Raw genomic sequence first — 139,067 nt, forward strand, 5'->3', positions numbered from 1 at the left:
ATCCCAGCACTTTGGAAGACTGAGGTGGGTGGATGACTTGAGGTCAGGAGTTTGAGACCAGCCTGGCCAACATGGTGAAACCCCATCTCTACTAAAAATACAAAAATTAGCCGGGTGTGGTGGCCTCTGCCTGTAATCCCAGCTACTCAGGAGGCTGAGGCAGGAGGATCACTTGAACCTGGGAGGCAGAGGTTGCAGTGAGCCAAGATTGCGCCACTGCACTCCAGCTTGGGCAACAGAGAGAGAAAACCTGGGTGGATGAGAGGATCATTTTTCTGAGATGCAGAAGACTGAGGCAGAAACAGATGTGAATGGGGATTATCAAGGGCCCAGGTATAGCTATTTGAGTGTATGATGTCTCCTGGAACTCAGGCTATCATTTAAGCCTAACGCTAGGCTCTCTGCACCCTATAATCTTAGTAGGATTGGGCCAGGCGCGGTGGCTCAAGCCTGTAATCCCAGCACTTTGGGAGGCCGAGGCAGGCAGATCACGAGGTCAGGAGATCGAGACCATCCTGGCTAACACAGTGAAACCTCATCTCTACTAAAAATATTAAAAAAAAAATTAGCCCGGCATGGTGGTGGGCACCTGTAGTCCCAGCTATTTGGGAGGCTGAGGCAGGAGAATGGCATGAACCTGGGAGGCAGAGCTTGCAGTGAGCAGACATCGCGCCACTGCCCTCCAGCCTGGGCAACAGAGCAAGACTCCGTCTCAAAAAAAAACTTAGTAGAACTGGTAAATATTGGTTGTGTGAACAGTACATGCTGTCTGCAGGGGACAGACCTGGGTTAGGGGACCAGTGCCCTCACTAGTCATTATTCTGGGACTGCTGTGCCTCAATCTTCTACCTTAGCATTAGAATTAAATGTGATCTCATATTTATGCCACCTGGAACATGTATGAACTAAAACATCCCATCCCCTCTTCTGAGTTCCAGGCATTATGTGACATGTCTTGTGAGGTTGGCATCTTTTCTTCTCATCCACATTTTCTTTTTTTTTTTTGGCAGAGTCTTGCTCTGTTGCCCAGGCTGGAGAGCCACTGCGCCTTGCAACCTCCGCCTCCTGAGTTCAAGCTACTCTCCTGACTCAGCCTCCCAAGTAGCTGGGATTACAGGCATGCACCACCACACCTGGCTAATTTTTGTATTTTTAGTAGAGACAGGGTTTCACCATGTTGGCCAGGCTGGTCTCGAACTCCCGCCCTCAGGTGATCTGCCCGCCTCGGCCTCCCAAAGTGCTGGGATTACAAGCATGAGCCACTGTACCCCGCCACCCACATTTTCAAAGTCACTCCAGAACAGCCCTGCTCCTGACAGCACTGGGCGGCCATCCCCTCTCCCCTCCCTCAGCACTTCCACAGCCTCAAAGAAAACAGAATGGAGAACAACAGGCAGGTTGATTCATAGACTTTATCGGCTTCTTCTCCACCCAGCGGTTTCTGCAATAACAACCGCGCCTGTACAATACACATGGTTCACTCTGTTAAAGCTGCAGGGCAACGGGAGGGGGCTGGGGGTCCCTGGGCAGGCATCAAGGCTAGGGGTAAGCAGCAGCCAAGACTGGGCCAGTGGGTCCCAGTGTTCGACCCAGAGGGTGGTGGCAGCTGGAGTTCCAAGGCTGTTGGAAGGGGTCAGGAGGAAGGCTGGGAAGCCAGGGGCTGCAGGGAGAGGAGAGCGCATCAGCAGTAGCAGGGAGGGGGCAGGGAGCAGAAGGGGGCCCATGGGACACTGTCAGGGCAAGAGGGCATGGGACACAGCACCTGCCTATGTCCATAGAGGATTTTTGCTGCAGGAACAAGACAGATCACTGTATAAAAGGGTCTGTACAACATTACCTATGATACAATGTTCACATATGATACAAGGCTCTTTCCCTCTTTGAGTTTTAAAAAATAAATGTACAATTCCAGAGCTTTGGGTAAAAAATATATACACCCTCATAGCAGGAGCAGCAGCTGCTTTTGCTACGGCTGTTGCTGTCTCTTCAAAAGGGAAAGAGGTGGTGCCAGAAAGAAGGGTGAGTCTGTGCCAGGAAACCTCACCCTAAGTAGCTGCCAGGAGCCCCTGCACCCCTCAGGCCTTGAGGCTGGTGATGGGAGAGGGAGGGGAGTAAAGGTAATAAAGGCCTTGCCAGAGTCCAGTGGCGCCTTTACAGTCTCTGCCATCCCCCTCCCCCACTTTGGGGCTGCCTGCCCCAGGTATAGGGATCCACCCCACCCCAGCTCTATGGGGAGGACAAAGGGAGAGTCAAAGAGAGAGGGACAGAGACCATGTTGTTGGTGTCAGACACATGAGCCAGAAGGGGGATGTCAACTCCCTCCTTAGCAGTTAGATATCCCAAAAAGCAGGAGTGTGGGCAGCAGACAACCCTAGCTCCTGATACTGCTCTACCCCAGCCCACTGCAAGGCAGGGGGAGGGTCCTCTAGGCAGCTGAGGCCTGTGTTTCCCTGAGCATCTTTTACCCTCTCATCAGAGCCCATCCCTGGACCTTCCAGAGGCCTGAGTGGGGGACTTGCAAGGGCTGATGGGTAACCCCTCCCACCTGCTGCTACTCCCTGCCCCAAAAAGCAGCTTGGCTCACAAGCCTGGGCATGCAGGGCAGCACGAGGAGCTGAGCAGGGAGTGTGGGGGTGGAGAAAGCACCCCGCACCATCCAGGGGCAGAGTAGACAAGGGTAGCACCAAACAGAAGGACCCCTCCCCAGCACACACAACATCCACCCTCAATTACCAGATGCACTCCTGCTCCCTAAAAGAAGACACACACACACACACACACACACACACACACACACACACACACACGGCAACATAATATTCCTGGGGGTCCCAGCCCTGACCAGGAAGAAGCTGGACAGGTGGTGGAGAAGAAGGCTGCCAATCCCTCCCACAATCCCACTCTGCAAGACAGAAGGGTGAGCAGCATTCTTTCCTGCTGGAAGAGGAAGTTGGAAGCTCCATCCCCAGAACAGATCTCAATGGGAGGACACAGAGGAAGGAGCTTTCTGTCCCCTTTCTCAGAGGGGACAGGAACCAGCAAAGTGTAGTTTTGGCTTGAAGGAGCAATGGGGAGGGGACTTCAGCAGGATGAACAGACTTATGGGTCCAGGGGTAAATCCATCGACCTCTTTCCCATGGAGCAGGAAGTTGCTCCACGGGAAAGATGTCAGATGTTGGTTGAGACATCGTGCAAAGTGCTTGAGTGCCAGGTGCCCAAGGATCTGGCGGGTCTGACTGGAGCCTCCACTCTCACTGACTGTTCGCCTCCAGCTTGTAGGAGAGCTCGAAGAGGAGGTTCTGGTTGTCGATGACCTGAAACTGGCGCACATAGGCCTTGGTCTGCAGGTGATGGGGGGATGCCTCCATGTCCAGGCCTAGTGGGTAAAGAGGGAGAGGCAGTCAGGTTCCCAGCCTCCCTTCTTCCTCTACACACACACCGGGCAGAAGATCAGGCTGTGGACTGAGACAGATGTTGGGCAGGAAGGCCTCTGCAGAGGCAAGGAGAGAATGGGGAACCAGCAAGTGTATGGAAATACACATCTGGACAGGGAGTTCTCCCCTGAACCCTCCCGTTCAGTCAAAGCTCTATCTGTACTGCTCTCAGTACCCTGGGTACTCACAAAGGGGCCGGCTCCGGTATTTGCGGATTGTCCTCACTTTTTCGGCCACTGAATGCTGGGAGATGACAAGGAATGAGCCTTGAAAGGGGCACAGAAAGAGGCTCCCCCTCTTATGCTCCCCCTCCGCCATTCTCCCACTCTGCTTTACTCCCTCCAGTCTCCAATTCTGGAGGGTCTCTGAAGGACCAAAGGAGTGGGTGTAACAGAGTGCCATGTGAGGGGGAGGTGAAGTTGCCCCCAAGCTGCCTGTCAGCTCTGCCACCTGTGGGTGGGTTGCCACAGTGATGCCACCAGGGAGACAGTCAAGAGTCTGTTAGGCAAGCTGGGCACTTGGAGGAAGGCTGCTATTTTTGGGAGGTGATGAGAGAGGGAGAGGATGCAAGCCCCCCACTTGTGGGACTAGGGGTTTGCAGTGCCACTCACTCACCAGCTTCTCGATGTTCACCAAACCATCTACAAGGGTCTTACTCCCTTCGTGCAGGAAAGTCAGGTCTAGGGGACGTGGAGAGAATCCAATGTGAGGAAAGGATAAGAGAGGAGTTCGAAAGGGGCCACTGCACCCGAGGACCCCGCTCTTCCCCAGAACCCACTCCGTCTGTGGTGGGGGGCTCCTCTCCAGGTGGGTACTCAGGGCTGAGTCGAGAGGGGGCTGGAAGTCAGAAGCAGGGCATAGGAGAAGGGAAGCATGGGTGGAAGCGGCATAGCTTGGGAGTAACTCTCTCACCTTTGAGGATCAGAGGCACGAAGGGAATCACAGGGGGCTTCATTTTGGAGATCACTTCTCGGTAGCTTTTGTGGTTCCTGCAGGGGTCCTAGTATTCCACAGGACAGAGATCAAGGGACAGACTGGCCAATGCATCCCAAAGATGTCCTCAGCTTCCTCCCTCACCCCCTGCCTTGTATACATTCCTGATCAGATAGGGGTGCTGGGGGCTTTCTAATGGTGTGGTGGGGAGGGACCTGACTACTCCCCCTTTCCTTCAAGAAAAACAGGGGCGCAATCCTTCCAACCTCACCCTCCAGCATGGCAAGGAGGGTGGGGGGGTCCCATACACTAAACACCTTGAAAGGAAAGCTTGAGGAAGGGGGTTTATGGGAACAGAGGGTTTCTGGGCTCTCAGTCCAAGAGCAGAAGAAAGAGCCAAACCCACTCACCGTCAGGTTCTCAAATTTGCGAAACAAGTTCTTGAATTTCCCTGGCAGCTTCTGCAGAGTTTGAAGGAAGGAGAAGGGATATCAGAGTGGAGCTCCTTGGGTTACATGGGAGCCTCGGATTAATTCTCCCTGTTGGAGGGCAAAAGGGCCTGCATGGCTTGTAGGGGGCTGGGAAGCTGGTGGGTGGGGAAATGAAGTCAGGCCTTGGCTAAGTCTAGAGGCTTGAAACAGCCCAGAGGAATTCATTATTCTGGGGAAGGCCAGGTCTGTCTTATGCAGGTGCTTTGTATAAAGATGCCCCCATTGAGTGTGGATGAAAATCAGCCCAACTCCCACAGCCAAGTCTGCGACCTGACCTGGCCAAGGGCTGCCTGCCGCGACTCAGGCGGGATCCGGGCTTTTCACTAATTTGCACAAAGACAGGGTCCATTAGCCAAGCTGTGCGCCCTGGGGTTGCGTATGCCAGAAGAGGGCGCCTCCCTCCAACTGGCACAAAGACTCCCTCCAGGCCGGCGGCCGTCCCGGGAGGACGCACTTTGGGGAGCCCGGGATGCCCAGATGCCCAGGTAGGAACGGGAGGGGTCTCATCACCTCCCAGGTGAGTCGAAGGCGGCTGACAGCTGCGTTGTCCAGCCCCATGACCACGGCGTAGAAAGACAGCAGGTCCTGGTTCTGCTTGCAGCTGCGGGGGTGGGAGGCGGGGTCAGGGGCGGGCGGCGGCGCGGGCCTCGGGCTTCCGGCCCCCCATCCCGCCGACGGCCGCACTCACAGGGCCGCGATCTTGATGAACTTCTTGAGCAGCTGCGCGCGCTTGCCCGGGGCCTCGCAGAGCAGCACTTCGGTGGCCACCCAGTGCGTGACCTCGCTACAGCGCTGCAGCAGCAGCTCCAAGTTGGCCGTCTCCCGGCGGCCGCGCTCCCCGTGGAACACGTAGTCCACGAACTCCAGCTGCACCCACGGCAGCGGAGGGGCGGCCAGGGCGCCAGGGGGTGAGGGGAGTGGGTGGGAAGATGGCAGTGCAAGGCGATGAGGAGCGAAAGGCAGGAGGGCGGGGGCGGAAGGGGTGGAAAATAGAAAAATAGAAAGGACAGGAGGCGGCAAAGATGCGGAAAAAGAAAACAACCAGCATTAATAATATTTCACCAGCTACTGAGCACTTACTAGGTGCCAGGCATTCGCTCACGGCTGACATCCTCAAGACAACCATCTGCTAGGCATTATTGTCTCTGCCTTATTTTATTTCTTTAATAGTGAATATTTTAAAAATACAAATCCTGGGTCAGGTTCTGTGTAAACAGCACTTGGGCCCTGAGCCACTCTGCTCTGGGGTCTCTCTCTTTGCGATTTTTTTCAGATGGGGGAACAAAGGTTACGGCCATGCGTTGCCCAAGGGCTTGCTGCAAGTGAGCCTTGGAACCAGGACGTTGTGCTGCGAACACCGTCTCCCAATGGCACATTTCTCCCTCCAGCCCCCCAGCATAGCACCAGCCTCGGTCCCCACCTCGTGCACACATCGGAACAGCTCCCAGTGGAAGGCAGTTAGGTGGTTGGCAACGTCCTCAGGCTCCACTCGGTGGATCTCTGTGTCTCCAGGGGAGACCTGGATCTCCTCGGGGAGGGGCACCTGGTGGCAGGCAGGGGCATAGGGGCTGGGCTCCTGGTGGCAGGGTGAGGGATTGCTCACAGCCCCCCTCAGCCCTCCATTCCAGTCAAGGCCTTGGGAAGTTCTTACCAGAGCCTCATAGCTGTCCCGAGTACAGGCAAACAGGTGGCTGTTGATGCCCAGTGCGGTGAAAACACAGTCCTCAGTGGGCTGGAGAAGGACCTTCTCTGCAGGAGAAAGAGCTGCTCATCCTCAGCCCCTGCCGCCTGCACCCTCACACGTCCCACACTGGCACTGTCCTATCCAAAAACTCCTCACCCCACACTGACACATTCAAGACTAATGGAACTCATATTATCACTAGTTTATGCCATATTTATCTGGAATTTGTCAAATGATTATTTCTTTTGCATTTATAACTTTTTTTCTACTCCCTTTCTTTCACAGCTTTTCTCTTACTCTGTTGTCCTTGTGACACTGGGAAGGCTGAAATTTTTTCCTACTGTAGAGGAAAACAAAGCTTCAGCGACATTGCTGGCTTTCTGCCTTCCCACTCATCCTGTGTCTTTAGCCTGTGAAATGTGGCATCCTTACATACACAGGGAGGTTAAAGGATCAGAAAACAATCCATAGGTGAGTGAGGGGCAGCACTCAGATCAGAACCTGAGTCCTAGACCAGTGCCTCCCAAACTTTTTTTTTTTTTTTTTTTTGAGACGGAGTTTCTCTCTTGTTGCCCAGACTGGAGCACAGTGTCTTGATCTCGGCTCACTGCAACCTCCGCCTCCGCGGTTCAAGTGATTCTCCTGCCTCAGCCTCCCAAGTAGCTGGGATTACAGGTGCACACCACCATGCCCAGCTAGTGCCTCCCAAACTTTAGCAGGCATAGGAGTCCCCTGGGGGGTCCTGTCCAAATGCTGATTTGAACAAGACCAGCAGGTCGGGGTGGGGTCTCAGATGCTGCATCTCTTTTAGAGACAGAGTCTTGTTATGTTGCCCAGGATAGAGCGCAGTGCCTATTCACAGGTGCAATCATAATGTACTACCTTAGATTCCTGGGCTCAAGCAATCCTCCTGCCTCAGGCTCCTGAGTAGCTGGGACTGCAGGTTTGCACCACTGCACCCAGCAAGATGCTGCATCCTAACAAGTTCCCAGGCGGTGCACATGAGGCTTGTCCCGGGACCATACTTTGAGTAGCAAGGGCCTAGAATTCAGTCTCTACCCCTCCCCCAGAGCCCTGAGCTTGTGAGTTTCTCCTCTCGGAGCATCAGCCCAGTTCTTCCTGACCCTCACCTCCGGAGGAGGACACAGCTACCAGGATGAGGGAATCCTCACGCCCCGCGGGCTCCTCTGAATATTGAAGTTTCTCCGTCACAGAGCCCAGAATGTCCTGCACAGATGCTGAAAGGCGGCTGCGTATGGTCACATAAGAGTGGTCAGGCATGTATACACGGCAGAAGACTGGACGGAAACAGGAAAATGGCTTTCAACAGAGGGCAGAGTGGCAGCAGCTGGCACAGTCTCCTCCAGGGTGCCTCTATTCCCCACCAGAGGCTGGCCTCTGAAGAAGGTCCTGTGAAAGGGGCTGGTTCTACCACCCAGGGAGATGCCACTGAGGGTGCTCAAGACCCAGAGACATGTCCCCCTGAGCCACTCAGGACACCCCGCCCCTCCTAATGCCCACACTCACTCTCATCAGAGCCCCGGAAGGCCACCCGGGTCTGCAGACAGGAGTCTATCCGGCGGAAGTGGCGGAAGAGTGGCTTCACCTGCTTGCTGGGTGGCTGGTTCTCCTCTGGAATCCTGGCATGGACACAGCTGGGCATCAGCACGCCCTGCCAGGCATATGGACAACCAACACCAAGCAGGCAACATCAAGCAAGAATATCAGAATTGGGTCAAGGATGCACCAGCACCAGTTTCAGAAGGTGGTTAAGGGGGTCAGAAGAGAGGACAATGAGCAGTATGGGATAATTATCCAAGTAACCCTAATCAAATGCCACCTCTTCCATGAATTCTTCTCTGGTCCACCCCACCCACCAGGAAGGTCACTTTCTTCTCTCAACTACTATAGAACATTGGGATAATGTTTATGTTCACCTCTTATCTCTTCTATGAGATTGAGAGCTCTTGAGGACTGGGATTTGGTTCTTACTGAGTATCTTTTCATCCTCCAGGGCCTAACACACTGCTTGACACATGGTAGGTAGTAGGTCATCAGCTGTTTGCTGAATTTTGCTGAAAAGAACTTCACAGTCTGGGAAGGAGATAGACAGGCATACAGCTTCTTCTAATACCAGGCAGGAGGTGTTGATAATATAACAAAGGTACCAGGAGAGTTATGCTGGTGTAGGGGAAGAAGAAAGCTATTCCTAAAAGGAAGATCTGGGAAGTTTTCATTGAGAAGATGGCATTTGACCTGGGCTTTGGAGGAAAGCAGGAAGGGAAGGAGGTGGAGGCCAGGTGCAGTGGCTCACACCTGTAATCCCAGCACTTTGGGAAGCTGAGGTGGGCAGATCACTTGAGGCCAGGAGTTCAAGACCAGCCTGGCCAACATGGTGAAACCCCGTCTCTACTAAAAATACAAAAATTAGCCAGGCGTGGTGGCATGGACCTGTAATCCCAGCTACTCGGGAGGCTGAGGCAGGAGAATCGCTTGAACCCGGGAGGGGGAGGTTGCAGTGAGTTGAGATCACGCCATTGCACTCCAGCCTGGCAACAGAGCAAGACTCCATCTCAAAAAAAAAAAAAAAAAAAAAAAAAAGGCCAGGTGCGGTGGCTCACGCCTGTAATCTCAACACTTTGGGAGGCCAAGGCGGGCGGATCACGAGGTCAGGAGATCTAGACCATCCTGGGGTAACACGATGAAACCCCGTCTCTACTAAAAAAATATATAAAAAATTAGCCGGGCGTGGTGGCAGGCGCCTGTAGTCCCAGCTACTCAGAAGGTTGAGGCAGGAGAATGGTGTGAACCCGGGAGGCAGAGCTTGCAGTGAGCCGAGATCACACCACTGCACTCCAGCCTGGGCGACAAGAGCCAGGCTCTGTCTCAAAAAAAAAAGAAAACAGGGTGGGAGGAGGGCATTCTGGGGTGGACAATATAACCGACCATGGGAAGTTCGAGAGTGCAGGAGTTGAGGTGTCATGGATGGAGGGGATGTAGGAGATGAGATGGGAAGGATCAGCAGAAGGCAGAAAGGGAAGGGTATTGAATGCTGGGATGTTTCACTTTCTCTTGGAAGCATGGGGAGCAGGGATGCCTTTGGAACAGGAGCATGAAAGATCTCTCTAGTGTCAGCACAGAGAAGGCAGAGAAGGATGCTAGACCACAAGCTGAGGCCTCCCTAAGGGTTGTGGTGGTGGGGACAAGAGAAGAGAGAAACTAAAAGGGCAGAATGGATTCATGGATGGATGGATACAGTGGTGTCCTGAAGCTGGTTCACGCTGGCTCACAAGAGCATACTGTTAAGTTCTGGGGAATTTTACCAACTGTTTTTTAAAGAGCCATTAAAATATAAATAAACAAATATATCTCCATATATAAATATATATGTTTTATAAACTTATAGTCAGGCCAGGTGTGGTGGCTTACACCTAGAATCCCAACACTCTGGGAGGCCAAGGTGGGAGGATTGCTGGAGCCCAGCCTGGACAACATAATGAAACCATCTCTATTAAAAAATAATAATACAAATTAATAAATAATACATAAAATTTATAATCAAATAAGTTATTACCAAAAAAACAGTTTCCTTCCTGTTTTCACTACTTTTTTTTTTTTTTTTTTTTTTTTTGAGACAGAGTCTTGCTCTGTCGCCAGGCTGGCGTGCAGTGCCGCAATCTCGGCTCACTGTAACCTCCACCTCCTGGATTCAAGCAATTCTCCTGTCTCAGCCTCCCGAGTAGCTGGGATTACAGGTATGCACCACCACGCCCGGCTAATTTTTGTATTTTTAGACAGGGTTTCACCATGTTGGCCAGGATGGTCTCGATCTCTTGACCTCATTCTGCCTGCCTCGGCCTCCCAAAGTGCTGGGATTACAGGTGTGAGCCACCACACCCAGCCCACCTCTTTTTTTTTTTTTTTTGAGACGGAGTCCACTCTGTCACCCAGGCTGGAATGCAGTGATGCAATCTTGGCTCACTACAAGCTCTGCCTCCTGGATTCAAGACATTCTCCTGCCTCAGCCTCTTGAGTAGCTGGGATTACAGGCATGTGCCACCATGCCCAGCTAAATTTTTGTATTTTTAGTAGAGATGGGGTTTCACCATGTTGGTCAGGCTGGTCTCAAACTCCTGATCTCATGATCTGCCTCTCATGATCTGTCTGCCTCAGCCTCCCAAAGTGCTGGGATTACAGGCGTGAGCCACCGCACCCGGCCTTTTTTTTTTTTTTCTTTAGAGACGGAGTCTCGCTCTGTCACCCAGGCTGGAGTGCAGTAAGGTGATTTCAGCTCACTGCAACCTCCATCTCCTGGGTTCAAGCAATTCTCCTGCCTCAGCCTCCTGAGTAGCTGGGACTACAGGCACGTACCACCACCCCCAGCTAATTTGTCTTTCTTTTTTTTTTTTTTTGAGACAGAATCTCACTCTGTCGCCCAGGCTGGAGTGCAGTGGCATGATCTCAGCTCACTGCAACCTCCACCTCCTGGATTCAAGCAATTCTTCTGCCTCAGCCTCCCAAGTAGCTGGGACTACAGGAGCGCCCTACCACGCCCGGCTAATTTTTGTATTTTTAGTAGAGACAGGGTTTCACCATATTGGCCGGGCTGCTCTCAAACTCCTGACCTCATGATCTGCCTGCCTTGGCGCACAGCCTTTTTTTTTTTGTAGTGGAGACAGGGTTTCACAATGTTAGCCAGGCTGGTCTTGAACTCCTGACCTTAAGTGCTCCACCCGTCTTGACCTCCCAAAGTGCTGGGATTACAGGCATGAGCCACCTTGCCCAGCCATTTTACTACCTTTTACTACATCTACTGTATGGTGAAGATACTACATAACAGCCTGTGCTGCATGTCTCTTCCCAACTCCTCCTTCAGTGTTGTCACATTGGTAGCTTGAAATCAGCCATGGTGACAGAGTTTACACTGTAGGAATCAGCAAAAGCTACAAATCAGGGCTCTTTCTCCTGCAGCACTGGTTGTTAAATATTTACCAGTACACCACTAGATTATCAGACAAATGAATGGGAGAATGGACAAAAAAGTGACTGGAGACAGTGCTTTGTGCCACCCTTCAGTGAGAGAAAGGAGCTGAAATAAAACCATATTGGAAGCCAGACACAGTGGCTCACACCTGTAATCCCAGCACTTTGGGAGGCTGAGGCAGGCAGATCACTTGAGGCCAGGAGTTCAAGAACAGCCTGGCCAACATGGTGAAACCCATCTCTACTAAAAGTACAAAAATTAGCTGGGCATGGTGCACCCCTGTAATCCCAGCTACTCAGGAGGCTGAGGCATGAGAATCACTTGAACCCAAGAGGTGGAGGTTGCTGTGAGCCGAGATCGCACCACTGCTCTCCAGCCTAGGCGACAAAGTGAGACTCTGTCTCAAAACAAACAAACAAGCAAATCCATATTGCAGCCAATAGGCCAGAGGCAGCCCCTGTAGTAGAGGAATGCAGGGGACCACTTTCCTGTTCCCGCCCCTGCCCCACTCCCCCTCACTTTAGTTCCACCGTCTCCACCAGCTGGTGCAGCCTCAGAGTGTCCTCTCGGAGGCCCTGGTAAAGGGACTCGTCCTTCATAATTAGCAGGTATAGATCCTGGAGAGAGGAGGACAAAGAAGGTGAAGGAAGGGGTCTCATTCCAAGGGCTACTCTCTGCAGGGGCCGGGCAAGGTCTCCATACCTTTGAGCACAGGAGAGCCATATAAGCTAAGGCTCCCTGGCATCTCTTCCTTCCAGGTACCCAGAATGAGAAGTATGGCTCCTTCACAGGGGCCCCCTTCCAGAGCTAATAGCCTGTTTACCCACCTTCTCTTCCCCCAGGCCCACCTTGATGATGTGGCCGGCCCCCTCTTCCTCTTGAAGCAGCCCCTGGTAGGTGTCCAAGAAATGGAGAAGCATGGCTAGACAGGCCTGCTTCCGGCCCAGCCCTTCAGGGCCCTCCATGCCTCCTGCCCGAACAAAGCTGACCCTTAAGTTAAGAAAAATCCCTAGGCAAGCAGACCTGAGGAATTGAGAAGAAAGATGGGAGGCTAGGCTGGGCGCAGTGGCTCACGCCTATAATCCCAGCAGTTTGGGAAGCTGAGGCGGGCGGATCACCTGAGGTCAGGAGTTCGAGACCAGTCTGGCCAACATGGTGAAACCAAGACTCTACTAAAAATACAAAAATTAGACGGGCATGGTGGTGTGGCACCTGTAATCCCAGCTACTCTGGAGGCTGAGGCACAAGAATCGTTTGAACCTGGGAGGCAGAGGTTGCAGTGAGCCAAAGTCGCACCATTGCACTCCAGCCTGGGTGACAGAGAATGACTCTGTCTCAAAAAAAAAAAAAAAAAAAAAAAGGCAAAAAAAAAGGCCAGGCGCGGTGGCTCACACCTGTAATCCCAGCCCTTTGCAAGGCTGAGGCAGGTGGATCACTTAAGGTCAGGAATTTGAGACCATCCTGGTCAACATGGTGAAACCTCATCTCTACTAAAAATACAAAAAATTAGCTAGGAGTGGTGGCGTACGCCTGTAATCCCAGCTACTCGGGAGGCTGAGGCAAGAGAATCACTTGAACCCGGGAGGCGGAGGTTGCAGTGAGCCGAGGTCACGCCATTGCACTCCAGCCTGGGCAATAAGAGCAAAACTCCATCTCAAAAAAAAAAAAAAAAAGGAAAGATGGGAGGCTAAATTGCCCCCAAGTATTCTCTAGATTTGGGGCCAGAGAGAAAGGAGTTTCGGTGGTCCTGGAGCCAAGACCTCCTCATGCCCCAGCCCAGGCTTTTGCTTAGAGTAGGTAGCGATGACCACTTGACCACATCCGGCTCCTGCAGGTTAGACAGGTTAGATTTTCACTTGAGGATACCCTGCCCAGACCCATCCAACCTCTGACCAGCCCAGGGCCTGGAGCTCACAGTGCGCCTAATAAACGCCAGTGGTGTTTACCACAAACCTGACTATACCTCACTGGAAGGCCTGATGTTTCTTTTTTTTTTTTTTTTTTTTTGAGACGGAGTCTCGCTCTGTCGCCCAGGCTGGAGTGCAGTGGCGCGATCTCGGCTCACTGCAAGCTCCGCCTCCTGGGTTCACGCCATTCTCCTGCCTCAGCCTCCCGAGTAGCTGGGACTACAGGCGCCCGCCACCACGCCCGGCTAATTTTTAGTATTTTTAGTAGAGACGGGGTTTCACCGTGTTAGCCAGGATGGTCTCGATCTCCTGACCTCATGATCCACCCGCCTCGGCTTCCCAAAGTGCTGGGATTACAGGCGTGAGCCACCGCGCCCGGCCTGGAAGGCCTGATGTTTCTAAGACAGCTTGTTACTTTTATTTATTTATTTATTTATTTATTTATTTATTTATTTATTTATTTGAGAGGGAGTCTCACTCTGTTGCCCAGGCTGGAGTGCAATGGCATGATCTCAGTTCACTGCAACCTCTGCCTCCTGGGTTCAAGCGATTCTCCTGCCTCAGGTTCCTGAGTAGCTGAGATTACAGGTGCCTGCCACCAAGCCCGGCTAATTTTTTGTATTTTAGTAGAGACGGAGTTTCACCTTGTTGGCCAGGCTGATCTCGAACTCCTGCCCTCAAGTGATCCACCCGCCCCAGCCTCCCAAAGTGCTGTGATTAAAGTCATGAGCCACTGTGCCTGGCTGGGAGCCTGTAACACTCTACTCAGTGGTCTGACATTTACAATTAGGTCCTAAAATAACTCTGTGAGAGGCCCATGCTTACATGAGACCCTATGAATAGCCCATCCAGTGGCTCCTCTCTAGCAGACCCTACTGAAGCACAACCATGGCCTGATGTTTACATCAGACCCCATCATAACTCACTGGGCAACCAGATGTTTTAGAGCAATAATTCAGTGGGGATAGAGGTGCCCTTAGTAGAATAATAACACCTTGGCTGGGCGCAGTGGCTCACGCCTTTAATCCCAGCACTCTGGGAGGCCAAGGCAGGTGAATCACTTGAGGTCAGGAGTTCGAGACCAGCCTGGGCAACATGGTGAAACTCCGTCTCCACCAAAAAATACAAAAAGTAGCCAGGTGTGGTGGTGTGCGCCTGTAGTCCCCAGCTACGGGGGAGGCTGAAGCAGGAGAATCGCTTGAACCCAGGAGGCAGAGGCTGCAGTGAGCCAAGGTCGCACCACTGTACTCCAGCCTGGGTGACAGAGCAAGACCCCATCTCAAAATAAATAAATAAATAACACCTTTCATTTGTACAGGGCTCTGCAGCCTCCAAAGCACTCCCACATCTGCTATCAGACTGATCTTCATAGCAGCTAATAGATAGGCAGGGCAGGTGCTATTTACCTCCATTTTACAGAAAAGGAAACTGAGTCCCCATGAGGTTAGGTAATCTGCACAAGTCACACAGCTGATGAGTAGAAAAGCTGGGACTGAAACCCAGGTATGTTTTCTTTTCTTTTTTTTTTTGAGACGGAGTCTCACTCTGTCACTCAGGCTGGGTGTAGTGACGCGATCTCGGCTCACTGCAACCTTTGCCTCCCGGGTTCAAGTGATTCTCCTGCCTCAGCCTCCCAAGTAGCTGAGATTACAGGTGCGTGGCACCATGCCTGGCTAATTTTTTCTATTTTTAGTAGAGATGGTGTTTCACTATGTTAGCCTGGCTGGTCTTGATCTCCTGACCTCAGGTGATCCGCCTGCCTCAGCCTCCCAAAGTGCTGGGATTACAGGTGTGAGCCACTGCGCTCGGCCCCAGGTATGTTTCCCTAGGGGAGAGTTTAGGCTCTGAGATTGCATGTGGGACAGAGGGAGTGGCTCCCTTCTGACCTCTCCTTTTCCAAACTCCACAAAAGGATATTACTGGTGTAGCTCCTGCAGAAATTTCTCCGTCGGGAGGAAGAGAGAATGGGTAAGGACAATGTCATCCAGCAGGATATCTGTAAAGATCAGTGGGCACCACAGATGTCAGGTGGGCACTTCCAGAACGAAACTGGAAATGCAGTGCCTCCCTCTCTTGCCCCTGAGGGCAAGTTCTCTTTAGCCAGGCTGGAGCCGCAGCCACCTGCCTTGTCATGCTCTGCACACGCGCACACACACATGTGTAAAGGTTCTGGGCAGCCACTGCGGGGGTGGGTTCGGCAGCTGCCAAGGCAGCTGAAGGGAAGGGCGGGGGGCGTGCCTTTGATGGCCATGTGCACTTCTCTTTAGCGTATGTGGGAAGTTGGTCAGATAACACACCAAGGTTGAGTTCTGCCTGAAAAAAGAAGTAGCCCACAGAAGAGTCTCCAGACAAAGAGTATTTCCAAACACAGAGGTTAGCATCAGTGGGGAGTGTGTGTGTGCATGTGTGTGTATCCCTCTTCCCCTCCCCATTCCCCACCTAACAGCTTTGAGTTCTAACTAGGCAGGTGGGAACCAGCCTGATTAAAAGGGAGATGGAGAGACTGCCATCGCTTTGATCCCAGAACCTTTAAATAGAAATCCTGTGTCCTTTAGGTGCCCAGAGACAGAAGGGTTAATGATGGAATGGTGAAGGGGAGCGGCTCCTCTCACCACCCCTTTCCCCTCCACACCCCCGTCTGGGCCTGGCTCAGCCAGTCAGCCGGGTACAAGGTCGCCCTGACTTGCAGCCAGCCCTGGGGTGGGGCAGGGCCACCTGGCACACAGACAGACAAGGTGCAGGGAGAGAGCCAGGTGTCCTCACCAGGACTGGTTAGGGCCAGGTCCCCAGGCACTGTCCCAAGACAAAACCAAGGCTTCTGACTGCCCTTGGTTCACTATCTCCTGTGGTCAGTTCTAGCCATGAAGGCGGAGGAGGAAAACCAACACCACGTTAATTGACTTCAAGGATTTCATTTCGCAAATGTGAAACTGAGGCCCAGAGCTGGGAGGGACTTGCCTGGAGCTGGAATAAGAACCCAGAATCCTGAGTCTTTGTCCTTTTCTCAATATGCCTGAGGCAAGCAGAGTGTTAGGGTAAAACCTAGTGGTCAGAGGGGGCTGCTTGGACGTTGGAGAGGCTTTGGTAGGTTCAGAGTAACTTCTGTAAGTTCTCTCCTCCCACACACCCTGGGAGGAGACCAGGATGACTTGAGAACATTGGTTTTATTGGAGAACATCAGAGTGGCAGGTTAAGCTGATTCTCATTCACCTGGGACTGGTTTGGAATTTCCCAAACTAGTTACTCTGGGGATCCAGGCTGCCAGATAACATGGGTGACATTTCAGGAGTCTTACCCCAGGGGAGAATGAGCGGAGCGTGTGGCACCAGGCCCCTGTAAAAGGGGAAAGACAGCTTCTCCCTTTTCCTCCCTGCCCAGCTACCCTGCTGTGTTCTTACAATGAGTCAGAGAGCCTCCAGCTCTGACCCCCAGCTTCAGGGATGAGGGTGAGGAAACGAGAGGCCTGACATCCTTCATAGACTTTATCTCACAGGATTCCTAAGCTGGAGCAAAGGAAGAGTAAGATGGGGCAGAGTTGGGGAGATGCTGATATGGGGGCCACAGTTGGGCATCTGTCTTTTCCAAAGCAGGCTCTGGGCCAATGTACAGCCTCCCTAGGGAATGTGTCATAGAGACACAGGGTGTGTGGTGTAGGCGGGAAGTTATGGTTAGGAGAGCTGTGTGTATCTGATATTTTTCTAATTAAATCCAAAAGGTGTCAGCTCCCCAGGGCAACTACAGCCTGCGCCAAAGGAGAGGACCCAGGTCTTGAGAAGGATCTAGGAGAGTGGAGCCCCCCTCCACACACCTAGGTTGGGGTTCCCTGCCGAGGGCTGAGAGCAAGTGTGAAAGCCCTCACCATTAGGGCCTCAGCCGGGGCTCCCAAACCTCAGACCCTCCTGGGCTTAGAGTAATGCCTAGAGCTAGACCTAAAGAACCCTCGGTCTTCTACCTCAGAACTAACCAGCCATTTGGGGCCTTGGTTTTCTCAAAGGCCCCTTAGTAGGGGTGCTGAAAGGGAGTGGTGAAATAGTATCATCATTTAGGGAATAAGCTTCTCAGGGTGTGGTGATTATGTTTTAAAGAGGCCGTGTGCCAGGTCCGGTGGCTCACGCCTGTAATCCCAGCACTTTGGGAGGCCGTGGGGTGGGGGTGGGGGGAGGTAGATAATGAGGTCAGGAGTTCAAGACCAGCCTGACCAAGTTGGTGAAACCCCGAAAGCCCGTCTCTACTAAAACTACAAAAATTAGCCAGGCCAGTGGCTCACGCCTGTAATCCCAGCACTTTGGGAGGCCAAGGCAGGTGGATCACGAGGTCAGGAGTTCGAGACCATCCTGGCTAACACGGTGAAACCCCCGTCTCTACTAAAAATACAAAAATTAGCCAGGCGTGGTGCCACACGCCTGTAGTCCCAGCTACTCAGGAGGCTGAGGCAGGAGAATCGCTTGAACCTGGGCGGTGGAGGTTGCAGTGAGCTGAGATCGCGCCACTGCACTCCAGCCTGGGTGACAGTGAGACTACATCTCCAAAAGAAAAAAAAAAAAAAGCCGTGTGCTGAGGCCTGCCACCGAAGGGTGGAAGCTGGAGGCGCTTGGACACCCTGGATGCTGCAGGGACATGATGCCGGCCCAGCCACCTCTCCCCTCCCAGACACCTTCTGAGTCCACCCCAGGAGAATACTATCCCCCCCACCAAACTGCTAAGGACAACGCATCCCTTTGCTGATGCCTAAAAGGCAGCTTGGGGCCTGTGCCTATCTGGCACTGCCTCCTTGGGTGGGTCAGCCTGCGCTGTGCAGGCCTCTGAACAGTCAGGGACCCCAGGGTTTTCAGGGCTCAAGCACCTCTGGCGGGTGGCATGGCTGCGCTGGGCAGCTTCCATTTTAATGTGTCAGGCCCTAATTTGGGGCCACAGGAGGAGGTATTCAACATCAGGGACCCATGGGAGTCAGTGGCTCCAATGCCCAGGGGAAAGGAAGGGTGGCTGAAGGAGAGTAAGAGGCTCAGCTGCTTCTCCAGACGAGGGTGAGGCTGCTGTAGGGAGGAAGGTGGGTACTGCTCTCCTCTTCCGCGGGAGGGTCTGTACCTCCGCTAGGCCCCTAGCCGGCTTACGCGGACCACTCAACCCTATAACCAAGCCCCGGCACGGCGCCACCCCTACGCTCCAAGGGCAAGGAAGAGGAGCCGGGGCCAGCCCCTGCTCTGGGTGTTCGAGCCCACCGGCTCCTTACCTGAGGCGGCGCTGTCCCTGGTAGCCCCTCCAGCAAGCCGCTCCAGAACCCGGTTCAGAAGATGCTCCGGCCGCTCGGGGGCGCCCAGAGGGGCCCAGGGCGGCGAAGTCAAGGGCTCGCCCGGGGACAGCTCGTCAGATGAGTAGGAGGAAGGGGAGCGCAGGGGCCCCCCTCCCCCGAGTGGCCCGGGCCCCGGCACCTCCTCCAGCTGCAGCCAGCAGGGCCCCCCGCTGCCCGGCTCCTCCGCGACCCCCGCCGGCTCTCCTCCTTCCTCCTCAGGGGGCGGCTCCAGCCCCGGCTCGGCGGGGGGCTCCCGGAGGAAAGCGGGGAGCAGCAGGCGAGACACGCTCTGACGCCGCTGCAACGACCGCTGTCCCCCGGCTGGACCGCCGCCCCCGCCGGGTCCCCCACCCCCTCCAGGCCCACCGCAGCTCCCCGGACCCCCGCCGGGACCTCCCGCCACCGTTCGGCCCGCCAGCTGCGACGTCTGCTTCTTCAGAAATTTCTCCAGCGGCTTCATGCCCCCCCCCCGCCCCTCTCCTAGGGGTCGCCGGGGGACCCAGGTGTCCCAGGCGCGGGCAGGGGGGGCGGCGAAGACACGATGCTCAGAGCTGGAGGAGCAGAGTAGAGGGCCGTGCCAGGCGCCGGACTGGGGGCCAGAGGTGCCGAGCCTCGCTGGCCAGAGTCCAGTGGCCAGTAGCCGGGGGAGGTGCCAGAGGAAAGGAGTGCTCGCTCTCAGCAACCCCCCATGCCGGCTGCAGCCGGCACGCGGCCCGAAGAGTGGGCAGGCTGCGGGGCCGGTGCGCCCGGCTCTGCGCTGCGGCGGCAGAGGCAGCGGGCGGAGCGCAAGGCTGAGAGGACGCGGCGGCGGCGGCGGCGGCGGCGGCGGCTGCGCTCCTGGCCGTGAAGAGGGGGAAGGTGGCAGAGCCGAGACCGCGCCCCCTCCTCCAGTCCCCGCCCAGTCCCCGCCCCTGCCCTTCCTCGGCTCGCCCCCGCGCCGCACGAGGCTTGAACTCGCGCGCTGGGGTTGACCGCGAGGGAAACAGTAAGGGACTTGGGTTCTAAGCAGAAGAAATTAAGGGCAAAGGTAAGGCAGAGATTTACCAATGGGGAAGGATTCCTGGCTCAAGGGATAACCGGGTCTCAGCATCATTTCAAAGAGTCAGGACAGGTCTGTGGCCTGGACACCTTCACTCACCTACCTGTGTACCCAGGTCAGGCCTACAGATTGCTGAACCCAAAAGTGTGCACCTTTCCCATACTCACAGAAATATGTGGAGTTTATCTTCCTTCTGTGAGAAGGGCTGGGAAGGCCTCTTGGGTGAATTAGCATTGCCACTGGAGGCGGTGCCCATCTGTCCTCTCTGGTAGGGCACAATAGGTGGTGTGGGCCTGGTCTGTGGGCAGGTACTGGCAGGCAGGTAGGAGCCAGGCAGGGAGCAGCAGGTTGTGGCAGGTCTAGCTGGGGTGAGGAGGGGATAATAGGCAGTGAGGAGGAGACCAGGAGCACAAGGGCACCTGAGCCCAGCTGGCAGCAGAAGGAAGCAGGGCCATGGAGACAGGTGACAAACCCCAGAACTGCCGACTATCATCAAGCACAGAGCCCAAGTGTACATGGCCATGGAGTGGGAAAAGTGGTGCCAATTAGCACTCCAAGTAATCCTTACTCCTGATGCCCACACCAGGAGCATTCTGTCCTTAAGGATATGCTGCCCCAGAAGGAGTGTGGGGGAGGAGGGGGGTGCATCGTAAAGCCATGCTAAGTGTGAGAACATCCAGGTTAGACTTACAAGGTGTGGGAGTGGCAGCAGGTTCTTGATGGGTTGAGGCTCTCTGGACAATGCCCCACCCCTGTTTACCGAGCACCAACCAGGCAGAGACAGGAATGCTAATGGCTGGGAGTGGTAGTAAAACTGAACAGGGTGTGTATGACATACGTATCAATGTATGTGCATATCTGTTCCCATGTGTGCTAGAGCATGTGTTCACAGAAATAAAGCTTTGCACACCCATCTGTTTGTGGATTTGGAAACAGTAAAAAGAAGACAGTGCACAATTTTGGCTAAGAAGCTGTATTAGAGGTCTGAGTATCAGCTTCCTGTGCTCCCCTTATTGGACACTCCAATATCCCCGGGCTTGAAAGGGGAAAGTGGCTGGAATGGGTTGGAGCTCCCCAGGTAGCATTTTATGAACTGAATAGGAAGAGGGAAGGGCTTCTCTCCCAGCACATGCCACAGTTACCAGATTAAGCCGGTTGCCTTGGTAACCTTCTCTCTGGGCAGGATTTGGGAATTGTTGGTTAGGAAGGGCGAATTGGGGAGTGTGAAGGGTGTAGGGGGTTGAAAATAAAACAGACTGAGAGACTTCTGGAAGCTAGAAGCTTGGGACACAGGACCCCAGTACTCCCCCAAATGCTCAAGGATGTCAGGCAGAGACTAAGTTCAACATTTTGAATCAGTGAGGAGTGCCAGCATCAAGTCATGGTCCTCCTGGAGTGGCAGTGGTTTTCACCCTGACTACACACTGGAATCACAGGGAAGCTTCTCAGAAATACTGATGCTGGCTGGGCTTGGTGGCTCACGCCTGTAATCTCAACACTTTGGGAAGCCAAGGCGGGCAGATCACTTGAGGTCATGAGTTCAAGACCAGCCTGACCAACATGGTGAAACCCCATTTCTACTAAAAATACAAAAAAAATTAGCCGGGCATGGTGGCACACACCTGTAATCCAAGCTACTCTGGAGGCTGAGGTAGAAGGATTCCTTGAACCTGGGAGGTGAAGGTTGCAGTGAGCTGTTATCATGCCACTGCACTCCAGCCTGGGTGAGAGACTCCATATTAAAAAAAAAAAAATACTGGCCAAGTGCAACAGCTCACGCCTATAATCCCGGTACTTTGGGAGGCCGAGAAGGGTGCAACATGAGGTCAGAAGTTCGAGACCAGTCTGGCCAACATAGTGAAACCCTGTCTCTACTAAAAATACAAACATTTGCTGGGCATGGTGGCTGGTGCCTGTAATCTCAGCTACTCAGGAGGCTGAGGCAGGAGAATCGCTTGAACCCGGGAGGTGGAGGCTGCAGTGAGCCGGGATCGTGCCACTGCACTCCAGCCTGGGCAACAAGAGCAAGACTCTGTCTCAAAAAAAAAAAAAAAACTGATGCCTAGGCCATATCTCAGACCAATTAAATCAGATTTCTGAACCAGGGCGAAGGCTTATGGTATTTTTTGAAAAGCTCCTCACATGACACAAATGGCCAGGATTGAAAATCACTGCCCTAGACGGACAGTCAACCCAAGTGGGCTGCAGATGCTGGGAGCTGACTTTGGAATTCCAAGTCTTTGGTGCTCCGAGTTGCCTACAAGGTAGCAGGTCTGTGCGCTGACCCTGAAGGGGAGGAGAGCTGGCAGGGCATTTGCACTCGCTTATGGAAGAAATAAAGAGGAAGGCAGGGTGGTATCAATAACAACTATGAGAGGGGGACGAAAAAGCTTTGAGCTTTTTTTGAGCCCATGGGCTTCTACAAGGGGACTGGGCAGGAACACCTAAGGCTATCTGTCTGCTGCTTACACACCCTCTTCTTTCTGCCCACCCAGAGGCAGGCTGGGAGGATAGAGAGAACCTGGGGGCTTTGCTGAGCTTGAGTTTCTTCTTGCAGAGCTGGTTACCAGGGCAACAGGGAGAGCAATAGGGTCTAACTGAAGGACTAGGGAAGCAAGAGGCAAGGGTAAAGGGGAAGCATCCAACACTCAAACTTCCTGCCCAGTAACCCACCCCCAAGGCTGGATGGCATTTTTTCATGACCACGGGAGATCAGGCCTACAGTCACCCATCACATTGTGGGGAAGAGAAGCAAACTGACATGATTTAAAGAGGAATTAGGAGCCAGGATGGTCTCGATCTCCTGACCTCGTGATCTGCCCACCTCGGCCTCCCTAAGTGCTGGGATTACAGGCGTGAGCCATGGTGGCCGGCAGCATCTTCACTTTTCAAGAAAGCTAGCTACCTGTACTTCCCCCCAGCCCAGGACTTGGTATAGTTATATTGACATCTGATGGCATATTACCTTGGGAAACTTACTTGCCAAACACAAAGGAAGCCATAAAGGATACTAGATGCTCATGCGAATAACCAGCATCTTACTACTTTTCTGTCCCTGACACTTCCAATCTAAGGGATGGCATGACATCCTGGTGATCTATGTGGTTAAAAAAGATAACTGATGGGGAGTGCAGACACATTTATGGCCTCATAGGGGCTCCTCATCTCTCTGGGCTTCTGTTTCACAACTTGGGCTGACCTGAGTTGTGACCATGACCCTGTGGGGGAATTAGGGAGTCCTCTTCCCTCCCTCCCAAATCAAGACTCATGCAAAACACTGGCAAGGGAGCCAAGTTTATAGTCTAAATTTTATTATCTCCAAGTCACAATGCTGATCACAAATGGGCACCCTTTAAAACAGTAACAAAAAACACCACCACACATGGAAAAATCCTTGCAACTAAACACAGTGGACCAACAGAGACAACTCTCACAGTGTCTTAAGGTCTGGGAATCTGGGCATGCTGCCCACAGGCTTGAGGAGACATCTTCAGGTTTAAGGCAAAGGGAACAGCCTACAAAAGGCACAACCACCAGCTACCCCTAGAAGAATCTCTTAGTTATTTCCTCCTTGGGGGTTACAGATTAAGTGCCTCTCCCCCTTCTCCATCCCACACCTGTGACTCAGAGTGATTAGGCCAGCTGCTAGATGGAAGGAATAAAAACAGTGACATTACCGGGGAGAGACACAGCCACCATCTTTGCCCTCAGGTTCTGTAGAAGGACAGGGACAGTGGCCAGGTTACCCCTGGCAGACGTATGTACTGCAGTAATAGGAATCTCTTCCACAGAGGCAGCAGAGAAGTGGTTTAGTGCCATGGATAGGGAGGAAAGATAGGAGCCCTTGCCCAGAAGGTGACTGGCTTCCTTAGGCCTTAAGCCCAGGAGTTTTTATCTTCTGTTTGCAAGGACAAAAATAGAATTCGGGGAAAATAAGGTAGTAACATCTAAAACACTTGTAGCAGGAAAGACGTGGAGAAGAGCAATTGCAAAGGACAGGGTAGACTGCTTGCTGGATAATATTTGCCTTTAAAGAAATGCATTGGTCCACAGCAACTGGAAAAGGGGTGTAGCAAGAAGAATGGAAAGAAGAGAAGCAAGGCCCTCTAATTCCACTTACCTCAAAAGACTGAGCCCTGAGGACTATGTGAATACACACCCCTAAAGGCAAAGGCTCTCACTCCACCATCCCTTTCTCACAAAAGCATCTGGTGTGCCATCTCTCCCCACAGTAGGGTATTTGCCCTCAGCATAGAACAGAAGCCCATCATAGTGCAGGTATTGATGGATGCTCAGACTCCTAAAAACCTAAGTCAAAGAGAAGGGCTCCTACCCACCTACTCTGAGCTTTTCTGCACAATGGGACCCTCTGTGCAGACAGCCATGCTTCCACAGGGTTAGAGTTAAGGGAATACAAGTAAACAAGAGGATAACAAATGCCAACTAAAAGTGAAAGGCCAGGTCTTTTTAGACTTGGTGGGGAAGGCTGGCTGATACATTCTCCATTATCTGGGATGCACGGAAGAGTCAAAAGGGAATCCAGAGGGGCTAGAAAACCAGAAGACTGGACTTGTTTCATTTAAAGGCAGGGAGAGAGAGCAAGAAACAGAAACAAAGAGAAAAAATTAAAATAATATTAAGGATAAGAAGCCAGGCTTTAAAAATGAACATCTTAGAAAACAAAACAAACAGGAAGGAGCTTCCTTGGAAACAGAAGACACTTCAATTTCCCAGAAATGAAGAACAGCAGAGGACATGGGCTTCTGTATCTAGACTCAGAAGCTTGGGGCTGTCTGGCTCCCTCTGCTCCCTTGAACACAGCCAACTCAAGTGAAGAGTGAAGATGGGACGAGGTCCACTTGTTTCTCCCTCTCTCCAGAGCCTGTCCTCAGAGGAAGGCAGGGGTCCTCCTCTTTCAGTTGTTTGCTGGTAGGAGCCACACCCTATATCTTTGAAGCCCTTCTGGTAGTAGATAGCCAGCTGTATTTCTCTTCTGAGTTCTCACCTCTGCTGCTCTGACAGGGGTTGGAAAAAGGGAAGAACCACCAAAGTGTTAGTGGGCCTTCTGGGCATTCACAAGCTGTTTTCAAGCCACATTTCTAAATAATGTGTTTTAAGTAATGTCCTTAAACAAAAGCAACAAAAGCCCCAGTCTTTCTCCTCTATGATCTTTAGAACTGGTTTTTTCTGCTATAACATCTCAAATTTAGATTTCCCTTTTCCTTGACTGCCTTCTTGTATTTTTTCCTTGTAGCTTCCCAGTTGAAAACTGTCATGTTAACAATCGTTTCTACTTCAACCCTGCCCAATACACTTGCCAAACAAACAAACTGGCAAATTTCAGGACTCCTTTAAGCCTCCTGAGATATCCCATGATTATTATAACTTAAAGCATTAATGAGAGGCTGGGTGGGGTGGCTCACGCCTGTAATCCCAACACTTTTGGAGGCCAAGGCAGATGGATCACCTGAGGTCAGGAGTTCAAGACCAGCCTGGCCAATATGGTGAAACCCCATTCCCACTAAAAATACAAAAATTAGCCAGGTGTGGTGGTGCGTGCCTGTAATCCTAGCTACTTAGGAGGCTGAGGCAAGAGAATCGCTTGAACTTAGGAGATGGAGGTTGCAGTGAGCCGAGATTGCAACACTGCACTCCAGCCTGGGTAACAGACTGAGACTCCGTCTCAAAAAAAAAAAAAAAGGATTAATTAGGTGATTTTTGTTTGTTAAGCAAGTATGAGCATTAGTTTTAAGAATATTCACAGTAAGTTGTGCACTTACTTTTATATGATGTTAAGATTTAAAATATTCAGAAACTCGTATTAACTGGAACCCCTGCTTACAACCTGAAATAATAAAGTTGGAATTTGTTATCAGGTCATAACAAAAAGACTGTTTTCCAGAGAAACACACCCAGAAAATGAGGGAAATCCTCTGGGGAGAAGGAAAGCCCACTGACGGAGCATGTGCATTAAGTATAGGAAGGAACTCTCATACCTCAGGTGGAGGGGGCTTGATGGTGACTGGCTGGGGAGTCCTCCGGGGTGGGGAGGGCTTTGGCTGCACCTGCTGCTGGGCGGGGTTATAGTAGGTCACTCCTCCATATACCTGTGATGGGGCCTGGGACCCCACAAGCCAGGAGAAGAAAAAGTTAGGAATGAATTCATCCAACCTATGATGAACAGGAAATATTATTCAGCCACAAGAGAATTGGGGAATTTATAATTTTAAAAATATCTAATCTGCCCACCCTTCAAAATAAAGTGACTATTCATTTTTGCCTTAATTCGTCATTATTATGCTCTGGTTTTTATTTCTTCAAAGTACTGCCCAGCTTTCTCTAATTCCTACCATCAGCTGACAAATGGAAAAGGCTGAGTTCAGTAGCGACACTACAGATACTTGATTATGTCAACGTGGTGGAAGTTAAGCAGGACAGAGGTAGGGGTGATAAGGAGTAGAATACAGCTTCTTTATGCAATAGAGTAAAAAGCAGGTATTGCCACCTATGATGTACCACAACACAGGAAAGAAACACCATTAAAGGAACTGAACGCTGGGTGCGGTGGCTTATGCCTGTAATCCCAGCACTTTCGGAGGCCGAGGCAGGTGGATCGGTTGAGGTCAGGAGTTTGAGACCAGCTTGGCCAACATGGTGAAACCCCATCTCTACTAGAAATACAAAAACTAGCCGGGCATGGTGGCAGGCACTGTAATCCCAGCTACTCAGGAGGCTGAGGCAGGAGAATCACTTGAACCCAAGAGGTGGAGGTTACAGTGAACCGAGATCACGCCACTGCACTCCAAGCCTGGGCAACAGAGAAAAAAACTGAAAAGAATAAAGATGATGGGCATTACATAAGCTGCATTTCCAGCTCCTGACCACTAAGAGGCGTCTTGGTGTCACATACAAATCAGTGGCACTGAAATGTTCTCTCAAATTCCTTTAGCATTCTCCCCATACCACATTCCTGTCTGAATTAAAGAATGTGTATCTAGAAAAACATGATCATCAGCCATCTCACCTGTGTATTAGGATATAGATGAGGCGGTGGTGGGGGAGGCAGTGCCCCTGGAGCATAAGGGTAACTGGGATTACCAAAGTTCATGACGCCTGGAGCAGAAAAGTAAGTAGGAGCAAGCAACTGCTGAGGTGGTGGCTGTCCTGGAGACATGGACACTGGTGGGGGATAGAGGCCTGGATTGGGCAGAGGAGCTGCTGTCTGGTGGGGATGTAAACCTGGATAAGGAGAAGAAAAAAACTGAAAAATAAAGTAACATCATTTTCATAGGATGGCCCGGCTGGACTGCTCAGTATAATCAGGCTCAGAATGGAAGTCCTCAGGATGGACACAAGAGGAACTTGTTGCCCAAGCAGCCAGGATGTTCAGACTCCCAGGCTAGCAGCACAAAGCTCAGGAGGATGGGTTTTGTGGCACTCCCAACATATATCCTCAGGTACTGGAAGCATATAAGCAGAGACACAAAGCTTACCTGGATGGGGAAGGTTCATTCCTGGCTGCACAAGCATGCCCTGTGGAGGCAGCGGGGCAGGGCTGTCACCATGGGTATAGATTGGTCCCTGGAACTGCACTGTAAGATATTACATTGGGACTCTCATAAACCCTTACTCTTCACATGGACAAGTCTCCTTGTTCCCCAAACCCTTTAAAAGATGTTCTCAATACTCCATGCGAAGAAAACAGCAACCAGACAATGTTTGATAACCACTATAAGAGGTCAGAAGAGAAATTCAGGAGCCAGGAGCCTGGTATCTTACTTCACTTCACCCTGCCAAGAAAAGTACCCCAACAGTAAGAAAAAACTCACGTGGATCATAGTAATGTCCCTCCATGATACTGATATGCACTGGAGGGGCGGGGGGCTCTGGCACAGGTCTTTGCCGCTGGGATGAATAGCGTTTGGCTCGACCACCCTGAACACCCTGAGACAAAGAAAGAGGCCTAAACAATAAGAATTCTAGAGGGCTCTCATATCAAGTACTACCTTCCTTTAAGTGTTGAAAAACACTTGGTACATGGCAAGTATTTAATGGGTATTTGCAAAGCGAGCTGAAAAATAATGAAAAGATATCCAGATTTTAACCTAAACCTTCTACCTTACATTTCGGAGATCCAAATTAAAAGAAACATGCATAATCAATGGAAAAACTGACTTTATCTTGGCCGGGCGTAGTGGCTCATGCCTGTAATCCCAACACTTTGGGAGGCCAAGGTGGGTGGATCATGAGGTCAGGAGTCAGGACCAGCCTGGCCAACATGGTGAAACCCTGTCTTTACTAAAAATACAAAAAATTAGCTGGGCATGATGGCACGTGCCTGTAATGCCAGCTACTCGGGAGGCTGAGGCAGAATTGCTTGAACTGGGACCCAGGAGGCAGAGCTTGCAGTGAGCCGCGATCCCGTCACTGCACTCTAGCCTGGGCAACAGAGCGACACTCTGTCTCAAAAAAAAAGAAAGAAAGAAAAGAAAAAAAAAAGACCTTATCTTGGTTTAAACAATGAACAAGCTGTGTAACAGGCAGCTCCCTCCCCCATCTACCCCTTTCCCCTTCTGTACCATTTCTTCCATCCGGTTAAACTGAGGTGGAGGTCCTGCTCCCATGTGTATATGGTTGGGCATACCTGTAATACACCAAAAAAGTCACTTCTGCAGATCAGACATATGTGAGTGGGACTCAAAGATACTATCAAGAGACAGGTTTAAGTGTCAACATAAGGAATGCCTTTTTTCTTTTAATTAATAAAATTCTCTATAAACTATCTCTGCTTTCTGTCAACACCAGCATTTAGAAATTTGTCCCCACTGTCTGCCATCTTAATATAGCAATAAAGCCCTTGAACATGAAAAATAAAATGACTTCAGTGAAGAAAATCAAGTTCAAATTTTTCCTATCAAATTGTTCCCTGCATAGAATCCCTGGGAGATTATAATTAGCACATTACATTATCCAACATATTGAAAAATCTCAGCCCAAGAGTTTCTGAGCAACAGCTGGACAAGGGAGGGATGCTTTGTAAATCTACTTGACTATATCCCATTCACAGGGGTCTGGGTTGGAAGTTTGAGAGGAGATTCTCCTCTGGCTAAAATGACTCAAGACAAAAAGGAATGTTCTAGAGATTGTCCTCCAATAGTAAGAACGGTGCTGCAACTCCAATTGAGAAGTTCCAATATTTAAGTTAGATTTCAGACTAAGGGAAGATCCTTTGATCTATCTGGCTGGAGAAAAACAAACCAGAATAGGCAAAATGGGTAATAGGTAGGTCTTACTCTCTAAAACTATGCTGCCCAATATGATATCCACTAACCAAATGTGGACACTTAAGTTTCAATTAATTAAAAGTTCAATTCCGGCTGGATGCAGTGGCTCATGCTTATAAGCCCAGCACTCTGGGTGGCAGAGGTAGGACTGCTTGAGCCCAGGAGTTCAAGACCAGCCTGGAAAACACAGTGAGACCCCCCGTCTTTTCAAAAAATAAAAAAAATCAGCCAGGTGTAATGATGTGTGCTTATGATCTTAGCTACTGAGGAGGCTGAGATGGGAGGATTGCTTGAGCCCTGGAGGCGGAGGTTGCAGTGAGCCAAGGTCACGCTACTGCACTCCAGACTCTAGCCTGGGTGACAAAGTGGGACCCATCTAAAAAAAAAAAAAAAAAAAAAAAAAAACTATATCTATATAAACACAACAACAACAAAAACACAAAAGTACAATCATTACACAAAGTTCTATTGGGCAATCTGTCTCTAGAAGATTAAGGAAATAAGGGAGGCTTGCCTTTCAAATATATTAGAGAAGATCTTGATCAAAATTCAACTGAATAAATTTCTGCCTTCAAATATTTAACCATTAGTTCAAATAATAACGTTGTCTTCTTCTACTTTTTGTGGAAAAGGATCCTGTACTCAGGAGGCTCAATGATGACTGGGCAGGTGCAGTGTCTTCCATCTGTAATCCCAGCGCTTTAGGAGGATCTCTTGAGCCCAGGAGTTCAAGATCAGCCTGGGCAATATAACAAGACCCATCACTACAAAAAATTTTTAAAAAATTAGCTGGGGCTGGCACAGTGGCTCACGCCTGTAATCCCAGCACTCTGGGAGGCCAAGATGGGTCGATCACTTAAAGTCAGGAGTTCGAGATCAGCCTGGCCAACATAATGAAACCCCATCTCTATGAAAAATACAAAAATTAGGTGTGGGCCAGGCACGGTGGCTCATGCCTGTAATCCCAGCACTCTGGGAGGCCAAGGTGGGCAGATCACGAGGTCAGGAGATCGAGACCATCCTGGCTAACACGGTGAAACCGTCTCTACTAAAAATACAAAAAAAAAAAACTAGCCAGTCGTGGTGGTGGGCGCCTGTAGTCCCAGCTACTCAGGAGGCTGAGGCAGGAGAATGGCGTGAACCCAGGAGGCGGAGCTTGCAGTGAGCTGAGTTCACACCACTGCACTCCAGCGTGGGCAACAGTGAGACTCTGTCTCAAAAAAAAAAAAAAAAAAAAATAGCCAGGTGTGGTGAGAGCCTGTAATCCCAGCTACTCAGGAGGCTGAGGCAGGAGAATTGTTTGAGCCCTGGACGCAGAGGTTGTAGTGAGCCAAGATCGTGCCACTGCACTCCAGCCTGGGCAACAGAGCAAGTCTCTGTCACAAAAAAAAAAAAAAAAAGGCCAGGCACGGTGGCTGTGGCTCACGCCTGTAATCCCAGCACCTTGGGAAGCCAAGGTGGGCGGATCACAAGGTCAAGAGATCAAAACCATCCTGGCCAACATGGTGAAACCCTGTCTCTACTAAAAATACAAAAATTAGCCCAGCGTGGTGGTGCACGCCTATACTCCCAGCTACTCGGGAGGCTGAGGCAGGAGAACCACTTGAACCCGGAGGTGGAGATTACAGTGAGCCAAGATCGCGCCACTGCATCTAGCTTAGGCAACAGAGCAAGACTCCATCTCAAAACAAATAAATAAATAAAAATACAAAAAAAAAAAATTAGCTGGGCGTGGTGGTGTGCGCCTGTAACCCCAGCTACTCAGGAGGCTGAGGCAGAAGAATCACTTGAACCTGGGAGGCGAAGGTTACAGTGAGCCAAAATCACACCACTGCACTCCAGCCTGGGCAAAAGAGTGAGACTCTGTCTCAAAAAAAAAGAAAAAGTAGACATTTGTCAGACACCACATTCCTGAGACAGAAGTCCCATGCCCCTAAACCTGATGATGCAAAGGGGAAAAAGCTAGCCACCAATCCTATGATACCTACCTCGAAGTTCCCGTGGTTGCAGGAAAGAAGGCTGCCCCGGACTCCAATTCTGTTCTGCTATATTTAGTTGTGCCACATCTTGCTCAAGTCCACTTGTACTAGAATCCACCGGAGCTTCCCAGGTCCCAGTCTTAGTAGGTGGAGTTGGGGTGGTTTCTGGGACTGGAGGTGCTGGAATCAGTCCTTCAGGAGGAGGGGGCACCTCCTCTGCAAGCTTGACTGCATCTCCAACTTTGGTTCGAGTTCTTCTTGCCCGGGAATAGGATTTCTTCTCAATGGGCCTATCAGGGGGTGGTGGTGCAGCATCAGGAGCAGCAGCTGGTGTCTCTGAGGCTGCCTCTTCCTTCTCAGGACTGCCAAGCACTGGAGCATCTGCTTCTGGAGATGGATCCCTCACAGGAGTCTGCTCTAGGCGCCGTGACCGGTAACTAATCTCATGCTTAACAGTCTCACCAGACCGGCCACCATGCTGCCCACCAGCTTCCACAGGCCTAAAACCAGCACGACCTTCCTTGAAGCCCCCAGATCGAGAATAATTCCTGGGTGCAGACATACGGCCGGTACCTGCAGCATTCCTGTTAATAAATGTCCTTGGTGGTAGGGTGCCCCCAAGACCCTGGTGGCGATGAGACTTGTTTAGCCGCTCACCGTTCCAGTTTGGATCTCTTTGTGGAGGACTCCCATATCTACAAAAAATGGAATGAAGAAACTGTTAAGAAATTAACAAAAGGAGGCTACGTGCGATGGCTCAGGCCTGTAATCCCAGCACTTTGGGAGATCGAGACGGGCAGATCACTTGAGGCCAGGAGTTCAAGACCAGCCTGGCCAACATAGCGAAACCTCATTTCTACTAAAAATACAAAAATTAGCCGATCGCGATAGTACGCGCCTGTAATCCTGGCTACTCAGGAGGCTGAAGCAGGAGAATCACTTCAACCCAAGAGGTGGAGGTTGCAGTGAGCCGAGAACATGCCATTGCACTCCAGCCTAGGCAACACAGCGAGACTCTGTCTTAAATAAATAAATAAAAAGAAAAGAAAAGAGAGTTCTTTTTAAAAGATATCAAGAGTCTACGCTCTATTTTTTTTTTTCCCTTTTTTTCTTTTTTTTTTTGGAGACAGGGTCTCACTATGTTCCCCAGGCTGGTCTTGAACTCCTGGCCTCAAGCAATCCTCCTGCCTCAGCCTCCCAAAGTGCTGGGATTCCAGGTGTAAGCCACCGTAAGCCACCATGCCCAGCCCGGTCTACGTTCTAAAATGTCCTCACCGGGGTTTCCGGATTCTTCGAGGTTTGATGTCATCAGGATTATGAGCTGAGCGAATGTCATAACCATAAAGAGCAATGAGCTCCTGTCGGGACTTTGGGGCCTGCTCATCTTCCCGGAACTTGTCATGCTCCCAGCGACCCTCATCCTTCCATAGCTTTCGCTGACGCCCCTTGGGTCTGGATAAAATGAAGGAAAAGTGTCTTGGGTCAGCAGAATTCTCCAAGTAGAGATGTTCTTGAACAAAATGGGTCAGGGAGGCAGGGGGACAATAGGAACTTTACGTAGTCTCCTCATGATCCCAAAGAGATTATAAAAACAGGCCTCCCCAAAGCAAGCGTGAATCACAGAACCTCAGGGCCTGCTGGGCTCAAATATAACAGACACAGAAATGAGAAAAAGACTTCATTTCATGCCATTCAGTACCTTTGAAACATCTCCTTTCTCCTAAAAGGCAACCTATGCAAGTATTTCACTTCTCAAGACGCCTTACACCTCAGACTAAGAAAAGCAAAAGTATAATAATTAAGAGAAGATGAGTTCTGGAAACAAATTGCCCTAGGTCTGTATCTTAGCTGCCTCACCAAGAGTTACCAAATATTCTAAGCCTACTTTCCTCATTTGTACGATAAGGATAATCATAATACTTATCTTAAAATGCTGTAATAAATGAAATACAGGCAAATCAAAGTACCTGGCCTACATGTGTAAAATACATGTTAGACAGCAGCAGCAGCAAGTGGCTTTTACCTGACTTCCTCCTCCTGAGTTTGCCCTCGAAGATCATGCTCAAAGAAGAGCCCTTTCCGAGGTATGTATGCTGGATTCTTCCGATCTTCATCATCATCCAAATGCTTAAGGCCCTTTTTACCCACTTTGTTCTCCACAGGCTCTGTGCTCTCCTAGAGGACAGATAAAGGGATCCTTACTCTTCCAAGCCTCAAGAATCTCTATTCCAGCCTCTAAAATGGAGGACTGTGGAATGTACTAACCTGTCCGTCCCCACTTTGCCTCTCTCCAGTCACAGTGCTTTTGGTGTCAGGCTTTTCTTCTCCCTTCTCTTCTTTTGTTGAAGAATTAACAGCATCATTAGCTTCTGATTTCAGCTCCACTTTGGAGTTTTCCTCTTCACTGTATTCACCTTCTTCACCCTGAAAAAAGTTTCCCTGTCAGCGATGCACATAAGATCTGAACGGTGCATTTTAATTCCCACCCCTGCCCCCAACCCCAAAACAGAGTCTCTGTCACCCAGGCTGGAATACAGTGGCACAATCTCAGCTCACTGTAACCTCTGCCTCCAGGGGTCAAGCAATTCTCCTGCCTCAGCCTCCTAAACAGCTGGGATTATAGGCGCCCGCTACCACGCCTGGCTAATTTTTGTATGTTTAGTAGAGACCAGGTTTCACCATGTTGGCCAGGCTGGTCTTGAACTCCTGATCTCGTGATCTGCCTGCCTTGGCCGCCCAAAGTGCTGGGTTTATAGGCGTGACCCACCGTGCCTGGCTGCATTTCAATTTTCTACTCTTTAGGAATACATTTATCAATAAATTTTTAGTACAACATAGAACTGAAAAGCAAACAAATCAATATTCTTACCCATATTTCTAGAAAATAAAGATCCTATTCTGGCCGGGCACAGTGGCTCACGCCTGTAATCGCAACATTTTGGGAAGCCGATGCAGGCAGATCACCTGCAGTCAGGAGTGCGAGACCAACCTGGCCAGCATGGCAAAACCCCATCTCTACTAGAAATACAAGAATTAGCCGCACTTGGTGGTAGGCACCTGTAATCCCAGCTACTCGGGAGGTTGAGGCACGAAAATCGTTTGAACCAGGGAGGCAGAGCTTGCAGTGAGCAGAGACTGCGCCACTGCACTTCAGCCTGGGCGACAGAGCCTTGCTCTGTCACAAAAAATAGTAATAATAAAAAAAAGACACTATTTTTAAAATATCACATTAAAAAAAATACACACATACATACATATATATCCACATAGGTATTCCTGGAACATATGCAAGAATTATTAAAAGTGGCAGGCTGGGCGCAGTGGCTTACACCTGTAATCCCAGCACTTTGGGAGGCCGAGGCAGGCGGATCACTTGAGGTCAGGAGTTCGAGACCAGCCTGGCCAACATGGTGAAACCCTGTCTCTACTAAAAATACAAAAATTAGCCGGGAGGCAGAGGTTGCAGTGAGCCAAGTTTGTGCCACTGCACTCCAGCCTGGGTGACAAAAGCAAAACTCCATCTCGAAAAAACAAAACAAAAAAACAGCGGCAGCCTCTAATGGGCCCAGAGGATAAGAATGGAAGGGAGACTTACTATACGATACCTAACATATAAGAGGAGCTTAATCTTCCTTGATAATTTCTCTCTTCATGAATTATCTTTTTTTTTTTTTCTGTTTTGAGACAGGGTCTTGCTCTGTTGCCCAGGAGTGCAGTGGCACAACCATGGCTTACTGCAATCTCAATCTCCTGGGCTCAAGTGATCCTCCCACCTCAGCCTCCCAAGTAGCTGCGACTACAGGCACATGCCACCACACCTGGCTGATTTTTTTTTTTTATTTTTAGTAGAGACGAGGTCTCGCTATGTTGCCTAGGCAGTTCTCAAACTCCTGAGCTCAAGCAATCCTCCTCCCTTGGCCTCCCAAAGGGCTGGGATTACAGGCATGAACACTGTACCTGGCCCATGAATTGTCTCTTAAACATGCAGTGCCTAATAACTATACTCTGACGTAAGTTGTGAACTCTCCCATCTCAAAATGGCTTAGAGCAGAAATTCCCAACCTTTTTGATTACGCGGACCCCTTTTTAGGATCTAAAAATTTTCATGGATCCCCATGAGATATTCACTGAGAAAACATACAATGACAAACAACTGCTAGGCTGGATGTAGTGGTTCACGCCTGTAATCTCAACACTCTGGGAGGCCGAGGTAGGTGGATCACTCGAGGTCCGGAGTTTGAGACCAGCCTGGCCAACATGGTGAAACCCTGTCTCTACTAAAAATACAAAAATCAGCCAGACATGGTGGCATGGATTTGTAATCCCAGCTATTTGGGAGGCTGAGGCAAGAGAACTGCTTAAACCCAGGAGATGGAGGTTGTAGTGAGCCAAGATTGCACCACTGATACTAGCCTGGGTGAAAGAGTGAGACCCTGTCAAAAAAAAAAAAAAAAAAATTGCCAGGAATGGTGGCGTGCACCTATAGTCCCAGCAACTTGGGAGGCTGAGGTGTGAGATCATTTCAGCCCAGGAGGTAGAGGTTGCAGTGAGCCATAATTGTGCCACTGCGCTCCAGTCTTAGCAACAGAGAGAGATCCTGTCTCAAAAAAAAAAAAAAACACACAACGAACTGATGCGTGCGTGCCTGTAGTCCCAGCTACTCAGGAGGCTGAGGCAGGAGAATCACTTTAACCTGGGAGGCAGAGGTTGCAGTGAACCAAGATCGCACCACTGCACTCCAACCTGGACAACAGAGACTGTCTCAAAAACAAACAAAAAACAACAAACTGTTACACATTCAATAACACTTTAAGTTTACATTTTATTAATTTACATATATTCAAAAATAGTAGTACATAAGGGGGGAGATGTATATTTTAGTCTATAGATAATGAGAACTGAATGAGTAGACATGCAAACTCTTTTTTGAGACAGGGTCTCACTCTCGCCCAGGCTGGAGTGCAGTGGTGTGATCTCAACTGACTATAGCCTTGACTTCCTGGGCTCAAGTAATCCTCCCACCTCAGCCCCCACAAGTAGGTGGGACTACAGATGTACACCACTATGCCCAACTAATTTTTGTATTTTTTGTAGAGACAGAGTTTCACCACATTACCCAGGCTGGTCTGAAACTTCTGAGCTCAAGCGAACCTCCTGCCTCAGCCTCCCAAAGTGCTAGGATTACAGGCATGAGCCACTGCGCCCAACCAGATGTGCAAACTCTTGATAATGACTCCATGATTTCCCAATGCACTTATCCTCAAGCTGGAAAATAGTAGCTTTTTTTAATGCCTATGAGTACTAGTTTTCTGCAGCAGAAAATTCCTGCAGCCAGAAAATATCCAGAATCACATAATTACAAAAATTTGACCTAAAAAACCTTAAAGGACAACGTGTACAACCATCACATTTCAGAAATGAAAAAAATTAGTCCAAGTGCTCTCTCTCTCTTTTTACTATCTTCCCTCTTTTACCACATCAAGATTGGGTAACACTGTTCATGACACAGAAAGTGCTGGGTCTACACACAAAGGATCATTAGGCCATTAGAAAGGGCCAGGAAATGGACGTGCGGCTAGTTCTAAGTAGGAAAAGGCAGCAGCTAAGGCTCATGATAAGGGAACTGGCTTCAGAATAGGGTTACTCTCCTCTCCTTGTCCTCCCCAGATTTGGACCTAAGGAGGCAGAGCTATGGCTAGGGAGGCCTACGAGAACACAGAGAAATGGGTTCAAGGAAAGGTGGTCTAGTCTTCATTGGTGGGTTACATCTGAAACCTGGTAGATGTATGTACACTGGTCTCTCACTCTCCTACTGGGTCTGATACTTGAACTGAACCAGACTGCCCTGTCACTCAAGACCCAGGCTGGCCCCAATAATCTGGTCAAAGAGGCTCAACGTGAGATTCCTGAATTCCTGATTGAGAAACTCTCAAACTCTAAGTTTCTGCCATCTCTTCAAATAGAGCTGAGTCAGCCTGATTGGCCCAGACAAGCCAATTAATCCCTCTTCCTCATTTTTCCCTGCTCAGCATCTGGGTATAGTTGACGCTGGAACAAGGGGTTTGAACTACTCAGGTCCACTTATACGCAAATTTTTTTTCAATAGAAGTTGCAGCAAGTATGCCTGCCTCTCCTTCCACTGCCTCTGTCACCCAAGGCAGCAAGATCAACCCCTCCTCTTCTGAAGTCTACTCAATGCAAAGATGATGAAGACCTTTATGATGATCCACTTCCACTGAATAGTATGTTTCCTTAATAGTGAATGATTTCTTAATAACATTTTCTTTTCTCTAGCTTCATTGTAAGAGTACAGTACATAATACACATAAAATACAAAATACATATTCACTGACTGTTTATGTTATTGGTATGGCTTCCAGTTGACTTAGTAGTTAAGTTTTGGGTAAGTCAAAAGTTATACTTGGAATTCTTACTGCAACAGGGATAGGTGTCCTTTATATTTTATTTATTATTTATTTTGGAGACAGAGTCTTGCTCTGTCGCCCAGGCTGGAGTGCAATGGCGCGATCTCAGCTCACTGCAACCTCCACCTCCTGGGTTCAAGCAATTCTTATGCCTCAGCCTCCTGAGTAGCAGGGACTACAGGCGTATGCCACCACTCCCGGCTAATTTTTGTACTTTTAGTAGAGATAGGGTTTCACCATGTTGCCCAGGCTGGTCTCAAAGTCCTGAGCTCAGGCAAGCCGCCCACCTCGGCCTCCTGAGGCATGAGCCACCACGCCCAGCCCCTTTTAATTAATTAATTTATTTATTTTTTTGAGACGGAGTCTCGCTGTTGTCCAGGCTGGAATGTAGTGGTGCGATCTCAGCTCACTGCAAACTCCGCCTCCCAGGTTCACGCCATTCTCCTGCCTCAGCCTCCCGAGTAACTGGGACTACACGCGCCCGCCACCACACCTGGCTAATTTTTTGTATTTTTAGTAGAGACGGGGTTTCACCGTGTTAGCCAGGATGGTCTCGATCTCCTGACCTCGTGATCCACCCGCCTCGGCCTCCCAAACTGCTGGGATTACAGGCGTGAGCCACCGCGCCCGGCCAACCCCCTTTTATTTTTTTAACAGATGGGGTCTCGCTGTATCACTCAGGGTAGAGTGTAGTGGTGTGATCATGGCTTGCTGCAGCCTCAAACTCCCGGGCTCGAGTGATCCTCCTGCCTCAGCCTCCTGAGTAGCTGGGACTGCAGGCACATGCCATCATGCCCAGCTAATTTTTGTCCTTTTTTTTGTAGAGACAGGGTCTTGCTTTCTTGTCCAGGCTAGTCTCAAACTCTTGGACTCAAGTGATCCTCCTGCCTTGGCCCACTAAAGTGCTCGGATTAGAAGCATGAGTGACTGTACCCAGACAGGATAGGCACTCTTAACTCCCATGTTGTCCAAAGGTCAACTATTTTATTTTTTTAATTTTTTTTTATTGAAACGGAGTCTCACTCTGTCGCCCCAGCTGGAGTGCAGTGGCTGGATCTCGGCTCACTGCAAGCTCCGCCTCCCGGGTTCATGCCATTCTCCTGCCTCAGCCTCCCAAGTAGGTGGGACTACAGGCGCCTGCCACCATGCCCGGCTAATTTTTTTTTGTATTTTTAGTAGAGACGGGGTTTCATCGTGTTAGCCAGGATGGTCTCGATCTCCTGACCTCGTGATCCGCCTGTCTCGGCCTCCCAAAATGCTGGGATTATAGGCATGAGCCACCGCGCCCAGCCGTTCAAAGGTCAACTATTTTGGCCTTGAGTGTTTTGGGTTAGGACTCTCAGAAAGGTAACAGAATAGAGGGAGACTGTTTGACTATACCCACACTATCAGAATCAAGCCTTTACCTATAGCTTTTTAACAACTGAGCACCATTGATTCTTCCCATTTCCCTTAATTACATGAAGTTTTTCCTCCTCAAGACTAGGATGGGTAGGTGGCAATCATTCAGTTCTTTCCTTGATCCTATGTTCCCTGAAGATTTTCAAGCAGAAATTACAATAACTTGGTGTATGTGACTTTAATTCTCCATCTCCCTGCACACACGTACTGATTTAATTCAAATACCTTTAAATAGTATTATCACATGATTAATAAGGAAACCTTGTTTTATGCTCCACCCTCTGATCTGTGGTAGGATGTCAAATAAGGCAACTTTATTTTAAGTGAAAAACTAATTTTGTTTCCAGGGCAGAACAGATACAAATAGCATAGCACTGAGGAGGCTCCAAATTAGTCAAAGCTTAGTCTAACTGAAGCCAAGGTGCTACAACACGGTCACACTGCTTTGGCAAAGGGATGTCATCAAAACCTTTTTCCAGAAGAGACAAACTCCCCTACATCACCCACCATTTCAGTGTACTCTTTCCAATTCTTACTAGCTCCACCCTGAAGGAACTGTTCCTTTGAAAAATTCTAATACAGAAGTTTTAGCTCATTCTTCTACTTCCCACATATTTCAGACTAAGAGATGGAGTTGGTATCCTTATTCTCAATGTCTCTTTCAGATCTAACTCCTCTAGCCTCATTTTAATAAACCCCGGCTCCTCCGAGGCCACAGGCCTGTCGTTGACGGGAAGACTTTAGCACTGAGGTCAGTCTTCATCTGCACTTCAGCCATCCATTTCCATGGCTGCACTCCAAACCAGTCTTACCTAGAACTGCTACGCTTTATTATAAGTAAAACTGCTCCACTTTTAAAACCTTAAATGTAATTAGCTGAGCGTGGTGGCTCATGCCTGTAATCCTAGCCACCCGGGAGGCTGAGGCAGGAGAATCGCCTGAACCCAGGAGACGGAGGTTGCAGTGAGCCAAGATAGCGCCACTGCACTCCAGCCTGGGTGACAGAATGAGACTCCATCTCAAAAAAACAAAACAAAACAAAATAAAACCTTACGTATAAATACCCGAGTCATTGACCAAAATCGTCACATGCAAAAGAATGAAGTTGGCCGGGCGCAGTGGCTCATGCCTGTAATCCCAGCATTTTGGGAGGCCAAGATGGGTAGATCACAAGGTCAGGAGATCGAGATCATCCTGGCTAACACGGTGAAACCCCATCTCTACTAAAAATACAAAAAATCAGCTGGGCGTGGTGGCGGGCGCCTGTAGTCCCAGCTACTCGGGAGGCTGAGGCAGGAGAATGGCATGAACCCGGGAGGCGGAGCTTGCAGTGAGCCTAGATAGCTTCACTGCACTCCAGCCTGGGCGAAAGAGCAAGACTCCATCTCAAAAAACAAAAAGAATGAAGTTAGACCCTTACTTTACCCCACATATAAAAACTAACTCAAAATGAATCAAAGACCTAAATTTAAGAGTTGAAACTATAAAACTCTTAGAAGAAAACACAGGAGTAAATACTCATGACTCTCAGTTTGGCAAATGACTCTTAGATACCTAACACCAAAAGCATCTGCAACAAAAGGAAAAACATAAACCAGGCTTCATCAAAACTAAAACCTTTGTCCTTGAAAGAACACTATAAAGAAAGTGAACAATCCACAGAAAGGGAACACATATTTGCAAATCATATCTGATAAGGGACTTACATCTAGAATACAGAATATATAGAGAACTCTTACATCTCAATTAAAAAAAAAAAAAAATGGCCAAGCGCGGTGGCTCACACCTGTAATCCCAGCACTTTGGGAGGCTGAGGTGGGCAGATCACCTGAGGTCAGGAGTTCAAGACCAGCCTGGCCAACATGGCAAAACCTCGTCTCTACTAAAAATACAAAAATTAGCCGGGCATGGCAGCGCACACCTGTAATCCCAGCTACTTGGGGCAAAGATCAAGTGTGGTGGCTGATGCCTATAGTCTCAACTACTGAGGAGGCTGAGGTGGGAAGACTGCTTGCTTGAGCCCAGGAGTTTGAGACCACTCTGGATAATATAGCAAGACCTTGTCTCTAAAAAAATAAAAACAATAATTAAAAATTAATTTTTAAAAAATGGCCTAGGTATCTGAATAGTCATTTCTTCAAGGAAGATACACAAATGGCCAATAAGCACCAAAAAAAAAAAAAAAAAAACGCTCAGCATCATTAGTCATCAGGGAAATGCAAATCAGAATGAGAAAACATCTCATACCTAATAGGACATCTAGAATCAAATCGGCTCACTGCAACCTCTACCTCCCGGGTTCAAGTGATTCTTATGCCTCAGCCTCCTGAATAGCTGGAATTACAGGCGTGTGCCACAGTGCCTGGCTAATTTTTGCATTTTTAGCAGAGACGAGGTTTCGCCATGTTAGCAAGGCTGGTCTGGAACTCCTGATCTCAAGTGATCCGTCTGACTCAGCCTCCCAAAGTGCTGGGATTATAGGCGTGAGCAACCGTGCCCCGCCAAAAAAAAAAAGTTTTAGAAAGGTCTATGTTGCCCAAGCTGGTCTCGAACTCCTGGGCCCAAGAAAGCCTACTGCCACAGCCTCCTGAGTAGCTGAGAGTACAGCCATGCACCTGGGTAAATAACACAACAAGTGCTGTTAAGGATATGGAGAAACTGGAACCCTCATACACTGCTGTTAGTCACGTAAAATGGTGCAGCACCTTGGAAACAGTATGGCGGTTCTAGTTCCTCAAATGATTACAGAGTTACCACATGACTCAGCAATTCCATTCCTAGGTACATAGTCAAAAAGAAGTGAAAACATATGTCCCCATAAGAACATGTACACTAATGTTTGTAGCAGAATTATTAATAATAACCAAAAGATGGAAATAAGCTATGGAAATAACTTGTGTCTGTTGTTGGGTGAATGGATAAAGAAAATGTGGAACACACGAACAACGGAATCTAATTCTGCCCTAAAAAAAAAATTTTGACATTTGTGACAACAAATGGATGAACCTAGATGGAACTATGCTAAGTAAAATAAGCTAGACACAGAAAGATAACCACCACATGATCGCAAGTCAAACTCATAGAAACAGAGAGTAGGAAGGGGGTTGTCTAGGGCTTAAGGGTAGCGAAAATGAGATCGTGGTAAAAGGATATAAAATTTCAGTTATAAGTTCTGGAGACCTAATGTACAGCATGGTAACCATAGTTAATAATAACGTTCTGGTTGGGCGTGGTGGCTCACACCTGTAATCCCAGAACTTTGGGAGGCCGAGGTGGGCAGATCATGAGGTCAGGAGTTCGAGACCAGCCTGGGCAACATGGTGAAACCCTGTCTCTACTAAAAAAAAAAAATTAGCCGGGCGTGGTGGTGGGCGCCTGTAATCCCAACTACTCAGGAGGCTGAGGCAGGAGAATTGCTTGAACCTGGGAGGCAGAGACTGCAGTGAGCCGAGATTGTACCACTGCACTCCAGCCTGGGCGACAGAGCAAGACTGTCTAAAATAATAATAATAATAGCGTACTGTATACTTGGCCAGGCATGGTGGCTCATGCCTGTAATCCTAATACTTTGGGAAGCTGAGGCTGGAGGATTGCTTGAAGCTGAGTTCAAGACCAGCCTGGGCAATACAGCGATTCTTTGCCTCTACAAAAAACTTGTTTAAAAATTAGCTGGGCGGCCGGGCACGGTGGCTCACGCCTGTAATCCCAGCACTTTGAGAGGCTGAGTGGGTGGATCACCTGAGGTCCACCTCTACTAAAAATACAAAATTAGCTGGGCTTGGTGGCGCCTGACTGTAATCCCAGCTACTTGGGAGGCTTAGGCAGAAGAACCGCTTGAACCCAGGAGGCGGAGGCTGCAGTGAGCTGAGATCATGCCACTGCACTTCAGCCTGGGCAACAAGAGCGAAACTCCGTCTCAAAAAAAATAAATAAATAAAAACAAATAAATAAATTAGCTGGGCATGGTAGTGCACGCCTGTAGTCCCAGCTATTGAGGAGGCTGAGGTGGGAGGATCGCTTAAGCCCAGGAGTTTGAGGTTGCAGTGAGCTATAACTGCATCACTGAACTCCAGCTTGAGTGACAAAGGTTCTGTCTCTTTTTAAACCATGTAAAATAGAAATAAATAACATATTGTAAACTTGAAATGTGCTGAGAGTAGCTCTTCAGTGTTCTCATCACACACATACAAAAAGGTTAACTAGGTGAGGTGACAGATACGTTAATTAGCTTAACTGTGGTACTCCACAATGTACACATATATCAAGACGCCACACTGTATGTGTTAAATGTATACAATTTTTATTTGTGACTTATACCTCAATAAAGCTGGTGTGGGGAGGCAGAAAGAAGGAATGAAGTACTGATACATGCTACAAGTCAGATGAAAACATTATACTGAAAGAGGCCAGACACATAAATCTACATATTACATAATTCCATTCATATGAAAGGCCAGAATAGGAACATCAACAGAGACAGAAAGTAGATTTGCGGTTGCTTGAGGCTATGGGAAGGATGGGAAAACTGGGTTTCTTCCTTCCTTTTTTTTTTTTTTTTTTTTTTTGAGATGAAGGTCTCACTCTGTTACTCAAGCTGGAGTGCAGTGGTATAATCACAGCCCCCTGCAGCCTTGACCTCCTGGGCTCAAACAATTCTCCTGCCTCAGCTTGCCAAGTAACTGGGACTACAGGTGCACGCCACCATGCCTGGCTAAATTTTTTATTTTTTATAGAGATAAGGTCTTACGGGCCAGGCGTGGTGACTTACACCTGTAATCCCAGCACTTTGGGAAGCTGAGGTGGGTAGATCACTTGAGAATGGGAGTTTGAGACCAGCCTGGCCAAAATGACAAAATTCCATCTCTACTAAAAATACTAAAAATTAGGCAGGCATATGGCACATACCTGTAACCTCAGCTACCCGGGAGGCTAACGAACGAGAATCACTTGAACCCCAGAGGGTCAAGTTGCAGTGAGCCAAGATTGTGCCACTGCACTCCAGACTGGGTGACAGAGCAAGACTCTGTCTCAAAAACAAACACACAAACAAATAAAAAGAGATGAGGTCTCACTATGTTGCCCAGGCTGGTCTCGAACTCCTGGGCCGACCATTCCTCCTGCCTCAGCCTCCTGAGTAGCTGAGTACAGGCACGCACCTGGCTAAATTATGCACTTTATAAATAAATGAACTGTACGTTCTGTGAATTGTATCTCAATAAAGCAGTTTTTTTCTTTTTTTCTTTTTTTTTTTTTGAGAGGGAGTCTCACTCTGTCGCCCAGGCTGGAGTGCAGTGGCGTGATCTCGGCTCACTGCAAGCTCCACCTCCCGGGTTCACACCATTCTCCTGCCTCAGCCTCCCGAGTGGCTGGGACTACAGGTGCCCGCCACCACATCTGGCTAAGCTTTTTGTATTTTTAGTAGAGACGGGGTTTCACCGTGTTAGCCAGGATGATCTCGATCTCCTGACCTCGTGATCTGCCTGCCTTAGCCTCCCAAAGTGCTGGGATTACAGGCATGAGTCTCGGCGCCTTGCTACAATAAAGCAGTTTTTTAAAAAAATGCCTCTTATTCCTAGTTGTTTCCTTACTGTCTCGTCTCTAATTTTTTAATGCATCCATTCCCTTGATCCTTCTAACTTCTGCCTATCAGTCCTTTCTCACATTCACTTTCTTCTCTCTCTAGACTCCAATTCATTTCAATCACTACTAGTAACATCCCAATTCTCTTGCCACTCCCATATGCCTGGAACTGGATCAATTCAAATGTCTGCTTTCTCCAGGCCTACAACAGACTACTCCATTGCCAAAGGGGGTTACACACACACACACACACACACACACACACACACACACGCACACACTCTTACTTTTTGAAGCAGATGTCATTCTTTTGTTTTTTTCGAGAGTCTCACACTGTTACCCAGGGTGGAGTGCAGTGGTGCAATCATAACTTGCTGTGGCCTCGACCTCCTGGGCTCAAGGGATCCTCCCACTCCAAGCTCCCAAGTAGCTGGGACATAAGCACACATCACTGCGCCAGGTTGATTTTTTGTAGAGAGAGGGTCTCACTTTGTTGCCCAGATTGGTCTCAAATTCCTGGGCTCAAGCAATCCTCCTGCCTTGGCCTCCCAAAGTGCTTGGATTACAGGTGTGAGCCTCCGTGCCTGTCCTGCTCTACCCTTCTATTTCACAAAAACAAAACACAGAAAGGAACGCTAACTTCCTTTCCTTCCCACTTCTTTGTAATTACAATGGAAGATACTTCTCATCTGGTTCCTACATCTTCTCATGTACTTAGTCGAGAATACCAGTACTTAATATTATTATCTATTCCCTTTTTTTTTTTTCCTTTCTTTTGAGACGGAGTCTCGCTCTGTCGCCCAGGCTCAAGTGCCCGCCACCATGCCCGGCTAATTTTTTGTATTTTTAGTAGAGACGGGGTTTCACCATGTTAGCCAGGATGGTCTCGATCTCCTGACCTCGTGATCTGCCCGCCTCGGCCTCCCAAAGTGCTGGGATTACAGGCGTGAGCCACCGCACCCAGCTTTTCCCTCCTTTCTAATCTTCCTTTGCACACACCTTTCCTTCCCACTTCTCTGTAATTACAATGGAAGATGTTTATCTTGTCTGGTTCCTACTTTTTCTCATATACTCAGTCAAAAATACCAGTACTCAATATTATTATCTATTCCCTCTCTTTTTTCCCCCCTTTCTTTTCTTTTTTCAATCTTTGACCTTATCTGATACTCTCCTAACTTTTTTAAAAACATCCAAATCACCTCTTGATCTCAAAGCTACCTCTCCAACTACCATCTCTTCAGCCTTCCCTCAGTCAAATTTCTTTAACAAGTTTTTTTGGCCAGGCACAGTGGCATGAACCTATTGTCTCAGCTATTCAAGAGGCTGATGAGGATTGTAAGTTCAAGTTCAAGCCCAGCTTGGGCAAAATAAGGAGACCCATTTGCCAAAAAAAAAAAAAAAAGAATTCTTGGAAGACTCTCAGAAAATGGCAGTGGCACAGTTTTATCTCTCTTCAAATCTCCACGTGGAATGAGAGCTCTGGACAGCAAAACCGAGACCCAAAGCAAAACCCTGGCCAGACACAGTGGCTCACGCCCATAATCCCAACACTTTGGGAAGCCGAGGTGGGTGGATCACCTGAGACCAGGAGTTCGAGACCAGCCTGGCCAACATGGTAAAACCACGTCTCTACTAAAAATACAAAAATTAGCCAGGCATGGTGGCACGCACCTGTAATCCCAGCTACGCAGGAGGGTGAGGCACAAGAATAGCTTGAATCTGGAAGGCAAAGCCACTGCACTCCAGCCTGGGCGACAGCAAGACTCTGTCTCAAAAAATAAAAAAGAAACCAAAACCTTCAGACAACACTGCAACAAAGTTAAGTTACCAGGTATCCCCCAAGACCCAAAATGTAAGTGCATAACAAAGCACCAACAGCTGTAGGACCTGTATAGTACTGGTGTCCACGCAGGAGAAAGCAGAGAGAAAGCAAATGGACCTGAGAACAGGAGAACACTGAAATAATCAACAGGCAGTCAAGGGAAAGCACAACAGTCAAAACTGAGAACAGCACTTACAACTAGCAAGAGGCCACACACGGTGGCTCATGCCTGTAATCCCATCACTTTGGGAGGCCAAGGTGGGTGGATCATCTGAGTCAGGAGTTCGAGACCAGCCTGGAAAACATGGTAAAACCTCATCTCTACTAAAAATACAAAAATTAGCTGGGCACGGTGGCACACGAGGTCCCAGCTACTCAGGAGGCTAAGGCAGGAGAATCGCTTGAACCCAGGAGACACAGATTGCGGTTAGCTGAGATTGCGCCACTGCACTCCAGTCTGGGCGACAGAGTGAGACTCTGTCTTAAAAAAAAAAAAAGGTCTGAAGGGATGAAGCTGACCTGGCTGCCAGGGCTTCCTTCTGGGGACAGGGCCCTACACTGTCCCTAGAAGGGAGTTCCTAGAAGAGAAACTGTTGAGAGCAGGACCAAATTCAGTAGGACAGGGGTGGTCCAGAACAAGCTGGGAAAGGGAACAAAAGCAACAAATCTCAGAAAGCAAGCCACCATATTTCTCACCACCACAGAAAAACAACAGAAGCAGCTCTGTGAAGTTAGAAAAAGCTATTCTAAATCATGCTTCCTTCCAAAAGACCAGGAAAACTAATTTTACATAAAAATGAACAGAAAATACAGAAGTTAAATCCCATATAAAGTTATAATAAGAAAAAATAATAGCATTCCTACAGACAATGAAAGCATGCCAGAAAGACATCCACATATCATATCAAAATTGCAACTTCTATTTCAAAATAAGCTAAAAAGACATTAAGAAAATTATATAAGGCATGAAAGAACATCAATCAGAATTGGAAAAACTCAAAAATGAAATGAGAACTCAGAAAGGTATGAGCAATTAGGAATCAAAAACTATTTACCAGATATCACCACCTAAAGTCCCACATCTTCTCGATCTCAAAACATCCAAAACCTAACCCACAACTGTCCTTCCAGAACTCTTCTCCTGGGGTCCCTTCCTTAACAGTTAACACCATTCATCAACCTGCACATTCCTTTGACTCCTTTTTCTTTTTCTGAGTCAGGGTCTCACTTTGTTGTCCAGGCTGGAGTGCTGTGGAGTGATCACAGCTCTACAGCTTTGACCTCCCTGGGCTTAGATGATCCTCCTGCCTGAACCTCCTCAGTAGCTGGGACCACAGGCCTGTGCCACCAAGACCGGATAATTTTTTTTTCTACTTTTCTTTTGTAGAGACAGGATTTTTCCATGTTGCCCAGGTGGGTCTCAAGCTCCTGGGCTCAAGCAATCCACCTGCCTCAGCCTCCCAAAGTGCTGTGATTACAGGCATGAGCCACGGTACCTGGCCTCCTTTGACTCCTTAATTTAGGTTCCACATTCAATCAATGAAGGGGTTGTTAGTACACTAGAATCTCTCTCTAATCTGTCCACATCTTGCCATTCCAACAAGTATGAACCTTCTTTAGGGGCACCATCGTCATGCTCCTTGGACTATCCTAACCTCTAAACAGCTCTTCTGCCTCTAGTCTTCCTTTGTGCCTCACCCACAATTCATCCCCCACATTTAAGCCTTCAGTGGTACTTCTTTCCTAGCCATTAGGATAACATCCAAACTCCCTCACATATAGAATGGTCAGCTGCTATAAATTCACAATCCCCAAAACTCAATGAACACTCCATATTGCCTGTCAGTTTCTTCAACGTTTCCATTCTCTAGTGACTACAGACGGTCCCTGATGTATGATGGTTCAACTTATAATTTTGACTTTATGGTGGTATGAAAGCCATAAACATTCAGTAGTAACTGTACTTCTCAGCTGGGTGCAGTGGCTCACCACACATGTAATCCCAGCACTTTGGGAGGCCAAGGTGGGAGGATCCCTTGAGTCCAGTTCAAGATCAGCCTGGGCAACATAGAGTGACCTCATCTCTATTAAAAATATTTTTTAAAAAATAAAAAAGAGGCCAGGCACTGTGGCTCATGCCTGTAATCCCAGCACTTTGGGAGGCCGACGCAGGCGGATCACCAGGTCAAGAGTTCAAGACCAGCCTGTCCAACATGATGAAACCCCGTCTCTACTAAAAATACAAAAAAAATCAGCCAGGCATGGTGGCGTGTGCCTGTAATCCCAGCTACCCGGGAGGCTGAGGCACGAGAATCGCTTGAACCCGGGAGGCAGAGGTTGCAGTGAGCTGAGATCACGCCACTGCAGACAGAGTGAGACAGAGTGAGACTCTGTCTTAAAAAAAGAAAAAAAAAAAAAGAAATCGTACTTCTCGAGATGCTGGATAGCAACAGAGAGCTGCTGCTCCAAGTTAGCCAAGAAGTTATCTTGAACTTCTGAACTTATGATGGGTTTACCAGGATGGGATGTAACTACACCATAAATCAAAAAGCATCTGTACTGCAGCAAATATTCCCCATCCCAAAACCACTTCTAACTCTGAATTCTGTCCACTTCTATTTTCACTATCACCACTCTATTCCATGCCACACTCACTACTTAACTAGATTCCTACAATAGCTTTCTTAACTAGCTTTTCTGTCTCTGATCTTGTTTCTCTTCACTGTGGACAAAATAACTGCTGTAAAAGAATCCTCAAATTTTACAGTACATAGCATCAACCTGGGATATTCTTTAATACATAAATGTCTGAGTCTCCAATGCCCCTCCCAAGAGTCTGTTTCAGTAGAGAATGGCTAATTGGATTTTCTGATGCAAGTGTTCTCTGGATCTGAAAAACACATCTTTAAAATTTAAATCAGATAAAGCATAGTGGCTCATGCTTGTAATCCCAGCACTTTGAAAAACCAAGACCGGCGGATCACTTGAGGTTAGGAGTTCGAGACCAGCCTTGCCAACATGGTGAAACCCCATCTCTACTAAAAATTAAAAAAACAAACAAAAAACAGTAAATAAAAATTTTTTTAAAAAATGAATAAATAAATCCAATCGCATCACTTTTTTTTTTGAGACAGGGTCTTGCTCTGTTGCCCAGGCTGGAGTACAGTGATACAATCTTGATTCACTGCAACCTTCACTTCCCAGGCTCAAGCAATCCTCCCACCTCACCAATTAGTGGCCCCTGCTCACCAATTTGTCTTTATTTCTAATACCTATCCTGTCCCAACAATGCTCCAATCACACCTTATTACTCCCAAGTTCCCAAACGCTCTCTATCTTCTCTATCTGGGCTTTTTCTCTTTTTAAAAAAATTTTGGGCCAGGCGCAGTAGCTCACGCCTGTAATCCCAGCACTTTGGGAGGCCGAGGTGGGTGGATCACGACGTCAAGAGATGGAGACCATCCTGGCCAACATGGTGGAACCCCGTCTCTACTAAAAATACAAAAATTAGCTGAGCGTGGTGGTGCACACCTGTAGTCCCAGCTACTCGGGAGGCTGAGGTAGGAGAAATCACTTGAACCAGGCGGGGCGGAGGCTGCAGTGAGCCGAGATTGCACCACCGCACTCCAGCCTGGCAACGGAATGAGACTCCGTCTTAAAAAACAAAACAAAACAAAAAAAATGGGGGGCATGGTGGCTCATGCCTGTAATCCCAGCACCTTGGGAGGCCGAGGTGGGTGGGTCACCTGAGGTCAGGAGTTCGAGACCAGCTTGACCAACATGGTGAAACCCCATCTCTACTAAAAACACAAAAATTAGGCGGGCGTGGTGGCATGCGCCTATAATCCCAGCTACTCGGGAGGCTGAGGCAGGAGAATTGCTTGAACCCAGAAGGCAGAGGTTGCAGTGAGCTGAGATCGAGCCATTGCACTCCAGCCTGGGTAACACAGCAACACTCCATCTCAAAAAAAAAAAAAAATTTATTTATTTTTTTTTTTTGGCTGGGTATGGTGGCTCATGCTTGTAATCTCAGCACTTCAGGAGGTCAAGGCAGGAGGACTGGTTGAACCCAGCAGTTTGAGGTTGTAGTGAGCTGTGATCCCACAACTGCACTCCAGCCCGGGTGACTGGGCAACAGAGTGAGACCCTGCCTCTTTTTAAAAAAAAAAAAAAAAAAAAAAAAAGAGGGCTGGGCACAGTGGCTCACACCCGTAATCCACCTGTAATCCCGGTACTTTGGGAAGCTGAGGCGGACGGATCACCTGAGGTCACGAGTTCATGACCAGCCTGGCCAACATGGTAAAACCCCGTCTCTACTACAAATACAAAAATTCGCTGGGTGTGGTGGTGTGCACCTGTAATCCCAGCTACTCGGGAAGCTGAGACAGGAGAATCGCTTGAACCCGGGAGGTGGAGGTTGCAGCGAGCCAAGATCATGCCACTGCACTCTTGCCTGGGTTACAGAGCAAGACTCCATCTCAAGCAAAAAAAAAAAGAAAAAGAAAATTTTTAATTTTTGTTGAGTACACAGTAGGTATATATTTATGCAGTACATGAGTTTTGTTTTTGTTTTTTTTTTTTTTGAGACAGAGTTTCCCTCTTGTTGCCCAGGATGAAGTGCAATGGCACGATCTTGGCTCACTGCAACCTCCACCTCCTGAGTTCAAGTGATTCTCCTGCCTCAGCCTCCTGAGTCGCTGGGATTACAGGCACCTGCCACCACGCCTAGCTAATTTTTCTTATTTTCAGTAGAGACTGAAAATGGGTTTCGCCATGTTGGCCAGGCTAGTCTTGAACTCCTGACCGCAGGTGATTCACCCGCCTCGGCCTCCCAAAGTGCTGGGATTACAGGTGTGAGCCACCAAGCCCGACCCATGAGATATTTTTATATAGATATACAATGATACAATGTGTAATAATCATGTAAGGGTAAATGGGGTATGGATCACCTCAAGCATTTATCCTTTGTTACAAACAATTCAATTACATTCTTTTATTAATATATATATATACTTTTTTTTTTTTTGAGATGGAGTCTTGCCCTGTCACCAGGCTGGAGTGCAGTGGCTTTATTTTGGCTCACTGCAACCTCTGCCTCCCGGATTCAAGCGATTCTCCTGCCTCAGCCTCCTGAGTAGCTGGGACTACAGGGGCGTGCAAGCACGCCCGGCTAATTTTTGTATTTTTAGTAGAGACGAGATTTCACCACATTGGCCAGGATGGTCTCAATCTCTTGACCTTGTTATCCACCCACCTCAGCCTCCCGAAGTGCTGGGATTACAGGCATGAGCCACTGTGCCCAGCCAATAGTTATTTTTAAATGTACAATAAGTTACTGGTTGACTGTAGTCACCATGTTGCAAATATGAAATTCTAGATCTTAGTCATTCTTATTTTTTAAATTTTCTGAGACAAGAGTCTTGCTCTGTTGCCCAGGCTGGAGTACAGTGGTGTGATTATGGCTCACTGCCACCTCCACCTCCCAGGCTCAAGGGATTCTCCTGCCTCAGCCACTTGAGTAGCTGGAATTACAGGCATGCGGGACCATGAGCTGCTAATTTTTGTATTTTTAGTAGAGATGGAGTTTTGCCATGTTGGCCAGGCTGGTCTTGACCTCCTAGCCTCAAGTAACTGGCCCACCTTGGCCTCCCACAGTGCTGGGATTACAGGTGTGAGCCATCGCGCTGGGTTTAGATCTTATTCATTCTAATTACTATTCTTTTGGTACCCCTACAGGCTTTCTTTTATTTATTTATTTATTTTTTTTGAGACAGAGTCTCACTCTGTCACCCAGGTAGCAGTGCAGTGGCATGATTTCAGCTCACTGCCACCTCCATCTCCTGGGATCAAACGATTTTCGTATCTCAGCCTCCCAAGTAGCTGCAATTACAGGCATGCATCACCACACCAAGCTAATTTTTGTATTTTTTAGTAGAGATGGTTTTTTTTTTTTTTGAGACGGAGTCTTGCTCTGTCACCCAGGCTGGAGTGCAGTGGCACAATCTCAGCTCACTGCGAGCTCCGCCTCCCGGATTCATGCCATTTTCCTGCCTCAGCCTCCCGAGTAGCTGGGACTACAGGCGCCCGCCACCACGCCCAGCTAATTTATTTATTTTTTTTTTGTATTTTTAGTAGGGACGGGGTTTCACCATGTTAGCCAGGATGGTTTCGATCTCCTGACCTCGTGATCCGCCCGCCTCGGCCTCACAAAGTGCTGGGATTATAGGCGTGAGCCACCGCACCGGGCCAGAGATGGGGTTTCACCATTTTGGCCACACTGGTCTCAAACTCCTGGCCTCAAGTGATCTGTCTGCCTCAGCCTTCCAAAGTGCTGGGATTACAGGCGTGAGCCACTGCTCCCGGCCCCTGTGGGCTTTCTTGACTGTTGTTCTCTCTGCCTAGAACACATCTTACCCAGCCAACTGTTTAATCTTTCCCGACTGCCTAAGATGGATTCAGTACCCAGCTGTAACACCCTACTTAGCCCTATCCCAGTGCTATCCCCTATCAGCAAGTGGTACAATTGCTTGAATGTTTGTCTGACTTCCTTATTGAGTTGTAAGATCTCTAAAGATAGGAATTTTGTTATAGTGTTCACTATTCCATCCTCAAGGGCTTAACAGATTCTAAAATGTAGTAACAGTTCAAAAAATGTATAGACAAAATCTTTGATCCACCATCCAATTCCCCCTATATATAATCCCATTACCAGAACTCAGGACTCCACTCAACAACCCAGGAAACAAACACTTATTCTGATGGCATCTCTAGTAGTTTATCCAAAAGACAGGAAACTTTCTCCTAAAAACAGAAAAATCCCCACCTATAAAATGATGGATGCTCTTGGCACAAAACATTCCAAATCCTACCCTTTCAAAGTCTTCAGATAGATTTGGAAAAAAATAACCAATTGGCTGGCTTCTCAACCTACACTGCATAAAACAAACTGTCAAACATCTTTCAGAGGACTTCAAGATATCCTCACTCTCTTATTTAGAACCTCATATTCTTCAGACAGGAAGAGAAGCCAACTAACAGTATAACACCTGTGGCTTGAGACGGCATGCCCCAAGTTTTCCCTAGGTCTAAAGTGAACAAGACCTTCTGTAACACTTTTTCAGAAGCATAAATGAAGAGTGCACAAGAGGATAAACACGGAGGTCATGGTACGTTTGCAACGAAGGTGTGTACACGTTTTTAAAAAGCATTTCTGATCTATACCATAGGAAAAAACCTGTCATACTCACTTCTGAGTCTTCTGCACTTTCATAATCCGAGAGAACAGCTGAAATAAAACAGAAATATGTGGAAAAAAAGAAACCCAGAAACATTTTTTGGCTGCTTATTATAGGTCAGACTAAGAGTCTCATTTAATTCTGACATCAACCTACAACGTGGATAAAATTATAGTCCCCACTTACAAAAGGAGAAACAGGCTCAGAGGGTAACTTGCTGAAGACTATACTGCTAAAGCCTATGCTCTTAACCACTATGTTACAAAAAGGCACTCTGTGGCCCTAAATCCGTGACAGTGTGTGAGAATGTCGATGTTGGAAATAGATGACCTGAGTTTATGTTAAAAAAAACTCTTGTCCTAATGGGGTAAAAGATGCTACTCACCATCACCTTCAATGCCATCTTCACTCTCCTGAAGGAAAGTAGAAGACATGGGTTAGTTCTGTGATTTCCAGAGGTGAGGAGCCCAATAAAGAAATGTGGGTGAAAAGCTGAAGATTCAGCACAAAATGGTTGGAGAGGGAGACAGAGATAGTTAAATCTTTAACAAGTAGTAGCCAAGGCAGGTCTGGTCTCCCTCCTTCCCTCCAGCCCCGACTTCTGAATAAAACATCCGCTTTCCATCTCCAGCGGCTCTACCATCCTCCCAGAAACCCCCAATCCTTCTTCTTCCCTTGGAACTCCGGATGCAAACTCGCATTGGGATAACTCCCCTTTTGTCTCAAAAACAAAAAAAAGTCCCAGTATCTACTATCAACTCACAGACACCTAGCATCACCTACACCCCGCCCCCGGCCGGCTCGCCGCGGGGTCCCCACCCCGCCCCGCCTGCGCGCACTCACACACTCCGACTCCTCAGCACTCTTGGCGCCCCCGCTCTCCACCCGCCGCAGATGAAGGGCCCCGGTTCGGCCTCCGCGCTGTGAAGGCAGAGAGCCGCTGCCGCCGCCTCCGGCGCTACCGCTGCAGCTCCCGCCTCCCCGCAACGGGGAGCCGCCGCTGTCGGAGGCCGAAGCACCAGATTCCTCGTCCTCGGTGTCTTGCGAAGCGCGCTGCCGCCGCCGGTCCGCCATCTTACGGACAACGGCCACCACCGGCGAGGTACTTACGCACCGCGCCCGTCGCAGAGGCTGCTGGGAGGCTGGATAGCTAGTCCCGGCGTGCTACGCGTGAGGCGCTCGGCCATCCCGCTGTGTGTGTGTGTGTGTGTGTGTGTGTGTGTGTGCGCGCGCGTGTGTGCGTGTGCGTGTGTGTGTGTGTGTTGGGGGAGGGGCGGGGCACTGGGCGGGGCCTAGGCCTGCGGCACGTTTGCGGCCGAACCGGATTACGTCTATCGGTGATGTAAGGGGGCGTGGCGCGGCTCCTGACTTCCCTTGGGCAGGCCTAGGGCGAGGGGAATTGAGACTTCAGCAGCCTCCCGGGTTCCTGGCCCGGCCATCTTGGGCTTCCCGAGTGGAAGGAGTCAACCTGTCACAGCTTCACTGCAACACTGGGGCTGTTTCATGGTTTTCTGTTTCCATTTCTCACTTCTACCTACGTTTGAAGCAGGTCAATTTACTGCATTCCTTTGCTTGGTAAAATCACGAATCAAGGTAAATCTTAAAAGCTGTAGTGCTGCGTCAGATTTGCTGCACCAGCCTTGTTTAAGATAACGGGCGAAGGAGAAACCAGTTGTCTGCAGTGAAGCCAGAGGACTTCTTGTTGCAGCGTTTTCTCTGTGTTCTCATTTCCTCTTCACATTTTTTCCCACCCCAGCCATCACCTGTCTCAAAGTTCAGGCTGGTATGATGCCAGAATTACCGGTTTTGTTTTGGCTTTTTCGAGGCAGGTTCTCACTCTGTTGCCCAGGCTGGAGTGCAGTAGCGCCGCTCACTGCAGCCTTGACCTCCCAGGCACAGGTGACCTCCTTGCCTTAGCTTCCTTAGTAGTTGGGACAACAGGCACACACTACCACACCCGGCTAATTTTTCTGTTTTTTGTAGAGATGGGGTCTCGCTCTTGCCCAGGCTTGTCTCCTGGCTGGGATCAAGCGATCCTTTCGTCTCAGCCTCCCAAAGTGCTGGGACTACAGGCATGAGCTACTGCCCTTGTCAGGATTTTAGAACCTATTTAAAAATAAATGGTCAGTAGAAAAAGATGTTGATTCCAAATCCTGACATTATTTCCTTCTTAAGGTTTATGGAAATTATTTCATTTTGGCAAGGCATTTGTCACCATTGAAAAGAATCAGTGTGTTTTCTTTGGACCATTATAAGGATATACAAAGTGCATGAGCTAAGTTTTTAGTGCACCTACAGGAGTGCACGTTAATAATGTATGTTATCAAACAAAGGCCACTATGGCATAGAATTCTTTCCTGAGTAAAATTTTTTTTTTTTTTTTTTTTTTTTTGAGAGGGAGTCTCACTCTGTCTGTCGCCCAGGCTGGGGTGCAGTGGGGTGATCTCGGCCCACTGAAAGCTCCGTCTCCCGGGTTCACGCCATTCTCCTGCCTCAGCCTCCCGAGTAGCTGGGACTACAGGCGTCTGCCGCCAGGCCCGACTAACTTTTTATGTTTTTAAGTAGAGATGAGGTTTCACCGTGTTAGCCAGGATGGTCTCGATCTCCTGACCTCGTGATCCGCCGGCCTCGGCCTCCCAAAGTGCTGGGATTATAGGCGTGAGCCACCGCGCCCGGCCTTTCCTGAGTAAAATTTTTATAAATGACATGGTTAAGGATCCTGATGTTTATCAAATTTATAGATAACATGAAACTGGAAGTAATTATGAATGCCTTCAGAGATGAAAGGAAAATTCAAGGCCGGGCGCGGTGGCTCACGCCTGTAATCCCAGCACTTTGGGAGGCCGTGGCGGGCAGATCACGAGGTCAGGAGATCAAGACCATCCTGGCTAACACGGTGAAACCCCGTCTCTACTAAAAATAAAAAAAAAATAGACGGGCGTGGTGGCGGGCGCCTGTAGTCCCAGCCACTCGGGAGGCTGAGGCAGAATGGCGTGAACCCGGTAGGCGGAGCTTGCAGTGAGCCGAGATCGCGCCACTGCACTCCAGCCTGGGAAACAAAGAGACTCTGTCTCAAAAAAAAAGAAAATTCAAACAATCTCAGCTAATTAGACAAGTGGCCAAACGTGACAACTTATAAGTCCAGCTCCAAAAGCCAACTGCCTGAGTTCAAAATGGAGGATATATGATTTAATAAGTGTTAAAGAAAAAGACCTGGAGGATCTTACCAATCACAGGCTAAATTGGTGCAAATAAGGCTGCCAAGTTTAGTGTCTAAATAAGGAAAGTGATAGTCTGCCACTTTGTCCTTCAGTTGTTTAGTCTGGGTCCAATTTTTTTTTTTTTTTTTTTTTTTTTTTTTTTTGAGGGGGACGGAGTCTCGCTCTGTCGCCCAGGCTGGAGTGCAGTGGTGCGATCTGGGCTCACTGCAACCTCCGCCTTTCAGGTTCAAGCGATTCTCCTGCCTCAGCCTCCTGTGTAGCTGGGATTACAGGCGCGCACCACCACGCCCAGCTAATTTTTGTATTTTTAGTAGAGACGGGGTTTCACCATGTTGGTCAGGCTGCTCTTGAACTCCTGACCTCGTGATCCACCCGCCTTGGCCTCCCAAAGTGCTGGGATTACAGGCCTGAGCCACCGCGCCGGGCCTGGAGCCCACAGCAGTCTTTAACTAGGGACTATGAAGAAAAGGAGGGATTGGTCTTTTTTTCATCCTAGAATGCAAAGCAAAAACCAATGAGTTTAAGTTACAAGAAGTTAGATTTTTTGTCAACAAGCAAGAATTTTCAAACACTTAGGGGGAAAAATGTATGTAGAAAAAGTGTTGAAGCACAACCTGGAATTTGTCTGGAATGTTATCAAGGGTAAATCACATATCGGGGTCACACTAGATGACCTCTGATGTCTTTCCAACTATAAGATTTTGTTAACTTACCAAGTATCCTATAATCTTGTTTCTAAAATTGCTAATTATACTTTTTTTTTTTTGGAGTTGGAGTCTCCCTCTATCACCCAGGCTGGAGTGCAATGGCATGATCTCGGCTCACTGCAACCTCTGCCTCCTGGGTTCAAGCGATTCTCCTGCCTCAGCCTCCCGAGTAGCTGGGATTACAGGTGCCTGTCACCAAGCCTGGCTAATTTATTGTATTTTTAGTAGAGACAGGGTTTCACCGTGTTGGCCAAGCTGGTTTCGAACTTCTGACCTCAGGTGATCTACCCACCTCAGTCTCCCAAAGTGCTGGGATTACAAATGTGAGCCACCACGCTCGACCCTTTTTTTTTGTTGGGGGTGGGTGGGATGGAGTCTCGCTGTCACCCAGGCTGAAGTGCAGCAGCTTGATCTTGGCTTACTGCAACTTCCACTTCCCAGGTTCAAGAGATTTTCCTGCCTCAGCCTCCCAAGTAACTGGGATAGCAGGTGCATGCCACCACACCTGGATAATTTTTGTATTTTTAGTAGATGGGGTTTTACCATGTTTTACTGTGTTGGCCAGGCTGGTCTTGAACCTCTGACCACAAGTGATCTGCCCACCTCAGCCACCAAAGTGCTGGGATCACAGGTGTGAGCCACTGCGCCCAGCGAAGTTGCTGATTATACTTAAGGAAGCACACTGGACAAAGAGGGATGAAATATACCTTATACTTATACACAAATGGAAGTGAGTACCTTATATAAAGGGGAAAATAATGTGTTATTCTTTTTTATTGTGAAAATGGATTTCTTTTTCCAGTGTTTCAGATATACAAGCAGAATTGTTTGTTTGCCAATAAATATAATAAATTGAAGCAGAAGTTCAAAAATTAACAGCCACAATAGTTTATTTACAATTGAACTTTTTATAAGATATTTACAAGACAACCAATTTTACACATCAGAAATGGTATCAAAAGTTATGAATTACAACACAGACAACAATATGAAATGGGCATAAAACAAAGCTGAAGTAGACAGACAAGCAATTTTTTTTAATTTATTAACACTAGCTTAAACTTTGTTAAAGAAAAACAACTATGTTTTAGGAGAACTGCAGGGCCTTCAGTTGAAGATTGAATTCACAGTGTTGTATCCCATGTAGGGAAAAATAAGACTAATTTTCCCCCCACACTCTAACACACTGTAATTTTGCACTTGGAACTTTGCTAATCTACTGTCCAACCTCCTTCTCAACAAAGTCAAATCAAAGGAGAATTAACCTAGAAGAGGGGACAATAAAATAAGAGGTCCTCAGGGAGAGGGAGAACCAAGGAAATAGAATCTACTTAAGTCTGGCCAGATAGCACCTCGTGGATTCTTCTCAGTCTACTTCAAGTCAGAAACTGGGGAGTCCCCTGGGTAGGGCACAAACACAATGGTTAAATTTGCTAACTCATACCCAAAATTAGGAACCCGACACATGCTGAAATCAAGAAGAAAGAGGGATCAAAGAACAAAGTCAAGAGACACTGATTGGGTCTTTTTTCTTTTTGGACACGTTACGAAGAAATATAACATAGGTAAGAGTAAGAAAACTGAACAGCCTGCCACATTAAAATGATGGAGAACAAAGAAAATCTGGCCCAGTTTTTCTAGAAATCTCCTTCTCCTTAAGGTGTGAGATGAGAGCCCCTAGTGGAATTAAGTCCTATTTCTCTCTACATCCTTGCTGCAATGAAGTTTACAGCAGGTTCCCTTATAGAGAGCCCACTCTCCTAAGCAGATGGAGTTACAAATGAAAACCCATAGCCACACACACACACACACACAAAAGGAGAAATAAGAGCAGCAAGATCATCGAAGAATACTACATGTGCTGCCAGAATAATTCCTTTAAAAGTCAAATCCAGGAAGCACAGATCAACATCTCACAAAAAGCTTTAGCAGTGGGAGGCCCCTGAGGAACTTTTCTTCTCTTCCCACAATGGTATCCCATTCTCTCTTCGTGCTCCACTGATGGGCCAGCCACACACCCTACATACCTTGGCTTCTCCTCTAAAAGTGCTAATAATCTGGGGACATATTCTCTTTAAGGATAAAAGCCCCTACCTTCTAGGAGATTAGACCCCTACTTGTTTTCACACAATAGTCCTGAAGACTAAAGAAAGGCAATTCCTATATATTTGAGACCAGAGGTCTTGGCTCTATTTTCCTTTCAGATAGTTAATAGGGATCTTCCACTGAGACCAAAGTGGCCTGGGAGTGCTATCCTGATATTTTAACAAAACAGGGGAGGGGAGAGGACCAAGATGGTACACATACAAATTATTTTTACAAAGTGAATGGAGAAGCTCATTAGGTACATCTGTTTGTTTCAAGATGTAGACATTTGCCAGCCAAAGGAAGCACCTGTTTCCACACTCTCCCCCTACCCTCCCTAAGTCTCTATCCCACCACCAAGAGCTCTGCTAAAAGGATGAAGCCCAATGAAGGAATACTTGAGAAGTGATGTGATACAAGGACATTTATACAGGTTTTGGCATGCCATCCCAAATACTAAGTGCTTTTGTTTACAGCTGTAACTTGTTCTGAAACTAACCATCCCCACTTTCTTTTCCAAAGATTTTGTTTTTTGAGGAGTAAAGAAATTCAGTTATCCATTAACTGAAAAAATAATCACAGCCAAACATCCCTTCCCACATGACTGTATCACAGAATAGTTTCAAGAGAACAACTATCTTTTCAGACAGTTATCTACCAAGTCTCCGATGTCTTTTCTACTCTGTGAAGATGGCTTGCTTCATCGCTTCACTTGTCATTCCTCTTCCGGTCCTAAAGCTCATGGTGAGGTTGTTTGTTTTATTTTAGGGTTAAAAATCACTATACCCACTATAAGGAGGGTGTACCAGGGTGAGAAGAGTGCCATGCAGGCACAGCTCTAAAGGAAGGGGCTGCTTCATCTTCCACATGTCTAATGAAGAGAGCCCTTTTACCCCTTTAACATAGGCAAATGTATAGAAACAGACCCCTGAAACTTCTGAATCTGCCATCCTATAGCTTTAGCTTGACAGCCCATTTCCCTAAAAAGGGAAAAGAAATCCCAATCACCCTCCATAACTCACAGCCGAATGAAAGAGTTTTTGTGAAATCAAGAGTAATGAAAACAAAGTCAAGGGAGTATGAAAGGGTATTATCAGCGAGTGATAACATATGTGAGGACAAAGGTCACATATACAGGTCTCTGCCACTCTCGGGAATGGCATGCTACAACTATCTGAAGACAGGGTTCTTGCCAGCACAGCTATTTCCTACACGTCCGGTGAGGTGTTTGCTTCTTCTGGATCTCCAATCTGCATCGGCTACGCTCATCCAACCAGGGTAACTCAAAATTCCTGGCAAAAAAGGATGAGGAAATCAACTTGCAAGACTAGAAGGGATTCAGTGTGGACATGATAGGAACTACAAAAAAGTCACTATGTCCCTTACCACTCCTATCCCTGACTAGTTTGGAGTGTCTTTCCTGCCTCAAAGCCAGAGCAACTGTGTACCATTAAAGTGATGGAATCATCTATTTCTAACTCAAAAAGCAATCCTCCTAATTATTGGCTTGGGAATCTTATTACAAAAGCTAGTTGCCCAGGTAGCCTCATTTCTGTCAAAGACCCATGGCTATCCCTAAGCCACCTGGTTCCACCTCATATCTAGGCTTCCATGAAGTCTGAAAAGGATGTGCAGGTTACCTGGAAGGGGAGAAAAAAAATGTATACTTACTGTGGAGTTAATTTTGGTAATGGTCGTCCAAATGCTACAACAGGCAAGAAGGGGGTAATCATCAAACTTTCAACTATGGGAGAAAGTCAAATGGGAGCGTATTAGTAATACAGATGGGAAATGTCTAGAAGCTATATCTGCTCCAAAATACACTTCATTCATTCAGAGCAAGTTGTACCCTGGAGCCTTGCACCCTCCTCCTCCTTTGAAAAACCTACTCTTTTAGATGGACACAACTTACCATCATCTGGCTCAGGGAAAAATGAGGTAACCTCAGGCTCAGATTCCTGAATTCCTTTCTTTTTATACATTCTGAGCTGCAGTCGCTGTAAAATTCTTTGTTCCCTGATCCTCTGAATATCCCATCTGGGAAAAACAAACCAAACAAAACAAAGAAACCCAACATTACTGTTTACCCAAAACCTGCTCTATAAAAGCAACTCACACAATCCAGATGCTAGGAAGACCCTTGCTGACTCCTCTAGACAGGGTAAAGAGAAATGACTGCCTTGTTAAGGGAGAGCTGTTTAGGTCTACCGTCTAGATCATGTGTTGGTGTTCCACAGAAAGTAGAATTGAGGAAGGTCATACACAAAAAGAGGCCAAACATGTTTACCTACAGCAACTACCATTTCCAACTAAGATATCAACCAACTGGGAAGCCAGTAATGTAAGAGTGTTAAGCACTCCAAGATTCTCCACAGCATGAAAAAGGGAGGTCAGGTTCCCTGATCCTCTGTCCTAGGTCCTAGGGCTCAGTTGTTTCCAGGATGGACATCTCTGGCCTCACCTTTTCCTTCTCTTCTCATCCAGCTCCAGTTTTGCATGCCGCTTCGAAAATACACTGTCATCCAGGTTCTGTGTAAAGAAAAGCAGCTGATAAGCTATTTATCACCATATATTAGTTACACACGTATACTAACTAATTTCCAGCTTCCAGGAACGTAAAATCTTTCACCTTCCGGTTCTACCTGAGTCTGTGGGTTCCATGGACAGTATGGGAACCTCCTGGTAACAGAATCAACAAAACACATACTCCTTTCCCCATCCACATCCTTTTAGAATCTCCAAATTTCAAAATCATTTCCATAACTTTCTAAGGTAAACATCACATCAAACTAAAACCCCCAGACTGTCATAAACCCTCCCCGCCTCCATACTTTGTAAGAGTCTGACTTTAAAATAATCAAAACTTTAAGAGTCAAATGAGCTTGGAATATGTAATTTTATGGTTGAGGGGTACATGCTTTTTTTTTTTTTTTTGTGATGGAGTCACTCTGTCACCCAGGCTGGAGTGCAGTGGTGCGATCTTGGCTCACTGCAACCTCTGCCTCCTGGGTTCAAGCAATTCTCCCTGTCTCAGCCTCCCAAGTAGCTGGGATTACAGGTGTGCGCCACCACGCCCGGCTAATTTTTGTATTTTTAGTGGAGATGGGGTTTCACCACATTGGCCAGGCTGATCTCTGACTCCTGACCTCAGGTGATCCACCTGTCTCAGCCTCCCAAAGTGCTGGGATTATAGGCATAAGCCACCACACCCAGCCCTAACTTTTCTACTTAGCATAAAATCTACCTTTGTTTTGAACATTACCTAGCTATTTATTTTTTAATAAATCACTTAACTACTCTAGACTTGTTTTTTAATCTATAAAATGAAGGAGCTGGACTAGATAATTTCTCAAGTTTCTGTCTGGCCTTAAAATTATTTAATTCATCCATAGTACTATGACATTTTCCAGTTATACCCTCACATTCTATTTAATCTCTTACTCTCTTCAATTGAGTGCTCTTGGTTACCTACCTCCAAAAGGTCTGAAGGATTTGGGTCCCTTAGAGGCTCTACTGAGTGGTCCCTCCAAGAAGGAACTGAAAAAAAAAAGAGAGAAAAAGAAAGGGAGGAGGGGTGGAACCACCCTTAAATCCAAAGTCGCACAACTATTCACTAGGATAAGAGGTCTCTCCCCAGAAGAGACAAAGTTACCAAGTGATAGGAATCCATTCTATGGCCTCCCTGAAGCCATATTCAGTGTCCTTGCTATGGTATAAAAGAACCTAAAATGCCATTGCAGTCTGCCAAACTCAGGATCACAAAAACCCTAAACCAATACCTGACAATTCATATAATGATGCTATAGCAGTTCCTGAAAAACAACTGAAATTTGTTGTCATTTTGAAGTCTATAGTAGTGTAATCAATCATACACCAAGAAATCTCACTCTCCCACATCCAGTGGATGGGGAATGCAGCTCCCAACCATCCACCATCCCACCAACCCCCACCCCAGGCCCAGCCAGCACAATTCCTATTCTACTCACCAGCCAAGACTGAAGTTTCTCCTGCAACACTTGATGGCATCAGACACCCTAAATAATGCAGGAAAGAAGAATAATCTCAGTGTAAAAAGAAAAAAAGCCCATACCCCAAATGGAGGAAAGGATCATCACTGAAGTTCTCACTAGGAAGCCATTTTGTTTTTTGAGTTGTTCTTTTGAGAATTTCTCTCTGGGGGAGGGGAAGAGGGAACAACAGACAAAAGAAAAGAAAATAAGCCCACCACTTTTTTTTTTTACACTGAGACGACTTCTTTTCTTCATTATTTAGGGTGGTTTCCCTGCAACAGTTGATGGCCAAGGATATCAAACCTTAAACTCAGAACATGGCAGGTGAGTAAAAGTTGACCCTATTTTTCAAATAAAAGATCAGTGTTCTCAAAACTTACATATGTAGTCTTCTTAAACAGCTCCCTCCTCCCTCCAAACAAACTACCTTGCTGGTCCAGCCTGAACAACATGCACAAAGACTTTGGCTCCCCTAGAACAAGCCATTGAGCCTTCCTCTTGAGATAGGGGCATCAAGAATAAGGATTCACACGTTTATTCACAACTCAGGCTCCTCAAGGGGCTGGGATCTCCCCAGTCAGACTCCTTTGTTTCACTATGCCCACAATCTCAGAGGTGTTTGAAATTGTCTGTACTAGGGAAGAAAGGATTTTCAAAAATAGCCAGTCACACAGAACAGCTCTGGACCAAGCCATTACCCAATCCCGGATGGGAAGTTGCTTCACGTTTCTCTTAAGTTGTTACGCAGCATTGCCATGGCAGCAAAAGAGGTTAACCATTAAGGAAGAACCTGTTCAACTGACTGAACCAACAAAAATCTGAACCTAGATCAGGATCCTGATCTATCTCATGTACTAAGTGTGAGGCCTAATAGAGGTTAGATCATTAAGACGACTAATCTAGCTTTCCCACTTAATTTTGTCACCAGAACAGCCAAACAAAGCCTGGAGAATGCTCTTGTCTCACTGGAATGGATTTCTATCCCCATCCTGCTAGGCAAGACACAGTGGTAGAAACTTGGGACTGCGGCTCTATCCTAGAAGGCCTCCCCAACCATTACCCCAGAGTAACCGCAGTGACTGACATAGACTAATATTACATGATTGAAGGCACATTCCAGTTACTGGTTGATGTAGAAGATAGGGGAGCATCTCTGTGTGGAAGCCATAAAGAAAAAAAAAAGGGAATGAAGACCAAGGTCCCACACCCCACACCCTCCCCAAGCAGCTCAGATATCCCAAGATAGTCCTTATTGTTTGAAAAATAGTTTGTAGACCATTTTATTTAAATATATGAACAACCAATGGGCTACTGCAATCCAAGTAAACTCTTCACATTTTAGAACCTTTGTGAAGTATAGTAAGATAAAGTAAGACTGTTGGTCTTTGGCAGATTCCTCCTGCCCCCCAGACAGGGACATAGATATACAGATAAATGTTTATATAGTTAAAGAGCGGAGGCCCAGGTGAAAATTCCCCACCCCAAGCTGGCTCCCCAACCCAAAAATTACCATTGGCCCCTGAGAACACCCAAAGACCACCCTCCCAGATTTCACACAATATCAATTGCAGGAACAGTCGTGCATGGCAAAGTATAGTTCTATGCATTTCACAGCACAGAAAACCCTTCTTTCAGAGGGCATGCAAGTTGCCGGAGATTACACCCCCAAGTCTGGTGCTCTTGTGATGAGCAACTTACTGGCAAACACATCTCCCAGTGTTGTAAGCAGGCAAATACATTGAGCACATTTTGCTGTAATTCCATCTATTTGCAATGCCTGCACAGTGTCTGTCTCTGGCTGTTAACTTACTCATTCTTGACAGAACTCTGCTTTATTGATTGCACTTTTTTAAAAATGCCAAAGGCATTTTCACACTTGTTAGCTTGACCGCCACCACTAGGGTATAAGAGCAAGTGTTCTCTATGCCTTACTTGCTACAGTCTCCTCCTTCTTTGGAGAGGATTCCCGTAATGGTAACGGTGATGGGGGAGGCTGGTGCCAACGACACAAATACATTTCTGTGGTGGAAAGGTACGGCAAATCTTCTATCTCACTTGAGAAGGCTTTCTCCTTGGGATGGGTGCTGGGTCCCTTTTGGGGAGTGGAGAGTCTTGGTGGGGTGTCCACTGAAGACCGGGGCTTTTCTGGGGTTTCTTGGCTCCTCAATTCACGTTTACAAACAGTTTCAGATAAGGAACCACAGGGTTCCTCTTTAATAGGAGAGTGCTTAGGAGTTTTTGTTTTGACTTTTGAAAATTCAGGAGCCAGCTTTTTAACAGGAGTCTTTCTTTCTGTACTTCCAAATGGGGATTTCCTATTAGATAGGGAAGAAAACATTATAAAATTTATTGACACTTGAATAAAATCTAATTTGAACACATTCTGGAGCAAAAGAATAAGCTGGTTCTTTTGCCCCAAAATGACAAGTATTCAGGTACCTAAATGTCTGGTGCTCATTTAGCAGTCATGAGCAGGAACAGCCCAGGCTTAGCAGTATATAAAATAGGCCCATAGTAAATTTTTTGTTTTGTTTTGTTTTGTTTTGTTTTTGAGACAGAGTCTTGCTCTGTCACCCAGGCTGGAGTGCAGTGGCATGATCTCGGCTCACTGCAATCTCTGCCTCCCGGGTTCAAGCAATTCTCCTATCTCAGCCTCCTGAGTGGGATTACAGGCATACACCACCATGCCTGGTTAATTTTTTTTGTATTTTTAATAAAGGCAGGGTTTCACCATATTGGTCAGACTGGTCTCAAATACCTGACCTCAGGTGATCCACCCACCTAGGCCTCCCAAAGTGCTGGGATTACCGGCATGAGCCACTGCACCTGGCCAGTAAATGTTGAACAAGGAATTTCCATGCTTAAGAATATTCAAGGTCCACCAGGCGCAGTGGCTCACGCCTGTAATCCCAGCACTTTGGAAGGCCAATGCAGGCGGATCACTTGAGGTCAGGAGTTCGAGACCAGCCTGGTCAATATGGTGAAACCCCGTCTCTACTAAAAAAAAAAATACAAAAATTAGTCAGGTGTGGTGGCACATGCCTGTAATCCTAGCTACTTGAGAGGCTGAGGTAGGAGAATCGCTTGACCCTGGGAGGCAGAGGTTGCAGTGAGCTGAGATCACGCCACTGCACTCCAGCCTGGGCGACAGAGTGAGACTCTGTCTCAGAAAAAAAAAAAAAAGAATATTCAAGGTCCTTTAGCCAACATTATGTACCACTACAACCCACATTAGGTGCACCTACTTCTTGTAATCCAGAGATCAGTCTCTTTCCTTTTCCCCCAACCGTGTACCACATTAATTGTGACCTTTATTTCCTTTTTCTTACTGTCTGCTGGCATTCTCTAGCCTCTTTCTTCTTCCCTTCTTCCCCTACCACATCCCAAGAAAGTCATCTCCCTTCCTCTTTACCAACCTAAATTTTAATACTTTTTTGGAGTCTCACTCTGTCACCCAGGGTGGAGTGCAGTGGTGCGATCTCTGCTTACTGCAACCTCCACCTCCTGGGTTCAAGCAATTCTCCTGCCTCAGCCTCCCAAGTAGCTGGGACTACAGGTGTATGCACCACACCCGGCTAATTTTTCTATTTTTAGTAGAGACAGGGTTTCACCGTGTTAGCCAGGATGGTCTCGATCTCCTGACCTCGTGATCCACCCGCCTCGGCCTCCCAAAGTGCTGGGATTACAGGCGTGAGCCACCGCACCCGGCTATACTTCTTTTTCAAGACTGATTTCTACTTAAAGTTTCACAATTCTAACCCAGAATAATTTTTAATATCCCTGAATCTTACAAAACTTAGTTTAATGTCTGTAATCCCAGCACTTCGGGAGGATCACTTGAGCCCAGGAGTTCGAGATCAGCCTGGGAAACAAAGTGAGAGCCTGTCTCTACAAAAACTAAAAAAAGTTAGCCAAGCATGGTGAGTGCCTATGGTCCTAGCTACATGGGAGGCTGAAGTAGGAGGATCACTTGAGTCCAAGAGGTGGAAGATGAAGTGAGCCATGTTGGCGACACTTGCACCCCAGCCTGGGTGACAGAGAGAGACCCTATCTCAAACAAACAAAAAACCTTAGTTTATATCAGGTGTTGTACATCTACGTATTTTACTGCATTTGAATTCTGAGTTTTCAAAATGTATGCCTATCCTTACAGTTGGGCTAATTTCTTTGAGTCCAAGGACAGTTCCATTTTTACCCTTTTTTTTTTTTTTTTTTTCAATTGAGACAGGGTATCACTCCGTCACCCAGGCTGGAGTGCAGTGGTGCAGTAACAGCTCACTGTAGCCTCAACCTCCTGAGTAGCTGGGACTACAGGTGCATACCTCCAGGCCTGGCTAATTTTTGGATTTTTTGTAAAAATGAGGTCTCACTATGTTGCCCAGGCTGATCTCAAACTCCTGGGCGCAAGCGATCCCTCCTTCCCCACTTTCCATACGTTCCATACTCCTTCCCCACCTTGCCCTCTCAAAGGGATTACAGGCATGAGCCACCACGCCTGGCCTGTATTTTACTTTTCTATGTCTACCAACGCACGACACAATGAAGGAATTTAACACTTCCTAACTTGAAGTGAACTGCTATAGTTTTCTTTAAGAAACTCAGCTGTCATACTTGTTGCCCATTCTCTTTATGATGTAAGCTGCATTCAATAATTATTACTGTGACCAAAATACTCCTAAACAGACTTTTACAGTCTACATAAGAATGTTTCAAGATAGTTTCTCAGCATAGAAGACTTCTTTTTTTTTTTTTTTTTTTGACGGAGTCTCGCTCTGTTGCCAGGCTGGAGTGCAGTGGAGCAATCTCGGCTCACTGCAACCTCTGCCTCCCGGGTTCAAGTGATTCTCCTGCCTCAGCCTCCCGAGTAGCTGGGACAACAGGCGCCCGCCATCACGCCCGGCTAATTTTTTGTATTTTTAGTAGAGACGGGGTTTCACCATGTTGGTCAGGATGGTCTCTATCTCTTGACCTCATGATCCACCCGCCTTGGCCTCCCAAAGTGTTGGGATTACAGGTGTGAGCCACCACACCCGGCCCTCCGCATAGAAGACTTCTAAAGCAAGTTATGATTGCTATAAAACCAATTCATAAATCCCAATCTCCTACTCTCAATCACTGGTAACAAGGATCCTCATCAAACAAAGTTATCAGCACACCTTTTATGTCCCTTTCCACTCCGCCCACATGAGAAAGGCTTGGGAGGCAGAGTCTGGGATGTCTCGGAAAGCTCCGGCTGGCACTCCAGTTTAATTTTCTCAGATAGCTCTGTTTCCTCTCTCTCTTCAGTTTCATAGCCCTGAAACAGCTTGTGCCTTTCTTTCTCGTTATCCTTCTTTACCAGCTGCATCCGCCTTTCCATACGTTCAATCCGAGCAAGGAGCTAAAAGAGAGGGTAGCAAAATGCAGACTTAACACATAAAAAATTAAACACACAGATACTTAGCCCCATTTAGGAATCAGTATAGTCTTCTGCCTCTTTCTATGGACCACATCAACTCAACTTTTTAAATAGACATTAATCTGAACAGTTTTCCTTAAACAAAATAGAGAAGAGAAGGTATACTGTTAAATTTTAAGGGCTAACCTAGATGGGAAGAGGCATGGGGTAATTTGTAGTTCATTCTTCTGTAGGGAGATCCTCTCCACTGGGAAGGGCCGTAACATGCCTTTTAATGGCATGGTCTCTGCTACTGCTACCTGTGTGGCTCCAAGTTGGTTTGGGAGTTTCCAGAATTAATTGTATACATGTTTTGTTTGTTTGTTTTTGTTTTTGTTTTGAGACGGAGTTTTGCTCTTGTTGCCCAGGCTGGATTGCAATGGCTCACTGCAACCTCCGCCTCCCTGCCTCAGCCTCCCGAGTAGCTGGTATTTCAGGCGCCCGCCACCACACCGGGTAATTTTTGTATTTTTAGTAGAGACAGGGTTTCACCATGTTGGCCAGGATGGTCTCTATCTCTTGACCTCGTGATCCACCTGCATAGGCCTCCCAAAGTGCTGGGATTACAGGCGTGAGCCACCGCGCCCAGCCTACATGATCTTTTAAGAGGCCCTGAGATTGTCCAAATTCTATCCTCTCTACTTCTACTCCAAAGCTCTATACACAACAGCAAAGTGCAAACAGTACATTGAGAAGGAATTAAGAGCTCATATAGTGCCACCAGGAATGGCAGTGTTATTTGAAAGGGGTATGTGTGGGAGGGGGTACTTTTAAAACAATGAACATTTCATTTGGAAAATAGAAATCAGTACCCATAAATTCCAACAATCATGACATAAACACATTCCTTTGTATTTGAGGTAACACAAAAAATTATACCTATTCATCTAAATATTTATTAAAATCAAAGTTCCTTTAGTTTTAGTTAAAAGGAAGGACTAAAAAACTAAACAGAAAATGGAACTCTATTAGTATTGAAAACTTTGTGTTAGTTTAGTTTTGAGAAAAGGTGTTGTGCTACTTATACTCTATTACAAGAATTTTATCTGGGTTAGACAGTGATGTTAACGCTGCCTTCATTACATTCATTGCATAGATTTCAGACAAGGCCAAACAACAACTGGAATAAGTGAAACAAGCTTAAGCAATATTAAGATTGCAATACACAACAGAAGCAGTGAGTACCAAGTTCAGACTGACACTCTATCCTTAACTCACCCCACTTTTCCTGACTAGGAAAGCCTGCAAAGGGGCCATTACCTCAGGATCTGAGCAGAAACCTCCACAATCAGCAGAGAACCCCCCTATCAGCCATACTCTCATTTCATCTCCTTGTATATGTTTTGATTCACAGCCCTTAACCACCATTTGTGGGTGACATTTCCTTGATTTTTTTCTCCTTCACTGGTCCTTCTCTTCCCACTCCCCCCATACAAGGATATGATGTGTTGTAATTACGGTACCATCACACCCCTAGACTGCAGTACAGTCTGAGCAGTGCCACCTCCATGTTGAGTAACTTCCACAAATCAACACCATGAGATATTTTAATGAGACCTGCCCCAGCTCCCAATCCACCTTGCAGAATGCATTCTCCAATAAAACAGCCACCCGATGAGATTCATTTGGAAAGCAAACAAAATGAATAGCCGCTTGCTCCCTTGCTCAGCTCTTAGCGCACACGACGCCAGAGAGAAAGAGGAGAGAGGGAGAGATGAGGACGGCGGGGAGGGAGGGAGGGAGAGAGGCAGACAGAGAGAGAGAGAAAGGGAAAGAGAGAGGGAGGGAGGAAGAGGGAGAGAGGGAGAGAGAGACTGCTGCAGCCTGAACACAACAATTGTAGAAACCATGTTTATTTTTAGGCAGCTGTAAGGTATGCTAGCACAGTAATACCCCCCACCCCAGCTTCCCTCATATCTGAAGGAATATGTTTTAACGCGGAGATGCCCTTAACTACTGCTGCAGTAAAAACAAGCCTGTGTCGTCCAAGCTCCTCAGAAGTAAAGAAATAATAAACGACTTTCCTACTCCCTAAGATTCTAAAATAAGGATGGGGAGGTCTATTTAATACATTTAATAAGCTTACTTTCCCCTGATGCCCTAAAATCTTCCAGTTTCAAACACCATGCTTATAAAAGGGACCTGGTCAGTGGGTCATGTATTAGAACTCAGGTTCCTATTAAAAGCTGTCTGAAATCAAAGGCAGTGATTCTCTTAATATCATTTAAGAAAACTAAAATAGGATTCCATGTAAATCACCTCTACCCCTGTGCCCACTAAAAGGCCTACTGCCCTCCTATCTAAAGATGCTGCAGCAGTGGTGAAAGCAACAGCTGCTTGCTGCAGCCCTCTCCTCCACCGTGCATTTCTAACGCAATAGCTCTTTAATTTAACCCTTCCATAAGGACACAACACCTACACCCCACCCTTTCATTTTTAACCCCTCACAGATCACGTCTTTTCCCACTAAACGTCTTTCCCACACGTCTGGGGCTGTCATTTTAAATTAACCCTTTGGCACCTGAAACCCCTCCCCCTCCCCCTCCCCCTGGGAGGTTGCACTTTAACCCTTCCCTCCAACCCAACGTGTCTGTGAGCCTGGCTCCCAGAGACCCAGAGCCTAAGATACTCCTTTGCCGGTGGCCAACCTCCTTTACCCCTAACCCGGGGGTGCCTTAACCTCCTACAGCCCCCTTCCCCCGAGCATGCGCACAACTCGCTCCTCGGCCCGAATGCAGATTAACCCCTCCCGTACCGTGTCTCTCTCTGACTTCAGCTCCTCGATCTCCTTTTCCTTGGCCTGCAGCTGCTGCTGCTGCTGTTCGATGAGGTCCAATTGCAGCAGAAGGATCTGTTTGAGGCAGGCGGCCTGACTGGAGGCTCCCGAGCCGCCACCACCCCCGAGAGGGCTCTTCCTCATACTCTTCCATCTGCCCTCGCTGGCCGCCAGGGTCCCGGCGGTGGCGGTGGGCGCGAGGGGTGGCGGCCCGGGCAGAGGTAGTGGTGGGGGTCCCGCCGGGTCCGAGGCGGTGGCAGCGGGGGAGGCCGCCCCACCCTTGTCCCCAGCCCAGGGCGTAGGCTCTTTGGCCGCCGCCACGAGAGAGCCCGTCTGAATGGGCAGCACCGCCTGATACTTGGGCCGGGGGCTGCAGCCGGCTCCGGCTGCGGCAGGCTCCCCCCCAATGCCGGCTTGCTTGGTGGCCGGGGGCGGACAGGGCAAGGGCACCGAACCGCCCCAGCTCTCTTCCTGCTGCCCGGGGGCCGCCCCGGCCGGGAGTAACAAGCCCCGGCCCTTGCCGCCGCAGCCGGCCGGGGAAGGCGCGGGGCTCCCGCCCTGGGAGGAGGCCAGCGGGGGCCCCGGCTCCTTGAGCTTACGGTGCCGGGGGAGGAAGTGGGCTTCGGCCGCCCCGGGCTCGTCCTCGGGCCCGCCCAGCGCCGCAGCCCGCTCGTAGTCCAGTCGCTGCTCAGGGTTGCCGCCGGCAGGGGCCGCGGCCGCCTTGAACACCGCGGATCTCATGGTCATAGTGGTCCGGAGCAGCGCCGGGCACCGAGGCGGAGGAGGGGGTGGGGAAGGGGCGAGGTGCGGGGGGTCGAGGACTGAGGGGGGGGAGGGGAGTTTGGCGGGCTCGCCTCAGCAGCGCGGCAGCAGGCCTCCGCTAGCGCGGCTCCTCCGGGGCCCGGGCGCCATCCCGCCGGCGTGCGGAGACGTGGAGGCCGCGGCTGAGGCCCGCCGCCGGCCCATGGGGGCCTCGCCGCCGCCTCTGCTGCCGCCGCCGCCGCCTTCGCCTCAGAGGCAGGAGCTCGCACCCAGCCGCCCCCGAGCTCATCCCCGAAGCTCGCTTCGGCCCCCCCTGGCCCGGCCGGGCCCGCCTCGTCTCCCCACCCCGCACCCCCCCTTCCCCGCCCCGGCCCCCCGCCCCGGAGCTCGCCTCAGCCGCCCCGAGCCTCCATTTCCCCCCCCTCCTCCTCAGGAGGGGGTGGAGGGCTGGGTCCGCCCAAAGCCCTCCTACTCCGGGAGAGGGGGTCTGTCGCCTCTCCCGGGGGTCTCCGCGGCTCGGGGTCCCCCTCCCCCACAAGTCACCCCCGGCGCCTCAGCGTTTCCCTTTAAAAAAACGGAGCCGCTCGTAGCCGCCACCGCCGCAGCCGCCGCCGACCGGAGGACGCATGCGCGGGGAGGGGAGCGGGCGGGAGTGCACCGGGAGCCGAGAGGAGGGAGGCGGGCCGCGCTATTGTGAAAGGGGCCGCCGCCGCCTCGAGGGGGGCAGGGAGGGAACCGCGGGGGCCGGGGGCCGGCGAGGGGAGGCCGGGGCTGAGGGGCGAGGACCGAGGAGCGCGCGGAGGAGCGGGGTGAAGGTGGGCTGCCGAGGGAGGGGCGAGCCGGCGGAGGGTCTGGAGGGGGAAGAAGGGCGAGGGCGGCCGCGGGGAGAAGGGGAAAGCGGAGGCTCCCCGGGAAAAAGAAGCGCGAGAGAATGGAGTTGAGAGGAAGGAAGGAGGATACAGGCGGCCAATGTGTGGCCTACGTGGGAGCGCCCCGAGCGCTCCACGTCCCCGGCCTGCGCCGGGCGGCCCCTTCCCCGGGCATCTTGGCAACGCGCCTGGCCCAAGCCGGAGGGGCCCCGCGGCCCCGCACGCCTCCTGGACCAGTCAGGATCCAGGCTCCTCTTTGAGGCCGCGGGTGTTTCATGGGGGTGGAAGTCTAACCCCTCCACCCCCTCTCCTCCCCAGCAGTCCCACGCGGGTATGGGAGAGAATGAAGTTCTTTGTCTCTAAGGGATTCAAACCAGAAACGGAGGGACCTCTGGTTCCCAGAGGGAGGAAAATCCATGATGTCTGCTGCCCAGGGAGCTATTGCCACCGCCTCCTTGGGATGAAGTATTGCCAGCTACCAACAGTTCCTTCCCAACGGCCATCTTCCAGCCTTCTTAAACGACTCCTAGCATCTTCGGGAGGCTCCTGAAGGACTGAAGCAAAGGAAATCTCTGAAGGGATATAGTCCTTGAAAGGGAGTAGGGATACTTAGGGTGTTCTGTGTTGAGCGCTTCTTCCTATCTCTCCAGCTTCATGTATGTGTGTCTTTATGTCCAAGCAATTGAGCCAACAAGTCCTCAGAATTCCTTGTGAAAAAAACTTTCTTGAGACGAATTCTCACTCTGTCGCCCAGGCTGGAGTGCAATGGTGCAATTCAGCTCACTGCAACCTCCACCTCCGGGGTTCAAGCGATTCTCCTGCCTCAGCCTCCCGAGTAGCTGGGATTACAGTCACGCGCCACCACGCCCAGCTAATTTTGTATTTTTAGTAGAGACAGGATTTCTCCTTGGTCAGGCTGGTCTGGAACTCCCGACTTCAGGTGATCCGCCCGCCTCGGCCTCCCAAAGTGGTGGGATTACAGGTGTTAGCCACCGTGCCCAGCCCTGAAATAGTCTTAATTGCTTGTTTTTCTTTTTTGTCTGAGGTGTGCTTTTTAAAATCTCTATGGAGATGGAGAAGACTGACATTCTCTGGCCTGATGTGAAAACCTCTCATTAAAACTGTGTCTGTGCTTTGTGGGCTGAAAGCATGAAACACTGGAAATTTTAAACAAACGGATGTGAATGTGTTAAGAAGCCAAGAGTCCGGCCCTCTTTCACCAGACTGTATGGCCTCAGATCAGCAAGGGAAGTATTGAGCTTAGGGACACCAAGTAATGGAATGAGCAGGGATGAGAGGGCACATAGAATGTGGTGATCTCTTTCCATGTCAAGGCTTGTGTGTTTGTGGCACTGGGGTCTCGCTGTGTCCCCAAGGCTAGAGTACAGTGGCACAATTATGGTTCACTGCAGCCTCAACCTCCAGGGCTCAAGTGATCCTCCCACCTCAGTCTCCTAAGTAGCTGGGACAACAGGCTTGGGCTGCCACACCTGGCTAACTTTTTATTTTTTTGTAGAGACGGGCCTTTGTAATACCAGCCTTTGTTGCCCAGGCTGGTATTGAACTCGCTCAAGCGATCCTCCCACCTGGGCGTCCCAAAGTGCTGGGATTATAGGAGTGAGCCACTGTGCCCAGCCTTCAGCGTCAAGACTTTCTGCACCATCTCTACGCTGACAGCTCCGTAATTTATATTTCTTTCTGGACTCATCCCCTAACTCCAGAATCATATATCCAACTGTCTAGTATACATACCCAGTTGGATGTCTAATAGGTATTTCTTTTTTTTGAGACGGAGTCTTGCTCTGTCACCCAGGCTGGAGTGCTGGAGTGCAGTGGCACGATCTCGGCTCACTGCAAGCTCCTCCCGGGTTCATGCCATTCTGCCTCAGCCTCCCCAGTAGCTGGGACTACAGGCGCCTGCCACTACGCCTGGCTAATTTTTTGTATTTTTTAGTAGAGACGGGGTTTCACTGTGTTAGCCAGGATGGTCTCATCTCCTGACCTCATGATCTGCCTGCCTCGGCCTCCCAGAGTGCTGGGATTACAGGTGTGAACCACCGCGCCCGGCCTAGGTATTTCAAACTTACATCTAAAAATCAAGCTCCCGAATTCCTCCCACCCAAACACCCAAATACCACTTCTACAGTCTTCCTCTTTTTTTTTTTTTTTTTTTGAGGCGGAGTCTTGCTCTGTTGTGCCCAGGCTGGAGTGCAGTGGCACAATCTCAGCCCACTGCAACCTCTCCACCTCCCGGGTTCAAGCGATTCTCCTGCCTCAGCCTCCAGAGTAGCTGGGATTACAGGCATGCACCACCATGCCCAGCTAATTTTTGTATTTTTAGTAGAGACGGGGTTTCACCATGTTGGTCAGGCTGGTGTCAAACTCCTGACCTCATGATCCGCTCACCTCAGCGACCCAAAGCTGGGATTACAAGCGTAAGGCACCTCGCCCAGCCCAGTCTTCCTCTCTTTGTCACCCCATATCTGATTAGCCAATCCTATTGCCTTTCAAAATGTATGTCCAAGGCTGGATGTCGTGGCTCGTGCCTGTTACCCCAGCACTTTGGGAGGCCGAGGCGGGCGGATCACAAGGTCAGGAGATCGAGACCATCCTGGCTAACATGGCGAAACCCCGTCTCTACTAAAAATACAAAAAATTAGCCAGGCATGGTGGCGGGCGCTTGTAGTCCCAGCTACTCGGGAGGCTGAGGCAGGAGAATGGCGTCAACCCAGGAGGCAGAGCTTGCAGTGAGCCGAGATCGCGCCACTGCACTCCAGCCTGGCGACAGTGAGAGTCCGTCTCAAAAAAAAAAAAAAATTTAGCTGGGCCTGGTGGCAGGGGCCTGTAGTCCCAGCTACTCGGGAGGCTGAGGCAGGAGAATGGGGTGAACCCAGGAGGCAGAGCTTGCAGTCAGCCGAGATCCCACCACTGCACTCCAGCCTGGGTGACAGAGGGAGACTCCATCTCAAAAAAAAAAAAAAAATACATATATATATATATATATATATATATATATATATATATATGTATGTATGTCTGTCTGTCCAAAATCCCACAGTTTCTCAACACCTCCACAACTTCCACCCTGGCCTCTGCCACACAATCCTATCTCACTTGTTTTAATTGCAGTAACTGTAATTGGTCTCTCAGTTTCAACCTTTGCCTTCCATCACTTAAGTCTACTCAGCAGCCACAGTGGCCCTGGTAAGACGGGAGTGAGATCATGATCTTTCTCCACTCAGAACCCTCTCATGGCTTCCCATCTCACTTGGAGTAAAAGTAAAATCATTAAGGCTTGTAGGATCTGGCTCCCTGGTACTGCTCTCTGACTTTAGTTTCTACTGTTATTCACTCCTTTCTGTTGGCCTTCAGGCCCTTGCAGTTGCTGTTCCCTCTACCTAGATCCCTCTTCCTTCAGATGTCCACATGACTTCCTCCCTCACCTCCTTCAGCTCTTTACCGTATGTCAGCTGAGACCTTTGGCCCCCCTATGTATACTCACAGCCTTCTCCAAACCGCCTCTTCCCTTTTTTTGCTTGATTTTTCTCCTTAGCATGTATTACCTCTAATTTACCTTATTACCTTATCCTCCCCCACTACAATGTAAACTTCATGGTTTTGGGGGGTTTGTTTGTTTTTTGAGACGGAGTCTCACTCTTACCCAGGCTGGAGTGCAGTGGTGTAATCTCGGCTCACCGCAACCTCTGCCTCCCAGGTTCAAGTGACTCTCCTGCCTCGGCTGCCCAAGTAGCTGGGATTACAGGCGTGCACCACCACGCCTGGCTAATTTTTGTGTTTTTAGTAGAGACGGGGTTTTGCCATGTTGACTAGGCTGGTATCAAACTCTTGACCTCAAGAGATCCACCTGCCTCAGCCTCCCAAAGTGCTAGGATTAAAAGTGTGAGCCACAGCGCTGGGCTGCTTCATGTTTTGTTACTGCCGTATCCTCAGCACCTAGAACCATACCTGCCACAAAGTAGGCATTTAATAAATATTGGTTAAATGATTAAATGAGCTGTTTAGATATATTAAGAGAAAGCATCTATCTACCTTTGACCTTTAGCTTGACTGAGGGTGGCAGTTCTATTAAAAAATAGGGCCGGGTGTGGTGGCTCACGCCTGTAATCTCAACACTTTGGGAGGCCAAGGCATGAGGATCACGTGAAGCCAGGCGTTTGGGACCAGTCTCTACTAAAAATCCAAAAATTAGAGTAGTGGCCTTAATGGATAAGGCGTCTGACTTCAGATCAGAAGATTGAGGGTTTGAGTCCCTTTGTGGTCATAACGTTTGGCCGGGTGCGGTGGCTCATGCCTGTAATCCCAGCACTTTAGGAGGCCGAGGCAGGCGGATCACCTGAGGTCAGGAGTTTGAGACCAGCCTGGCCAACGTGATGAAACCCCGTCTCTACTAAAAATGCAAAAATTAGCTGGGCATGATGGTGGATGCCTGTAATCCCAGCTACTCAGGAGGCTGAGGCAGGAGAATCACTTGAACCTGAGAGGCGGAGGTTGCAGTGAGTCGAGATCGTGCCATCGCACTCCAGCCTGGGCGACACAGTAAGACTCCCATCTCAAACAAACAAACAAAAATTAGCCAGATGTGGTGGCGCACACCTGTAATCTCGGCTACTCAGGATGCTGAGACAGGAGAATCGCTTGAACCCGGGAGTCAGAGGTTGCAGTGAGCCAAGATCAAGCCACTGCACTCCAGCCTGGGTAGCAGAGTGAGGCTCTGTCTCAAAAAAAAAAAAAAAAATTAGCCGAGCATTGTGGTGCTAGTCCTAGCTACTTGGGAGGCTAAGGCGGGAAGATTGTTTGAGCCCGAGAGGCTGAGGTTATAGTGAGCTATGATCACACTGCTGAACTCCAGCCTGGTTGATAGAGCAAGACTCTGTCTCTAAAAAAATAGTGAAACCTAGAGAAGAGTAAATTTGTCTAGGAACAAATTTGAACATACCATCTGGAAGGAATTAAGGAGGAAGTGACAACTGAGGTGGGCCTTGAAGGTTGAGATCAAAGGACATTTCAGGCACAGGTAAGAACATTGCAGCTGGGCACAGTGGCTCACACCTGTAATCCCAGCACTTTGGGAGGCCGAGGCGGGCAGATCACGAGGTCAGGAGATCGAGACCATCCTGGCTAAGACGGTGAAACCCCGTCTCTACTCAAAATTAAAAAAAATAGCCGGGCATACTGGCAGGCGCCTGTAGTCCCAGCTACTTGGGAGGCTGAGGCAGAATGGCATGAACCCGGGAGGCAGAGCTTGCAGTGAGCCGAGATCGTGCCACTGCACTCCAGCCTGGGAGACAGTGAGACTCTGTCTCAAAAAAAAAATTAGCTGGGCGTTGTGGCATGTGCCTGTAGTCCCTCCTAATAGGGAGGTTAAGGCAAGACAGGAGAATCACTCAAACCCAGAAGGCGGAGGTTGCAGTGAGCCGAGATCTCACCACTGCACTCTAGTCTGAGTGAGAAGAGCGCAATTCCGTTTCAAAAAAAAAAAAAGGATGTAACTGTAGAAAATGGGAGTTCATTGGAGTGTAGTTCTGGATAGTGGGGGATGTAGGGGATAAAACAGATTGAGACCAGATTATGAAGGTCTGAAGGCCCAATTAATGAATGTATAATTTATCAGCCTTGGTGAAACATCAGAGGATTTCCACCAAAGTATAGAATGATTAGATTTGTGTATCTGAAAGCTAACTTCAATATTTGCGTCTCTGCACCAAAAGCCGGAGGCCAACTTGAAGGCTGTTAGTGCAGGTGTGAGATGATGAGTGGTTAAGATACTAATAGTATGGGGATATAGAGGGAATGACAGGAGGAGACTCAGCTGTTAAGAGCAAAGTTTCTGGTGTGAAACTGCAAATAGCAGTCACAGTTCTCCCGTTTAGTGGCTGTGTGTTATTTAACCTCTACCTCAGGTTGCTTATCTGTAAAATGACTATACTAATACCTTACTTCACAGGGTTATTGTGAGGATTAAATGAGATAATCCATGTAAAATGTTTATCATAGCATGTGGCACCTAGTAATGCTTGATAATGTAGTTATCACATTATTACTAATTGGCAGCATTTGTTGATCAATAGAAAGTGGGGTGAGGGAGAAGGAGGGCTTTACCGTCAAATTTCTAAGACTAACCAGCTGGCAATTCCATGAATAAATTATATGTTTTCTTCCTCTCTAGCCCAATTGTGGTTCCAGGCCAGCACCTTCAGTATCACCTGGAAACTTGTTAGATATGCAAATTCTTGGCTTCCCACCCTAGACCTAATGAATAAGAAACTGTGGGGTGAGATGCAGCACATGGTGTTTTAACAAGCCCTCCAGGTGATTCTGATGTACTTCAAGTTTGAGAACCACTGCTTGGGACTCTACAACTGGGGTTGGTTGACTTTATTTTTTTTTTAAACGGGGTCTGGCTGTGTTGCCCAGGCTGGAGTCCAGTAGCTGTTCACAGACATTATCATACCTCGAACTCCCAGGCTCAAGTGATACTTCTACCTCAGCCTCCTGAGTCACCGGGACTACAGGTATGCACCACCATGCCTGGCTAATTTTTACATGACATGGGGCCTCACCATGTTGCCCAGGCTGGTCTCAAACTCCTGGGCTCAAGTGACCCATCCACCTTGGCCTCTCAAAGTGCTGGGACTACAAGCATGAGCCACTGTGCCTGGTCTCAACATTTTTTTTTTTCTGGAAACTTTACAGCTCTGAAATCCAAAGTCTAGGATTTCACTGCTCCAGACTAAGTAAACATGCTTTTCCCCACCAAAGCCAAAGCTGGAATTTTTGGATTGGAGGTCTGATCTTGATCTCAATACACAGGATGACCTGGCTAAACCACCAGAAAACTGAAACCTCAGAAAAGAAGGTCTTCTAAGAAGGGAAAGGACTTCTTGTTTCCAAACCATTAAGTTTTAAGCTGTGGTGATCCCTGAACTAAGAAATGTAAAGAAGGGAGCTCTCAAAGGCCAAGAGGGGCAAAGTGGAGTTGCCAGCTGTGAGGGAGCCTAGGAAAACTATGTTTAGGACCATAAATCAAGTCCTTAAGTCTTTTTTTTTTCTTTTTTTTGAGACGAAGCCTTGCTCTGTCACCCAGGTTGGACAGTGCAGTGGTGCAATCTCGGCTCACTGCAACCTCCACCTCCTGGGTTCAAGCAATTCTTTTCTGCCTCAGCCTCCCGAGTAGCTGGGATTCCAGGCTCCTGCCACCATGCCCGGCTAATTTTTGTATTTTTAGTAGAGATGGGGTTTCACCATGTTGGCCGGGCTGGTCTCAAACTCCTGACCTCAGGTGATTCGCCCACCTCAGCCTCCCAAAATGCTGGGATTATAGTCACCGTGTCTGGATTGAGCCACAGTGTCGGGCCTCCCTAAGCAATTCTGTCCCTAATGAGATAATGACCATTCTTTTTGCCTTCTGGCTAAGAGTATGGAAAGAGTTAAAGCCAATACTTTCACCACCCCTCTAAGGCTTATAGAATGGCAGAATTCCATTTCTATGACCTACATTCTTTGAAGGGAATGCCTATGTCTTGGAAAGAGGATGCAGCAAGCCTTTTCACTTGACTGGGCTTGGTTTTCCCAGACCAAAAAAGAAAATGGAAATAAATCATCTTTAAGGTCCCTTGCAGCTTTATGACTGTATAAAGCTACGTTTTCCAGCTAACAGAGGGGCAGAAGTAGGTAGAAAAAAGAGACTTGTTTTGTCCACTCCCCAGGGAAAGAGGATTCATCTGGGTGGTTTCCTGAAGCTCTCGGAAAAGTAAATAGAGACTGGAGTTGTGTGACTGGTATTACCCCAGTCCTGTGACACTGAAAGGACACCACAGTTGGAGAGGCCACCTTTGCCTTCTCCGGGAGGATGGGGGATGGGAAACCAGCGTGGAGCCACAGAGGCTTCCAGCTCCGCAGCCTGGCCTGGCTCAGCTCTTTCTGGCAGAAACCATGTCCTGCGTTCCAGGCTTCCGCGAGCAGGGTGCTAGTGTGCTGCTCTCCTGCTCCCCTCTGCGGGGGCCTCTCAGAGGGTAGGACACACCCTCCTTGCCTTTTTTTTTTTCCCCCTATTAAAAATCACAACTCAAATTTGGGTATTTTTCTCCCTCTGCTAGCCCCGCCAAAACTTTCAGCGCGTTCCGCCCACTCCACGTGGACCTCCCTCCCCTGTCCCAGCAGCCCCTGCGAGAACCCTCACCCCAACATGTGACCAATTGTTATGTTTCCTTCCTGGAGCTCGCTTTCAGCTGGCACCAGCTAACGACTGAACAAAAGTGCCCCCTTCAGGGTGAATGTGGGGCAGCAGCTTGAGAGGAGGAAAGCTGATGAGGGCTCAAGTACAATAGGGGAATGCAGCTGCCTCTGTTTAAAATGATTTCATATCTACATAGCTCCCTGGCTAAGGATTACACAATCAAACGATGAGACAAATGCAAGAGAAGGATGTCATCAAATAAAACTACTTGGGGGTGGAGTTGAATAAAATTTTAATTTCCAGCTGCAAAGTTGGTTACCTCTACTCCAACTCCATTTCCCGTTGAGTTCTTCATGATGTTGGCAGAGCACTCAGATCCTCCCATTCCAGACAAGAGCCAAGAATGCCCTAATTATGGGCTGGGTGATGGGAACAGGGCCTCCTCTGGGTGGGTGAGCTGCTTTTTGCTCACTACCACTACCCCCTTCCCCAGCAACACTCTAGTTGTCTCTTTAAGAGCTCGGACTCCTGAAGCTGACATAGTTTCCAAAATGGAATCTCTCCCTCTCTCAGCACTGGGGAACATTTTCCCTGGATGGGAAGAGCCCCAGGAGATCATGTTGGAGGAAGGAGGAGTAGGGTGGGGCCGCAAAAATTAGTCCAGTGGGAAGCCTTGGTACATGCAACAAGGGGGCTAACCAGGGAAAGTTAGAAAATAGGTCAAAGGAAGCCATGCAGAGGGAACTAGTTTCCTTGGAAAAATTTCTAAGCTTTGTCCATTTTTCACCTCACTCCTATCCCCTACAGGAGATGTGGGATTGGGGGATTGGGTAGGGAACTGGGGGTGAGGGAACGTTCAAAGTTGGAGGCTGACTTGGGGAAGGAGTTGTGGGCAAGGCTCAGAGGAGGAAAACTAGGACTAAGTAGTGCAGGTAGGGAGGGGTAAATTTAAAATCAGAATTATTGTGGGGCCATTTCTCCCTCCAAGGTCATAGGGGTCATGGACAGTGAATGGTCCAGAAGCTACAAGCCGGGGAGCCCTAGGAGGGGGATCCGTAGCCAGGAAGCACACTACCCAGGGGCATGTTAAACAGTAATTTATGGAAGACAATGGAAGGAGTCCTGGGGCACCTATTTTTCTGTGTGTGTATTTCAACTTTTATTTTAGATTCAGGGGGTACATATGCAGGTTTGTTACAAGGGTATATTGTGTAATGGTGAAGTTTGGGGTATGACTGAACCTGTCACCCAGGTAGTGAGCATAGTACCAATAGGTAGTTTTTCAATCCTTGCTGGGGCACCTGTTTTCAAGGGAAACAGCCCAAAAGCGATCAAACTAGAATGTTGAGGACTCTAGCCAGGACATTTGCTCTCCTATAACTCAGCATCTGTCAGCGCTCCCATTACCAGGTGCTATTTCCAGAGTCCTGGGCTTAGGGAGAGGGAAAGGGAGGGGCGGAGGTGGAGAGGCAGAGGGAGACCCGATGGGCTCCTCCCCCAGCACAACTGCAATTCCAGCTTTTAGCCACTTAGGGGCTCCCAAGCTCAACCACAGCCCCTGCGTAAGGAGGGAGATTGAGTTAACAAGCCTCCAGAAGACACCTTGGTTCATCAGGGATGACCCTGAGCAGAGGGGTGACCCAGAAGTCATGTGCTCTGAAGCTGCAAGCCCTTCACAAGCCAATGAGTCCAGCCTCAACCTTTCTCTCTAAAAGGGACTTAGGGCACTGAGAACTCACTCCCCACCTCTTACCCTCACCCCCTTCTCTGTGGTCATTTCCTCCCCCGCGTGTTTCCTTCCCCTCCCCCATCCTCGTGGTGGGAACCATCCCCCAGCCTGTCAGAGTCCTGAGGAATGTTTTTGCCTTGACTGGGCGCCAAGCTGTGGACTTCCTGGGCTTTGGGGTGGGACTTGGCCAAGGGGAAGCCCTTTGGACCCAAGAGCCACTCAGTTCTGCACAGCCTGCGGGCTTTCTCTCTCTCTCTGCTAAGCAAAAGGCTCATCCATCACTTTGTGTCACGACTGCCTCATTTCCTCCCCCCACAATAGGATTTCCTTGCCAGGGCAAATCACACAATCTGGAAGCAGTGGTCATCCTAAACACTGTGGCTTATAGTGGGAGAGAGGGAAAGCACCTATTTCAGAAGCTGCCTTCTCTGTTCCAGAAGGCTGGTAGCTGGAAGGAGGGATTCAGTTGCCAGGGTCCTGAGGTAAGGACTTTGTAAATGGTAATTAATCTTGAGGGCTCCTTCTGGATCCTTCTCAGAACCCTTGAGTCTAAAGAAGTACAGGGTCTCTATATTATAGTTAAGCCTGGGAGTACGTGGATTTCTGCATATCTGACTTTTACCCAGCCTTCGTTTCCCTGAAATAAATCAGCTGAAATCCGAACTCACTCTTCCACATCATCTTTCCAGTCCCCTGCAGCAGACCAGTGTAGGTTCAGCAAGAACAGGGAGCAGGCAGAAACCACTCCCAAATCTCATTAATAGAGACTGGGCCTGTCAGGGACCACTGGCTCCTCTCCAAGGGGTCACTGCTCAGGTGTTTTTGCATTTGATCTCTTCTGATCTCTTGTCCACAAAAAGCCCTCAAATGACAAAGTGAGAACATAGTCCTGTGGCATCCCCTGCCTCAGGGTCCAGTCCCTCAATGCCACTTTTGCAGCCTGTCTGCCTGATGTCATCATCTGTAGACCTGTGCCAGATTCCCAGGTTCCTATCTTGAAATCTCAGCCCCCGCACCCAGGGCCTAGGGGAGAGCCAATATAGGTCACTGCAGTTGAGCCTGCAGGGCTGTCTGCTCCTTGAGCCCAGAGCCTTTCAGGCACAGAGAGAAAGCCTTGCAGAGAAGCAAAAGAAAGGGCTCTGTGAGAAACAGAGAAAAGCTTATTCCTCAAAAAATGAAGCAGGGAGAGGCCGGGAGTCAGCTGCTCAGACTGAGACAGTAACAGGAGTTCTGCTCCTGAGAACTGCCTGTGATGGAGAGAAGGCCCAAGGAGAGGGGCTGGGCATGGCTCACATCCCTCCCAACCCCCTAACCCCCATTTGCCTGTGTAAGGGAACCCTTTGGATCTGGTGTCCATCCCTCATTCTCTACTCTCTTTCCAGGCTCAGGTTTCATTCTCAGGAGCTTTTGTGATTTGCCTTAGGGACCCTTTGTTTCCTCTGGCCACAGTTTCTGGGTCTCAGGAAGGTGGAGTAGGCCAGGGATGACCCCGCCCTCCCCTATTGAAAGACTTTTCCTGCTTGTTATCTGCTAAACTCATTTTACCCAGGGAACTTCCAACCTTCTGGGGCTTCATTCCTTCTCTTGGTCTCCCTACCCTGGCATCTGAGATCTCAGGGAGTGTTTGTGTGTGCCTGTGTGCATGGTCCTCATCTTCTTTTAGTTACTCATGGGAAGTCAAGAGCCTATGGCTGTTAACTAACTTGGGGTCCCCATGGCCAGCAAAAATAGATAAGGGCTTAATTTCTACCTCCAGCCTCAAAACAATTTAAGCCACAATCATTTGTTCTAATAGGAGCCTTGGGACAGGAAGAAAGGTAGGTAAGATGGAGAAAGGATAAACAAATAAAATTCTAACCTTTTCTTTCTTTCATTCTCCCCTCACCCAGTACCTTCCACTCCTCTTTGAGATCTCAGCTACTCATTAGCCTACTACTGTTGTGCCATTTGCCCACATTTCCAGAATCTGCACACAGGAGGCACTCAATAAATGCTTTTTACTCTGAGTCAAACTAAATCTGATTATACCCTGTGGCTGGACTTTGAGATGAAGCAGCACAAAGGGGGAAGGTAGACATGCCCCCAGATCTTTTTTTTTTTTTTTTTTTTTTTTTTTGAGACAGGGTCTCACTCTGTCGCCCAGGCTGGAGTGCAGTGTGTGATCTTGGCTCATGGTAACCTCCACCTCCCAGTTCAAGGAATTCTCCTGCCTCAGCCTCCTGAGCAGCTGGGATTACAGGCACACACCACACCCGGCTAATTTTTGTATTTTTTTGTAGAGACGGGGTTTCACCATGTTGACCAGGCTGGTGTCCAACGTGTGGCCTCAAGTGATCCGCCTGCCTCAGCCTCCCAAAGTGCTGGGATTACAGGGATGAGCCACCACGCCCAGCTGACATGTCCCCAGATCTTGGGCTAGATTCTCCTAGAGGACTGATTGTTAGGGACCAAAGACCTAAAGCAGTGGGTCTCAGGCTTCCCAGAATCCCAAGGGCCTTGTTAAAACTCAGATTGCTGGGTTTTGCTCCCAGAGCTTCTGATTCAATCCGCCTGGGATGGGGCCTGGGAATTTGCATTTCTAACATGTTCCCAGGTGACCCCAGATCCCTCTGCTTATCTTGAGAACCATTGTCTTAGAGAACCCCAACCCCTCCCCCCACTGTTTACCATGAGGACTTGATTGGTTCCATTTTTTTTTTTTTGAGACAGGGCCTCGCTCTGTTGTCCAGGCTGGAGTGCAGTTGCGTGATCTCGGCTCACTACAACCTCCGCCTCCCGGGTTCAAGCGATTCTCATGCCTCAGCCTCCCAGATAGCTGGGATTACAGGCGCCCACTGCCATGCCTGGCTAATTTTTTTTATTTTTTGTAGAGACGGGGTTTCACCATGTTGGCCAGGCTGGTCTCGAACTCCTGACCTCAAATGATCCGCCCACGTTGGCCTCCCAAAGTGCTGGGATTACATGGTTCCAATTTTATATAGGAGTAAGGAACTGGTACCACCCTAACCAGTACAGAGATCTTAAGAGAGGGTAAGGGCAGGCGTAAGTCGGTCTCTAACTGATTATCCATTCTGTCTCTTTTTAAATAGTCCATTGATTCCATCCTTATTGAAAGTCACTTCCCCAAAACATGTTTTGCAGCAGCAACAGGAGCACTAGGAATTTCCTGTGACGAGGCAGCGCCAGTGCTGGGGAGGGGTGGAGGCAGTGCTGAGCGAGCGCCTTCCCTTGGCTCGGGCAGGGCCACGTGCCCCACCCCCTCGCTTGCACATGTCTCCACCGCCACCGCCGCAGCAGCCGGGCTGTTTATGAGCGAGTTGTTGTGGTAGAAATGGAGCAGGCTGCACATGCCCGGGCCATGTGACCCCGGCAGCCCGCGTGAGCCTCGAGCCGGCACAAGCACACTGGGCCCCTTCCTCCGTGGGCCAGAGAAACAGGAGGCAAGATGAGGAAGGAGGGAAAGCGCGCGGGGCTCCCTTCTTGTCTCCTTGCGCTTTATCCTGCTTCTGTCTCCTTTTGTCTCTCCTGAGCCACCAGGGGAGCAAACACCCAGAAAAGAAACATGGTCTCCCCAAGCATATTTTCCTCCCAGGCAGCCCCTTGGTGTTTTCACAACCCAGAACCCTAAGCCTCAAAAGAACAAAGGACCTTCCCAAGCCAAGAACACAGAACAGCCCACCCCAGCCCTCATGGTGATGTGCTGATGTCTGCCCAGAGCCAAGACTTGGCTTCCCTGTAGCCTGGGCTCCCCAAATCAGGCTACCCTGTCCCCTCTTTCTAGGAAGGAGGATGACACACACACGCAGCAAGTGCCCCCTCCAGGGTTAGAACAAGGACATTTCAGGGATTTGTGTGTTTGGGGACATGAAGCAAAGGTTCTGCAACAGTGGTCTGTGAGGTTAGTGGACCGGAAGGGGAAAGTCCCTCTGCTACTCGGAGATGGGGAAGAGCCGAGGGCTGGAGGAAACCTAGAAGGGCTTTCCCAATAACCCCTGTGTAGCTGCAGAACAAATGCGTGTGCAAAAGGCAAATTCAGCCTCCATCCCTCACTGAAGTGCCCCCTTCCATCTGCCTGGCCCTCTAAACTCCATTGGTCCTTCTCTGGGCACTCTAACCACAGACCCCCACTTCTGGCTCTCTGCTTCTGCCCCCTACTCGTGACCCCATTTCTAAGCTGCGGTGCCTCTTGCTGGGATATGAGACTAAGCTAGAGTCAGAGGGACAGTAGGTTAGCAGGAACAAGCAAATGAAATGAGCACGACCCACATTTCCTCATCGCACCAAAACTTCGCAGATCCTGCATTGCAGAGCTAGCGCTTTTTTTTTTTTTTTTTTTTTAATCTCCGCTGGGCCCCTACACACGTCTGCATTTTTGCAACCAGCACAGATTTTTTTTTTCCAGGGTGCAAACTGCGCATTCTAATGAGCCAAAGCTCCTTCCTGCGGCATTGAAAATCTCTTTGGCAAATTGCTTCTTCCCCACTCGCCCTCCCCCCAATTTAGAAGAGGAGGAGGGATCCCAAATTTGTGAAGTCGCATCCTCTCTCTCTCCTTCTCCTGCCCCCCCTCCCCCAAGATACCGCAGTCTTTCCAGCCCGACTAACAGCTGCAGACCAGGGGAGAGGAGTGGGAGGAGGGAAAGTAAGCCTTGTTCCTTCTTTCCACTCAGGCTGAGCTGGCCGGGCGGGGGTTGCTTTTTTCCCTGGGCAGCCCATTGCAACCCCCCTTTCCTCCCCATCCCAGCCAGTGTTTATGTAAGCCTCCCAGAAGCTACACAAGGCCCCTAATGCCTGCCCAGGCCACCGCTCCTCCGAGGTCCATTCTGCTCACGAGGACTGTCATGAGCCTCTGGCCCCCCCAGGCAGCTAATGGTGATCTGCAGAGGCCCAAAGGATGGAGAGACACTGGATAAGGAGAGGGTTTGAGATGGAGCTTGGGATAAAGGGTAGAGATGGAAGCAGATGCAGAGCACCCCCTCTCCCTTTCCTCCACCTCCCCCACATTCTCCCTGCATCTGAGTTCTACAGAGGCTCAAGGGCAGCCAATGGGCAGGTGCAGGGGCCTGGAAGATGATACCACTGTGGCTCCAGCAGCATGGCAAAGATTGGACAGGAGGCCTTAGCAGAGCATGTACTGGATGCCAGAAAATGGGTCATCTGGGGCTTAGTCTCCACTGCCAAGGACAATCCATGCCTCCTCCAGGATCCTGTGATGTGGGTGAGATCCTAGGTTCTGAGAGAGGGGACCCTTCTTCAGGTTCTTCAAAGCATCTGCTGAAGAAGCATTGGCCCAGGACAGTGGCTTTCGGAAGGGCTGGTTTTAGAGGTGCACGTTGCTCAAGCAGGTAAATGGGGAAGTGGGATGCTGTTTCCTTAAGGCTTTGGACACACCTTTTGTTGGTCCTTGGTGGCCTTCCACACACTCCCTCAACCAATCTTCTTAATACAGCCCCTGGAATGACCACCATGGGGCTTCAGAGGGCCCTGACCTACTTGCCCCACTCTCCTCACCACCAGCAGCAGACCCCAAATTCAGAGGGTTTGGGTAGAGAAGAGAGTTCAGACGTCTGTTTCTGTTAGTCACCTCTATAGCAGTCTGTGGTTTGTGCACCCTGTTCCTGCCCCTTCTACTTTTAGAACCAGATGAGGGAAATGTAGGACGGGGAGTGGGAAGAGTTTAGGGGAAGAGGAAATGTGCCTGGGGTTAAAAGAGAGATTTTGGAAAGCCGAGGTACTCCCTGGGACAGGGACAAGGGGTGCTTCAGGCTTCTGTTCTTGGTGATATATCCCACTTCCAAGCATCACCATTGCTTGGGAAACACCAGGATGAGTTTGCTGCTCAGACGTTCCCCTAGGGTGGCAGTAATCTCTCTAGGAGGGGCAGTCTTGCTAGTAGAAAGAGTTTCATCTTCACGCCTGGGGTTGAATCCCCAGCATTGCCATTTTCATTGTGACGCTGACAGTGGTAGTTCAAGAGATAGCTAGAGGGGAGATTTAGCCCCTCCAATAATCTCCATCCGGGCTATCATTCTTTGATAGACATCTTCTCAGTCTTAAGTGCTATGCAAATTACAGCTTCAAGACTAATCACCTAGACCCTCTGGCACCCTGGGCAAGTTAATAAAGTTCTCTAAGTCTCAGTTTCCCCATCTCTAAAATAAGAATGAGACCTACAGCATAGGGTTGTTGTGAATATTAAATGAGATAATGTGTACAAAGCACTTTGCACAGTGCCTGGCATACGGTTGGTACTTAATACATATTTATGGTTTCCTTTCCTTGGAAAAAGCAGTAGTGAGGTAAAGATAGAATCTGAGGCAAAACACATCCATGGAACCCAGCCCTGGCTCATGCCTCGCCCTTGCTTTCTCCATCCCTCTCCCCCCACCACACTGAGAAACAAGTTAGCTCAGACTCTGTCCTTCCTGTGGCATGTTCTTAAAGTTCTCCCCAAAACATCCAGGCTTTGGGTGGGGTTGGGAAAGATAGCTGGCCTTTTAGAGACAAGGAAAAGGATTTAGGAGGGCAGGGAGTGAGTCTCTCCCAGGCACATGGCTGGTTCCCTGATTCAGGGGCATCCCCAGCATTTCTATACCAGGTTTGCATCACCTGGGCAGACAGGTTTCTACTCTGGGCAATGGTTCCTTGGTGAGAAAGGAGGGGGATGGGAAGGCATCTACAGAAGCCTGACCTGTTTCCAGCAAGGACCCACAGTCAGTCAGTCAGTCAGTCAGTCAGTCAGTCAGTCAGTCAGTCAAGCAGTTGGCCCAAGATTTAGGCCACCCAGAATTTGCACAGGGTGTTGCCCTGTTACCCAGAACAACCTACTGACAGGGAGAACAGATCTCAGATCAAACACGCACACCCACACACACAGCATTCACACTCACACACAAACATGCAGTCTCACTCATAGTCATAGAATCACACACACACACACACGTGCACACATAACTGACCAGAGCTTAGTGTTCTCAATACCTTTCCTCCTTCTCCTCTGTGTCTGTTGTCCTCTGCAGTCCAAATAAATCAAGGAAAATTAAAGACATATTTGGAAACACACAGGCAGGATCCAACACTGCCCCTAATGGGAAGGTTCATCCCCAGAATCCCAGACTTGGGAATCCAAGTGGAAGTGTATGCAGAACCAGGGCAGTGCCTTGCTGTACCAGGTTGTGAATATGCATCTTTTCTACCTGGATCCAATCTGAGTACTATTTATGAAGAGTTAAGTGCTTTCTTGAGTTGAACTGGGCTATGGGAGAAGTGTGTGTGTGTGTGTGTGTGTGTGTGTGTAGAAGTGAACAGCAGGCCAGGCATGGTGGCTCACACCTGCTATCCCGGCACTTTGGGAGGCTGAGGCGGGTGGATCACCTGAGGTCAGGAGTTCAAGACCAGCCTGACTAATATGGTGAAACCCCATCTCTACTAAAAATATAAAAAAATTAGCCAGGCATTGTGGCGTGCTCCTGCAGTCCCAGCAACTTGGGACGCTGAGACAGGAGAATGGCTTAAACCCGGAAGGTGGAGGTTGCAGTGAGCCACTGCACTCCAGCCTGGGCGATAGAGTGGGACTCTGTCTCAAAAAAAAAAAGAAGTGAACAGCAATGTCCAGCTGGAGGGGTAGGTGAGGAAGGTTGTGTTGAGATGCACCTGTTGTCTTAAGGTCTTACAGCCAAGGTTGAGGTCAAAGAGAAACCAAGATTCTACTCCGAATCACCCAGAGCCAGACAACCCAGCCTTTCCCCCCTCCCTTTGGTGGCTTTGGGTCTCAGAGTTTCTGCCCTTCTCCCAGCAGCTGCTGACAGAGAAAGGAGCAGGGTACACAGACTGACTAGAAGCTTCTGGGGCCAAGGGAGAACCCTGCCTTTTCATTCTGTACTCCTCTCACCAGCTGTAGAAGAAAGACACCCGAATTACTTGTCAGGGAGAAAAGGAAGGGCCCTATAAGAAATGGAAAGGAAGGAAGGAAGGAGCAAGGGGGTAACCCCTCTCCTTTGCCCCCTCCCTCCCAGCCTCTGCCTTCACACCACACACAGACTGCAGAACCACCCAGGTTTTGCCAAGAGGAGAGTCAGGCTGACTGAATTTCAGCTCTCTCTACCTCTGCTCCCTCCTCCTCCTCACTGGTTGCAGCAGGCGAGGAGTCTTGACCCACCCCAGCTCCCACTCCTAGAAGAACAAACATCCAGCAAGTATACAGGGGGTGGGCAGGACCTGCACAGCAGCAAACAGAGCTGTGGGCCTTGGGGAGGACCCAGGGCAAGTAAAGGGAGGGTGCTAGTGGTGGTGCTGGGCTGTGGGGAGCTAGATGCACGCCAGGGGTCCTGATTTTGAGTCCAGCCCTGACAGACACCTGGGCTCTGGCCCTGGCTCTGACTTGGAGTCAAGGTCACAGAGAGCAGGCAAGGGCAGGACGGGGCAATTCATCTCCTAGCTTTCCCTCCAGAGCCCAGAGGGTGGAGGGAGAGGGGGTGGAGGCTGAGAACCAAGTTTTCCTGAAAAGCCTCTTTCCTTGTTTGTTTTAGCCCCTCCCAGTTGCTCCCACACTCTGCTGCAGCTTCCCAACTCTGGGCCAAAGGGCCAGAGAAGAGCCCACTGCCCTCTCTCTCCCACTTTTCTTGGGAGCACGGGAACAAAGCTAAAGCCTAGCCCATTCTAGGAAGCTCATCTTCTACAAGGAGTCAGAGGGTGAATGGTCAAGCTCCTGCAGTCAACCTCACTGTCCTCAATACCCAGTTTACTCCTGTGCTCATATTCTTCTTCTTTTTTTTTTTTCTTTTTTTGAGGTGGAGTTTCGGTCTTGTTGCCCATGCTGGAGTGCACTGGCGCAATCTCAGGTCACTGCAACCTCTGCCTCCCGGGTTCAAGCAATTCTCCTGCCTCAGCCTCCCGAGTAGAGTAGCTGGGACTACAGGCGTGCGCCACCACGCCCAGCTAATTTTTGTATTTTTAGTAGAGATGGGGTTTCACCATGTTGGCCAGGCTGGTCTCGAACTCCTGACCTCAGGTGATCTGCCCACTTCAGCCTCCCAAAATGCTGGGATTACAGGTGTCAGCCACCACCCCCGGCCTCCCATATTCTTTTTCTCTACCTTTTCGGTGGCTTTCATGTTTCCCAGGCATCCATCAATACCATCCCAGGAGCTGCCTGTGGAGAAGGGCTTCCTATGTGAAGAAAACCCTCTCTAGAAGCACTGGGACTGGGGAGGAATTAGCGGGAGCAGCAGGTGGCTCAGGCTCCCTCTCCCTTCGCTGCCTAAGAAGCTTCCATCCCCTCCATGCCCCAAGCCCTCTAACATGATAGATCTCCTCTACTTGAGATCTGTTATTACTCATGAGACAGTTGCTGCTCTGAAGGGAAATACTGGCTGTTTTTTGTTTGTTTGTTTTGGAGACGGAGTCTCACTCTATCCCCCAGGCCGGAGTGCAATGGCGATCTCAGCTCACTGCAACCTCCACCTCCCGGGTTCTAGCAATTCTCCTGCCTCAGCCTCCTGACTAGCTGGGATTACAGGCACCCACCACCACATCCGGCTAATTTTTGTATTTTTAGTAGAGACGTGGTTTCACCGTGTTGGTCAGGCTGGTCTCAAACTCCTGACCTCAGGTGATCAACCCACCTCAGCCTCACAAAGTGCTGGGATTACAGGCATGAGCCATAGCGCTCGGCAATGCTGGCTGTTTCTAACCCCTGTTCAGTATTTCACTTGTACATCTACCCACCTTCCCGTTCGGGGTGGGCAGATGAAACTAGCAATGGACGTCTGACCTTGGGCCGGTCACTTCTCCTAAGCCTCCTGTTCCCCACTAGTAAAAAGAGGGAGGCTTAAGATGATCTACATGTTCCCCTCTGAGTAGTAATCTTCTGTGGAATTCATATTTTACCCTCCAGCACCGAGGGGCAGGGGTGCCACTCTGCCCCCACCCCCTGCCTCACCTCTTCCCCATTACTTTAGGACCTCAAAGCACTTTCACTATTAGTTCCCCTCTGTTGTCCTTTTTATTTCCCAGACAAAGGGAAATGACTCACCCCAAAGTCAACTGGAGTGGGTGGAATGGTGTCATACAAGCAAACAGGGAGTCCCTACAGACATCCCTACCTCTGTGGGAACTCCTTCCCCTGGAGGTGTTCTCCCTAAGGCGAGTAGAAGGGAAAGGGGGTCACATTTCCTTTCCTTCTCTGGACTTTGCCCTGAAGCAGAGGGCAGCCTAAGCTCCTGACTCCAGGGAAATCGCCCTCTCCGGCTTCTCTCTCTCCCGGTCACCAGTAACCTCAGGACGAGGTCAGTCCTGCAATCACGTGAAGCCCTCACGTTTGCAAGGTTTGCAGAAAGGGCCTCTTAGCTTTGATCTCCCAGACAGCAGCCAAGCTTGCCAGTCCCTCCCCAGAAATTCACATGCCCCTGCCATACAGGCTTTCTAAACACGCCACCCTGACTCTTCAGCGCACCCCACCCCACCCCACTCTCAGCTCCTCCCAGGTCCCGGCAAGCGCTTTGCCAGGCAGAAAGGGGAAAGGCACGCAGTCCGCCCACTTTGTCGGTGGACTACAAATCCCGACAGTCTTGTTGCGCAGGCGCACAGAGCTCAACGTGCCGGCTGTTGGAAAAGTGTGTCACTGGGGCACGAGGCGCTCCCTGGGATCACATGGTACCTGCTCCAGTGCCGCGTGCGGCCCGGGAACCCTGGGCTGCTGGCGCCTGCGCAGAGCCCTCTGTCCCAGGGAAAGGCTCGGGCAAAAGGCGGCTGAGATTGGCAGAGTGAAATATTACTGCCGAGGGAAGGTAGCAGGGCACACGTCTCGCCTCTTTGCGACTCGGTGCCCCGTTTCTCCCCATCACCTACTTACTTCCTGGTTGCAACCTCTCTTCCTCTGGGACTTTTGCACCGGGAGCTCCAGATTCGCTACCCCGCAGCGCTGCGGAGCCAGCAGGCAGAGGCACCCCGTACACTGCAGAGACCCGACCCTCCTTGCTACCTTCTAGCCAGAACTACTGCAGGCTGATTCCCCCTACACACTCTCTCTGCTCTTCCCATGCAAAGCAGAACTCCGTTGCCTCAACGTCCAACCTTTCTGCAGGGCTGCAGTCCGGCCACCCCAAGACCTTGCTGCAGGGTGCTTCGGATCCTGATCGTGAGTCGCGGGGTCCACTCCCCGCCTTTAGCCAGTGCCCAGGGGGCAACAGCGGCTCTAGTTTGAGTCAAGGTCCAGTTTGAATGACCGCTCTCAGCTGGTGAAGACATGACGACCCTGGACTCCAACAACAACACAGGTACTGAGATTCCTTTACTATCATCTTTTCCCTGTCACTGTTTCCCCACCTCCATCTACGCCTTATAACAAGAGGAACTTTGTAAGGGACTGGGGAGTCCCTCGGCCCGGAGATTTGCTAATATGCTGCGGGGCTTTAGTGTGGGACTTCCAGAGCGGCTTGTTCGGGCTGGAAATGCTCTCAGAAACGCCCCATCACCACCCCTCAGAGTCCCAAAGCTCCCTTGAGCCTCGAATCCCGGGGCAGGAGGAAATGGAGAGAAGGTACGGGTGGTGAAGCGAAGAATTTAGGGGGACTGGGAGCTTTGGAACAGTGCCCCGAAACGGCCCCATCTGTCCACTACCTGCAGCTGTAGTATGCCTGGCCTCAGAAAACGGACCCCCTCCCCTCTTGTCTTCCCCCTCCTCTAGTTCCTGCAGGCGCGAGGGAATCTGAGAAGCAGTGGCGCGATGGGGTTCAGGGAAGGAGGGGCTGGGAGAATCGTTCGGATCTCATTGGGGAATCCTCAGTGACAGGAGGGAGCGACACTTGAGGAGTCCAGAGCGTGGTGCCCGGCCCGAGGGAGGGCACCTACAGGGCTCCGGCCGCCGGGAGGGCTCACATGGCTCTAGAGCCGGGCCCACGTGCTGCGTTTGTTTTCATTCAGCAGAAGCCGTGGCCGCCACCCCATTGGTCGTTGCCTCCCGGCCTCGTTACATAATGAGCTCCGCCCCCCCGGTCGCCCCGGCAACGCGTGTTCCCTTCTCTCCTCCCCTAGGTTGTCCCGGCCCTGCTATCGTTCGGGGTCCAGCCCACGACCTGGTGGCCGGGGAGGGGCGGGGAGGAGGCGGGGCGACTGCTCTCGATTGACGGGAAGCGAGGAGGGCGGGGCCTCGAGTTCCGGGGTTCCTCGTTGGGGAGCCACGTGCGAGAGGCACACGTGGAGCAGGGACGTGAGGCCGGCTGAGGGCCCAGCTCCCGCCCTGCCCCGCCCCGCCGAGATCTGGGTGAAGCTGGGCTGACTCACCGCCCCCGCCTGCCTCCTTTTCCGGTCCGCCTGCCCGGCCCCCTCCCCCCATCACCAAAACAAAGTAACATGGAGCCATTCCTGACCTTTCATGGCCTTCTGTTTTACACTCCCTAAAGAGACCTCACCCCTAACCACCCTTCTCACTCCTTTCCACTTCACTCTTATTTGCACCTACTTCACCGTACTGCATTTAGACTCAGCTTCCCCACATTACAAATTCCTGTTCCCCAAGCTTCTCTTTCCTTAGTTCTGCGAGCCTTGTCTTACCCCCATCTCCACCAGACAAGCTGCAGTTTGCCTACTAAGGGCTCCCCAAAGCAACTGCACCCCACAATCATAGCTGAAATGATACTGTCCTCTCTTTTTTTCTCACAGAAAGGAAAACTGAGACCCAAAGAGGGGAGTTGATGTCCTCTAGGTCACAAAATAAGTTGGTAGTGATGGGTCTAGACCTAGACCTAGACTCTTGAGTATGCTCCTCACTTCCACGTTGGAAGCCTCTGCATGAAGGTCTCACTCCTTTTTGGGGGATGGGTGAACTAGGTCAACTTCATTTACTGCCAACTAAGGATTCCATCCCCCACCTCAGCCCTGAAACCGGGGGAGCTGATCTGTTGTGCAACTGTTTTCCAAGGAGCTGGGTTCACCCTGACCAACCTTGAGCTATTTTAGGGCCGCCCTGCCCAGTTTAGTGTGTGTCAGTGGGTGAGCAAGACATGTGCCTCTGCAGACACAGTGGCATGGCATGTGTTACCTCACACGTGTCCTGGGATCCTCCCTTCTCCCACCCCGCCCATGGCAGACCAATCTAGGTGCTTGGCAGAGGTGTGGCAGGCAGGTCACCTTTTTCTCCTGCTAATACCACGGGAGCACAGCCACCTCATTGGCAATGTAACCAGAGGGTCAAAGTCCCTGAATGGCCAGAGAGCCAAGGTCATTGTTACCAGGCTGAGATCTGAAGGGGGAATTTTAGAGCCCCAGGCTGGACAGTTTGTACTTCCACCTCCTGCAACTCGCACCTCGAAGTCCTTTTTGGACAAAGAGATAGACTCCACTGTGGCTCACTCTCTTAAGAGGCCAGGGGAACCAGGCTGGGCAGATTCCTTCCCTTCAGTTCCTTCAGAGAATATATGTCCCCGACTGGGGGGAATGTGACTGTCTTACTTTTGTAAACCCTCCATTCTCTTTACTGTTGGCTGCCTATCTCTCCATGGTCCATGGTCTCATTCCTGGAATGGTCTTAGTGTTAAAATCAGCAGCTGGGTTTTTGTTTTTGGAGGACTGGGCACTTTGAATGGTGCTCAGCTGCCCATCCCATCCCCATATCTTCAACTGACCACTAAGTCATTAGCTGCAGTCGATATTCCCAAGGAAGGCATCTAAGGAAGGGGGGCACATATGCGAGATGCCACAGGGGTCATGCCTCACACTGAAAGCAGAAGCTGAAGGTGGCGTGCAAAGGGTCGTAGGTGTTGCCTGGCCATGCCATGTCTACTGTGTGTTGGGGAATTGCTTATTAACTCCAAGATTAGGGGCTCCACATGGTGAACTGAGTGGCCAGCAATGTTTTGGGCAGACAGCTGGGGATGAGCACAGTGGCACCCTAGGTCCGGAGACATGGCGGCTGACACCCCCTTCCCTTTTGTTCTCTCTCCAGGTGGCGTCATCACCTACATTGGCTCCAGTGGCTCCTCCCCAAGCCGCACCAGCCCTGAATCCCTCTATAGTGACAACTCCAATGGCAGCTTCCAGTCCCTGACCCAAGGCTGTCCCACCTACTTCCCACCATCCCCCACTGGCTCCCTCACCCAAGACCCGGCTCGCTCCTTCGGGAGCATTCCACCCAGCCTGAGTGATGACGGCTCCCCTTCTTCCTCATCTTCCTCGTCGTCATCCTCCTCCTCCTTCTATAATGGGAGCCCCCCTGGGAGTCTACAAGTGGCCATGGAGGACAGCAGCCGAGTGTCCCCCAGCAAGAGCACCAGCAACATCACCAGTGAGTACCTTTCCAGCTGATTCGGGGGAAGGGAAGCAGGCCAGGACCAGATTGGGAATGGGTTTTTATGTGACACCAGTCTTGCCAGGGCCTATTCTGGCTTCAGGGATTTCTCCTAGAGTGGCACCAGCCCCTCTTCAGCCCAGTTTTGTCACTCCAGTGCCCCTCAACACTGGAGTTCCTCCTTAGCTTTTCCCTCCCTGGATCTCCGGCCCAGAAAGCCTCCACACCTGTGGCCACTCAGCCTGGCCTCTCCTGCTCACCTGCTGCCCGTCTCTTCCACAGAGCTGAATGGCATGGTGTTACTGTGTAAAGTGTGTGGGGACGTTGCCTCGGGCTTCCACTATGGTGTGCACGCCTGCGAGGGCTGCAAGGTGAGGCGGACTGGGGGTAAGGGCAGGGGCAGGTGGCCCCCTCCCCCTGGACACAGAGGCCCAGCCATGATGGAGGTGGTCACTAACCACCCCTGCCCTCCAGGGCTTTTTCCGTCGGAGCATCCAGCAGAACATCCAGTACAAAAGGTGTCTGAAGAATGAGAACTGCTCCATCGTCCGCATCAATCGCAACCGCTGCCAGCAATGTCGCTTCAAGAAGTGTCTCTCTGTGGGCATGTCTCGAGACGGTGAGGCAGCATCCCCACATCCTCCCCCTTTCTTCTGCCCAAAGTTTCTGAATTAATCCTTCCCTTTAAAAAAGTCACAAATGGAGACACATCATACTGTGAATCACATGTGCACAGGGGATGTCCATCCTTCATTTGCTTGGGTCAACATATACTTCTATCCCATTGGTCCCTCGGGTCACCTCCTACCAGCAATCCCTCCTAGGGAAACCCCCTTGATGGGTGGGGCCTTGCTGGTTTTAGTTTTGATGTGAAACCCCAAGCCTTCAGGGCCTTGCCCTTTCAGGAGGAAGGAAGGAAGAGAAGCACGTGAGCGTGGTTGAGAACTTCCTGATGCTGTTCTCATCCTGTTGCAGCTGTGCGTTTTGGGCGCATCCCCAAACGAGAGAAGCAGCGGATGCTTGCTGAGATGCAGAGTGCCATGAACCTGGCCAACAACCAGTTGAGCAGCCAGTGCCCGCTGGAGACTTCACCCACCCAGCACCCCACCCCAGGCCCCATGGGCCCCTCGCCACCCCCTGCTCCGGTCCCCTCACCCCTGGTGGGCTTCTCCCAGTTTCCACAACAGCTGACGCCTCCCAGATCCCCAAGCCCTGAGCCCACAGTGGAGGATGTGATATCCCAGGTGGCCCGGGCCCATCGAGAGATCTTCACCTACGCCCATGACAAGCTGGGCAGCTCACCTGGCAACTTCAATGCCAACCATGCATCAGGTAGCCCTCCAGCCACCACCCCACATCGCTGGGAAAATCAGGGCTGCCCACCTGCCCCCAATGACAACAACACCTTGGCTGCCCAGCGTCATAACGAGGCCCTAAATGGTCTGCGCCAGGCTCCCTCCTCCTACCCTCCCACCTGGCCTCCTGGCCCTGCACACCACAGCTGCCACCAGTCCAACAGCAACGGGCACCGTCTATGCCCCACCCACGTGTATGCAGCCCCAGAAGGCAAGGCACCTGCCAACAATCCCCGGCAGGGCAACTCAAAGAATGTTCTGCTGGTAAGGGCATGGGGGCGGGCGAGTGCGTTAAGAAGGTTGGTGGGGCCTGGCATAATGGACTTAGTGTAGGGCAGCTGGGGGTTCCTGGAGGCTGAGTGTGGGGATAGCATCTTCCCAGGAGAAAATGTCTTGCCTTGCAGTCTGGGCTCTGCCTGGGAATCCCTGATCTCCACCTGGCACCTAATTGCTACTTTATCTGAAAGACCCATCCTTCAGGGCCACAGCCCCTAGCCCAGGCAGAATCTGGGGTCCAGCTCTGCTTGGGGCGTCCATCTGACCCAGCCTGGCTGACACTCCCCTCCTTCAATCCTTTCCTCCCCCAGGCATGTCCTATGAACATGTACCCGCATGGACGCAGCGGGCGAACGGTGCAGGAGATCTGGGAGGATTTCTCCATGAGCTTCACGCCCGCTGTGCGGGAGGTGGTAGAGTTTGCCAAACACATCCCGGGCTTCCGTGACCTTTCTCAGCATGACCAAGTCACCCTGCTTAAGGCTGGCACCTTTGAGGTGAGTGACCGTTTATGCTTCTGGTTTTTTTTTTTGAGACAGAGTTTTGCTTGTCGCCCAGGCTGGAGTGCAATGGTGCGATCTCCACTCACTGCAACCTCCACCTCCTGGGTTCAAGCAATTCTCCTACCTCAGCCTTCCAAGTAGCTGGGATTACAGGTTCCCGCCACCACGCTTGGCTAATTTTTATATTTTTAGTAGAGACAGGGTTTCGCCATGTTGGCCAGGCTGGTCTCAAACTCCTGACCCCAGGTGATCTGCCCGCCTCGGACTCCCAAAGTATTGGGATTACAGGCGTGAGCCATTGCACCCAGACGCTTCCTGCTTTTGACCTTGGGAAGGATCCAACAGAAAGCCCTGCTGTCTGGGGTGGGCAGGACCTCTGAAAGGTTTTGGAACCCAGTATCTTTGTCCTTATAGCCTGATTGGTGAAAGGGGCTGAGCGGCTCCTGCTGCTTCCTCTTGATGGCTGGGACTTCTGTCATCTCAGCTGGAATTTAATCACAACCCATTACACTGAAATAATGCCTTGGGTGCACTGCTGCCCCCATTCTAGATAAGAGCAGATTAACTTTGGTGAATGCCTTGCCCAAGGTCACAGGTAGTGACAAAGCTGACACTCAGATTCAGGCTTATTGGATCCCAAAGCCATCCTTCCACCTAGACTCCCTCATTGCCCATTCAGAAACAACCCCCACTCTACTGAGAAATCGAAGGCAGCACCGCTAAGCCCTCTGGCAAACTACAGGGGCGATTTGGTCAGTGCTCCTCCCACCACACCCAGGATGACTGTTCCCCTTCCCTCCTAGGTGCTGATGGTGCGCTTTGCTTCATTGTTCAACGTGAAGGACCAGACAGTGATGTTCCTAAGCCGCACCACCTACAGCCTGCAGGAGCTTGGTGCCATGGGCATGGGAGACCTGCTCAGTGCCATGTTCGACTTCAGCGAGAAGCTCAACTCCCTGGCGCTTACCGAGGAGGAGCTGGGCCTCTTCACCGCGGTGGTGCTTGTCTCTGCAGGTAGGTCAGGCTCTCGCCTGACCCGGGGGAGGAGGCAGACGCAGTTCAATTCAACACACCTTTTATGGAGTACCTACTCTATGCCAGGCCCTGCACCGGGCACTGGGGATACAGACATGATTCAGACACAGTCTAGCTTGGGAAACAGACTCATGCCCGACTAATTATAAAACAGTGAGATAAGTGTCACAGTAGAATCATGAACCAAGGAAGCACAGACAACTATTTCTGCCTGGGGGAGCTGGGGAAGGAGGTGACACTTGAGTTGGGGCCTCAAAGGACAAGTAAGATGTTGCCAGGCAGAGAAAGGGGGAAGGGCATCCCAGGCAGAGGGAACTACACAGCAAAAAGCAAGGGAGTCTGGCCATGTTTGGCCTGCTGAGGAAGGGAAGGTGGTCTTACGGGATGGGAGGTGACCAGCCCTGCTGAGCCCACGCTCCCAGCTTTCAGGCACCTCCTGCTCTTGGGGCAGAGGCCTGGGAGAAGGTATGGCACTCCTTCTCCTTCCCCATCGGCCTTCTGGGGGGCTTCAGGGAGAGGCTGCATTGCCTGCCAGGTCCTCGCAGACCTCCGGTTCCTCCTCAGAGGAGCTCGGGGAGTCCGCCTCACTGCTGTCGTCTTCCCCACAGACCGCTCGGGCATGGAGAATTCCGCTTCGGTGGAGCAGCTCCAGGAGACGCTGCTGCGGGCTCTTCGGGCTCTGGTGCTGAAGAACCGGCCCTTGGAGACTTCCCGCTTCACCAAGCTGCTGCTCAAGCTGCCGGACCTGCGGACCCTGAACAACATGCATTCCGAGAAGCTGCTGTCCTTCCGGGTGGACGCCCAGTGACCCGCCCGGCCGGCCTTCTGCCGCTGCCCCCTTGTACAGAATCGAACTCTGCACTTCTCTCTCCTTTACGAGACGAAAAGGAAAAGCAAACCAGAATCTTATTTATATTGTTATAAAATATTCCAAGATGAGCCTCTGGCCCCCTGAGCCTTCTTGTAAATACCTGCCTCCCTCCCCCATCACCGAACTTCCCCTCCTCCCCTATTTAAACCACTCTCTCTCCCCCACAACCCTCCCCTGGCCCTCTGATTTGTTCTGTTCCTGTCTCAAATCCAATAGTTCACAGCTGAGCTGGCTTCTGTGGTGTGTGCTCGTTTGGGGGGTGGGGTGGAAATACTGCCAAGGCTGGGGGGGCCACCTCTCCATCTGGTCAGTTTGTGGGGTGGGTACTCTGCCAGCAGATGGGAGGATATAGGGAAACAGCACACAAGTCTAAGGGGGGTGCCCAAGGGGGTTATTTTCATCATATATTTATTACATAAATATATAGTAAAATAGACGAGCAACAATTACCATAAAAATATCTTTCTTTAAAATCCTGACCCAAAACACAACGGGGTGAAAAATCGCACATAACAGACATACTGATTGTCAACGTGGGGCAGGAGTAGGAGCCCCTCAAGTCACCCCTGCCGGTCCCACCCCTCCCTGGGGAAGAGACCTACCTCCTTCCCTGTTTCTGGCCACAACCCCCCTCCCCCCAGCCCAGCACCAGCTTCTCATACATTCAGTAGCGCCTCTGGGCAGTGTCCCCCTCCCCCCCGCCCAGGAGTTCCCAGGGCAGGAGTTACTGTCCTTATGGACGGTGTCTCTCTCACAACGCCCTGCCCTCTCCCAGCCCTGCAGACCCGCCACCAGGAGAAGGGGTAGGGGCTCCTCCCCCACCCTCCCCAAGTCTGAGCAGGGAGGAGGCTGGATGAGGTATGTGTGTTATGAGTGATGGGAGGGGCAATACTGAGATGGAGAGGCGGGTGGTGGGGGCGGGGTAGTGGTCATGGCTCTGGCACCCCCTTGTCCTGGCCTGGCCCCCTCGTCCTATTCCCAGCAACCCGTCCTCCCACCGATACTGCACCTGCTGCTCCACCCTGCCTGCCCTAGTGCCCCGGGCCAATACTGGGGGAGGCATGCTGAGCACCCACATCAAGGCCATCCCCCTCATTAGCACCAATGGCCCCCAGGAGAGGGCCCTGTCCCCCACTTCCACAGCAGGGACTGGGACAGCTGCCGCTCTAGAGCAGGTGCGTGGCACTCCTGAGTCGCCCTGGCTCCTCCCCTACCATGTGTACTCACTCACACATTCACGCAGAGGAACGCACACATACACCCCACATAACCGAGGGGGAAGGGAGGGGTCCGGGGAAGATGGGATCACAGCTCATATGATTGGGGAGGGTGGGGGAGTCCCAAGTGCCTATAAGAGGCTAAGGCTCTTCAAGGCCTTTTCTCTGCCGTGTCCATGGCTGAGAATGGGGATGGAGGGGTTGGGTTGGGGATGGAGGGATGGGGAAGACAGCAGACAGGTCAGGAATTCCACTGGGCCCCCAGGCGTGGTAGGAAGGTACAAGAGGGCCTACCCATGGGACTGGAGTAATACAGGATTCAGTACTCCAGGAGAGAGAGAGAGGATAGAGACAAAGACAGCGTGGGCAGCCCGAGGCCCCGGCAGGGTGGGACAGGCACATGCACAGGTGACAGCGGGTGCTCCTCCAGGCCCCCCACCCCTGTTGGAACACCTGAACGATTGGGGAAGGACAGTGCCCTGACGGGCAGCATAGCATTGCCTTCCCATGTCCGTGTGTGCATGTCCGTGTGTGTGTGTGTGTGTATGTGTGTGTGTGTAGGGGGCTGTGGCAGGCTGAGGGTCAGGGTGGGGTGGCAGGTTCCCCACTGCTTAAGACATTTTTGCCCCAATAGTGCAAAGCGCAGGAAGCCCTGGCACCCTTCCCCCCACCCCCTGCCCCAATCCCCATGGCTTCCGGGGGCATCTGTGTCCACCCATCCATCCCTGCCGACATGCAGCCCTGAGCCCAGCACCCTCTGGTCTGCTCTGTCCCACCCCACCTCCTGCTCCCATGGGAGGACCACCTCCTCTCTCCCTCTCTCCCCTGAGGAGTGGGCAGCAGCCACAGGGAGGGGGAGGAGGACAGCTCACCCAAGTGCAGACCAACAGAGCACCCTCACCAGGAGGGCGAGAGGGGCTCAAGCCAAAGTCCCTGAATTAGAGAAAAGAAGAGGGGAAGGGGTCCTGGGGCAGAGGGGCAGCTGGCCAAAAGAGCTTTAAAGAAAAAGGAGCACCGACCACCCCTCCCCTGGGGCCCCAACTAAGTGTCACTTATCTAAACACCCCCATTCTGGTACCTGCCCGCCCAGAGTTAGTGCAGTGAGTAGGAGCAGGGGAGGAGGGCAGAGGTTAGAGAGAGCCCAGAATACAGATGGGAAACAGGGAAACAGAGTGCTAAAGGGGTGGAGGGTTCTGGGAGACGCTCACGCACAGCCCTCCTACCCCCCGCCCCTACCCCCGCCCCCACCAATGCAGCAGCATCCGGTTTCTAGCTAATACTGCAGGATATGAGGAGGGTAGGAGTTGGAGCCACAGTTTTTCCTGGGTGGGTGCCAAGGTGTGGAAGGAGGAGGTGGATGGGGAGAGGCCCCTAGGGCTGGGCACTTAAAGGGGAGCTGTGTGGGCAGCAGGGCAGGCTGGTGAGGGGCCAGCTGGCATCCAGCATGAGAGGTAGATGGAACTCAGCGGGCACGAGTGGCAGAAAGCAGAGGACATACTAGGGTTGGGGGGTGCCAAAGGGGCACAGAGGGCGGGGTATGGCAAGGGGGGTGGCCAGGACCCTGTTGTGTTAACTCACAGCTCTGATCGGCAGCCCTACCCTTGGGGCTCTGGTGTGGGGGCATTTCTCTCTGATGTGGGGGAAGAAGGGGCAGCTCGCAAAGTGCATGGGTTGGTAAAGGGGGGGGTCCTCCCCTCTGGTCAGCCTCAGTTAATAACTTAATATCATCTCTCTCTATCGCTCGCTCTCTCTTTTTTGTATTTTTCTCTCTGTCTAGTTTTTCTTCATTTGTCTTCTCCCCTTGCTTGGTTTCCAAAGTGCAGTTAGAATGACTATAAATTTTAACCTCCAGAGGAGGAGCCAAGCCAAGCCGTTCTTTGCACCCAGGCATCTGGGGAAGTAGAGAGGCCCTCAGCCTGGAGGGGAGACCTAGGCCAAGGAACTGGGTGGGGGCTCTCTCTCATGTGTGTGTAGGGGGTGAGTTGAGGGCATCTTCCCCCAGCCCACATTCCTCCTTCCCCTACGGTCAAGGTGGCTTGTCCCTTCTCAATCCTCCCGCCCTTCCCCTACCTTCTGAGAGGATGGGGTCCTGGGAACTGCAGGACACGGCTCCCCCAGCCTCCCACACTGTCCTTTCCATAGCAAGTTCATTTGTTTGCCCTGTCCCAGGGCTGGAGGTCTGAGGAGGGACCTGGGCAGTGCGGGTGTGTGTGTGGGAGCTGAATCTATCCAAGGACGAGAGGAAGGAGAGAAGGGGTGTGGGGGGGTCTCCCTCAGCCCCCAGCTCTGCCCCTTCTCTCCAGGCTCCTCCCCACCAGCTCCGCACACCCTCTGGCCGCCTGAGGCTTTAGACTTCCTGATCCTCAAAGACCTCGAGGAAGAGTGGGGGGAAGAGTTCGGTGGGGCACTCGACTTTCATGTGGAGGAAGCGGCTGGCGTGGCAGGCCCCGATCATGCGGAGGTCAGTCACCTTCATCAGCAGCTTGGGCCAGAAGTGCGGAATGTTGTGTTTGCGGTGGTTGACGTAGTGCTCGAACGCCAGCAGGTACGCCTCCTGACTCTTCTCGATCTTGTCCACACACAGCAGGCCCGAGCGGTCTGTGAGGGAAGAGGGGCGTGAGGGGCGAGGGGCTGGCCGAAGGCCTGGAGATGGGGAGGGTGAGGTGTGGGAGCGTGGGAAGAAAGGACTAGAGGGGAGATAGAGGCAGAGAGGCTGGGGGAGGGGAGGGGAGAAGCTCCCCCTGAGGGACGTGGACAGGAGAAGCACAGGGAGAGGGAGGCAGCTGGGAAGTGGAGAGGGGCAGGGGGGTACTGGGGGGAGGGGGCAATGCAAGGAGGACAGAGGGACAGGCCGGGGGCTGGGGGAGAGAGAGGAGCCTTGGAGTGGGGAGGACTGAGGTTGGTGGTCAGAGAGGCGGGGTGCAGATGGGGTTAGGGAGGGGACTGAGGGGTAAGAGATGGGACTGGGAGACAGAGGAGGGATGAGGGGATGGAAGGTGGCTGAGAACAAAGTGGGGAGTGGGGAACAAAGGGGAATGTGAGTGACAGAGGGACAGGGCAGTGAGAAGGAAGGAGACAAAGACAGGAAAAGGCACAGAGCAGGGATGGGGAGGCAAGGGATGGGCCTGGGGAACGAGTGAGAAGTGGGTGACAGAGCAAGGAACAGGGGATAGGGGATGGCCCAGGTGACAGAGAGGTAGCCCAGAAGAAGATTCAGGAGGGAGTTGAGCAACAGGCCCAGGGTCCAGCCAATCTCTGGGACCCCCGGAAGCTTCTGAGCCCTCCCGACCAATCAGCAGGTACCTGTTGACATTAGCAGCACAGCCTGTAGCAGAGCCACTTCCGTGTCATCCAGGTTAAAGGCAGAGAGTGACTTGCCCAGTTCAAAGATGGCGTCGGAGACTACGCCCAGGCCGCCATTCTTGAGCTGCTCCCGCTTGACAGCCATCTCCCCACTCAGCGTCAGGGTGTCGCTCTCAGGGTCGTAGCGGACAGCCGCCCGCAGGGACATGATCTCCATGCAGCACCCCTTCAGGAGGATGATCTGGTCTTCGCAAGGCAGCTGTGGAGCGGCAGGGCCACAGGAGCACTCAGCATACCCCTCCCCACGTCCTTGAGTCTCCCCTACAGTGTCCTCCAGGAGCCGTGAGGCCCGCAAGGCCCCCATGGACTCTGAACAGCTGACCTTGTATTGGGCCATGTGCATGCCCTATTCCATTTAAGCCTCACAATTATGCCTGTGAGGCCCGGCGCAGTGGCTCACAACTATAATGCCAGCACTATGGGAGGCCAAGGCGGGTGGATCACTTGAGGTCAGGAGTTCGAGACCAGCCTGGCCAACATACATGGTGAAACCCATGTCTACTAAAAATACAAAATTAGTTGGGCGTGGTGGCACATGCCTGTAGTCCCAGCTACTCAGGAGGCTAAGGCAGGAGAATTGCTTGAACTCAGGAGGCGGAGGTTGCAGTGAGCCCAGATCGCGTCACTGCACTCCAGCCTGGGTGACAGAACGAAAATCCGTCTCAAAAAAGAAAAAAAAATTATGCCTGTGAGTTAGCACCCATCATTATCCCCAGCCCACTCCAGATGGGAACACTGAGGCACAGGGGATGGAGGTAACTTACCCCAGGTCACATGGCTAGTAGGGCAGCCTGTCTCCAGCACTAGTGCTCTGGAAAATGAGAACTTTCAGGCTGCCTGGAGTTGGGTGGCCGCATAGACTTGAAGGATGAGGGGCTGTGGAGGGGAGCACTTGGAGCCAGCTGATTTCTTAGAGCAGCCAGACCTTGGCATGTGTCTGTATGCTGTGTGTGTGCCTGTGTGTTTGTGTGTGTCTGTATGTATCTATGTGTGTGTCTGCTAGGTGTGTGTGTGTGTGCCTGTGTGCTGGGTGTGTCTGTGTGTGTGTGTCTGTGTGCTAGGTGTGTGTCTATGTATCTGTGTGTCTGTGTGCTAGGTGTAGTCTGTGTGTGTGTGTGTGTCTGTGTATCTGTGTGTGTGTGTCTATGTATCTGTGTGTCTGTGTGCTAGGTGTGTGTGTGTGTGCCTGTGTGCTGGGTATGTGTCTGTGTGTGTGTGTGTGTCTGTGTGCTGGGTGTATATGTCTGTGTGTGTTTCTATGTATCTGTGTGTGTGTTTGTGTGCTAGGTGTGTGTGTGTGTGTCTGTGTGCTGGGTGTATGTGTATGTGTGTGTATGTGTGTCTGTGTATGTACCTGTATGCTAGGTGTGTGTGTGTGTCTGTGTATGTGTCTGCATGTGTGCCTGTGTGCTGGGTGTATGTGTATGCATGTGTGTGTGTGTGTGTGTGTGTGTCTGTGTATGTTATCTGTGTGCTAGGTGTGTCTGTGTATGTGTCTGCATGTGTGCCTGTGTGCTGAGTATATGTTGACCTACAGGAATTGCTCCTTGTCCAGAGAACCTCAGATGAGCCTGTACTGGGTGACCGGGGGAGCAGGTTTCCCTCCAACACAGCATCACATCTCTCCCCACTTCTGCCACTCACCTCGGAGAACATGGGCAGTTTTTTGGCAAAGTCCACCACACGGGTGATGGCCGGGGTGATGATCTTGGTAAACTCGCTGAAGGCTTCCAGGTCCACCTTGTCTCCGTCCGGCATGGAGACAATGGGTGACTGGCCAATGTCATCGGGCTAGAGAGAAAGACGGGGGTCAGCTGGGGCCGCAGACCCCTTTCAGCCTCTCACTGAGGCTCCCTGCCCACCAGGGGGAGCTCCAAGGCAGCTTGGGGAAGAGGGGCCGCCGGTGCCTGAGTCCCAGGCCCAAAGCTTTTCCTTCATCTTGAGCAGAGAATAGACCAGAACCAGAGCTCCAAGTCAGCGAATAGTAACAACGGTAGTAACAGTAGTAGCAGCTATAATGACTGAATACTTAATATATGATCAGGCATCAGGCTACATGTTTTACATGTCTTATTTCATCCTGACCATAATCCTAAAAGGAATAATTATAATAATCACCATTTCACAGATGTGGAAACTGAGGCATGGGGCAGCTAAATAATAAGGTTAAAGTCATATGACCAGCAAGTGGTAGGACCAGGGTTTGAACTTGGGCAGTCTGACTCGTGACTGTTACACATCTGCTTGGAATCAGAGCCTGTGCCCTTAACAGTGTGCACTGTGCCACCCCCCGGCATGCTCCACCATGAACCAGGTGCTGGTTTTCTGCCTTCCTTCACCACGTATAGCCAACTGTCCATCTCCTCCCAAACTGACCATATTTTTTGAGAGAGGGTCTTGCTCTGTTGCCTGGGCTGGAGTGCAGCGGTGTAATCATGGCTTACTGCAGCCTCGACCTCCCAGGCTTAGGGGATCCTCCTGCCTCAGCCTCCCGAGTAGCTGGGACCACAGGCACACACCCCCATGCCCAGCTAATTTTAAAATTATTCGTAGAGAGGCCGGGAGCAGTAGCTTACACCTGTAATCCCAGCACTTTGGGAGGCCAAGGCAGGCAGATCACCTGAGGTTGCAAGTTCAGACAAGCCTGACCAACATGGAGAAACACCGCCTCTACTAAAAATACAAAATTAGCCGGGCGTGGTGGTGCACGCCTGTAATCCCAGCTATTTGGGAAGCTGAGGCAGGAGAATCGCTTGAAGCCGGGAGGTAGAGGTTGCAGTGAGCCAAGATTGTGCCACTGCACTCCAGCCTGGACAACAAGAGCGAAACTCCAACTCAAAAAAAAAAAAAATTATTCATAGAGGGTGGGCATGGTGGCTCACACCTTGTAATCACAGCACTTTGGGAGGCCGAGGTGGGCGGATCACTTGAGGTCAGGAGTTCGAGACCAGCCTGGTCAACATGGTGAAACCCTGTCTCTACTAAAAACACAAAAATTAGCCAGGCATGGTGGCCAGTGCCTGTAATCCCAACTACTCGGGAGACGGAGGCGGGAGAATCGCTTGAACCCAGGAGGCGGAAGTTGCGGTGAGCTGAGATCGTGCCACTGCACTCTAGCCTGGGTGAGAGTGAGACTCCGTATCAAAAAAAAAAAAAATTATTCATAGAGGTGGGATCTCTGTATGTTACCCAGACTGGTCTCAAACTCCTGGGCTCAAGCGATCCTCCCACCTTGGTCTCACAAATTGCTGGGATTACAGGCATGAGCCACTGCACCTGGTCCCAAACTCATCATTTACTTAGCAACTAGCTTGACCAGGGCCTAACACAATGCCTGGCACCCAGCAGGTGCTCAAAAGTACTGTGACATAACTGTATCCTTACCCTCTCCTCCCAGTCACTAAGGGCAGGAAAAAGAAGAAAGGTCGCTCCTGCTCCCTGGAAATTCGATGAGGAAGGCAAGGCCCTGTCCTCACTGAGCTCCCAGTTGGATGGAGTAGACAGTCCAGACAGCAAGGACACAAACACAAGTGTATAAAATCTGGACAGCAAAAGTGTGAAGAGTATGTATTTTGGGTTGGATTACACTAAGAAGACTTCCTGGAGGAGGCAAGACTCCGAGCTCACTCTCTTCTCCCTGCCACCTGGCTACTGCTCTCCCCATGCCCCCTTTCTCCTTACCAGGAATTTCCGCCTCTGTTTCCAATGGCTGCCCTGGGCATTGGTGCTGCGATGGGCCTCTGTGGCAATGTGGATCAGATCCCACTCTTCAGGAGTGGGCTCTGGTCGCTGCTGCAGTGATCGGATCATCTCCTCCTTCCGCCGCCGCTCCCGGTTCTGCTCAATCAGCTTACGCTTGGCCACCCGCTTCGAATCATCTAGAACCACTGTGAACAGAGAGGCACAAGGTCTAATGCATGGCACCCTCCATCCCCTTTCCATAATGCTCCCGGAAACTACTCTTCCTAGAGTACAGGTTGGAGAAACCGAGGGCCATGGAGGCTAAATGACTTCCCAAATCACCTAGCAGTTGGGCAGCACAACCCGGATCATGATTAATCCCCGGGACCATGTCAACAACAGTTTGGGCTGATACAGATGAATATCATGTTCTGGTCTAACGGATTATGGTGATGGTGGTTACTCGAAGATCCTGCCACCCAATCCCCAGCCAATGGAAGATGCCCTGTCTCATCCAGAAGTGGGGTGCCTTCGCTGGGAGTCAAGAACAGTGTGCTAGAGTGGGTGCCCGGGAGCTCCTTCTACCAAACAACTCCCTCTCTAAGGCCCTCGAGTGTTGTAAGGCAGGTAGGCACTGGGGCCCACACAGGGATCCTGTTTCCTTTTGCGCAGGAAGGAGGACAGCAAGGACCAAGACACTGAACGTTCTGCCCTCAGCCTGACCTAGACTGGATTGCCACTCTGCCCTGTGGGCTCTGAGGGTACCCTGGAAGGAAGCTGCCCTCCCAGAACTCATCCCCACCCCAGGCCACCTGGCTCTATTCCCTCCACCTGGGCCCCTTACAGTCCATGGCCATGCCCACGGCGATGCACTTCTTGAAGCGGCACAGCTGGCACTGATTGCGGGTGATCTTGTCAATGACACAGCAGCTGTCATATTTGCAGGAATAGGTGGGATGGAGGTTCTTCTGGATTGTGCGGCGAAAGAAGCCCTGGGGTTGGGGGAGATGGAGCAGGCTGTGATCATGACATGGCTTCCCCTTCCTGAACCAACCATGCAGTTTACTAGGGGTCAGGGGTGGAGAGCAAGGAAGGCAAGATCAGTGAGGGGACCTGGCATCCTCCTGACACCACGAGCCCAAGATTACTAGGCTCGAGGACCTGAAAAATATATGCCCTCAGCCCCCAGGGGTTGGGGGTGCCTGGGTAGTGTTTGTGGCAGAGGCAGGAATGATGTCTAGAGCAGGCAGCTTTGAACCTGGGATAATGTGAGGCCTCAAGGAATAGCAGCTTTGGAAATCCAAGTCGCCGGGCGCGGTGGTGCACGCATGTAATCCCAACACTTTGGGAGGCTGAGGTGGGCAGATCAACTGAGGTCAGGAGTTCGAGACCAGCCTGACCAACATGAAGAAACCCTGTCTCTACTAAAAATACAAAATTAGCAGGGCATGAGGTTGGGTGCAGTGGCTCACGCCTATAATCCCAGAACTTTGGGAGGCCAAGGCGGGTGAATCATGAGGTCAGGAGTTCAAGATCACCCTGGCCAACATGGTGAAACCCCATCTCTACTAAAAGTATAAAAATTGGGCATAGGCCGGGCACGGTGGCTTATGACTGTAATCCCAGCACTTTGGGAGGCTGAGGCAGGCGGATCACGAGGTCAGGAGATCGAGACCATTCTGGCTAACACGGTGAAACCCCGTCTCCACTAAAAATACAAAAAAATTAGCCGGGCGTGGTGGTGGGCGCTGTAGTCCCAGCTACTCGGGAGGCTGAGGCAGGAGAATGGCGTGAACCCAGGAGGTGGAGCTTGCCATAAGCCAAGATCGCGCCACTGCACTCCAGCCTGGGTGACAGAGCAAGACTCCGTATAAAAAAAAAAAAAAATTAGCCGGGCGTGGTGGTGGGCGCCTGTAATCCCAGCTACTCAGGAGGCTGAGGCAGAGAATTGCTTGAACCCAGGACACAGAGGTTGCAGTGAGCCAAGATCGCGCCACTGCATTCCAGCCTGGGCGACAGAATGAGACTCCATCTCAAAAAAAAAAAAGCATTTGGTTCTATAGTGTAGCAGTTATCACGGCTGCTTTACATGCAGAAGGTCCTGGGTTCGAGCCGCAGTGGAACCACGGCGGGGTCCACCCCTTGGCCGGGCACGGTGGCTCATGCCTGTAATCCCAGCACTTTGGGAGGCCCAGGCGGGCAGACTGCCTGAAGTCAGGAGTTCAAGACCAGCCTGGCCAACATGGTGAAACCCCATCTCTACTAAAAATATAAAAATTAGCTGGGCCTGCGCCTGTAATCCCAGCTACTCGGGAGGCTGAGGCAGGAGAATCGCTTGAACCCAGGAGGCGGAGCTCGCATTGCACTCCAGCCTGGGTGACAAGAGTAAGACTTCATCTCAAAAAAGAAAAAAAAAGAAAAAATTAGCCGGGAATGGTGGCACATGCCTGTAATCCCAGCTACTTGGGAGGCTGAGGCAGAAGAATTGCTTGAACCCGGGAAGCGGAGGTTGCGGTGAGCCAAGATTGTGCCATTGCACTCTAGTCTGGGCAACAAGAGCGAAACTCTGTCTCAAAAAAAAAAAAAAAAAGGAAATCCAAGTAAAACCTCATTTTCCATTTTGCTAAATGACTTTAAAAACAACACTGACCCAAAAACCATTCTCATATATGTTGCCTGTTGTCCATGCAGGTGGAATTCACAAAACAGGGGAACCAAAAAAGTCAAGGAAAGGGACTGAGTATGAACTCTAGTAGGGGAAGAGAAAAATTTCAATTCTCTACATTGGGATTCACCTTTATTTTATTTTTTTAATTTAATTTTTTTTTTCTTTTTGAGATGAAGTTTCACTCTGTCACCCAGGCTGGAGTGCAGTGGTGTGATCTCAGCTTACTGCAACCTCCACCTCCCAGGTACAAGCAATTCTCCTGCCTCAGCCTCCCGAGTAGCTGGGACTACAGGTGCCCACCATTACGCCCGGCTAATTTTTGTATTTTTATAGAGATGGGGTTTCACCATGTTGGCCAGGCTGGTCTCGAACTCCTGACCTCAGGTGATCTGCCCACCTCGGCCTCCCAAAGTGCTGGGATTACAGGCGTGAGCCACCGCACCCAGCCTCGCCTTTATTTTAAAGGAAACACCTCAAAACTCAAGATGATTGCAATAATATGAAGAATTAGTATTTTTTCATGTTCACAACGTGTCAGTCACTTAGTAAACATAAGCCTTGCTGGCCAGGTGCAAAGACTCACACCTGTAATCCCAGCACTCTGGGAGGCTGAGGCAGGCAGATCACTTGAGGCCAGGAGTTCAAGATCAAGACCAGCCTGTCCAACATAGCAAAACCCCATCTCTACTAAAAATACACAAATTGGCCAGGGGTTGTGGCGTGCACCTATAATCCCAGCTACTCTGGAGGCTGAGGTGGGAGGATTGCTTAGGATTGCTTGAGCCCAGGAGGTCAAGGCTGCAGTGAGCTATGATCGCACCACTGCACTCCAACCTGGTTGACAGAGACCCCATTACAAACAAAAACAAAAACAAAAACCCAAAAGATAAGCCTTGTCTTTCATGCAACATCACAGTGAACCCTCCAGACAACCCTATGAGGTAGGAACTGTTACTGCCTCCACTTTGCAGACAAGGAAACTGAAGCTTGGTGAGATGAAGCAATTTGCCCAAAGTCATGTGGCCGGTGGGCAGCAGAGTCAGAACTGGGCCTCAGGTATGGGACACCAACGTCTGAGCTCTCAGATTCCAGGGGCATTAAAATCACCAAAGGCAGCCGAGTGCGGTGGCTCACGCCTGTAATCCCAGCTCTTTGGTAGGCTGAGGTGGGTGGATCACGAGGTCAGGAGTTCAAGACCAACGTGGCCAACATCGTGAAACCTTGTCTCTACTAAAAATACAAAAAATTAGCCGGGTGTGGTGGTGGGCACCTGTAATCCCAGCTACTCAGGAGGCTGAGGCAGGACAAGTGCTTGAACCTGGGAGGCAGAGGTTGCAGTGAGCCAAGATCGCGCCACTGCACTCCAGCCTGGGTGACAGAGTGAGACTCCATCTTGAAAAAAAAAAAAAAAAGTCACCAAAGGCACCTACCAAAGATACAGATTCCTGGGCCTCACTCCAGAACTACAAAATAAAACTATCCAAGGGTGGGGCCAAGGCATCTCTGTCTTTTCAGGGTGCTTCCCTGGGACTCAGATGTCCGTGAGAGTAAAAGATCCTTTCTCTATGCTACACTGTTTGTATTGCTTCCAGAAGGATTGTATTGCTTCTGCTAGGGAACTCTAAATCCCTCATGGTCTTGGTTTGGTTGACATCAAGAAAGAGAGAGAAACTTGAAGCCTTAAACTTTTTTTCCGGTTTTTTTTGTTTGTTTGTTTTTTGTTTTTAAGACAGGGTCTTGTTCTGTCGCCCAGGCTGGAGTGCAATGGCTTAATCACAGCTCACAGCAGCTTCGACCTCCCAGCCTCAAGTGATCGTCCTACCTCAGCTGCCTGAGTAGCTGGGACCACAGGTGTGTGTGCACCACCATGCCTGGCTACTTTTAAAATTTTTTTGTATGGACAGGGTCTCACTATGTTGCCCAGGCTGTTCTTAAACTCCTAGGCTCAAGCAATCCTCCCACCTTGGCCTCCTAAAGTGTTTGGATTACAGGCGTGAGCTACTATACCTGGCCTTTAACATATAAATAATTCTGTTTCTTTTTTTTTTTTATTTTGAGACAGAGTATCGCTCTGTCGCTCTGTCGCCCAGGCTGGAGTACAGTGACTTAATCTCCACTCTCACTGTAACCTCCATCTCCCAAGTTCAAGAGATTCTCCTGTCTCAGCCTCCCAAGTAGGTGGGATTACAGGCGTACATCACTACACCCGGCCAATTTTTGTATTTTTAGTAGAGACAGGCTTTTACCATGTTGGCCAGGCTGGTCTCAAATTCCTGACCTTACTCATTCATTCATTTGCTCATTCATAATCCCTCCTCTGTCACTCACAAGAAAATTGCCTAACTTCTCTCAGTCTCAGTTTCTTCATCTATAAAATGGGGATAATCATTTTATCTACCTTATAGCACTGTTGGGAGAATTAAATGAGATAATTCACTTGAAGTGTTTAAAACAGTGCCACCGGGTGCGGTAACCTCAGGTGATCTGCCTGCCTTGGACTCCCAAAGTGCTGGGATTTAAATAATTCTGTTTCTTGGAAGGCCTTGCATTTTTAGGAGGTGATCCTGGAAAGGCTATCCAGGCTGAAATGATCAAAGTGAAATCTAATTAGGCCTCTTAAGCACTTTGGGATGCAGAGGCAGGCAGATCACCTGAGGTCAGGAGTTCGAGACCAGCCTGGCTAACATGGTGAAACCCTATCTCTACTAAAAATACAAAAATTAGCCAGGCTTGGTGGCAGGTGTCTGTAATCCCAGCTACCAATGCTGAAGCAGGGAGAATTGCTTGAACCCGAGAGGTGGAGGTTGCAGTGAGCCAAGATTGCGCCACTGCACTCCAGCCTGGGCAACAGAGCGAGACTCCGTCTCAAAAAAAACAAAACAAAACAATTAGGCCTCCCAAAATCTATGACCTTGTCATCCTCTCTGCCTGGAAGAACCTGCTGTCCTCTTCTCCTCTGTGCTCCCAGCTCCCACTACACCCCCAGTACTGGCTCTCGCTCTTTCAGGTGCATTGGAAACACTCCAGGATTCTGTTAAAAGGAAGATTCCTGGGCTCCACAAAAGGGCTCTGAGTGAGCAGGGTTAAGATGAAGCCTGCGCAGGCTGGGCGCAGTGGCTCACACCTGTAACCCCAGCACTTTGGGAGGCCAAGGTGGGCGGATCACGAGGTCAAGAGATCAAGACCATCCTGGTCAACATGGTGAAACCCTGTCTCTATTAAAAATATAAAAGTTAGCTGGGCGTGGTGGCAGGTGCCTGTAGTCCCAGCCACTCAGGAGGCTGAAGCAGGAGAATCGCTTGAACCCGGGAGGCGAAGGTTGCAGTGAGCCGAGATCACACCATTGCACTCCAACCTGGGCAACAGAGCGAGATGCCATCTCAAAAAAAAAAAAAAAAAAAAGATGAAGGCTGGGAATCTGCATTGTAACTAGTAGGACAGGTGGTCCATGAACCACATTTTGAATAACACTGATGTTTGTTTCAAGTTGTGTCTCTCTCTCTGACAGGCTGTGAGCAGCTTGAGGGCGAGGTACGTACTACACTCTCACACCTAATAATACACTGAATGAATGGGTGATGGCTGGCATTTATCAAATGCTTTTTATGCACATGGCACCATTTTTTTTTTATATTTTATTATTTTATTTTGAGACAGAATCTTGCTCTGTCACCCAGGCCGGAGTGCAGTGGCGCCACCACCGTTCAATGCAGCCCTGACCTTCTGGGTTCAAGCAGTCTCCCACCTCAGCCTCCTGAGTAGCTGGGACCACAGGCATGTGGCACCACACCCAGCTAATTTCTTTAATTTTGTAGAGACAGTGTCTCACTGTGTTAGCTAGGCTGGTCTCAAACTCCTGGGATCAAGGGATGCTCCCGCCTTGGCCTCCCTCCCAAAGGGCTGGGATTTTAGGCATGAGCCACAGCACCCAATGGCACTGTTTTAAACACTTCAAGTGAACTATCTCCCAACATATTTAATTCTCCCAACAATGCTATAAGGTAGAGAGAATGATTATCCTCATTTTATAGATGAAGAAACTGAAACTAAGGCTCGAAGAAGTTAGGCAATTTTCCTGTGAGTGGCAGAGGAGGAGTTATGAATGAGCAAATGAATGAATACGAGAAGAGAAGAGAAAGTAACCAAGCAGGTATGCCTGTAATCCCAGCACTTTAGGAGGCTGAGACGGGTGGTCACCTGAGGTCAGGAGTTCGAGACCAGCCTGGCCACATAGTGAAACCCCGTCTCTACTAAAAATACAAAAAAACTAGCTGGGTGTGGAGGTGCATACCTGTAATCCCAGCTACTCAGGAGGCCGAGGTAGGGGAATCACTTGAACCTGAAGGCGGAGGTTGCAGTGAGCCATGATCGCACCACTGCACTCCAGCCTGGGGGACAAGAGTGAGACTCCGTCTCAAAGAAAAAAAAAAAAAAAGTGATGACCTAACAGGTGGGCTTTAGGTGACATAGGAAGTAATATGGGGGCTCAGGTGGCAGGGGAGGGGCAGGAGGTAGCTTCCATACCTTGCAGCCCTCACAAGTGATACAGCGGTAGTGATAACCAGTTGCCTTGTCCCCACACACGACACACTGCTCGTCTTTGTCCAGGTAACTAGGGATATACCCTGGGAGGAAGGAAAGGATGGAGGAAGGCAGGCATGGCTTGGAGTCCCAGCAGAGAGGCTCTCACACTTTTCCCCATCCCTCAACTTTTTGTTTCTGGCCCCTCTCCTAGCCCAGCCTCCCTGGTAGAATCCTAGAGAGACACGAGGTGAACCTGTCCATCTCTGCCCTAAGAGTATGAAGAATCTCAGTTCTCCTGACTGCCCATCCAGGGCTTTCTTCTTGATCTATCTACAAGGCAGAGGATGGTGGAGAGGGAAAAATAAATGTCAGCTGCTCACTGGGGATAATACAGCCCCTCAGTCCTTCAGATCAGGCCCTGATTCTGGTAGGGCCTCAGATGAGGGTATTAGGGGAAGAGGGAAGAGGCCGTCCTGACCTAATCCACCCTCAAAAGCTGGGCACATCCCACATCACCTTTCTCACCCCCAGACAAGTCCATCCCAAGCCCTCTAGGAGGCTCCCCCCAGGGAACACATGAATTACTGTTCCACATCCAGGTCCAGAGGAGCCCTGGCTGGGTTTGGTGGGGTTGGGGACGTGGAGAAGGGGCACGCACAGCCAGCCTCACCTGACATGCTGGTTTTCAGGGAACATTGGCCGTTCTTTCTTTTTCGCTTTCCATCTGGTGACCTGGCACTGGATGGAGGCAAAGTGGGCAGAATCACAGAGCAGTCTTCGAGTAGCCCCTTTCTCATCCGAGAGGCTTATACAATCCCCCAAGGCCTGATTCTTTCCATTTTGTGTCCTCATTCTACCTCCCACCCCCCAGGGTCAGCTGACAATGCTTAAAAGGGTCCAGTTATCTGGAAGTTGCAGGGGAGAGAGATAAGGGGCTTGGCTGTGGCACAAGCATATTCTAGAGCCCCAACACACACACATTCACCCGCCAGAAGACCTGAAGCACCCAAAATCTGCAGGACATCCTCGTCTTTCAGTACATGACAAATATGCTGGAAGAATTCTCAGGATATGCTTAAAGCTATGTAACCTTTAGAACACACACATACATATGCAACATAACACCGGCACAGATGAATAACCATGCAACCTTCACTATAAACCCATGGATGGTGAGTATGCACCAGGGCCAACATATCTGTGAAATTTTCAGGGCATTCTTAAATGTGCTATACAGCCTCTAGGATATGCCCATGTGTTACACAACACTCTGCACAGGCACCTCATAAAACCACCCTCATCCCTCCAGTGTGCACGTGTTGCTTGAGCTCCAGGTCATACACACACGCTAAATAACCCACAGCAATAGGAAACACTACACCCTCTGCACAGCCTCCCTTTAACAGAGCAGCAAACTGAGACCCTACTTGTGCCTGGTGACACCATGAGCTGGAGTCAGAGCCGGGACTGAGCCCCTCTGTGCAACGTATTATTAGCAACCCTCAGCCACTGCACATATATGTTGCCAGGCTCTCCACATACATGTTACATAACCTCGGTGCACACAGGTTACATAAGCCCTCTACATGCATGCAAGGATTGTATAACCTCCCGCACCCACCCTGCGTGTGGCATGTTGCAGGCCCCTTCCTCCTGAAGCCGGATGCAGCTCCCAACACACTGACACAGTGACCTTGGCCAGGGTCACAGTCACAGACAACCCTATGCTCCACGCCCCCTGGGGATTACTCCTGTCTACTTCCTATGAGGCTGAAAGGTCAGGTCTCCCTCACGCCTTCCAGAGGGTTGGGTGCAGGGGAACTCAGGCCACCTAGGCCCCAGTTGAGCTAGCGGCTTCAGCAGTTACCACCAGACTCACAGCCTCTGAGTGTAGTCCTAGAGACAGCCACAAGGTGGCGCATAGACATGGGGGAGGGGAAGGTGATGGGGGAGGGGCTGCAGTCTTAGGGAACTGGGAACTGGCATTCCTGCCTTTCTCCAAACATTAGGGACAGACTCTTCCAGACCCACAGAAGCCTAAGCTGGGAGACACAGGGGCTGCAAGTGACAGCCACACAGCGACAGGCCAGATCGTCCTCAGAGTCCTTCCTGGGGTGAGGCTTTGGGGGAGGGGAGCTACCCCATGCCCTGCCCAGCTGTGAGTTCCATCTACTTCCTCTACCCTCCAGGGACCCAGTTGTGGGCCTTAGGGCTTTGCCTGGCCAGGCCTCTGGCTTCCTGGCTCGGGATCTGATCTCCTAGGCAACAGTCAGCCACACTGCTCCCCAGAGCACCCCCACCCCCACCCTCTCCCTGGCCATAGGCACAGGCTGTACCCAGCTCCCAGGGCACCGTGCCAACTGGGACAAAGCTCTGTGCCACTTGGAGCTGATAGAAAAGACAGAGACCCTCTGGGCTCCTCAAGGGCAATGCAGATCATAGGTAACCATCCCTTGGTGTATGTGCAGGGCTGACACCTCACCCACGTGGAAGCAAAACCATCATGGTTGGCGTGCACTTTCTGGGAGGATCCCCATCACAGTGCCCGCCCTTGACCATGAACCAGGAAGAGCTTGTGGGGCTCCCAATAGATTCCGAATATAAGCGTGGGCTATGACCAATAGTTACTGGTGCATGTGCCCTGAAATGTATTATGTGAACCGCAGCTTGTGGACAACACACTTGTGGTCAGATAGTAAATGGGCTGGTAGGGAGAGGAAGAAAACGGCAAGGCTGTTTGGATCCCACATGCTCAAGGTGAGGGCAGCAATGGTGGAAGGGACGTCGGGGGCATCTGAGACTGCCCAGCAATGTCTAGGGAAGAGCCCCTTATGTGCTCCCTGTAATTACTCTGCTCTGTATCGCTCCCCGCTTCAAAATGAGCATCTCTCAATCCAAGTGCCTGTCACATCTGAACATGACTTCATCTGCCAGACAAAGGTAGGCAGAAGGCTTGCTGGCCTCACGTCCATCCCACAGAGGTGCTTAAAGGCGGTGCCTAAAGGAGAGCTCAGCCAGGTGCCCATGCCTGCTGCTTAGGAGTTGGCATGACCTAGTTGCTGAACCCATTACCTGTTCTCCTCTGGGTCTGACCCACACTCCACCTTGCTTGGCTTCTGTTCCATTCACTTCAATTCCATCCAGGATGCCCTCCAGCACGCCAAGAGACTGGGGTGGGCACACTGGCCCCCCCGGCACACCCACAGGCCACCCACCCCCTGCCACCCAGGACCTAGGGCACAGCACCCATGATACCCGCCTCAGCACTTGGCCTTTCACACCATGCCCTGCGCCCCAAGGGGGGCGGGCGGTGGGAGTGGCCAGGGAGTGGCAGGTGGGAGGGCTGGGGGCAAGCTGGGTTTGTGGGTCCCGGGCTGTGCGCTGGGGGAGTAGCTTCGGAGTCTTGTCCTGTCCAGAGATCCCTGTGGAGAGAAGAGAGAGGCAGGGGTAAGAAGGTGTCACAGTAGGAAGGTGGGTAGGATCCCTTTGGTGGCAACATTTGGGGCTTTGGGATTCCATAACAAGACAGCAGGGGGCAGGAAGGGCAGGCATAGAGAGGGGACCAGGATGATCCCTTAGATAACAGGTACAGCAGGCGAGATTGGAGATCCACCTCCTAAGCCCCAGACATGGGAAAGAATGGAGGGAGAGAATGAGATCATTCATGTACTAAGTAATATGTCTCAGTCTTCACATTCAGACAAATGCCTGGCCCTTAATGAGCATCTATTAAACACTAGCTATTGTTACCACCTCTCTAGAAAAGCTTTCCTGAAACTCATCTGTATTATAGGGGCAAGAGGGGACCAGAGACAAGCAGTTTTCAGCATAGGCAGGGGGGGTATCTGTGAAGGAAGGATGGGACATAGAGCGGCATGCAGTGAGCGTGAATGCCCATCTTTGTGCCTTAATAGAGAGAGATGTTGAAAGCTGTAGGGAACTGACCTCCCATGCTGCCAGCCAAGTTATGATCCCCAGCTCTGGCCCCTCAGGGACTCCAGAGCTTCCCACGCAAGGTTTCGAATCCCACTTCCCAGGCAGAGGACCAGACTTCTCAGTTGGTTTAGCTGAGCTGCTATCGACCAGGATGGCAAGGGGGAAAGGAAAGGAAACTAACACACGTTAACTGGAGAGAGAATCTGTACCCTCCAAAGAGGGCACGAGAACTTCACAGATGAGGAAACTGAGTCTCAGAAAGCTTGGTCATTCACTCAAGTTCACACAACTAGTAAGCAGGTGGCTGTGGGATAAGCCTCACAGCCTGGCCCTAATGCTAGCCTTGTTCTGCTACCTGGAGTCCAGGGCAGTGCCAAGCCGGGCCCACCATTCCTACGGCTTTGCACCTCTGACCCTGGGCTGCAGACCTGTGGCTTACTGTCTGTGTGCACACAGGCAGGTGTGGCGGGTAGGAGGGGGACAAAGGGTACAGCTCCCCGACATACGACCTCAACCTCTGTCACGTCGCTGCTGCATAGGAGACCTCACCCCTAGGCCCCCTGGCCCCACCCCCAGGAGCTGATAAGGAGCCAGGGTGGGAAGAGAGAGGGAGATAAGTCAGGGGATTGGGCAGGGCCAGCAGCAGAACGGGGCCTCTGCACCCAGGCAAGCTGGTAGTGTGGAGAGCATGGGCATTGCACAGAAAAGTGGCCCGTTCTACCTCTGATACCCACCCCAGACCAGGACTGGGCACTGGGGGCTGGAAAGGAGACTGGGGTGGGGGGGCATGAGCAGGGAGCCTTAGCCCAGGGAGCCATCAAGAAAGTAGGTCAAGTTTTTCTTGGCTTGTGGAGAAATTCCTGTTATAAATTTATAATGGCGTAGCCAGCCCTAAGGGGTGGAGGTTGGGGAGGAGAAGGAGTGGGTGGGGAAGCCCAGGGGCTGGGCACTGGGGCCTAATGCTCTCAGCCAGACAGTGAGGGACAGGGGGCGAGGGCCGCTACGGGGGTTGGGCTGGACAATAGAGGACGATCTTCTGACTCCACGTCCAGCGAGGCTGCCTGCATGTCTGTCTGTCTGTCTGTGTCTGAATGTCTCTCTCTCCGGGTCTGGGTGTCTCCGTCTGCCCCCCAGGCTGTGCCTCGGTGCTTGGCACACCCTGGCTGTGGTGCTGCCCCCGCCTGTCTCCTGCCCGCCTGGCACACTGCCACCACTTGTTTACAGAAGCTGGAAAAATCCATTCGCCAGCCGGAGGCCCAAGCGCCCCCGGGGAGGGGAGGAGGCAGGCACAGGAGTGGGCATGCTGAGAGAGGGGTAGCCCCGGGGAGCAGGTCCTGGGGGCAGCCGAGGAGGACCAGTGTGTGCAGGAATGAGCATTGGCTGCTGTGGGCCGGGCCAGGCGGGGAACACCAGTGGCAGCCACATGGCATGGGCAGCTCCTGCCCCAGGCCAGGGCTCCTGAGGGCCCCCTCCCCCAGGCCCCTGCCACTTACCAGTTGCTACATTGCAGACCTGGGGCAGTGCCAACCTAAGCCACCATGTTTATTTCCCCATCCCTCTCTCCTGCCCAGCCTTAACTCCAAATGTGTCTGGGTACTGCCAAGGGCCTGCACGTGCCCACTGGGGGGAGGGGCAGACTTGCTCTCTGCCCCACCCCTCTGTTGAACTGAATGGTGCCCTGGTGCTGGGCAGTGCAGCCCAGGCTACAGTCAGCCCCTGGTAGTGGGCAGAGGAGCAAGGTGCTGCCCTTGCTGCCTAGGGCACCCTCACTGGGTACCCAGAAAGAGGCTGGAACCCCTGGGGACTCCTTGGCATCTCTCCAGGGACACACTTGGGCCTTTGGGGTGATACAGAGGCGAGGCAGAGGGCCCAGCATGTGGGGAGACACATACCACATGAGCCTGTGTTAGCCACGGGCAGAAAAAGCTCAGCGGGTAAGGGGCATGGGGCAGGGGTACCCACCCTGAAGGGCAGCCTCTCTCCCCTCCTCCAGAGTCCAGCTTAACTCCCCAAACTCCTTCCCGGTACCTCCTCTGCAGAGGTGAGGGAGGCCCTGCCCCAAGGAGGCCGAGGGGGCGGAGTTATGGGGTTCTGTGCCCAGGCTGGACAGCAGGACAGCAAGACCCACCTGTCGGCTGGCCTGGCCACCCACTCCCTCCTTGTGAGATAAGAGCTGCTGGGAGGCAGTGTAGGCAAAGTGCCCGTGGAGGGGGAAGCATTTCATTAAGCTTAAGTACTTCTGCCATGGGGGGACAGGGACACGGGGCCAATGCGGCATCCACGGGTGCCCCGCCAGGTTCCCACTGCCAAGCCGTCCCACTCTGCAGTCCTGTATATCTGAGGACACCCCCAAAGGACTCCTGGGGCTGCCAGAGGGGAGTTTCTGTCCCCAGGATCTAACCCCCAATACTACCCGCATTAACCCTCCTGCGTATCTGCTCTGGGCTTTGGCCCCACCTTTCTGGGGCCCCTGAACTTTGTCCTTAGTGCTCTGAAGAAAGCCCAGCCCTCCTTGCCAGCCACAGGGACATGTACATGTGGGGCGGCTGAGAAAAGGATAGAAAGATGGGAGGAGGGGTAAAAAGGCTGGTGGGGGAAAGAGGGAAGAAGGGAGGAGGGGGAAGAACAAAGAAATGGGACAGGGCTGGGGTAGAGCTAGGGGTGACAAGGCAGTAGAGGGAGAGGAAGAAAGGGGAGCCAGAGATGGGGGATGGGGAGAAGGGGTGAGGTAGAAAGGAGGACAGATAAAGGGAGGAGAGACACATGAAGGAGGGGAGACAAAGAGAGAAAGGTAACAAAGAAAGATGGGTGGGGGGGCTTCGTACCCTGTCTAAGTCCCACCCCATGCAGGCTGGGGGGAGGGGGGCGTAGGAATGGTTTCCACGGTGACAGCTGGTTCTTGGTGGCCTGGCATGTGGGCTATTAATAGTTCTGTGGGTAGGTTCACACCTCCCTCTCCCCTTCCCCTCTGCCTGCTGCTAGGGTGGGGGGAGATCCCTCCCCCACCACCCACTCCTGATCACCCAGCCTCCCACCATGGGAGCCAGGAAGGGCGATGCTGAGGGGCCGGGGTGGCCGCCGTGGCCCAGACACATAAATGGGCATGCATGGGCACAGGCGTCTGTGGGCAGCACTGCCCCCCATGCCAACACAGGCACCACAGGCAGCCACCCACACCAAGGGCCCCTGGGAGTCTGTGGTGGTGGCAGTGCTGCAGCAGCGACACGTGCCCCCATGCTGAGGGGCAGAGGCCTCTCTAGGACCGGGACTCCCTGTCCTTTCCCATACCCCCTGTTCTATTCTCAGGTATGGATTGAGCAGGGCTGCCCCACCCAACTCTCTGTTATCCTAGTGCCAGGAAGGAGAGGAGGAGTGAAGGCGGGAAGGAAGGTACTATTTGGCAGGTGTGATGTGGCAGAGGAGTACACACAGACTTAGGGCCCCAGCCTGGCAGGCATGGGGGAGACAGGAGGAGGGGAGGCGGCACCCCTTGGTGAGCTCTCACTGGGCCCCCAGGAGACAGGTTCTGGAGCTGGGGGGCAGTGACTCATCACCTAGCCACTGTGGGACCTTAGAGGCTAGAGAATGGGAGATGGGGTGGGGATCCTCATAAGGGGGAGATTGGTTACTTAAACAAAGGATCCTCCCCACCCCACCCCAAAAGAATATAACAGGAAACCCCCCCTGCAGGTCAGAGACAGAAAGACATAAACAGCAGCCTTGACTTGGGCCAGATGCCCAGTATTAACATCAAAGACTGCTTCCCACTCAGCTCCCCCATAGCCTCACCCACCTGCTGCTCTCCTCTCCCTCCTCCTGCCCGGGCCAGCTCCAGCCAGGCATCAAGGTGGGTGCCCAGGTCTGGAGGTCTCCTCCCAGGTCACATCCATCCCCCATGACCACTGGTGGGTGGTCATGCCTACACCCATGCTGGAGAACTCAGCCCCTCCTTATCAGCCCACAGAACTTCACGCCCCCCTGCCCAATTCCCCTCAGGAATGGAGGCAAGAGATCCAAGTAGCCAAGAAAGCAAAAGCAGGAGCACCCCCAAGCTGGGCACGGCACATTCTCCCCACCCTCCCCCAGCAGCCAGCGGGTAATTGGAGCTGGGAGCTGGGGCAGCTGAATGCTGGAGGCATGAATGTCACGGGGCCAAGGCACTTGCTGCAGATGGCACCATGGGCACAAGGCTTGGGGTCCTCCCTCCTCACTCCCTCATCTAAGGCAGTAGAAGAAGTTGCCTGCAAGCCCTGAAGAGCGTGGCCTAGGAGGGGAGGGAATAGTGGAGGGGGAAAGAAAGGGACGGATGTTCTCCCAGGCACCCCAGAGGCTGGAGCTAGCCCCTAACCAAGCAGAACTGGCAGAGGCAGAGAGAGAGAGACAGAGACAGAGACAGAGAGACAGGGACAGAAAGGGAGGAGGGAGGGAATAGGAAGGAGGGAGGAAGGGGGAGGGAAGAGAGAAAGATTGAGAGTGTGTGTGAGAGAGAGAGAGGGAGGGAGAGAAGGAGGGAGAGAGAGGGGGGAGAGAGAGAGGGAGAGGGAAGAGGAAGGGAGGGAGGGAGAGAGAGAGGGAGGGAGAGAGGGAGAGGGAGGGAGAGAGCGCGCGCGTGAATGCAGCTGAGTCTCCGGCACACACACGGACACGTGCAGACACACACACTCACCCCGCATGCGCAGAGCCACAGGGCTCTGGGTACCGTTCCAGGAGATATTCAGAGCCCTCCCCAGCCCACACATGCACAAAAACACTCTCACATGGATGCGTGCACAACACACCCACTCACTGATGTGTACAAAAATGCCGAAAGACACCAAAGCCTTGGTTCCCCTGTTTCCCCACCCCCATGCCTGGTAAAAGAGAAAAAGAAACAGGCAGCTGGGGCTCTGGGAGCCAAGAGCCAATCTCTTCCTTAGAAAAGGAAGAGACGAGGAGGAGGAGGTGGGCCAGGGGCTTGGTCCAATCATTCTGCTCTTGGCCACTGCTGAGGGGCATGGCTGAGGCTTTGGTATCAACCTTTAATGCCCACCCCCAAAACAGCGAAGCAAGGGTATTATTTCCTGGGCACCAGTAACACCCATCTTGCTTCCCTTGTCTACCCAGCAAACTTCTGACCCTCCCTCTGGACCACCTCACGCAATGGCATACCGGAGGGAGGTCCCTATGACCCCAGCTTTGGCCTGCCAAGTGACACCAAGGTGGAACCACATGTGCCCCCACCACACACCAGCCCCAGATACTTCAGTGAGAGACTGAGAACTGTCTCTGGTTCCAGGCAGCATGTGTATGCCCCACCCTGGCATGTGCCAGGCCCTGGGAAAAAAGGAGAATCCACAGGCATTGCTCACCATGCCAGGATGCAACATGGATTGAACACAGGGGTCATCCCACCTTGTGTTATTTGCCCTCAACCTGAGTGAGACAGGAACCATTGTCTCTAGATAATGAAAACCCAGGCCCAAAGTCATACGACTAGTGAATGTCAAAAGCCAGGCCTCCCAACTCCCAGCCAGTGATCTTCCCACCATGGTCATGCTTGCCTCCCTCCCCAAGAGACACAACAGTTCTCCAAAGTCCCCTAGACACCTTTGCAGCCATGAGAACTAGAGTTGGGTTTTTTGTTTTGTTTTTTGTTTGTTTTGAGAGGATGTGTGTGGGGGGGGTCTCACTCTGTTGTTCAGGCTAGAGTGCAGTGGCACAATCACAGCTCACCGCAGCCTCGACCTTCCAGGCTTAAGCGATCCTCTGGCCTCAGCCTCCCAAGTAGCTGGTAACAGGCATGCGCCACCACACCTGGCTAATTTTTTAAAGTTGTTTTTAGAGATGGGGTCTCACTATGTTGACCAGGCTGATCATGAACTACTGGCCTCAAGTGATCCTCCCGCCTTGGCCTCCCAAAATATTGAGATTACAGGCATGAGCCACTGTGCCCAGCCAAGAACTAGAGTTGAGATTGGTTCCCACTCCAAAGGCTTCCCATCACCCCTACAGGGTATCCTCCCATTGTCCTTGCTTCACCTTGAGGGGCAAGGCTAAATAAAAGAGGTTTGGAGAGGGGATCCTGATCACCAGACTCACAAAGGCAAAGAGGCAACGCAGGACAGATGCTGGATCCCAAAGTGCTGTGCCCACCACACTGGTCATTACTCAGTGCTTCAGTTTCTCTCTGCCACCACCTTTCACACTAAGTACCACTCCATGGAGGGCAGAGGAATCTGGTGCCTATCAGCCAGGGCTGGGTCCTGGTTGACCAATGCTGGGCTCCCAGGAGGGAGGAAGGGCACTGCCTCCTCTTTGAGCCCACACATAAGAGAGGGGACGGCTTTCCTTGTTCTCTCTCTCCCACCCCCAGAGCTCAGACTCTGAACAGAGATGCAGTGATGCCCAAAGATTTATGCAGGTGTCCCTAGCTGGTGGGGTGTGTCCCAGGCTGAGGGGCCAAGGGCTCCTTGTAAGCTGAAGGGCGAGGGTCAAAGGAGGGTGGGGCAGAGGGGCCTGCCTTGGGCTCTTTCCCATACACTCATTCCAGGCTGCAAAAATTTGTCTGGGAGGAAAAGATTACTTGACGGTGAGAAGGCTGGAAATTGGAAACCCACTGCCCCAGGCCCCAGTCTCACTGATGTCTAGGAGACCCAATTCTCCACCAAGCTTCTCTAAGAAATCTGGGAGACCCCAGGCCCACAGCTTCCTTCACCCATCACAACCGCTCACATATATAGTTTGTTATGAACTAGGCACTTTTAAAAACATTTTTCCTCAAAAAAGCTAAATGAGGTAGATAAGATCATCCCCAATTTACAGATGAGGCAACGGGGAAGTTAAATCGCTTGCTCAAAGTCACACATCCAGCAAGTGACAGAGCTGGGATTCAGACCCAGGCAGTCCAGGTCAATCATGGCCATCATGATCATCACCATCATCTCTGTTCTTAGCTGTGATGGTATATCACCTGCTTGATAGATAATGCCTTGTTCTTTTTTTTTTTTCTTTTTTTTTGAGACGGAGTCTCGCTCTGTCACCCAGGCTGTAGTGCAGTGGTACAATCTCAGCTCACTGCAACCTCCACCTCCTGGGTTCAAGCGATTCTCCTGTCTCAGCCTCCTGAGTAGCTGGGATTACAGGACCCCGCCACCACACCCAGCTAAGTTTTGTATTTTTAGTAGAGATGGGGTTTCACCATCTTGGTCAGACTGGTCTTGAACTCCTGACCTCAGGTGATCTGCCTGCCTCAGCCTCCCAGTGTGCTAGGATTACGGGCGTGAGCCACTGTGCCCGGCCCAATGCCTTGTTCTTTCATCCAGCTATGTGTTCCCTGAGACCAAGCCTCAGTCTTTCCCCTCTGTAGCTGCCCTGTGGGTTCTCTGCCAAGTGCCTCCACCTCCAAATAGTCCAAGGCTAGAGGGGAGCATAGCAAGAAGTGCTTGGTGCCCCCGGGCTCGATGTCTCCTGCCCGAGTTCCCCCTCCTCAAATTCCCTCTCCAGAAGAGGTACCCCTTCTAGGCTGGAACCTGCACTCACGGGTGGGAGGGCCTCGCTTAGTACATACTTAGTCTGGGCAGCTGTGCCCTCAGAACCAGGCCCTGAGGCTGGGCAAAAAGGACACAGCTGTTGGGCATCTCTGAGGTGGGCCTCAGCTGCCAGGGGTGTGGAGAAAGGCCATTGTGAGCCCTGCAGTGGACCCAACTCAGCAGGGTCCTGCCAGCTCCCGCCACTGCCCATGGGGGCGGTTCTTTCCCAGCTTGGGCCAGTGTGGGGGGAGCCTCTTCATGGCTTGTTTAAGAGCTGCTAGCTGGCTGCAGCCTGCACCCTGAGGGTGCCCACAGAACTGGTGTCTCCAGACATGCAGGCCCGAGGGGTCAGCATGGGCAGTGGCTGCCCCCCCCTCCCCCATTCCCAGCCCCTAAAACTTGCTGGCCACAGCTGCGGCACTAAGGAAGTGCAGGAAGTCCTGAGCAGCCAGCTGAGCCCCCCGCCCCCCACCCCAACCTCAAGCTGACCCCAGAGGCTGCGCAGGGGGGGCAGAGGGGCGGAGCTTGGGTATTAACAACTGGAAAAGTATGAAGAACATTGCTGCCAGTCCCCAGCTCTGAGACAAGGACAGGGGTAGATCGGGGGTAGCAACAGGGTGAGAGAGAGTTACAGACTGGCAGAGAAACAAGGAGAGAGAGAGGAAGAATCAGACACTGCAAGACAGAGGAACAGAGAGACAGAGTTAGAGAGAAATTCCAAGTCAAAAGTACATATCACTCATACAGACACTCGCCAGCCAATGGCCTCTTAAGGAAAGCTTCCAAGTTTGGACAGGAGGGTACAGGTGGGAAAAAGGGCCGGACTCAAGGTGGGGCGCAGGAACTCAGCTGGAGGTGACTGACTGTTCCCAGTAAAGACCCAGGCAAATGACTCAGAGCAGGGGCAGTTAGACACCCCTGAACTTTTAGGGTAGGGAGGAGAGCAGCTCTCCCCTTCCCCAACAGTCAAGAGAATCCTAGCTTCTAGAAGTCACAGGACACTGCTTTGAGCCCATGACTCGGCCCTCTGGAACCCCCCTGAACCCACTGTCTTTGCTCTTGTTTCTCTGTCCCTCTAAAAGAAAGAAAGAAAAAAAAACCAGCCCATTCCCGCACAGTGGCTGAGCCTAGAGGAAAAAGGGGAGGAGGAAGCTGAAGGGGAAAAATCTGTGATTGTGTGCATCTAAGTGTGTGCTCGGCTGCACAGGCTGCAGTTGTGTGCATCTGGGGTTGTGTGGACACGACTGTTGGTGTGGACCTGCAACTGTGGGGACCTGGGCCTTGTGAACTCGTTCTGCACCTGAGTTCAGGGGACCATGTGCAAATGAGTGCACCTGTGTCTGCAGGTTCCACAGTCAATCAACTAACAAGTATTTACAGAGCAGCCCTTGTGCTAGGCTCTGGGTGGGATCCAGAGCTCTTTAAGCGATTCTCCCAGGTCTCCAAGAGCTCACTGTCTAGTAGGGTGGTATCTCAAGCGATAGAGACCAAGAACATGTCATTGGGAATGCATGCTTTGCACCATTACGCAGGAACACCTTTTCATACAGCCAAATTTAATATTCTTGGGAGCAAGGGTTTTGTTGCCTACAGAACCTCAGAGCTCCACAGTAAAGAGTCCAGGAAAATACTTGTTGCTAAGTTGTGTATACATGTGTTGATGTGTAACTGTGTTTGCATCTGACTGAGTGACAGCGACTGTCACGGCAAGCAATGATGTCTGTGTGACTGGGCTCATGCGAGCACGTGTGTGCCTGTGAATGACAGGGTCTTTTGTAATTGTGCTGCTGTGTGCAATTGCTCTGTGTGCATGCATGCATGTGACAGTGACTTTTTATGTGTGGGTGACAGCAACTCCTCCTTGCCCCAGTGTGTGACAGCATCTACGTGTGACCCTGTGCGTGGGTATGTGCATGGATCGGTCCCCATGCTCTTGGTCTCCCATGGGTATATCCCACCCCTCAGAGCTCCACGGTGCAGCAGCAGCCTGTCTCTTCCCTTGTCCCCATGTGGGTGTGTCCAGTAGCTCCTGTCCTTGAGTCTGCCTAGGTGTCCCTGGATGTGCATGTGGCTGTCTGTGTGGACATATCTCTGTGTCTGCGTGTCACTTTTGCTTCCCCCCTCATTTTGGACAACAGCCCCCTTCATCCCCTCCCCCTCCTGGAGCCAAAGCCAGCACTGAGGGGCAGGCTCCCACCTCACTGGCTTTCCTTCTGTGTCCCCCACCCCCACCCCTGGAACGGTGGTTCTTTCAATTGCCCCTGTCATCCCCCCAGGCCTTTCTTTCACGCTGGACAAGGGAGGGCCCCAGATGGAGAAGGGGCACCAGAGACACGTTGCAAGGGGAGGGAAACAAGGTGGGGTACACACACACAGGTCCATTTCTCCCTCTCCTCCCCAGCCAGCAACTCTCCTAATCATCTAGGCACCACCAAGTACACCCCTTCCACACACACATTCCCCCCAACAACCGCGTTTTTGCAATTAGCAGTGTTGCAACCAGACAGCCATGCTCAACCGGGAGGCGGGTGAGGGGGGGAACTTCCCTCTCCCCGGACGCGTGCAAGCCCACCCGCGCCACCGCACTCATACTGCCCTCCGCAGCTGGAGGCAGCTTTGCAAAGGCCACTCGGGCCTCAGAGGCTAGGGGTGGGGGCTGGGGGGGCAGGCCTCCGGCGCACCGTAAACAAACCGCGGCGCGGCGGGCGGGGGAGCTCCGGCGGCCGGCAACGGGGCCCGGCCCGGGAATGCGCAGCAGACTGGCCGGACAGAGGCCGGGCGGGCCCTCCAGGGGGAGGCTCGGACGCCATCTCCGCCTGCGAACCCCGGGGCCCACCGACCTCCTAGCAACACCTCCCTTCCCCACGGCGTCAGTTGCAAGCTCCCGGGCTCGTGACAGGGTCACTGGGGCGCCAGGAAAGGCTGAGGCTGGCAGCGGGCACCCCCTGGGCGCCCCTAGCCCGCCTGGGAGCTGGCCACGGAGCCCCGCGGCTTTGCATAATCAATCGCAAGGTATTTGCATATTAATGCCCCCTCGCTCCCTCCTCCTTACCTCGGCGTGGCGCGCTGGACCGGGCTGGGCAGCGACGCGGGGGTCTCAGCGCCCCGTGCTGGGGGCGTCCATGGGGGGCCGGTGGGGCCCGGGCCGCCCGCCTCCTGCGCCCGGGTGTGAGTGCGAGTGAGCGCGGGGGGGGGCGGGGGGCGAGTGTGGCGGCCCCGCGGCTCCTCCGGCAGAGGCGGCGGCCGCTCTGGCTCCTCCCTCCCCCGCCCCGCTCCGGCTGGGGCTCGGGCTCGGCGCGCCCGGCCGGCTCGCGGCTGCTCCCTGCAGGCCGCCTCGCCGCCGCCCGCCCCCGCCCCCCGCCCCCTGCCGCGCCCCGGGACCCCCGCCAGAGGCCCGGCCGCCCCTCGGCCGCCTCTGCCCCGCCCCGCTCGGACTCGCCCTCCCCAGCCCGGGCGGCTCCCGCAGGAGTGGGTACTTGGTGACATATTTTGGAAAAGATGTCATTAAAAAATAGCCTTTGCTTGCCGGGAGAATTGGGGGGTTTTCGGGTGTGCATCGTGAGGGTGGAGGAGGAAGTATCGACGAGCAGCGTGCACCTTATACATCGGGGAGAAAGTCTAAACACCAAACGCTTGCAGGTGTAGTTTGTTTGGGAGTTCGGGTCCCTTCTCCTCCAGTAACTCACTGTGTGACCTTGACAAATCGCCACTGCTGTCGGGGGCAGAGCTTCCTCAAGCTTCAGCTGCGAGGGCTGGGCAGGTGACCCCTGATGTCCTTTTAACTTCAATCATCTTACGTTTTTAATCCTTGTGGGGGTTCATTCCCCGTTACCTCCCTCCCCTCTCATTTCTAACATCAATACCGATCCACTGCCTCCCTTTTCCAACGTCACCCTTCTCCATATAGGCTCTTTCTATTCTCTGTCACCAGCCATTTCCCCAACAATCTGCTCCCTCTCCTGAGCTCGGGGAGGGGACAAGATCTGCCATACCCCCTCAATTCCTAGCTCCCGGGTGGTGGTATTTCCCCCCATGTTTGCTCCCACAAAAATCCAAATGGTACCAGAGTCAATCTAAGGAAGACGGTGGGCTGCATACAAATGGACCCCCTAACCCAACCCAAAGGAGAGGTCTCCACCATGCCAGCCCCACCCCCAGCACACACATACACACACCACACACCTGCATTCATGGACATAAAACCAACCCAGTGACGCCAGAGCACCTTTCATCTCAGGATCTCCTAGCGCCAGGCCGAGCCCTAATTACCCCAGCACCCCCCTGGCCCCGCCGGTTCCCCTGCTGTCATTAGCCCAGTTTTACCAGCGGGGGCCACAGCCTTCCCACGGCTCTCAGGGTGGGGCCCTGGCTACATAGTCTGCTCTTGGGGAGGGGTGTGTGTGTGTGTGTGTGTGTGTAAGTGTGTCTGTGTTAGGGGGAGCTGCTCGGCTAATCGCCCAGTTTATACTGGGCAGAGTCACTTGGCGAGTGTGGGATTCTGAGCCACAGCTTACCCAAGTTGGGCTGCCCTTGCTCATGTCTTAGTCTCAGCCACCTGCATCCTCAGTGCTGTTGGAACCACTTCTTTCACAGGGGGTACTGGAGTTTGTAATGCTTGGCGGAGGGGAGGGTACCTCTCTTGGGGTCCCTGGAACCATGGAGATGAGAAGAGCAGCTGGGATGAAACCTATGGCGTGCAGAGTGCAGTGGTGGTGTTGAGGCATGCCATGGGTGAAGGGAGCCTGTGGTGTGCAGTGGCAGCTGTAATGGGGAATTGAGGCTGCAGCGTACGGAGCCTCCATGCAGTAAGCGAACCTGTGTTCAGTCTGGGCTCACAGGAGACAAGCAACAGCTGCAGTGTGGGGCAGGAGGCTGCAGTGTGCAGAGTCAATGCAGTGAGTGGAATGAGGTGCACTGAGGGTGGCTGTCTGCCAGTCGATGCCAGCTCCTCGGTGATCAGGTTTGGCCGGAACCCTGGGGAGCAAGGCTGCAGTATGTAGTGCTCAGGGTCTGTACTCTACCCTGTATGGAACTAGTCCCTTGGGATTGGGCTGCTCAAGGAGCTGGGAGGGAATCCCAATGCATGAGATACATTTCTACTGTGCATCACAAAGGCAGAACTAGGAGGCAGTGGGGAGGGCCAGCGGTAATCTGGATCAGGGCAGGAGTGATGGTGTCCAGAGGGGGAGGAGGAAGGTGCTACGGTTTTGTCTCTCTTCCATTCTGGCTTTCCCCACCATATCTCTCTTTGATGCAAGGCCCTATAATGTTGGGTGGTGACGACTTTCTGAAATCCTAAACCCAGAGCCATAGAAAATGAAGTGCCTCCTGTTCCACTTTTTTTTTTTTTTTTTTCCTGAGGGGCAGAGTGGAGCACTCAAAGACAAGGGTTTACCAGTCCCATCTTCTCCTTTTTAAAATTTATTATTATTATTATTATTTGAGACAGAGTCTTGCTCTTTTGCCCAGGCTGGAGTGCAGTGGCACAATCTTGGCTCACTGCAACCTCCGTCTCCTGGGTTCAAGGGATTTTCATGTCCTAGCCTCCCAAGTAGCTGGGATTGTGGGCATGTGCTGGCATGCCCAGCTAATTTTTGTTTTTTTGCTTTGTTTTGTTTTGTTTTTTTGGTAGAGAAGGGGTTTCACCATGTTGGCCAGGCTAGTCTTGAACTCCTGGCCTCAAGTGCTCCTCCTGCCTTGGCCTCCCAAAGTGCTGGGATTACAGGCATGAACCACCGTCCCCGGCCACCCCCATCTTCTTTTTACCTCTCTCTTTTTCTTGGGCTCCCAGTATGGATTGGTGACAGGTCTGGGCAGGGCAAAGTGAAGGGCACACTGCCTTCAAAGCAGGCCTCTCCCCAGGTGCCAGGATCCAGCCCATGTCTGGGCGTATAGCCACTGTCCCTGTGTTGCCTCATCTGTCCTCCCACCCCACTCACCCTGCCCACCCATTTCTTGAAGCTGCTAGCTCTTCTCAGATTGAGTTCATCCTCAGCTCCTTTTCCGTCCTTGTCATGAAACCCCCCCCACCACCAGGGCTGTCCCCTCCCATTCCCTACCTCTGCTTCAGAGCATTCCCCGAATCTATGAGGAGGGTAGGGGTGGCATGAATAAGGCTGGATAGACCCTCCAAGAGGATATGTCTGATGGCCCCTCCAGCTGAGATTTCCGTTGCTAAGGAGGTAGCAGGAACAGCCTGTTCTCTGGGCTCCCATCAGAACAGCCATGCCTAGGCCCCTCCCTCTCTCCCTCCATCTCTCCCTCCCTTCCTTCCAGACTGTTGCTAGGAAGCACCCTAAGATTTCTTGAGGATACGACCCCTAGGAACCAAGGTATCCAGATATCTTTCTGAAGAGGTTTTTTTCAAAGTCTGGCAGCTAAAACTCCACACAGCATCCTCTACCCCTGCTCAAAAGCCTTACACATCTCTAGCAGTTTGGGGAAACAGGAGACAGGCCCCTCTACCAGCCACCATGGAACAAGCTCTGTGGCCTGGGCCTCAGTAAATCCCTTCCTCTATCTCATCTTGACCTCTTGGACCCTAGGTCAGCAAGTGATGACATGTCCAGCATATACCTCTAGACTCTGCAGACAGAGCTGAACTTATTGGGGGTGCTCTGGAAAGACAGCAGAGGAAACTGAGGTACTACCAGCCAAGAGAACTCAAAGCTCAGATGTTTCTCCCTCCTAGGGGTTTCCCAATCAAAAAGAGTGGTGCAAATGGAGGAAAGAAAGTTGGAGAGCAGTCTGGGCAAGGTGGCTGACATCACCAGTATTTTGGGAGGCTGAGGTGGGAGGATCTCTTCACGTCATGAGTTCAAGACCATCCTGGGCAACATAGTGAGACCTCCATCTCAAAAAAAAACACCAAAAACAAAAACCCACAAATTATCTGGGTGTTGTGGTGCAGACCTTCAGTTCTGGCTACTTGGGAGGCTGATGCAGGAGATGAGAGACTGGCAAATTAGCAATTACCTGGTAAGAGAAAGTGGCCACTTAATTCTCCCCTTTGTCCCATCAGGCGCTATTGCTATGGGTCACAAAAGAGGGAGCCAGGGAAGGGACCAGGCCTGGCTGAGCCTTGCTTTTGGTAGATGAGGTGAGAAATGGAAAAAGAAGCTGACACCTTTTCCAGGCTGTCTTTCAGGGTTTCTCCTAATTTTATTCATTAATCTGACACTGTTTTTGTTTGTTTGTTTGTTTGTTTTTTCCTGATGGAGTCTTGCTCTGTCACCCAGGCTGGAGTGCAGTGGTGTGATCTTGACTCACTGAAAGCTCGCCTCCCGGGTTAACACCATTCTCCTGCCTAAGCCTCCCGAGTAGCGGGGACTACAGGCACCCACCACAATGCCTGGCTAATTTTTGTATTTTTAGTAGAGACGGGCTTTCACTGTGTTAACCAGGATGGTCTCGATCTCCTGACCTCATGATCCGCCTGCCTCGGCCTCCCAAAGTGCTGGAATTACAGGCGTGAGCCACCGCACCCAGCCTGACACTTTTTTTTTTTAAGCATTTAATATGTGCCAAGTATTAGATTCCCCAAATGCTCCCAGCTTCTGGTTTCACTTTCCCTTAGAGTCTTCTCATCCTATCTTTGCCAGCAGGAGAGAGGAGAGGAGGGGGAGCAGGGAAGTCTCCTTTACCATCAGAGTTTGGGGCTTACCTTTCCGCAGTTCTCCCACTCCAGTTAAAGGAGGGGATAGGGTAGTATGATATGGAAGCCAAAAGTATAAAGCAGAGCAGCTCTCAGGGCCTGGAGGGAGGGGCCATACGAAGGAAATGGCAGGCTGCCCTGCCTTCCCAGCCACTGTCCAGTCCGGGCCTCAGGATCACAGCACTTCTCTTCTCTGTGCTGGGAGTATGGAGAGGGAAGGCGTCCTCCAGGGTGTTAGAGGGGAAGCTATTCCAAGAGTTGATTCAAATTCTGCCTTTCACTCTCCTGGGGCAGTGGGAAGACAGAGACAGGCAACTGTGGGGGATCCAGGGGTTGTCCCTGAGTCCCTGAGGTGCAGCCACCTTGCAGGCCTCTTTCCCATCATTCCCTCCCCCAGATAGACAGAAAGCAGGGATTTTGATTTGGTGACTGGTATGAGGAGGAGACTGGTTTGGAGCCAGCTGTGTATAAGTGTGTGGGAGTGACTGTCTTTCTTTTCCCATCCACCTGCTGCCCATAGTGGGGGGACCCAGGCAAGCTTCCAGAGGAAAATGTTCCACTTAGGGAAAAGGAATGACTCAGTTTCCCTCTGGAAAGAAGGGAAGCTGACACCCTCTGTGCCTTGTATGCTTTACCAACGATTTCAGTGTTTCTGGGTTTTTGGGTCTGGACTCTTGCCACTTTTCTTTATACTGTTTTCTAGCCTAGATAGATAAGGAATGTTCCCTTCCCTTTGGGTACCCAGAACCCTGTTCCTTGCCACCTCTTACCCCACTCTGGCCTAGCTGCTTTTCTGACACTTCTCCAGGGTTGCCATGTCACTCTGACTGGTTGACTTCCACCTTCCCCTCTTCTCTCTCTAGCCAAGGTAGGCAACAAGATGAAGAAAGAGGTTGGGGCTCAGGACTAGGAGGGCAGAGATGGGAGCTCGGCCCCTGTCCCTGTTGAGAGGAAATGAACAGCAAAAGAAAGTGGGGTAAGTAGGACGGGGCTTTGAGATGGGCTGGAGGGCTTTTTTTTTTTTTTTTTTTGAGACGAAGTTTCGCTCTTGTTGCCCAGGCTGAAGTGCAATGGTGCAATCTCAGCTTACCGCAACCTCCGCCTCCTGGGTTCAAGCAATTCTCCTACCTCCATCTCCCGAGCAGCTGGGATTACAGGCATGTGCCACCATGCCCGGCTAATTTTGTTTTTTAGTAGAGATGGGGTTTCTCCATGTTGGTCAGGCTGGTCTCGAACTCCTAACCCCAGGTGATCTGCCTGCCTTGGCTTCCCAAAGTGCAGGGATTACAGGTGTGAGCCACCGCGCCTGGCTGGGGGGCTATTTTTTTGTACACCCAAAGGAAATGTTAGCATCTCTCTTTACCCTTTGGAGGATTATCATGGGGTCCCGTGCTTGCAGTGAGCCAGAGAGCCCAAGGGGGTCCCTAGGAAGATATTGTGGTGTGGAAGGAAGAGGTGATATAGGAAAGGCTGCCTCTGATGTTTACAGACTAGAGAGGCAGGGAGGTCAAAGTGGATAAACTAAAAATGGTCCTTGCCCAGAGCTAAGGGAGCCCTTGTACATAGGAGTCCAGTCTTTGGGGAAACCTTGCCAAGCCTAGAGAAAGGGCTGCTGGTGGGAGGTGGGGAGACAGAGAAGGCAGATGGCCTGACTACAAAAGCCGCCTCCCTGTCACTGCGAAGTGGGGAGGAGGCACCTCCCTAGAAATCTGCCAGGCTCCCTGCCAGAGGGAATGGTTTGAGCTCAAAATATCACCATCCTCAGGGCCCAAATAGTCCCCAGTCCTGTGTGGACCGGACACACAGCTGACAGCTTCTCTCCAAGAGAGGCAGTTTGGGCTCTGAGGTATGCGACAGGGGCTCCAGGATGATCCAGGAATGGCTCCAGGTGGAGGGCCTTAGGCTGCGGCTACAGGCACAGAATGACAGCAGGGGAGCAGGCAAAGGTAGAGTGAGGGGCCTGGGAGAACAGGGGAAGTCAGATATGTGAGAGACTGAGGAGAAGCAGGGTTTGTGGCAGTCTCAAGTATGAGTGGAGTGGCCGGGGGTCATCTGGAAGGTGAGGTGAGGAATCCGTATTTCCCTCCTTCCTGCTTTAGAAGCTTTGGCAACATATATTTGGCAGCTGTTTTGTATACACACTATTCCCCAATGGTGTCACTTGGGCAGGCACAAAGGGAGCCTAAGAGAGGGGTGTGGATTGAATGTATGGGGAGGAAGAAAGGCCATAGGCAGTACCAACCGCAGGAGGACATGATCTGACCCTCCTTCAGCCACACTCTCCCCTTTGGAACAGAAGTTCTTGACTCCCTGTTTAGACCATTCTCCAGACACCCAGGGCGCTGTAATTCTCTGCCCAAATGGCCACAGTTTTGCTTCCAGAGCCTTAAGTGGGCTGCTCTCCCAGATTTATCCTCCCGAGGACTGATTTTGCCACTCAAAGGGTGAGCAAAGAATGGTTGTTGGAGGCTGGGCACGGTGGCTCACGCCTACAGTCCTAGCACTCTGGGAGGCCAAGGTGGGTGGCTGAGGTCAGGATTTTGAGACCACCCTGGCCGACATGGCGAAACCCTGTCTCTACTAAAAATACAAAAGTTAGTCGGATGTGGTGGCACACGCCTGTAATCCCAGCTACTTGGGAGGCTGAGGCAGGAGAATTGCTTAAACCTGGGAGGCAGAGGTTGCAGTGAGCTGAGACTGCGCCATTGCACTCCAGCCTGGGCAACAGAGCAAGCCTCCATCTCAAAAAAAAAAAAAAAAAAGAATCGTTGTTGAGGAATACAGATTGAGCTTGAACTTGTGAACTAGGATATTGGGCCCTGGCTAAAGGCCTCCATGTTTATTTATTTATGTATTTTGGTAGAGCTGAGAGTCTCATTATGTTGCCCAGGCTGGATTTGAACTCCCGAGCT

The 139,067-nt window shown here is 50.9% G+C and overlaps 6 protein-coding genes across 21 annotated transcripts in view; 2 read left to right on the forward strand and 4 right to left on the reverse strand.

The window, feature by feature from the left end:
* Positions 1–1,398: 1,398 nt before the first annotated feature.
* On the reverse strand, positions 1,399–19,563 carry RAPGEFL1 (Rap guanine nucleotide exchange factor like 1). Its single transcript, XM_031011543.3, has 15 exons — positions 18,664–19,563; positions 15,351–15,429; positions 12,375–12,510; positions 12,046–12,143; positions 8,070–8,182; positions 7,673–7,840; positions 6,510–6,607; positions 6,279–6,401; positions 5,547–5,725; positions 5,369–5,459; positions 4,778–4,828; positions 4,347–4,434; positions 4,050–4,114; positions 3,623–3,677; positions 1,399–3,376 (listed from the first exon to the last, which is right to left on the reverse strand). The coding sequence occupies exons 1-15, from the start codon at positions 19,181–19,183 to the stop codon at positions 3,252–3,254; spliced, it is 1,989 nt and encodes a 662-aa protein (XP_030867403.1). The 5' UTR covers positions 19,184–19,563; the 3' UTR covers positions 1,399–3,251.
* Positions 19,564–23,056: 3,493 nt separating this feature from the next.
* On the reverse strand, positions 23,057–54,825 carry CASC3 (CASC3 exon junction complex subunit). 4 transcript variants are annotated; one of them, XM_004041762.5, is made up of 14 exons: positions 54,332–54,825; positions 53,874–53,901; positions 53,501–53,538; positions 33,291–33,449; positions 33,049–33,200; positions 32,301–32,477; positions 31,035–31,720; positions 28,342–28,406; positions 27,592–27,706; positions 27,256–27,354; positions 26,787–27,001; positions 25,759–25,881; positions 25,543–25,607; positions 23,057–24,777 (listed from the first exon to the last, which is right to left on the reverse strand). In XM_004041762.5, the coding sequence occupies exons 1-13, from the start codon at positions 54,560–54,562 to the stop codon at positions 25,584–25,586; spliced, it is 2,112 nt and encodes a 703-aa protein (XP_004041810.1). In that variant the 5' UTR covers positions 54,563–54,825; the 3' UTR covers positions 23,057–24,777; positions 25,543–25,583. The 4 variants fall into 4 exon arrangements, with proteins under 4 accessions (XP_004041810.1, XP_018883213.1, XP_055244195.1 ...); XM_019027668.3 differs by having other exon boundaries at positions 23,057–24,772; positions 54,332–54,792; XM_055388220.2 differs by lacking the exon at positions 27,256–27,354 and having other exon boundaries at positions 54,332–54,766.
* A 3,463-nt stretch (positions 54,826–58,288) lies between these two features.
* On the reverse strand, positions 58,289–73,119 carry MSL1 (MSL complex subunit 1). Of its 3 annotated transcripts, XM_004041760.4 has the most exons (10): positions 72,324–72,452; positions 71,704–71,799; positions 68,668–68,891; positions 65,444–65,826; positions 63,488–63,535; positions 62,974–63,038; positions 61,963–62,030; positions 61,414–61,538; positions 61,173–61,245; positions 58,289–60,793 (listed from the first exon to the last, which is right to left on the reverse strand). In XM_004041760.4, the coding sequence occupies exons 3-10, from the start codon at positions 68,868–68,870 to the stop codon at positions 60,703–60,705; spliced, it is 1,056 nt and encodes a 351-aa protein (XP_004041808.1). In that variant the 5' UTR covers positions 68,871–68,891; positions 71,704–71,799; positions 72,324–72,452; the 3' UTR covers positions 58,289–60,702. The 3 variants fall into 3 exon arrangements, with proteins under 3 accessions (XP_004041808.1, XP_018883630.2, XP_018883631.2); XM_019028085.4 differs by having other exon boundaries at positions 71,704–73,119; XM_019028086.4 differs by lacking the exon at positions 63,488–63,535 and having other exon boundaries at positions 71,704–73,119.
* A 20,747-nt stretch (positions 73,120–93,866) lies between these two features.
* NR1D1 (nuclear receptor subfamily 1 group D member 1) lies at positions 93,867–101,831 on the forward strand. 3 transcript variants are annotated; one of them, XM_004041750.4, is made up of 8 exons: positions 93,867–94,556; positions 97,223–97,561; positions 97,847–97,935; positions 98,039–98,183; positions 98,540–99,183; positions 99,507–99,692; positions 100,502–100,712; positions 101,342–101,831. In XM_004041750.4, the coding sequence occupies exons 1-8, from the start codon at positions 94,526–94,528 to the stop codon at positions 101,539–101,541; spliced, it is 1,845 nt and encodes a 614-aa protein (XP_004041798.1). In that variant the 5' UTR covers positions 93,867–94,525; the 3' UTR covers positions 101,542–101,831. The 3 variants fall into 3 exon arrangements, with proteins under 3 accessions (XP_004041798.1, XP_055244197.1, XP_018882437.1); XM_055388222.2 differs by lacking the exon at positions 93,867–94,556 and adding an exon at positions 95,564–95,586; XM_019026892.4 differs by lacking the exon at positions 93,867–94,556 and adding an exon at positions 95,935–96,075.
* A 143-nt stretch (positions 101,832–101,974) lies between these two features.
* Positions 101,975–131,783, reverse strand: THRA (thyroid hormone receptor alpha). The gene is made up of 9 exons (XM_019026893.4): positions 131,554–131,783; positions 120,130–120,479; positions 117,728–117,795; positions 117,058–117,158; positions 110,710–110,857; positions 109,866–110,071; positions 107,829–107,975; positions 106,125–106,383; positions 101,975–105,419 (listed from the first exon to the last, which is right to left on the reverse strand). Exons 2-9 carry the CDS (start codon positions 120,180–120,182, stop codon positions 105,169–105,171), a joined length of 1,233 nt encoding a protein of 410 aa, XP_018882438.1. The 5' UTR covers positions 120,183–120,479; positions 131,554–131,783; the 3' UTR covers positions 101,975–105,168.
* MED24 (mediator complex subunit 24) overlaps positions 131,214–139,067 on the forward strand; it is a 44,149-nt gene continuing 36,295 nt past the window's right edge. For 3 of the 9 annotated variants that reach the window (XM_063706411.1, XM_063706413.1, XM_063706415.1), the window contains exon 1: positions 131,225–131,513. In XM_063706411.1, the coding sequence (XP_063562481.1) occupies positions 131,249–131,513 (265 nt within the window). In that variant the 5' untranslated portion in view covers positions 131,225–131,248. Of the gene's footprint in view, positions 131,514–137,113; positions 137,132–139,067 lie in introns of those variants that run through there. The other 6 variants (XM_063706412.1, XM_063706414.1, XM_063706417.1 and 3 more) reach the window with 4 other exon arrangements.

This window comes from Gorilla gorilla, chromosome 4, assembly GCF_029281585.2.
Source record: "Gorilla gorilla gorilla isolate KB3781 chromosome 4, NHGRI_mGorGor1-v2.1_pri, whole genome shotgun sequence".
Classification (NCBI taxonomy): domain Eukaryota; kingdom Metazoa; phylum Chordata; class Mammalia; order Primates; family Hominidae; genus Gorilla; species Gorilla gorilla.

Coding starts and splice junctions, on each gene's coding strand:
- THRA (XM_019026893.4), bottom strand. CDS start 120,182: ATGGAACAGAAGCCAAGCAAGGTGGAGTGTGGGTCAGACCCAGAGGAG. Junction 117,796..120,129: donor TCAGACCCAGAGGAGAACAG/GTAATGGGTTCA, acceptor GCCTCCATCCAG/TGCCAGGTCACCAGATGGAA. Junction 106,384..107,828: donor AACTGCCCATGTTCTCCGAG/GTGAGTGGCAGA, acceptor GCCGCTCCACAG/CTGCCTTGCGAAGACCAGAT.
- RAPGEFL1 (XM_031011543.3), bottom strand. CDS start 19,183: ATGAAGCCGCTGGAGAAATTTCTGAAGAAGCAGACGTCGCAGCTGGCG. Junction 4,829..5,368: donor GCCTTCGACTCACCTGGGAG/GTGATGAGACCC, acceptor CAAACTCTGCAG/AAGCTGCCAGGGAAATTCAA. Junction 4,435..4,777: donor GCAAATTTGAGAACCTGACG/GTGAGTGGGTTT, acceptor GTGGAATACTAG/GACCCCTGCAGGAACCACAA.
- NR1D1 (XM_004041750.4), top strand. CDS start 94,526: ATGACGACCCTGGACTCCAACAACAACACAG. Junction 94,557..97,222: donor GGACTCCAACAACAACACAG/GTACTGAGATTC, acceptor TTCTCTCTCCAG/GTGGCGTCATCACCTACATT. Junction 99,693..100,501: donor TTAAGGCTGGCACCTTTGAG/GTGAGTGACCGT, acceptor CTTCCCTCCTAG/GTGCTGATGGTGCGCTTTGC.
- CASC3 (XM_004041762.5), bottom strand. CDS start 54,562: ATGGCGGACCGGCGGCGGCAGCGCGCTTCGCAAGACACCGAGGACGAG. Junction 53,902..54,331: donor GTGCTGAGGAGTCGGAGTGT/GTGAGTGCGCGC, acceptor ACTTTCCTTCAG/GAGAGTGAAGATGGCATTGA. Junction 28,407..31,034: donor GCAACCACGGGAACTTCGAG/GTAGGTATCATA, acceptor GGTGTATTACAG/GTATGCCCAACCATATACAC.
- MSL1 (XM_019028085.4), bottom strand. CDS start 72,471: ATGACCATGAGATCCGCGGTGTTCAAGGCGGCCGCGGCCCCTGCCGGC. Junction 68,892..71,703: donor TGAAGTCAGAGAGAGACACG/GTACGGGAGGGG, acceptor CCTCTCTTTTAG/CTCCTTGCTCGGATTGAACG. Junction 63,536..65,443: donor GAAGGAGGAGACTGTAGCAA/GTAAGGCATAGA, acceptor TGCATTATTTAG/GGTGTCTGATGCCATCAAGT.